The sequence below is a fragment of the Pseudophryne corroboree genome, chromosome 1 (genome assembly GCF_028390025.1).
Source record: "Pseudophryne corroboree isolate aPseCor3 chromosome 1, aPseCor3.hap2, whole genome shotgun sequence".
Lineage (NCBI taxonomy): Eukaryota > Metazoa > Chordata > Amphibia > Anura > Myobatrachidae > Pseudophryne > Pseudophryne corroboree.
Genome location: NC_086444.1, coordinates 98,496,839 through 98,641,017, shown reverse-complemented (window position 1 = coordinate 98,641,017; position 144,179 = coordinate 98,496,839). Strand labels below are relative to the sequence as shown.

The following is a 144,179-nucleotide window of genomic DNA, read 5'->3' as shown; positions in this document are numbered from 1 at the left end:
AAAGAGCTTAACAGCCGCCGCCCACCAGGTGAAGAAGCTGGAAGCCCTGGGAAGGCGACAGCCATGCTAAAGAACTTAAAGGCTGCCGCCCCCAGGTGAAGACCCTGACTAATAAACTTTTTTCTTAAAGACGGTGTGGTGTTTTTAAAGAAGAGGAAGACAAAGAAGAAGGAGAAGAAGAAGAAGAAGAAGAAGAAGAAGAAGAAGAAGAAGAAGAAGAACAAGAAGAAGAAGAAGTAGTAGTAGTAGAACAAAAATAGGCTATATTTTGCTTAAAATAAAAATAGACATTTATTTTTTAAATATATTTTGCTTGAAGTTGTCTTAATAAATAAATTCTCTCAAAAGGTGAAGAAATGACACATACTTAGGGAGACAAATATATTAGGAGAGTTTAAAACCATGCATTGTTTATTCTACACAAGAGAGTACCATGTGAGGCAGCCATTTTGGGTCCACTACATAGATTACACTGTGCTATAAGTAAAACATGGCAGTAAGGCATACAAAGGTAAAATGAAAAGCAACTAACAGGACACCTAGTTTGCAGCTTATGTGAGCGGCCTAACAAGGATGTACTGCCTGCCGCTGTGCAGGTGTCGTCACTTCACCCACCTGTGCAACGCCGTCACAGACGATATCCAGATGCGTAGGGACTCCGCTCTCCGGACCAGGCACCAGCGCGAACACCACCTCACCGCGGACGACGGGGGTCTGGAAAGAGAGGGATATGCCGGTTGAGACGTACGCCCGACCTCCGCCTAGAGTACGGGACACGTCAGGGGTAGCCGCGACCTTCACCGGCTGGGCGGAAGGTCATCACTGGCCAATAGGCCTCAGCTACCCAATTCTCACACACTCGCACTCTCGCACGTTGTGTGGTGAGAGGGGGGTCCTCGCGTCCGCGAGCAAACCCTCCCGACCGGTATACAGGGGGGGGGAATGACAGACAGACAGGCACAGGGTGATACTCACTTCCAACTTGCGGGTCACCTTGATTGTCGCACCTCTCCGCTCCTGTTGGGGCAAGAAGAACAGCCTCCCTACCTGCAGGCTACTCTACGGCTAACAACGATACAGCCAACTACGCCTGCCTAAACAAACTAACTTAAACTGGAGGCCACTGGTTCTACCCCAATCAAACAGAGACCGGACTAATTAATCACGTTCACTACCCGGCAAGTCAGTGGAACAATTCCCCGGCCCAACAGTATACCCCGATTTACCAGTCCTACCTTCCAGATGTTGGACACCGGCCGGTGCCTTTGGCTCGCAATGAAGGACGGGGGTCTAGAGCAGACGGTGGCCCACTCCCGACGGCCGGGGGATGGCGACGTGTGGGACGGGAACGTTACTCCACACTTCCAATCCCCTGGGCCATACACCGCGTGGGGCCGGTCGGCTTCAAACAACAGCCACTGATCCCTGAAGAGCTGCTGCACAGCCCACTTTCAGCCGGAGGGGGCGCAGGCAGGAGCCTGAATGAGGGGCGCAGGCCGGAGGCCTGGGTGAGGGGCGCAGGCCGGAGGCCTGGGTGAGGGGCGCAGGCTGGAGGTCTGGGTGAAGGGCGCAGGCCTGGGTGAAGGGCACAGGCCGGAGGCCTGCTGTGGGCACAGGCCGGAGGCCTGGTGTGCGCGCAGGCCGGAGGCCTGGTGTGGGCGCAGGCCGGAGGCCTGGTGTGGGCGCAGGCCGGAGGCCTGGTGTGGGCGCAGGCCTGGTGTGGGCACAGGCCGGAGGCCTGGTGTGGGCACAGGCCGGAGGCCTGGTGTGGGCACAGGCCGGAGCCTGCCTACTGGGCGCACAGGCCGACAGGGCTTGACTCTCCCCGCAGGCCTAGTGCCTGTCCCTGGTGCTCTAGGGAGGGTTTATAAATAAGTGGAGGTGGCCCAAGGCCGCCTACCTGTCGCGGAGGGAGAGGCTGCAGCGGGGAGCTTCGTTAGCTCTTTTGCTCTCCACAGGGCATTTTTTCGGGAATTTCCTCAGAAACTCGGCGTTAGGGGTTCCTTGACCCCTCCTCAAGGGGGGGGTACTGTTAGGCGCCGGGGTCCGCTTGTCTGCGTGGCCCGGCGCCTAGCAACTAGAGACGCCGTGCGCGTACAGCCGCCGGCTCCCTAGCAACGCTAGACGCCGGGCGCGCTGAGCCGCACGGACCCTAGCAACGGGGACGCCACTGGCGGACCGCGTTCCCCGTTGCTAGGCTTTAGGAAATTAAGATATTCACCTGCTCTCTGGCCGTGCAGCAAGGCAGCTGCACGGCATTTATTCTAATCAGCCTTTAGCAGCTGATTGGAGGACTCCTTGTTAAATACACTCCCAGGGCTTCTCACAGACGCCGGTAATAGCTTCCTGCATGCTGCCTTTGTTTGCTGAGAGTCTATTTCCAGCCCTGCTGTATCCGGTCATTCCAGTCCTCAGAAGTCCGGTATTCGGGAGTTGTCATCTCATCCCAAGAGGTCGTTTGGTTCCCTGGAGTCCTGACTGATCACCGTTTTATATCCAGTGGTGTTCGTGAGTTGCGGCTCTGCCGTGTGTTGCGGCTCAGCCGCTTTACCTTTTATATTTTGTGTTTGGAGCATTTGCGGAGGGTTTGGCTTCCACAAGTCCTCTCTGGTACTCGGCGGTGCCGGGTAGGAGAATTGGACAAGTGGATATTTTGGTTGTCCTTTTCCCTGGCGGTTTCTCCGCACATATTATAGTTTTGAGTTTGCTTAGCCCCTGGCCTGGTTGTTTAGTTAGAGGGCCTCTTGTTATCACCCTGTCTCGGGTTTCCCTTTGTCTCTCATTAAGACCGGGGGGCATCGGAGTTGGGCAGACATAATCCGCCATTCAAACGGGGCTGCCAAGGGCTCAAGAAACCATAGTCTCGCAGGGGATTTCTGACAACACGGGTGAGACAACAGAGTTAGGGCGCAAGGGGCTATTTTCCTGTCCTGCTCCCTTCCCCAGCATTCCGTTCCAGTGCTCCGGTCCTTGCCATAAGATCTCCTCTGACCAGAGTGCTGGAATCATAACACCTTGCTTGCATCGAGGGCAGGAGAGCACAGCGCACACCTCTCTTGCTCCCCAGTCCAATCTCCGGCGATGGCACAGGTATCTTAAATCAGGTGCCGGTCCGTGTTCACGGACCAGAAGCCAATCAGGAGCAGTGCCAGAGTCTTTGCTTTCTATGTGCAGTGCCATCTTCCCAAAGAAATCACCATGAAGACGGCGCCACTGCCACTGGCTACAGCACAGGCATACTGGGGAGGGATAGCAAACTGGGGCTTCTGCCAGGCCCCTCCAGCAGCCCCTTTACCAATGCTCGTCTTTTGTTGTTTTTATAACAACATGGTGACGACACTGTAGCAAAGAGATTTTCAACCCTTTACATCTCGCGGCACACTGAACAAGATTTAAGTATTGCCAAGGCACATTCAAATATAATGGTGATGCATGGTGCAGTTGCATGTCCTATGATGTCATGTTACAGCTTCTCCATAGGTAACGCCTGAGCCACATCTGAGAAAGCCAGAAGAGCCCAACACTGCCCGGGTCCTAAATAAGAACTGGCTCTGCAACCACTAAACCCATCAGTATTGATCATTCCAGGGCCTCAGTAACGGCAAAACACTGACGGGCCTGGATGTGCTTCTATGGCGGCACACCTGGAGACTGCTCAGGGCACACTAGTTTTCATCGTTTTGTCCTTAAATTAGGTTATCATTGAAACACCGGTACAGTAATAAACAACATAACAACAGTGGAAATTGGGTTCACACAAAGCCTTACATAGCCAAAGATAAATAGGGACACCCTACAATAAAAATATATACATATAATAAAACTGTAAGGGTTGTGTCTGTACATAGACATTTTTTTATTGAGAATTATACTTCTAGGGACTGTTTATGGACCATGGAGACAAAAAAAAAGTGAAATTTAGACTGTGTCTGTACGTTCTGGCATCACACAAAAACTACTGTATGAATTTATATCACATTTTCACTGTTGTATAGCTTAGTGACCTAGAAAAGGATTGAGGTATGTATGGTCTCGATCTAACATCAGGGAGAGGAACAATAAATGAACAACCAGATGCTTGCAGTGTGCAGGCTCCTCAAGTCCAAAAAGGATGCGGTTACAATACCAGCACTGGCATCATGAACACTGACTAGCCCGCCAGTTGGCATGCCGAGCAACAGGGACTATTCCCATAGAGTGGGATAGAACCTGTGGCAAGCGCAACGAGCCCGCAAGGGTCTTTGTTGTGCTGGCCGAAATCCCCCCTGCTGGCCATCTGAAGGACGGAATCCCGGCGTCGGTATGGTGACCGCCAGTCTCCCAACCACCGATCACCCAATACCAACCTGTCCAAAATGACTATACAGTATGAGTGGAATTATTACACTCACTTAGTGCAGTTGGACTTCCAGCATATAGCACTGCACTGACAGTTGGTGTTCCGGTCATGCTTCTGCAGACCTTGACTCTGCCCAGGTTATACTGTTTTCAGCGAGAAAGCTGTCCAATCTGATTTTGAATGCATTTACAGAGTCCGCCATTATTACCTTCTCCGGCAGGGAGTTCCAAATCTTTATTGCCCTGAAGAACCCCTTCCTACGTTTTGTATGGAATTTTCTCTCCTCTAACCTCAGTGAGTGTCCATGTGTCCTATACAGAGTTCTATTAATAAACAAATCCCCTGCTAACTCCTTGTAATGACCCTTTACATATTTGAAGATATTAATAATATCTCCTCTTAGACGCCTCTTTTCTAGAGTATACATATTTAACATAGTTAGCCTTTTCTCGTACTCCAGTGTCTCTAACCCTTTAATCAGTTTAGTAGCACGCCTTTGAACTCTTTCGAGTTCTCCAATATCTTTTTTATAATATGGTGCCAAAAACTTAACACAATATTCCAGGTGCGGACGTTCCAATGATTTGTACAGCGGCATGATTACATCCTCGTCCCTGGTCTCAATACCCCGTTTTATGCAAGGAAGGACTTTACTTGTCTTCTTCACTGCATTTTAACACTGTGTACTGCTATTGAGTGTATTATCTATGAGGACCCCCAAATCTTTTTCCACTACTGATACCACTATATTTTCCCCATTAAGTGAATAGGATGCAAGTTTGTTTTTAATCCCAAAATGCATAGCTTTGCATTTTTCAATATTGAACCTCATTCCCCATTTAGACACCCAGAATTCAAGTTTAAATAAGTAATTCTGTAGAGACTCCACATCTATTTCTGAATGAATTACCTTACACAGTTTAGTATCATCTGCAAAGATTGATACTCTGCTTCCCAGGCCTATTCCTAGGTCATTAATACATATATTGAACAGTAGCGGACCAAATATGGACCCTTGTGGTATACCGCTGACTACTAGTGCCCAGCTGGAGAACATCTCATTGACCACTACTCGTTGTACCCTGTTATCCAGCCAATTACCTATCCATGTACAAATAGTGTATCCTAGGCCAAGTTCCCTTAATTTGATGATCAGTCTCTTGTGAGGCACTGTATTGAAGGCTTTTGCAAAATCTAAATAGACCACATCCACTGCTTTTCCCTGGTTAAGATTATCGCTCACTTCGTCGTAGAAGCTAATTAAGTTAGTTTGACATGATCTGTCGCTCACAAACCCATGCTAACTCCTGCTCATAAACTTAGTATTCCGCAGATAATCCTCTATGCTATCCCTCAAAATTCCTTCCAATATTTTACCCACTATAGAGGTTAAACTAACTGGTCTATAGTACCCAGGATGATTTTTTAGAACCCTTTTTAAATAATGGCACTACCTCAGCTATACGCCAATCCATCGGTACCATACCCGATTTAATGGAACTATAGAAAATCAAGTATAAGGGTCTTGCAAGCTGTGCCTTAAGCTCCATAATAACCCTCGTATGAAAACCATTTGGTCCCGGTGATTTATTAATCTTTATGTTGCTTAGTCTCTCCAGGACTATTTCCTCACTTAAACAAGCATCTAGCCAAGAATCATTACCTTCACTGTCGTTATGCACTACTAACACCGTCTGATCCTCCCTGGTGAAAAAAAGCTGTTCAGTATATCCGCTTTTATTTTGACATCGTTTCCAAGGCTCACAGTTCATCTTTTAATGGGCCTATGTTCTATTTTTTTAACCCTTTAATGTTTATGTAATTATAAAACTCTTTGGGATTGGCTTTATTCTCTATAGCAATTTGTTTTTCGTTTACAATTGTAGCTGCCCTTATTACTTTTTTGCATCTTTTATTGCATTCTTTGTAATACTGGAATGACTCCTCTCCTCCATTAGTTTTAAATGCTTTAAAAGAACACCTCTTTTTAGCCATTGCTTCTTTGACATCCTTATTAAGCCACATTGATTTGAGTACATTACTCTTGCATTTACTGCCCAAGGGTATGAATTTGTGAATATTGCTATCAAGCAACCCTTTTAAAGCATCCCACATTTCCGATGTGTCTTTACTATGAAACAAAACTTCCCAGTCAATGTCGTTTAGCATATTGAAGTTAGCTTTTCTAAAGTTGAATGTTTTTGTTGATTCCTTATAGCTATGTTTCTTGAAACTGATGCTGAATGTGATCATATAGTGATCACTGTTTCCCAAGGTCTCCCCAACTGTAATGTTTGATATAATGTCCACATTATTGGTAATAACTTGGTCCAGAACATTATAACCTCTGGTTGGGTCCTCGACTAATTGAGACAAGTATTGATCCTTTAATGTGTTTAGAATCCTGCTGCTCCTAATTTTTACACATGAATCGTTACTCCAGTTTATACCTGGATAGTTAAAAATACCCTAACACTAGGATGTCCCCCATTCCCGCAGCTTTTTCAATTTGCTGTGAGAGCAGTTCCTCGTCACGTATGCTAATATCTGGTTGCTTGTAGCACGTGCCAATGACTAGTTTCTTTATTTCAGTGCTCCCACTAGTGATCTCAACCCATAGTGATTCCACATTATCACCAGTCCCCTCGTAAATAACATATATTAAGTTTGGTTTTAGAGATGGTTTTACATAGAGACATACCCCTCCTCCCCTTTTGGTAGCCCTGTCCCTCCTGAGAAGTGAATATCCCTCCAAATTAGTAACCCAGTCGTGAGAGTAGTCCCACCATGTTTCCGTAATACCTATAATATCATACTGATTTTTTGATACATGCCATTCCAATTCCCCCATTTTACCTGATAGGCTTCTTGCTTTCGCAAGCAGACATTTTATGTTAATATTTCCTTTGCCCTTTTGCTTTAATGGTAACTTACCATTATTTACAAGTGCCTTTCTAGAATTACTCTTACCAACTGTTATTCTATTCTCTACCTTACCCCCCATCAGGGGTTAAGGTGCAATCAGTGAGATTGCTGGACTATTCAGGGAGTTTGGGAGATTTCTTCTATTTCAGGGAGTCTCCTGCAGAATGAGGGAGAGTAGGCAAGTATGTTTATACCAACAGAATAATGTACAAAAAGACAGCAAACTACATGTACAGTAGTTTAATTTGGACCACATGGCCTGCCTGGTAGTGGTATCACATCCTATAGCAACAATACACTGTTCAACACTTAAGTCACGTAATCGGTCAGGCAGAGATGCACCTCTCTGCCGGTAACCTCAGGGTACCATGTGTAAAATGTGGCACTGGTGCTCCCGAACTGTACCATGTGGAACGCAAAACTGGATATAAGCAGCTAGCTACTCCTGTGGAATGCAACAACTTCTAATGCAGCTACCAGTTAGCAAGCAACATCAGTGCACATGTGCAGACCAGTAGGGACCATATGGTAGCACTGATCCCAAGTTTTGAATGACCAGCTAAACTACAGGAATAATTTATTAAACTCAATAAAACAGGAGTTAAAGGGAATGTCTCATATCAGCACATCCCTAGGCATACAATGCTAGCAAACTCAATGTGGTATTAGAATATTACTAGAGATGTGCACAGGACCATTTTTGCTGGATTTGCAATTGGCCCTGATTCGTCATCCGGCTTTGTATTTGGTTTTTGCCAAACTGCCGTGACTGGTTTTGTTTTTTTGTTTTCAAAAATTGACAAACAAAACTAAAATCACATAATTTGGGCCTTTTTTTTGTTCCATGGGGGTGATTCAGACCTGATCCTAGATGTGCTAAATTTAGCACATTTATGATCAAATTCTCTGACATGCGGGGGGACGCCCAGCACAGGGCTAGTATGCCCCACATGTTAGGCGCCCGCATGAGACCCACAGCCATTTTTGTGATAGCATCGGCTGCGTATGATGTCATGCAGCTGCACCGACTACGCCCCCTGTTTCTCCGTTGCCGCCCCTGTTTTGAAGTCTCGTCCCCGCAATACTCCATCTCCGTCTTTGAAATGGAGCGTTGCCTCCCCCCCCCCGTGACCATCTCTGCCTCATAGACAGGCAGAAGCAATCGCATTTTCTGTGGGGCGCCGTAGAAAATGCAGGCGCATGCGCAGGATGGGCCCTGCGCAGGATCCCGCATCCTCTTAGCAATTTTTACTGTTGGATCGCTTATTGCGATTGCGATCCATCCTTAATCAGGCTCTATTTGTAAAATATAAAATATACATCACAGGATTAGATGCCACTAAGGCCCTCATTCCGAGTTGTTCGCTCGCAAGCTGCTTTTAGCAGCTTTGCACACGCTAAGTCGCCGCCTACTGGGTGTGAATCTTAGCTTCTCAAAATTGCGACCGACGGATTCGCAATATTGCGAATAGACCTTTCTTAGCAGTTTCTGAGTAGCTCCGGACTTACTCAGCCATTGCGATCAGTTCAGTCAGTTTCGTTCCTGGTTTGACGTCACAAACACACCCAGCGTTCGCCCAGACACTCCCCCGTTTCTCCAGCCACTCCCGCGTTTTTCCCAGAAACGGTAGCGTTTTTTCCAACACACCCACAAAACGGCCAGTTTCCACCCAGAAACACCCACTTCCTGTCAATCACATTACGATCACCAGAACGAAGAAAAAAACTCGTAATGCCGTGAGTAAAATACCTAACTGCATAGCAAATTTACTTGGCGCAGTCGCACTGCGGGCATTGCGCATGCGCAGTAAGCGGAAAATCGCAAAATAACGAAAATCGGCAACGAGCGAACAACTCGGAATGACCACCTAAGTGAGCAAAACTGCCGGCAAATGGCAGTAATAAAATTTTTCTCATGTAATAATTTTAAGTCACATTTCCCTTAGGTCAGTCATGTAAAAGACAAGGGCCTCAAACCAGAAATAACCAGTCTTAGCCGGTCTGGTGGGGTGTGTGAGGTCATGCTGTGATGTCATAATGGAAACTGCCTATGTGAGGGCTATGCTGTTGCTGTCTCTTGCATATGCTTTCAGAGGCCTGGCACGGCATAGCACACTGGTAGAAGGTTAGTGACTGGACAAAGATAAGAGCAGCTTATTTTGAATCGTCGGCAGATGTTTAGCATGACTATTATAATATATGACTTACGACCTTGGGGATAGCATAGTATTGGATAAAAACAAAATCTCACACCTACTGGGACAGTGACATTACTTAACATCCACAAGTGGCTGCAAATGGGCCATTGGAGATATATGAAGGGTGCTTTACTCTCTCTCTCTCTCTCTCTGCCTGCCTAAATCCCAGTGTGCCAGTGTTGCACGCTGATCCATTTTTATTAATATGTAGAGATGTAAGAGAATTAAATTGTGCTTTAATCATTACCTTTGTTTTTATCCAATACTATATACAGATGTAGCCATGCTGATCATGGCTACATCTGAGGGAAACGTGCACCCTCGACGCAGCTATGCGCACCTGTGCCTAGCTATGTCGAGTTGCGGCATTTGCCGCCCCCATCCATGTGAATGGGGCACACACATGTCTTAGATGTCCAGATGTACGCGGTGCGGTCGCGACTAACAAGGCGCAATCGCCTTAAGATGTAGCCACAATGAGAATAGCTACATTTGTACAGTTGTAATTCCTGTTAGCGTCAGAAATTAATGCTATGGTGGCTATGACTGTCCCCCTCCCCCCTCATTCCCACTCAGGGAGTGTGGGGGGAGGGGGACAGTCATAACCCATAGGGGTACAGGGGAAACCACCGGTGGGCCCTACTGTCTGGGGGCCCACCTCCTCGTCTATGGATCAGGTCCCGTCTGTGCACTTGAATTGTACATTATACATATTATCTACAGTGCATTGCAGTTATTAATCTGGTACATTATCATGCATGTACTAGCAGTATTTACTATATATATTTATCATGGGCCCTATACCATGTTAGCCAAGCCTCTGTGGCAGCAGGCCACACCCCTAAGCATGGGCCTTTACCTCTGCATTCCCCCGGTGGGCTCTCCATGCCCCACTCATTTCTTGCTCTCTTTTTTCACTCTCTAACCATTGACGTATAGGTGCGTTTTTCTCCTGCCGGGTAAATATGTCAAGATATCAGATTTGAGGTGACAGATGGGAAGACTGGGTTAGGCAAGGTTAGTTGGAGGGCAGGTGGTCTGGGCAAACCAGGGACGTGCAGTCAGGGAAGGCAGGGGAGGCAGTGCCTCCCCTGTCGTTAATGATTAAAATAATATAAAGAAGATACTTATGACACATACTGTATTCTGTGTCATAAGTATCTCCTTTATATTAATCTAATCATTATCCCTGTTTAAATGTGTTTGGGAGGCACCGATCGTGGTACCTCCCAGTGTGAATGGGGAAGGGTGTGGGAGCGGGGGGCGGGGGTGGGCGGGGCCTAGCCATGGGTATTAAAAGTCCATTGGAAATGCATGGGAAAGCGGCACCATTAGAGGTGCTGCTTTCATACAGGGACGTGCTTTCAACCCATGAAAGCACACCCCTGTCAGTGAGGCCACAGTGATTGGCCAGAGGATCCGTCACTGGATCCGCTGCCATCACTATATGGGTGCGCGGAGGTGTGGGCATTGGTGGCAGTGAGAGTATTAGTGGCACTGCCATTCTGCAGAGTTTGGCAGCGGAGCAGTACCAATTTCAAAAATGGCACCTCAGCGTAATTTTTTAAATTCAAGATGGCAACCACGAGCCAATCACGGCTCGCTGCGTCATCACCCCGGCCCCTCCGGCTGACTTATATAAGTCAGCACGAGGCATCGGCGTCAGTCCGACGGCGGAAGAGCTCCTGAAGAAAGAAGACGCTGGAAGTCTTGGATGGCTTAAAGGCCGCCGCCTCCAGGTGAAGACCCTGAATAATAAACTTTTTTTTAAAGATGGTGTGGTGTTTTTATTTTAATATTTTCTTTACAGGTGGACTACAGGTGCCAGCGGGCCCTTTATGTCCGGACACGCTGGCACTTGTGGTTCTCCAAGTGCTATGCAAAAGAGCTTAACGGCTGCCGCCCACCAGGTGAAGACGCTGGAAGCCCTGGGAAGGCGGCAGCCATGCAAAAGAGCTTAAAGGCCGCTGCCTCCCCGGTGAAGACGCTGGAAGCCCTGGGGAGGCGGCGGCTCCCCAGGTGAAGGCGTCGGAAGCCCTGGAGAGGCGGAAGCCATGCAAAAAAGCTTAAAGGCCGCCGCCCCCAGGTGAAGACCCTGACTAATAAACTTTTTTTTAAAGACGGAGTGGTGTTTTTATTTTAATTTTTTTTTTTACAGGTGGACTACAGGTGCCAGTGGGCCCTTTATGTCCGGACATGCTGGCACTTGTGGTTCTCCAAGTGCTATGCAAAAAAGCTTAACAGACACCATCTACCAGGTGAAGACGCTGGAAGCCCCGGGAAGGCGGCAGCCATGCAAAAGAGCTTAAAGGCCGCTGCCTCCCAGGTGAAGACGCCGGAGAAAGACGACGGAAGCCCTGGGGAGGCGGCGGCCCCCCAGGTGAAGACCCTGACTAATAAAAAAAAAATTAAAGACGGTGTGGTGTTTTTATTTTAATATTTTCTTTACAGGTGCCAGGGGTCCTTTATGTCCAGACATGCTGGCAATTGTGGTTCTCCAAGTGCTATGCAAAAGAGCTTAACAGCCGCCGCCCACCAGGTGAAGAAGCTGGAAGCCCTGGGAAGGCGACAGCCATGCTAAAGAACTTAAAGGCTGCCGCCCCCAGGTGAAGACCCTGACTAATAAACTTTTTTCTTAAAGACGGTGTGGTGTTTTTAAAGAAGAAGAGGAAGACAAAGAAGAAGGAGAAGAAGAAGAAGAAGAAGAAGAAGAAGAACAAGAAGAAGAAGAAGAAGTAGTAGTAGTAGTAGAACAAAAATAGGCTATATTTTGCTTAAAATAAAAATAGACATTTATTTTTTAAATATATTTTGCTTGAAGTTGTCTTAATAAATAAATTCTCTCAAAAGGTGAAGAAATGACACATACTTAGGGAGACAAATATATTAGGAGAGTTTAAAACCATGCATTGTTTATTCTACACAAGAGAGTACCATGTGAGGCAGCCATTTTGGGTCCACTACATAGATTACACTGTGCTATAAGTAAAACATGGCAGTAAGGCATACAAAGGTAAAATGAAAAGCAACTAACAGGACACCTAGTTTGCAGCTTATGTGAGCGGCCTAACAAGGATGTACTGCCTGCCGCTGTGCAGGTGTCGTCACTTCACCCACCTGTGCAACGCCGTCACAGACGATATCCAGATGCGTAGGGACTCCGCTCTCCGGACCAGGCACCAGCGCGAACACCACCTCACCGCGGACGACGGGGGTCTGGAAAGAGAGGGATATGCCGGTTGAGACGTACGCCCGACCTCCGCCTAGAGTACGGGACACGTCAGGGGTAGCCGCGACCTTCACCGGCTGGGCGGAAGGTCATCACTGGCCAATAGGCCTCAGCTACCCAATTCTCACACACTCGCACTCTCGCACGTTGTGTGGTGAGAGGGGGGTCCTCGCGTCCGCGAGCAAACCCTCCCGACCGGTATACAGGGGGGGGGAATGACAGACAGACAGGCACAGGGTGATACTCACTTCCAACTTGCGGGTCACCTTGATTGTCGCACCTCTCCGCTCCTGTTGGGGCAAGAAGAACAGCCTCCCTACCTGCAGGCTACTCTACGGCTAACAACGATACAGCCAACTACGCCTGCCTAAACAAACTAACTTAAACTGGAGGCCACTGGTTCTACCCCAATCAAACAGAGACCGGACTAATTAATCACGTTCACTACCCGGCAAGTCAGTGGAACAATTCCCCGGCCCAACAGTATACCCCGATTTACCAGTCCTACCTTCCAGATGTTGGACACCGGCCGGTGCCTTTGGCTCGCAATGAAGGACGGGGGTCTAGAGCAGACGGTGGCCCACTCCCGACGGCCGGGGGATGGCGACGTGTGGGACGGGAACGTTACTCCACACTTCCAATCCCCTGGGCCATACACCGCGTGGGGCCGGTCGGCTTCAAACAACAGCCACTGATCCCTGAAGAGCTGCTGCACAGCCCACTTCCAGCCAGAGGGGGCGCAGACAGGAGCCTGAATGAGGGGCGCAGGCCGGAGGCCTGGGTGAGGGGCGCAGGCCGGAGGCTTGGGTGAGGGGCGCAGGCTGGAGGCCTGGGTGAAGGGCGCAGGCCTGGGTGAAGGGCACAGGCCGGAGGCCTGGTGTGAGCGCAGGCCGGAGGCCTGGTGTGGGCGCAGGCCGGAGGCCTGGTGTGGGCGCAGGCCTGGTGTGGGCACAGGCCGGAGGCCTGGTGTGGGCACAGGCCGGAGGCCTGGTGTGGGCACAGGCCGGAGCCTGCCTACTGGGCGCACAGGCCAACAGGGCCTGACTCTCCCCGCAGGCCTAGTGCCTGTCCCTGGTGCTCTAGGGAGGGTTTATAAATAAGTGGAGGTGGCCCAAGGCCGCCTACCTGTCGCGGAGGGAGAGGCTGCAGCGGGGAGCTTCATTAGCTCTTTTGCTCTCCACACGCTGCAGCACTCTCCGCCGGACTTCCGTCGCTGGTCGCCGTCTTCTGCCTTCCTGTTTGGCTCCGCCGACGTCTTCTCCCGCACCGCCGATGTCTTCTTCTGCTCCGCCGACGTCTTCTTCCGCTGCTCTGCCGCCGCCGCCGGACCCGCTGTCTTCCACTGGAGCTCTTCTCCCGTCGCCGTCCGCCGCTCGACTGACTGCTCCCGCTCCGCAGCGCCTCTTATATGGCGCTGGGAGCGGGCGGAGCTATGACGCGGCGAGCTCCGATTGGCTCGCCGCGGCGAGCTCCGATTGGTGGCCAAGGCGCGAGCCCTGATTGGCTCGCGCTTGGCGCGCCGTTTGAAATGCGCCGCTGTGATTGGAGGGGCTTGAATCCTTTCGGATGCAAGCCCCTCCAGACTGGGACCTGCCCGCCGCGCCGCCGCCCGTCGCGCCGCCGGGGAGAAGGGGGCAATCCCCTTCACACTTACGCAGTAAGGAAAATGGTCTTACTCTATAATTGCTTTTAGATATCTTTCTCCTTTATATCTATTTTAAAGTGAGCTGAGGGGAAAATAGCAATACAGGGTCCAGTTACATTATAAAATAATAAAAAAAAATTCTCTGACCAAAAAATAAAAATGTATAATAATTCTCCAACACTCTGAAGATAGTAAGCTCATACTGTGAATTGCATAAAATATTTCTATGAACCCCACTTAATCACTGTTACACACTGGTTCTCACTGAGCGGAGGCTGAGATGAGAGGGGTGTTATTCGGCAGGATCACTGGAAGTCAGCAGCCATCTTGGTACAGGGAGTGAAGCCTTCCTGAAGGAACAGTATGGAATCTGTGCAGTAGTGCTCTCCCCTTTCAACACTTTTTATATACAAATAGGATAATAATGCTAAAACTCCCACATAGTCATCTAAATGGGATGTAGTCACCATCCCGGCGGTCAGCTTACCACCACCGGGATCCCGGCCACCGAATGCAGTCAGTGCGGCCAAGGACTATTCCCACTAGTTGGTGTCCATGACACCCATAGAGAGGGAATAGAACCTGTGGCAAGCGCAGCAAGCCACCAAGCTCGCAGCGTGAAGCCCACAGCAAGGGGCTTCATTTTGCTTGCCCCTCTCCCGGCATTCTGGCAGTCAGGATACCGTCATCGGTATGCTGACCACCAGGATCCCGGCCGCCGGTCAACAACGCATCTGAATTATTACTTGTGCCTGGTGTAGGATTTTCAAATATGTGTAGTTTACTGTATACAAGGATATAAAACCTTAAAGGAACTGAGATCTAAGGTGTGTTACATGTAGTTATAAAAATAAGTTTATTTTATGGCAGTAGTTTCCATACAGGGGGCCGTGAGACCCTGGGGTTCCTTGGGAAAGGTGGGAAGGGGGGGATAGGGGAGGCCTTGCAGTGGTGCTGTAGTTTGGTGGTCCATGAACAATTCAAATTGCTTATACTGAATTTAATCGGCAAAACCAGTCCTTCACCACATAACTGAACCTAAGGTTAACATATTATAAACACTATTTACTTCATTTTATATTTTTTTCTAAATTTCTCACTAAGAAACTATGGTCTTGGGGTGCCATGACAGAAATTCTGAAACTCTAGGGCAGGGGTGTCCAACTCGCAGCTCCTACCGCATCCTTTTGTGGCCCGCGGGCAGGGGTCCTTTTGCGGCCCAACCACCTTGTGTTAGGCGCCGGGGTCCGCTTGTCTGCGCGGCCCGGCGCCTAGCAACTAGAGACGCCGTGCGCGTACAGCCACCGGCTCCCTAGCAACGCTAGACGCCGGGCGCGCTGAGCCGCACGGACCCTAGCAACGGGGACGCCACTGGCGGACCGCGTTCCCCGTTGCTAGGCTTTAGGAAATTAAGATATTCACCTGCTCTCTGGCCGTGCAGCAAGGCAGCTGCACGGCATTTTATTCTAATCAGCCTTTAGCAGCTGATTGGAGGACTCCTTTTTAAATACACTCCCAGGGCTTCTCACAGACGCCGGTAATAGCTTCCTGCATGCTGCCTTTGTTTGCTGAGAGTCTGTTTCCAGCCCTGCTGTATCCGGTCATTCCAGTCCTCAGAAGTCCGGTATTCGGGAGTTGTCATCTCATCCCAAGAGGTCGTTTGGTTCCCTGGAGTCCTGACTGATCACCGTTTTATATCCAGTGGTGTTCGTGAGTTGCGGCTCTGCCGTGTGTTGCGGCTCAGCAGCTTTACCTTTTATATTTTGTGTTTGGAGCATTTGCGGAGGGTTCGGCTTCCACAAGTCCTCTCTGGTACTCGGCGGTGCCGGGTAGGAGAATTGGACAAGTGGATATTTTGGTTGTCCTTTTCCCTGGCGGTTTCTCCGCACATATTATTGTTTTGAGTTTGCTTAGCCCCTGGCCTGGTTGTTTAGTTAGAGGGCCTCTTGTTATCACCCTGTCTCGGGTTTCCCTTTGTCTCTCATTAAGACCGGGGGGCATCGGAGTTGGGCAGACATAATCCGCCCTTCAAACGCGGCTGCCAAGGGCTCAAGAAACCATAGTCTCGTAGGGGATTTCTGACAACACGGGTGAGACAACAGAGTTAGGGCGCCAGGGGCTATTTTCCTGTCCTGCTCCCTTCCCCAGCATTCCGTTGCAGTGCTCCGGTCCTTGCCATAAGATCTCCTCTGACCAGAGTGCTGGAATCATAACATTATTACCGGCCATACCAAAACTTAAAATTAAACGGGGTTTAATTTTTTCTCATTCAGTTTTGTGAGAGTTTATCGGCCTCGTGAATCCAACAGGTTTAGGGCCAAATCCTGGTCAGCTCTTAGTCAGCCAGATTCAAGAACTTACTGAGATGGTTCAGGATCTTTCTCTTCGGGTGAAGTCGCAGGAAGATCTTTTGCGAGCTTCCCCAAGGGTAGTCCCTGAACCAAAGATGCATTTGCCTGACCGTTTTTCTGGTGATAGAAAAGAGTTTTTTAATTTTAAAGAATCCTGTAAACTTTATTTTCGTTTAAGACCGACTTCCTCGGGTACTGAATCTCAGCGGGTCGGGATTATTATTTCTTTGCTCCAGGGGGATCCTCAGACCTGGGCATTTGGTTTAAGAGCAGAGGATCCGGCATTGTTGTCAGTTGACGCTTTTTTTGAGTCTTTAGGGCTCTTGAATGATGACCCTGATAGAGAGGCGTCCGCTGAAAGTCAGTTGCGCGCTCTCAGACAGGGTAGAAATCCTGCGGAGGTTTATTGTACGGAGTTTCGCCGTTGGTCGAACGACTGTGGATGGAATGACCCAGCCCTGCGCAGTCAGTTTCGCCTCGGCTTATCAGAGTCTATAAAAGACAGTCTCCTTCAGTATCCCGCTCCTGAGACTCTCGATAAACTCATGGAGCTTTCTATTAAGATTGATCGTCGTCTCAGAGAGCGGAGGGCTGAAAAAGGAGCACCTGTAAGGTCAAGTCCGTGTGTATATTCCATTCCTGAAGACGTAGAGGAGCCCATGCAGATGGGTCTCTCCCGGCTGTCTCCTGAAGAAAGAGCCAGAAGGCAAAATTCTGGTCTTTGTCTGTACTGTGGGGGTAAGGGACATTTTGCTCGTAATTGTCCGAACAAGTCGGGAAACGCTTTGACCAGGTGAATTGTGAGGGGGTTCACCTAGGTCTGCAGCTTATCTCCTCGAATAACTCCCTTTTAGTCCCAGTTAAAGTTTCCTTTGGCAGCCTCAGTTCTTCGGTGTCGGCTTTTGTTGACAGTGGAGCTGCAGGAAACTTTATGGATTTAACTTGGGCTAAGGCCTTAGGCATTCCTCAGTTACCTTTGGGTAGGTGTGTCACCATGCATTGCTTAGATGGGAGTCCGCTGTCTAATGGGATTATTTCTCTCCGTACACCCCCTGTACTGCTTACAGTAGGAGCTCTACATTCCGAGAAAATCGAGTTCTATCTTACACATTGCCCAGCAGTTCCAGTTGTTCTGGGTCACCCTTGGATGGCCTTTCATAATCCCACCATTGATTGGCGGTCGGGGGAGATTTCACAATGGGGTACTTTTTGTGATAAGGAATGTATAACGTTTCCAGTCAGAGTAGCAGCTATCATTACAGAACTCATTCCGGTGGAATACCAGGAGTTTGCTGATGTTTTCTCCAAAGGCAATGCGGACATTCTGCCTCTCCATCGGCCTTATGATTGTGCTATTGAGTTAATTCCTGGTGCCACATTGCCAAAGGGAAGATTATATGCATTATCCGGGCCAGAAACTGCGGCTATGAATGATTATGTAAAGGAGAGCCTTGAGAAAGGATTTATTAGACCATCAAAATCTCCTTTAAGTGCAGGCTTCTTCTTTGTGGAGAAAAAGGATGGCTCGCTTAGACCTTGCATTGATTTTAGAGCCCTGAATAAGATCTCAGTTAAAAACACCTATCCTTTGCCGTTGATTTCTGTACTCTTTGATCAGTTACGTTCTGCTGTGATTTTTTCTAAAATTGACCTTAGAGGAGCGTACAACCTCACCCGAATTAAATCTGGAGATGAGTGGAAAACGGCCTTCAGTACTCAGTCGGGTCACTACGAATACCTGGTGATGCCGTTCGGCCTGTCCAATGCTCCGGCAGTTTTTCAAGACCTCATTAACGATGTGCTCCGTGACTTCCTAGGGAAATTTGTGGTCGTTTACTTAGACGACATCCTGATTTTTTCTGAATCAATGGAACAACATGTTACCCAGGTGCGTCTGGTTCTTCAAAAGTTACGTGAGAATCATTTATATGCCAAGCTGGAGAAGTGTGAGTTTCATGTCACGGAAGTATCTTTTTTAGGGTACATAATTTCCCCTCAGGGATTTTCCATGGAACCAAAGAAACTCCAGGCCATCCTTAGTTGGGCGCAACCCACCAATTTAAAAGCAATTCAGCGCTTTTTAGGGTTTGCGAATTATTATAGGAGGTTCATTCATTCTTTTTCTGACCTGGTTGCTCCCATTGTAGCTCTGACAAAGAAAGGAGCGGATCCTACCAACTGGTCGCGTGAAGCTGAGTTGTCCTTCCGGGCCTTGAAACAAGCCTTTGTCTCGGCTCCAGTCCTCAGACATCCTAATCCGGAATTGCCCCTTGTGGTGGAGGTTGATGCCTCGGAGGTTGGAGTGGGGGCTATCCTTTCTCAAAAGGATCCGGAGTCTCTGGAGTTACATCCTTGTGCCTTTTTGTCCAGGAAATTCTCCTCCGCTGAATCCAACTATGACGTTGGTAATCGGGAGTTACTGGCGGTAAAGTGGGCTTTCGAGGAGTGGAGGCATTGGCTGGAGGGAGCAAAACATACTATTTCGGTATTGACTGACCATAAGAACCTGCAATACATTGAATCGGCTAAGCGGCTTAATGCCCGGCAGGCACGTTGGGCATTATTTTTTACGCGTTTCAAATTTATAATCACTTTCAGGCCTGGTTCCAAGAATACTAAGGCTGATGCCCTGTCACGTAGCTTTCTTCCGGTTCACAATAACAATCCTGTTACCCCCATACTTCCATCTTCGGTCATCTGGGCGGGCCTCACACAAGATTTATTTACCCAGTTAAAACAGCTTCAACACCAAGCTCCTAGAATTACTCCTGCTGGTCGTCTTTACGTCCCTGAGTTTTTGAGAGCTACTGTTTTAACGGAATTCCATGATAACAAAGTTTCAGGGCATCCAGGAGTCTCTAAGACATTGGAGTTAGTCTCTCGCTCAGTATGGTGGCCTGGTCTTTCTAAAGACGTCAAGGAATTTGTTTATTCGTGTCAGGTTTGTGCACAGCATAAGGTTCCCCGTTCCTTGCCTATCGGGCAACTTATGCCCTTAAATGTTCCTCTCAGGCCGTGGTCTCATATTTCCATGGATTTTGTGGTTGACCTTCCCCTTTCAGCCGGATTCCGAGTCATATGGGTGGTAGTGGACCGTTTTAGGAAAATGGCTCATTTTATTGCTCTTTCCCGATTGCCTTCTGCCCAAGGGTTGGCAGTTTTGTTTCTCCGCCATGTATTCAGGCTTCATGGGTTGCCTACTGATATTGTTTCTGATCGGGGTCCACAATTCATCGCACAATTCTGGAAATGTTTTTGTGCCTCATTGAAGATGAAATTGTCGTTAACATCCGGTTACCACCCACAATCCAACGGGCAAACCGAACGAGTTAACCAATCATTGAAACAATATTTGCGCTTGTATTCAGCCAAACTCCAGAATGATTGGTCCGAGTTTCTTCCGTTGGCTGAATTTGCTTGCAATAATTCTTGTCATTCCTCCACTAAAGAGTCTCCATTCTTTTCAGTTTTTGGTTTTCACCCCAGAGCTAATTCTTTTTTTCATCATTCCTCAGTCTCCTCGCTAACCTTAACCTCCCATCTCAGAGCCATTTGGAAAAAGGTGCACCTTGCTCTCAGAAAAGCGGCCTTTCGAGAGAAGAAATTTTCTGACAGGCTCCGACGTCCTTGCACTTTTAAGGTGGGAGATAGGGTGTGGTTGTCGACTCGCAACGTCAGGCTTCGACAATCCTCGGCTAGACTGGGACCCAAATTTATTGGGCCATTTCTTATTATTAAAAGAGTCAACCCAGTTGCCTTTCGGTTACGTTTACCAAGATCTCTCAGGATTGGAAATACATTTCATTGTTCCCTGTTGAAACAATACGTTTCTTCCAGTAGATTTCCTCGGAAGATCTCTCAGGGTAGATCTCCAGTGGATGTACAGGGACAACAGGAGTTCTTGGTAGAGAAGGTTCTCGATTCCAAATTGTCCCGGGGTCGGCTGTATTTTCTGGTTCACTGGAAAGGCTATGGTCCGGAGGAAAGGTCTTGGATCCTTGATAAGGATCTTCATGCCCCGAGGCTCAAGAGGGCATTTTTTCGGGAATTTCCTCAGAAACCTGGCGTTAGGGGTTCCTTGACCCCTCCTCAAGGGGGGGGTACTGTTAGGCGCCGGGGTCCGCTTGTCTGCGCGGCCCGGCGCCTAGCAACTAGAGACGCCGTGCGCGTACAGCCGCCGGCTCCCTAGCAACGCTAGACGCCGGGCGCGCTGAGCCGCACGGACCCTAGCAACGGGGACGCCACTGGCGGACCGCGTTCCCCGTTGCTAGGCGTTAGGAAATTAAGATATTCACCTGCTCTCTGGCCGTGCAGCAAGGCAGCTGCACGGCATTTATTCTAATCAGCCTTTAGCAGCTGATTGGAGGACTCCTTGTTAAATACACTCCCAGGGCTTCTCACAGACGCCGGTAATAGCTTCCTGCATGCTGCCTTTGTTTGCTGAGAGTCTGTTTCCAGCCCTGCTGTATCCGGTCATTCCAGTCCTCAGAAGTCCGGTATTCGGGAGTTGTCAACTCATCCCAAGAGGTCGTTTGGTTCCCTGGAGTCCTGACTGATCACCGTTTTATATCCAGTGGTGTTCGTGAGTTGCGGCTCTGCCGTGTGTTGCGGCTCAGCCGCTTTACCTTTTATATTTTGTGTTTGGAGCATTTGCGGAGGGTTTGGCTTCCACAAGTCCTCTCTGGTACTCGGCGGTGCCGGGTAGGAGAATTGGACAAGTGGATATTTTGGTTGTCCTTTTCCCTGGCGGTTTCTCCGCACATATTATAGTTTTGAGTTTGCTTAGCCCCTGGCCTGGTTGTTTAGTTAGAGGGCCTCTTGTTATCACCCTGTCTCGGGTTTCCCTTTGTCTCTCATTAAGACCGGGGGGCATCGGAGTTGGGCAGACATAATCCGCCCTTCAAACGGGGCTGCCAAGGGCTCAAGAAACCATAGTCTCGCAGGGGATTTCTGACAACACGGGTGAGACAACAGAGTTAGGGCGCCAGGGGCTATTTTCCTGTCCTGCTCCCTTCCCCAGCATTCCGTTCCAGTGCTCCGGTCCTTGCCATAAGATCTCCTCTGACCAGAGTGCTGGAATCATAACACCTTGCTTGCATCGAGGGCAGGAGAGCACAGCGCACACCTCTCTTGCTCCCCAGTCCAATCTCCGGCGATGGCACGGGTATCTTAAATCAGGTGCCGGTCCGTGTTCACGGACCAGAAGCCAATCAGGAGCAGTGCCAGAGTCTTTGCTTTCTATGTGCAGTGCCATCTTCCCAAAGAAATCACCATGAAGACGGCGCCACTGCCACTGGCTACAGCACAGGCATACTGGGGAGGGATAGCAAACTGGGGCTTCTGCCAGGTCCCTCCAGCAGCCCCTTTACCAATGCTCGTCTTTTGTTGTTTTTATAACAACATGGTGACGACACTGTAGCAAAGAGATTTTCAACCCTTTACATCTCGCGGCACACTGAACAAGATTTAAGTATTGCCAAGGCACATTCAAATATAATGGTGATGCATGGTGCAGTTGCATGTCCTATGATGTCATGTTACAGCTTCTCCATAGGTAACGCCTGAGCCACATCTGAGAAAGCCAGAAGAGCCCAACACTGCCCGGGTCCTAAATAAGAACTGGCTCTGCAACCACTAAACCCATCAGTATTGATCATTCCAGGGCCTCAGTAACGGCAAAACACTGACGGGCCTGGATATGCTTCTATGGCGGCACACCTGGAGACTGCTCAGGGCACACTAGTTTTCATCGTTTTGTCCTTAAATTAGGTTATCATTGAAACACCGGTACAGTAATAAACAACATAACAACAGTGGAAATTGGGTTCACACAAAGCCTTACATAGCCAAAGATAAATAGGGACACCCTACAATAAAAATATATTCATATAATAAAACTGTAAGGGTTGTGTCTGTACATAGACATTTTTTTATTGAGAATTATACTTCTAGGGACTGTTTATGGACCATGGAGACAAAAAAAAAGTGAAATTTAGACTGTGTCTGTACGTTCTGGCATCACACAAAAACTACTGTATGAATTTATATCACATTTTCACTGTTGTATAGCTTAGTGACCTAGAAAAGGATTGAGGTATGTATGGTCTCGATCTAACATCAGGGAGAGGAACAATAAATGAACAACCAGATGCTTGCAGTGTGCAGGCTCCTCAAGTCCAAAAAGGATGCGGTTACAATACCAGCGCTGGCATCATGAACACTGACTAGCCCGCCAGTTGGCATGCCGAGCAACAGGGACTATTCCCATAGAGTGGGATAGAACCTGTGGCAAGCGCAACGAGCCCGCAAGGGTCTTTGTTGTGCTGGCCGAAATCCCCCCTGCTGGCCATCTGACGGACGGAATCCCGGCGTCGGTATGGTGACCGCCAGTCTCCCAACCACCGATCACCCAATACCAACCTGTCCAAAATGACTATACAGTATGAGTGGAATTATTACACTCACTTAGTGCAGTTGGACTTCCAGCATATAGCACTGCACTGACAGTTGGTGTTCCGGTCATGCTTCTGCAGACCTTGACTCTGCCCAGGTTATACTGTTTTCAGCGAGAAAGCTGTCCAATCTGATTTTGAATGCATTTACAGAGTCCGCCATTATTACCTTCTCCGGCAGGGAGTTCCAAATCTTTATTGCCCTGAAGAACCCCTTCCTACGTTTTGTATGGAATTTTCTCTCCTCTAACCTCAGTGAGTGTCCATGTGTCCTATACAGAGTTCTATTAATAAACAAATCCCCTGCTAACTCCTTGTAATGACCCTTTACATATTTGAAGATATTAATAATATCTCCTCTTAGACGCCTCTTTTCTAGAGTATACATATTTAACATAGTTAGCCTTTTCTCGTACTCCAGTGTCTCTAACCCTTTAATCAGTTTAGTAGCACGCCTTTGAACTCTTTCGAGTTCTCCAATATCTTTTTTATAATATGGTGCCAAAAACTTAACACAATATTCCAGGTGCGGACGTTCCAATGATTTGTACAGCGGCATGATTACATCCTCGTCCCTGGTCTCAATACCCCGTTTTATGCAAGGAAGGACTTTACTTGTCTTCTTCACTGCATTTTAACACTGTGTACTGCTATTGAGTGTATTATCTATGAGGACCCCCAAATCTTTTTCCACTACTGATACCACTATATTTTCCCCATTAAGTGAATAGGATGCAAGTTTGTTTTTAATCCCAAAATGCATAGCTTTGCATTTTTCAATATTGAACCTCATTCCCCATTTAGACACCCAGAATTCAAGTTTAAATAAGTCATTCTGTAGAGACTCCACATCTATTTCTGAATGAATTACCTTACACAGTTTAGTATCATCTGCAAAGATTGATACTCTGCTTCCCAGGCCTATTCCTAGGTCATTAATACATATATTGAACAGTAGCGGACCAAATATGGACCCTTGTGGTATACCGCTGACTACTAGTGCCCAGCTGGAGAACATCTCATTGACCACTACTCGTTGTACCCTGTTATCCAGCCAATTACCTATCCATGTACAAATAGTGTATCCTAGGCCAAGTTCCCTTAATTTGATGATCAGTCTCTTGTGAGGCACTGTATTGAAGGCATTTGCAAAATCTAAATAGACCACATCCACTGCTTTTCCCTGGTTAAGATTATCGCTCACTTCGTCGTAGAAGCTAATTAAGTTAGTTTGACATGAACTGTCGCTCACAAACCCATGCTAACTCCTGCTCATAAACTTAGTATTCCGCAGATAATCCTCTATGCTATCCCTCAAAATTCCTTCCAATATTTTACCCACTATAGAGGTTAAACTAACTGGTCTATAGTACCCAGGATGATTTTTTAGAACCCTTTTTAAATAATGGCACTACCTCAGCTATACGCCAATCCATCGGTACCATACCCGATTTAATGGAACTATAGAAAATCAAGTATAAGGGTCTTGCAAGCTGTGCCTTAAGCTCCATAATAACCCTCGTATGAAAACCATTTGGTCCCGGTGATTTATTAATCTTTATGTTGCTTAGTCTCTCCAGGACTAGTTCCTCACTTAAACAAGCATCTAGCCAAGAATCATTACCTTCACTGTCGTTATGCACTACTAACACCGTCTGATCCTCCCTGGTGGAAAAAAGCTGTTCAGTATATCCGCTTTTATTTTGACATCGTTTCCAAGGCTCACAGTTCATCTTTTAATGGGCCTATGTTCTATTTTTTTAACCCTTTAATGTTTATGTAATTATAAAACTCTTTGGGATTGGCTTTATTCTCTATAGCAATTTGTTTTTCGTTTACAATTGTAGCTGCCCTTATTACTTTTTTGCATCTTTTATTGCATTCTTTGTAATACTGGAATGACTCCTCCCCTCCATTAGTTTTAAATGCTTTAAAAGAACACCTCTTTTTAGCCATTGCTTCTTTGACATCCTTATTAAGCCACATTGATTTGAGTACATTACTCTTGCATTTACTGCCCAAGGGTATGAATTTGTGAATATTGCTATCAAGCAACCCTTTTAAAGCATCCCACATTTCCGATGTGTCTTTACTATGAAACAAAACTTCCCAGTTAATGTCGTTTAGCATATTGAAGTTAGCTTTTCTAAAGTTGAATGTTTTTGTTGATTCCTTATAGCTATGTTTCTTGAAACTGATGCTGAATGTGATCATATAGTGATCACTGTTTCCCAAGGTCTCCCCAACTGTAATGTTTGATATAATGTCCACATTATTGGTAATAACTTGGTCCAGAACATTATAACCTCTGGTTGGGTCCTCGACTAATTGAGACAAGTATTGATCCTTTAATGTGTTTAGAATCCTGCTGCTCCTAATTTTTACACATGAATCGTTACTCCAGTTTATACCTGGATAGTTAAAAATACCCTAACACTAGGATGTCCCCCATTCCCACAGCTTTTTCAATTTGCTGTGAGAGCAGTTCCTCGTCACGTATGCTAATATCTGGTTGCTTGTAGCACGTGCCAATGACTAGTTTCTTTATTTCAGTGCCCCCACTAGTGATCTCAACCCATAGTGATTCCACATTATCACCAGTCCCCTCGTAAATAACATATATTAAGTTTGGTTTTAGAGATGGTTTTACATAGAGACATACCCCTCCTCCCCTTTTGGTAGCCCTGTCCCTCCTGAGAAGTGAATATCCCTCCAAATTAGTAACCCAGTCGTGAGAGTCGTCCCACCATGTTTCCGTAATACCTATAATATCATACTGATTTTTTGATACATGCCATTCCAATTCCCCCATTTTACCTGATAGGCTTCTTGCTTTCGCAAGCAGACATTTTATGTTAATATTTCCTTTGCCCTTTTGCTTTAATGGTAACTTACCATTATTTACAAGTGCCTTTCTAGAATTACTCTTACCAACTGTTATTCTATTCTCTACCTTACCCCCCATCAGGGGTTAAGGTGCAATCAGTGAGATTGCTGGACTATTCAGGGAGTTTGGGAGATTTCTTCTATTTCAGGGAGTCTCCTGCAGAAAGACTGCGTAGGTCATGAATGTGGCCGACAGCAGCATAAACTCGCCGTCTGGGCTTGCGGCACGCCTCTTCATGCAACACGCTGGCACGGAAGGGGTTACAGTTTTTTGTGGGAGGAACTTAAGGAAAACTGCCTGGATTGTGATTGGCTGGATTCTGTATAGGGGCTGGTCTGGCATACATATAGTCTTCAGACTTAGGGCATTCTGCCTCTTCCAGTTTTTTCCATGAGACTGATAAGTATACTTCTTTATATTATCTGTTTAATTTCCTTTCATATCATCTCTCTAGCTCTTTTCTCTCTTGTTCTTTCCCTAATCCCCCTTCTATCTGCCCCTGTGTCTCTTCTTTTTCCATCTTTTTCTTATTTTATTTTACAACCTTGTGAACTTACATATAAGCTGGGTTGGATGCGGTCATGAGCTTAGACTCCAGCGCAGCGCGGCCCTCCCGCCCGGTTCATGGTCTCAAATGTGCCCGGCCAGGCCGGGGTAGGCCTGCCGCGCCTGCAGTGCAGGAGACCTCATTTGTGCGCGCCTGGCCTCGGCCGCCCGCCCGTGCACAGTTGGAAGTGCTGGGACCCATTGTGGTGGCTTCCTCTCTTTCATCTCCGTCCCCGCCGCTTGCTACGGCTGGGGACGAAGTGCCGGGGGTACGGTAGCAGCTGCGGTGGCTTGCCTGGGACGGAGTCGTCCGTCCCTGACCCACCGCTTGACTTAGCTGACGGCCGCACGAGTCACGTGGGCCGGGACAGCTCTCCATCCCTACCGCTCGCCAACTCCCTGCCACCAAGGGGGGCAGCATCCCCCTCCCCTTACTAGGAGATGTACAAAATAAATAAATAAACTAATAACAATAATTAAATAATAATAATAATATATATATATATATATAATAAAAAATAAATAAATAAAGGTCAGGCCATGCTGGACTGCTCCAGCAGGGGGTCGCGCGACAGCCGGACATGATGGCGTGCTGCCATCCCTTTCGTAACCAAGGGGGCCCATATTAGGCCTGCCCCCGATGGTGCAGATTATCAAATGCAGGCTCCAGCACGGTCAGCGCCCTCCCGCGCCCGGGCAGCACGACGTGCCCGCCCTTTCTGCTGCTCTTGGCCTGCCGCTGCCGTCGGACCTTGCAGGGCCCGTCGGCAGGGGTCGCGCAACGCCCGCCCGTGGGTCGGTCGCACGGCGCTTAGTTCTGTAGCCAGACGTAGCCGTGCGCCCCTTGCCGGGCAGGGGCCCGGCTGCCCGTCACTCACCCCATAAGGGTCGGTGTGCTCAGGCGGGTGGCGAGCAGTCGCCCTCCCCCGTGTCCACACTGCTGCTTCCTATGCTGCTGCGGACAGCCTTCCGTCGAACATTGCGCGGCCCCCCTTTCTAGCAGTAACAAGGCTCCGGTTTCTCGTCTTTAGGCCGATGTTCGGGATCGGAGGAGGCGGCGCAGGCGGTTATGGCAGGATTTATTACAACGGTATGGCTACGCCGTTACGCCCGACAGTGATGGATCTTCTGGGTCCTTGCTCCCGACGGGTGGTTTGCGAACCTCCTGTGGGGTGCGCGACTCGTGTGTCAGGTCTGATCTTTGGCCGCCTTCACCGGCGGCTGCCCCCTTGGTGGTCTCCACCGTCTTGCCTGCCATTTGTGCCGCTGTTGTGTCGGCAGTGGCTCCCTTGTTGTTCTCCGAGCCCGGTGGACTAGGTCTGCCCACTGTTTCTTTGTAGCATGACATTGTGCAATCTCTTACGCCACGCCTGTCCTTGGGGGCCATGGTGGCCCCGCCGGCCCCGCTCACAGCGTCTGCGGGACCGGTGGGGGAACTTTTGTCTCACCAGCCGTGCACGCCGAAAAGAATCTGGAGTCAGTAGGTGCATCCACCAGCCGCCCGGCGGGTGCAGGGACCGATGGAGGACCCTCTCGCGCTAGTTAGTCTTCATCGGACCCTGACCGGTCCCGGGGGAGCGCCGTTACTCCCCCGAAGCGGATGGAGATCGAGTACTCAGTCCCGGTCCTCTAGCTGGGGCGCAGTACACGTAGGGTTTCCAGCGAGCGCAGTATACACAGGCATAGGCATTGGGGCACAGACTCTTCCCTTGCCTCCACGTCCTTAGAGTGTGGGTCCTCCTCCTACGGCTTTGCACTGGGTCAAGCGTTGCAAACGGCGCGAGCACCGGTATGCCACCTCTTATGCCACGCATGTGTCAGTTGCATCGGACACCGTTCACTGTGCCAACACGGCAGTGCACCGGGGTTTCCGGCCCTGGGTCCAGGAGCGGATCTGTAAGGGCTAATATGTCAATATTTTGCTCTTACTAGCGATGCTCGTATAGCCTTGCTTTCGGCTAAGCAAAACGGCCGGGGCAGCGAGGACGCTTTGCGTTCCTACCCGACTTTAGTTAGGTACATGTTACCTTTGCGGCGTGTTACTTACAGACGTGCCCGGACGAACACTTGAACATCGTGCGCCATCAGTTCCTTATACACGTGCTGGACCATAAGTACGAAGGGTCGGCTTGGCGACGTACTATGAGGACTTCCGGCTCAAACAGCACGGGCGGCAGATCTATAACGTCAGTAACAAGTATGTGCAATTGTGCTCGGAGCTGCTACAGGGTTCAGCCGGCGCTTATGACGATGGTACATCGGGACGTTGGGCTCCACGACCTGCTCTCGTTCTGCCGGCTTTCGAGGTAGTCCATCGAGCGCGGGGCATAGTTAATGCTTTGCTTTCAATACTGCCCAATGCGGCTTGGGGCGGCGGCTGCGTTTTTTGGCACTCCCGCATCAGCGGTGGCGGAGGCCACGGGATCAAGGACTGCCCCACTCCAGGGCACGGGGGTAGTTCCGACCCGCGGCACCTGGCGCTGGACACAGCCCCCACCCCAATTAGACTACGGGCGCTCATACCCTGGCTGCGACGGTACCCTCGGCCGGTGGACGCCCTATTCTTACAGTACGAACTTGCGTTCGGCTCAGGAGTTCCGGCCGTGCGCCGGCAGATGGTTGCGGCTGCAGTGTCGCCGGGTTGGATGATGGCCTTTCCTGGGAAGCCCCCCCCCTTACCGGATTGCTCATTATCCCCCGAGGCATAGTGCCCAGGAAGTCCGTGGGCGAATCTTGACTCAACCGTCTTTCCTATCCTCTCGGATCATTGATTAATTAGGCTATCCCTTTTAGCAGGTAGGGTCGTTTACCTATCTGAAAGTTTGATTCGGCCATAGACGCCATTCGGTCGTTTGGTCCGGGGCCGGTGACGTGTATTTGGACATCCAGTCAGCGTTTCGCTCCTCCCGCTGCACCCTTTCGCCTTTCGATTTAGGTGTTTTTCAACTGGATAATTGCTACTACATTTATCGCGGCCTCCCTGTGGGGTTTTTTCTCTCTGGCGCATACTTCGAAAGGTGCAGTTCGGCCCACCTGGCTCTGTTCGCTGCGTTGTCTTGCTGCAGAGGACATTGCTAGGGTCCCCTGAGCCTCCTTGTTTCCCTCGGGATTCAGATGATATGGTCGGTGGTCTCTGTAGGCTCCTTGGGGACAAGGTGCTGCGTCTTCACGTTGATATCATCTATGGGCTCGCCCTGGGCAAGCTTACTCTACACCAGGCTCACACCTTCTTGGGCCTGTTTCCTTTTGCTTACAACATTACCCCCAGGGGTAAGGATTTTCTGTAGGAACTTGGAACGGGCGACAGTTGGGATTAGACGCCCGCATCATTTTCTTGGTTTAGCACTCAAAGGATTTACGATTTGGGACTAATTTATAGTTTGTTTCACCACCTCCCTGGAAGCTTTTCGCGTCCACCTCTGGTGCTGGCGTTTCTGGCTGTTGCCGGATATTTTTCCCATATGGGGCGCAGTGGAGCTCTGGCGCTATGCCCTGCGTAATAAGCGGGTGGTCTGCTGGTGCGACAATTTGGCCGTGGGTTTTGCCATCTTTAGGCAGGAGTCCACACCCTTGCCGGACTGCGGGTCTTCGCACAGATAGTCTTGCTATGCGGGGTGAACGACATTACGTTGTGAGCCACGCATGTCCCGGCCGAGCGTAACGAAATTGATGATACTCTTTCTCGCGGCTGCTAGCAACTAGGTTTAGGCAGTTGGCTCCTGCAGCTCTAATCCAAGGGGACTTCTGTCCTGCTTTTGTGTGTGGATTGGAGGATTTAGCCCACAGGTCCTTGGCTCCTGTAACTTGCGCGGATTATCTGCCCGCTTGGGAGTGGTGGAGTCGTTACTTTCTCGAGAGGGGCCATAGCGGTAGGACCCCTCCCAAGGCAGATGGCCCATAGTTGCATTGGATTTGGGATGTCTGGGATGGTGGCAAAAGGCCGATCCCTGAACATCCGGGCAGCAGGCCCTCAGGGATGGTGGCAGAAGGCCGATCCCATAACATCTGGGTAGCAGGCCCTCAGGGATGGTGGCAGAAGGCCGATCCCGGAATATCGGGGGCAGAAGGCCCTCCAACATTTAGGTTATTATTTCAATTACACTTTTGAGATATTTTATTTTCATGCGCTCTCAGATTTCTGCTATGTGTGATTAATAGGTCAATCGTCCCTTCGTTAGAGAGGGGCTTTTTTCATCCCAGTTTAGATTTAATTGACCTTCCTTTCAGTTCATAAAAGTCGTCGAAGTACGCCCCGAAGGTTTGGGGTGTAAGATTCAGCGCTCACGATACGAGGATACGGGGGTACCATACGGGTATACATGGTTTGCCTCTTCGTGGCGGCCTTTACTATGGCCTTCCACGGTGCGTTCAGGATGGATGAGCTGGTGTCCGTCTCTCGGACTTTTGCCTCGCCCATGCTGGCGGCCCACATCGTCGCATACCCCGACGGTTCGTGTGTCGGATTCAGCGCTCCAAGACTGACGTAGCCAGCGGGGGGGCTGTGGGTTCGAATGGGTCAGGCTCGTGCGCGGGGCATTTTGTCCGGTCGCCGCAGCCCAGGCTCATTCGTCCGTACGGCCTCCAACGCCCACCGGGTGGCTCGTCCATTGTGACGGCTCCCCTTTACCAGATATCAATTCCAGTCAGTTTTGGGACGTTGTCTTTGATACCTGGGTCTATCTCCGGCCGACTATGGGACTCACTCTTTCCGCATCGGCGCGGCGTTAGCAGCCGCTGCGGCGGGTTGGTCCGAAGTCGACGTCCGGGCACTGGGTAGGTGGAGGTCTGGTGCAGTCAGACGCTATATCAGGCCTTTTCCTCCCAGTGCGCCCCTTTGAGGACTAGCCGCTCGTCGCAGTTGCACTTTGCGATTGCGGGGGCCTTGAGGAATTTTTGTTTTATCGTTGGTTTTAATTACGGCTTTTGTCGGCTGACGAAGTTTTGCGTTTTTGCCTCAAGTCAAATTGGGCGGCCCCCCCCCTCCCCCCCCCCCTCTGTTAGGGCCGCAGGTTAGGTTACCCATTTTCTCCATAACATATTTCATTTACTACCCTCAGTCACACCCTTCTTTTGCAGGAAGGCGGCTAGACCCACGCTTTGTATGGCTTGTCGGCCGTAGCTTTGTGTTCTGTTTCATTTACTTTGGGTTGAGTTTAGGTTAGGTTATCCATTTTCTCTATACCATTTTCATTTATTACCCTCAGTCACACCCTTCTTTTGCAGGAAGGCGGCTAGACCCACGCTTTATATGGCTTGTCGGCCGTAGCTTTGTGTTCTGTTTTATTCAGTTTGGGTTGAGTTTAGTTTTCTTCGTGTTCTGCTTTGATTAGTGAGTGGGTTTTTTCGGTTCAGGTGGCGGTGGCAGGTTGGTAACCTGGCAGTTGGCCGGTTTCTGAACGGTTATTTTAGTTTAACTTAAGGACTTTATTGTTAGTAACTTTGGGTGAACTTTTGGGTATTATTATAGTCTTAGTATTAAGTTATGGGCACCACCGTACCTGGTGGCCCATATGATGGACCATAAACATGTGTGGATATCGGGGCCGGAGGCCCAACTTTTTACCCCATAGGGGCGGAGCGTACCTCCGTCCCTACAACTGTTGGTGGGCAGGGGTAGTGGCAGAAGGTCGACCCCTAGCCTTGGATTTTGGAATTCCGATGTCTGGGATGGAGGCAGGAGGCCGATCCCGGAACATCTGGGGCAGAAGGCCCCCTCACACATATGTTTTTATTGCTCGGGATGGAGGCAGCAGGCCGATCCCGGAACATCTGGGGCAGAAGGCCCCCCTCACACACATGCTTATTGCTCTATTTTGTCATATAATTTTGAATCACCCTTATTAAGTTGTTTATCATGCTTAACCGTTCTTCTCCCCGCCACCTTAGTTAGAGAGGGAAGTCTGCATTTTTAGTTTTAGTATTAATAGGCCTTCCTCTCAGTCAAAATAAAAAGCTGACCCCTTTCACGCCAATTACGGTGTTGTGTCTTTATTTATTAGGATAAGTGTGCTTGAGTGGCGTGCGGATGCATCTGACGTGTGAAGTTTATGAGGGAGAGTAGGCAAGTATGTTTATACCAACAGAATAATGTACAAAAAGACAGCAAACTACATGTACAGTAGTTTAATTTGGACCACATGGCCTGCCTGATAGTGGTATCACATCCTATAGCAACAATACACTGTTCAACACTTAAGTCACGTAATCGGTCAGGCAGAGATGCACCTCTCTGCCGGTAACCTCAGGGTACCATGTGTAAAATGTGGCACTGGTGCTCCCGAACTGTGCCATGTGGAACGCAAAACTGGATATAAGCAGCTAGCTCCTCCTGTGGAATGCAACAACTTCTAATGCAGCTACCAGTTAGCAAGCAACATCAGTGCACATGTGCAGACCAGTAGGGACCATATGGTAGCACTGATCCCAAGTTTTGAATGACCAGCTAAACTACAGGAATAATTTATTAAACTCAATAAAACAGGAGTTAAAGGGAATGTCTCATATCAGCACATCCCTAGGCATACAATGCTAGCAAACTCAATGTGGTATTAGAATATTCTCTGACATGCGGGAGGACGCCCAGCACAGGGCTAGTATGCCCCACATGTTAGGCGCATGAGACCCACAGCCATTTTTGTGATAGCATCGGCTGCATGTGATGTCATGCAGCTGCACCGACTACGCCCCCTGTTTCTCCGTTGCCGCCCCTGTTTTGAAGTCTCGTCCCCGCAATACTCCATCTCCATCATTGAAATGGAGCGTTGCCTCCCCCCCCCCGTGACCATCTCTGCCTCATAGACAGGCAGAAGCAATCACATTTTCTGTGGGGCGCCGTAGAAAATGCAGGCGCATGCGCAGGATGGGCCCTGCGCAGGATCCCGCATCCTCTTAGCAATTTTTACCGTTGGATCGCTTATTGCGATTGCGATCCAACCTTAATCAGGCTCTATTTGTAAAATCTAAAATATACATCACAAGATTAGATGCCACTAAGGCCCTCATTCCGAGTTGTTCGCTCGCAAGCTGCTTTTAGCAGCTTTGCACACGCTAAGTCGCCGCCTACTGGGTGTGAATCTTAGCTTCTCAAAATTGCGACAGACGGATTCGCAATATTGCGAATAGACCTTTCTTAGCAGTTTCTGAGTAGCTCCGGACTTACTCAGCCATTGCGATCAGTTCAGTCAGTTTCATTCCTGGTTTGACGTCACAAACACACCCAGCGTTCGCCCAGACACTCCCCCGTTTCTCCAGCCACTCCCGCGTTTTTCCCAGAAACGGTAGCGTTTTTTCCAACACACCCACAAAACGGCCAGTTTCCACCCAGAAACACCCACTTCCTGTCAATCACATTACGATCACCAGAACGAAGAAAAAAACTCGTAATGCCGTGAGTAAAATACCTAACTGCATAGAAAATTTACTTGGCGCAGTCGCACTGCGGGCATTGCGCATGCGCAGTAAGCGGAAAATCGCAAAATAACAAAAATCGGCAACGAGCGAACAACTCAGAATGACCACCTAAGTGAGCAAAACTGCCGACAAATGGCAGTAATAAAATTTTTCTCATGTAATAATTTTAAGTCACATTTTCCTTAGGTCAGTCATGTAAAAGACAAAAGCCTCAAACCAGAAATAACCAGTCTTAGCCGGTCTGGTGGGGTGTATGAGGTCATGCTGTGATGTCATAATGGAAACTGCCTATGCCAGGGCTATGCTGTTGCTGTCTCTCACATATGCTTTCAGAGGCCTGGCACGGCATAGCACACTGGTAGAAGGTTAGTGACTGGACAAAGATAAGAGCAGCTTATTTTGAATCGTCGGCAGACGTTTAGCATGACTATTATAATATATGACTTACGACCTTGGGGATAGCATAGTATTGGATAAAAACAAAATCTCACACCTACTGGGACAGTGCCATTACTTAACATCCACAAGCGGCTGCAAATGGGCCATTGGAGATATATGAAGGGTGCTTTACTCTCTCTCTCTCTCTCTGCCTGCCTAAATCCCAGTGTGCCAGTGTTGCACGCTGATCCATTTTTATTAATATGTAGAGATGTAAGAGAATTAAATTGTGCTTTAATCATTACCTTTGTTTTTATCCAATACTATATACAGATGTAGCCATGCTGATCATGGCTACATCTGAGGGAAACGTGCACCCTCGACGCAGCTATGCGCACCTGTGCCTAGCTATGTCGAGTTGCGGCATTTGCCGCCCCCATCCATGTGAATGGGGCACGCACATGTCTTAGATGTCCAGATGTACGCGGTGCGGTCGCGACTAACAAGGCGCAATCGCCTTAAGATGTAGCCACAATGAGAATAGCTACATTTGTACAGTTGTAATTCCTGTTAGCGTCAGAAATGAATGCTATGGTGGTTATGACTGTCCCCCTCCCCCCTCATTCCCACTCAGGGAGTGTGGGGGGAGGGGGACAGTCATAACCCATAGGGGTACAGGGGAAACCACCGGTGGGCCCTACTGTCTGGGGGCCCACCTCCTCGTCTATGGATCAGGTCCCGTCTGTGCACTTGAATTGTACATTATACATATTATCTACAGTGCATTGCAGTTATTAATCTGGTACATTATCATGCATGTACTAGCAGTATTTACTATATATATTTATCATGGGCCCTATACCATGTTAGCCAAGCCTCTGTGGCAGCAGGCCACAGCCCTAAGCATGGGCCTTTACCTCTGCATTCCCCCGGTGGGCTCTCCATGCCCCACTCATTTCTTGCTCTCATTTTTCACTCTCTCACCATTGACGTATAGGTGCGTTTTTCTCCTGCCGGGTAAATAGGTCAAGATATCAGATTTGAGGTGACAGATGGGAAGACTGGGTTAGGCAAGGTTAGTTGGAGGGCGGGTGGTCTGGGCAAACCAGGGACGTGCAGTCAGGGAAGGCAGGGGATAATGATTAAAATAATATAAAGAAGATACTTATGACACATACTGTATTCTGTGTCATAAGTATCTCCTTTATATTAATCTAATCATTATCCCTGTTTAAATGTGTTTGGGAGGCACCGATCGTGGTACCTCCCAGTGTGAATGGGGAAGGGTGTGGGAGCGGGGGGCGGGGGTGGGCGGGGCCTAGCCATGGGTATTAAAAGTCCATTGGAAATGCATGGGAAAGCGGCACCATTAGAGGTGCTGCTTTCATACAGGGACGTGCTTTCAACCCATGAAAGCACACCCCTGTCAGTGAGGCCACAGTGATTGGCCAGAGGATCCGTCACTGGATCCGCTGCCATCACTATATGGGTGCGCGGAGGTGTGGGCATTGGTGGCAGTGAGAGTATTAGTGGCACTGCCATTCTGCAGAGTTTGGCAGCGGAGCAGTACCAATTTCAAAAATGGCACCTCAGCGTAATTTTTTAAATTCAAGATGGCAACCACGAGCCAATCACGGCTCGCTGCGTCATCACCCCGGCCCCTCCGGCTGACTTATATAAGTCAGCACGAGGCATCGGCGTCAGTCCGACGGCGGAAGAGCTCCTGAAGAAAGAAGACGCTGGAAGTCTTGGATGGCTTAAAGGCCGCCGCCTCCAGGTGAAGACCCTGAATAATAAACTTTTTTTTAAAGATGGTGTGGTGTTTTTATTTTAATATTTTCTTTACAGGTGGACTACAGGTGCCAGCGGGCCCTTTATGTCCGGACACGCTGGCACTTGTGGTTCTCCAAGTGCTATGCAAAAGAGCTTAACGGCTGCCGCCCACCAGGTGAAGACGCTGGAAGCCCTGGGAAGGCGGCAGCCATGCAAAAGAGCTTAAAGGCCGCTGCCTCCCCGGTGAAGACGCTGGAAGCCCTGGGGAGGCGGCGGCTCCCCAGGTGAAGGCGTCGGAAGCCCTGGAGAGGCGGAAGCCATGCAAAAAAGCTTAAAGGCCGCCGCCCCCAGGTGAAGACCCTGACTAATAAACTTTTTTTTAAAGACGGAGTGGTGTTTTTATTTTAATTTTTTTTTTACAGGTGGACTACAGGTGCCAGTGGGCCCTTTATGTCCGGACATGCTGGCACTTGTGGTTCTCCAAGTGCTATGCAAAAAAGCTTAACAGACACCATCTACCAGGTGAAGACGCTGGAAGCCCCGGGAAGGCGGCAGCCATGCAAAAGAGCTTAAAGGCCGCTGCCTCCCAGGTGAAGACGCCGGAGAAAGACGCCGGAAGCCCTGGGGAGGCGGCGGCCCCCCAGGTGAAGACCCTGACTAATAAAAAAAAAATTAAAGACGGTGTGGTGTTTTTATTTTAATATTTTCTTTACAGGTGCCAGGGGGCCCTTTATGTCCAGACATGCTGGCAATTGTGGTTCTCCAAGTGCTATGCAAAAGAGCTTAACAGCCGCCGCCCACCAGGTGAAGAAGCTGGAAGCCCTGGGAAGGCGGCAGCCATGCTAAAGAACTTAAAGGCTGCCGCCCCCAGGTGAAGACCCTGACTAATAAACTTTTTTCTTAAAGACGGTGTGGTGTTTTTAAAGAAGAAGAGGAAGACAAGAGAAGAAGAAGAAGAAGAAGAAGAAGAAGAAGAAGAAGAAGAAGAAGAAGAAGAAGAAGAAGAAGAAGAAGAAGAAGAAGAAGAAGAAGAAGAAGAAGAAGAAGAAGTAGTAGTAGTAGAACAAAAATAGGCTATATTTTGCTTAAAATAAAAATAGACATTTATTTTTTAAATATATTTTGCTTGAAGTTGTCTTAATAAATAAATTCTCTCAAAAGGTGAAGAAATGACACATACTTAGGGAGACAAATATATTAGGAGAGTTTAAAACCATGCATTGTTTATTCTACACAAGAGAGTACCATGTGAGGCAGCCATTTTGGGTCCACTACATAGATTACACTGTGCTATAAGTAAAACATGGCAGTAAGGCATACAAAGGTAAAATGAAAAGCAACTAACAGGACACCTAGTTTGCAGCTTATGTGAGCGGCCTAACAAGGATGTACTGCCTGCCGCTGTGCAGGTGTCGTCACTTCACCCACCTGTGCAACGCCGTCACAGACGATATCCAGATGCGTAGGGACTCCGCTCTCCGGACCAGGCACCAGCGCGAACACCACCTCACCGCGGACGACGGGGGTCTGGAAAGAGAGGGATATGCCGGTTGAGACGTACGCCCGACCTCCGCCTAGAGTACGGGACACGTCAGGGGTAGCCGCGACCTTCACCGGCTGGGCGGAAGGTCATCACTGGCCAATAGGCCTCAGCTACCCAATTCTCACACACTCGCACTCTCGCACGTTGTGTGGTGAGAGGGGGGTCCTCGCGTCCGCGAGCAAACCCTCCCGACCGGTATACAGGGGGGGGGGGGGAATGACAGACAGACAGGCACAGGGTGATACTCACTTCCAACTTGCGGGTCACCTTGATTGTCGCACCTCTCCGCTCCTGTTGGGGCAAGAAGAACAGCCTCCCTACCTGCAGGCTACTCTACGGCTAACAACGATACAGCCAACTACGCCTGCCTAAACAAACTAACTTAAACTGGAGGCCACTGGTTCTACCCCAATCAAACAGAGACCGGACTAATTAATCACGTTCACTACCCGGCAAGTCAGTGGAACAATTCCCCGGCCCAACAGTATACCCCGATTTACCAGTCCTGCCTTCCAGATGTTGGACACCGGCCGGTGCCTTTGGCTCGCAATGAAGGACGGGGGTCTAGAGCAGACGGTGGCCCACTCCCGACGGCCGGGGGATGGCGACGTGTGGGACGGGAACGTTACTCCACACTTCCAATCCCCTGGGCCATACACCGCGTGGGGCCGGTCGGCTTCAAACAACAGCCACTGATCCCTGAAGAGCTGCTGCACAGCCCACTTCCAGCCGGAGGGGGCGCAGGCAGGAGCCTGAATGAGGGGCGCAGGCCGGAGGCCTGGGTGAGGGGCGCAGGCCGGAGGCCTGGGTGAGGGGCGCAGGCCAGAGGCCTGGGTGAGGGGCGCAGGCTGGAGGCCTGGGTGAAGGGCGCGGGCCTGGGTGAAGGGCACAGGCCGGAGGCCTGCTGTGGGCGCAGGCCGGAGGCCTGGTGTGAGCGCAGGCCGGAGGCCTGGTGTGGGCGCAGGCCGGAGGCCTGGTGTGGGCGCAGGCCTGGTGTGGGCACAGGCCGGAGGCCTGGTGTGGGCACAGGCCGGAGGCCTGGTGTGGGCACAGGCCGGAGCCTGCCTACTGGGCGCACAGGCCGACAGGGCCTGACTCTCCCTGCAGGCCTAGTGCCTGTCCCTGGTGCTCTAGGGAGGGTTTATAAATAAGTGGAGGTGGCCCAAGGCCGCCTACCTGTCGCGGAGGGAGAGGCTGCAGTGGGGAGCTTCGTTAGCTCTTTTGCTCTCCACACGCTGCAGCACTCTCCGCCGGACTTCCGTCGCTGGTCGCCGTCTTCTGCCTTCCTGCTTGGCTCCGCCGACGTCTTCTCCCGCACCGCCGATGTCTTCTTCTGCTCCGCCGACGTCTTCTTCCGCTGCTCTGCCGCCGCCGCCGAACCCGCTGTCTTCCACTGGAGCTCTTCTCCCGTCGCCGTCCGCCGCTCGACTGACTGCTCCCGCTCCGCAGCGCCTCTTATATGGCGCTGGGAGCGGGCGGAGCTATGACGCGGCGAGCTCCGATTGGCTCGCCGCGGCGAGCTCCGATTGGTGGCCAAGGCGCGAGCCCTGATTGGCTCGCGCTTGGCGCGCCGTTTGAAATGCGCCGCTGTGATTGGAGGGGCTTGAATCCTTTCGGATGCAAGCCCCTCCAGACTGGGACCTGCCCGCCGCGCCGCCGCCCGTCGCGCCGCCGGGGAGAAGGGGGCAATCCCCTTCACACTTACGCAGTAAGGAAAATGGTCTTACTCTATAATTGCTTTTAGATATCTTTCTCCTTTATATCTATTTTAAAGTGAGCTGAGGGGAAAATAGCAATACAGGGTCCAGTTACATTATAAAATAATTAAAAAAAATTCTCTGACCAAAAAATAAAAATGTATAATAATTCTCCAACACTCTGAAGATAGTAAGCTCATACTGTGAATTGCATAAAATATTTCTATGAACCCCACTTAATCACTGTTACACACTGGTTCTCACTGAGCGGAGGCTGAGATGAGAGGGGTGTTATTCGGCAGGATCACTGGAAGTCAGCAGCCATCTTGGTACAGGGAGTGAAGCCTTCCTGAAGGAACAGTATGGAATCTGTGCAGTAGTGCTCTCCCCTTTCAACACTTTTTATATACAAATAGGATAATAATGCTAAAACTCCCACATAGTCATCTAAATGGGATGTAGTCACCATCCCGGCGGTCAGCTTACCACCACCGGGATCCCGGCCACCGAATGCAGTCAGTGGGGCCAAGGACTATTCCCACTAGTTGGTGTCCATGACACCCATAGAGAGGGAATAGAACCTGTGGCAAGCGCAGCAAGCCACCAAGCTCGCAGCGTGAAGCCCACAGCAAGGGGCTTCATTTTGCTTGCCCCTCTCCCGGCATTCTGGCAGTCAGGATACCGTCATCGGTATGCTGACCACCAGGATCCCGGCCGCCGGTCAACAACGCATCTGAATTATTACTTGTGCCTGGTGTAGGATTTTCAAATATGTGTAGTTTACTGTATACAAGGATATAAAACCTTAAAGGAACTGAGATCTAAGGTGTATTACATGTAGTTATAAAAATAAGTTTATTTTATGGCAGTAGTTTCCATACAGGGGTCCGTGAGACCCTGGGGTTCCTTGGGAAAGGTGGGAAGGGGGGGATAGGGGAGGCCTTGCAGTGGTGCTGTAGTTTGGTGGTCCATGAACAATTCAAATTGCTTATACTGAATTTAATCGGCAAAACCAGTCCTTCACCACATAACTGAACCTAAGGTTAACATATTATAAACACTATTTACTTCATTTTATATTTTTTTCTAAATTTCTCACTAAGAAACTATGGTCTTGGGGTGCCATGACAGAAATTCTGAAACTCTAGGGCAGGGGTGTCCAACTCGCAGCTCCTACCGCATCCTTTTGTGGCCCGCCGGCAGGGGTCCTTTTGCGGCCCAACCACCTTGTGTTAGGCGCCGGGGTCCGCTTGTCTGCGCGGCCCGGCGCCTAGCAACTAGAGACGCCGTGCGCGTACAGCCGCCGGCTCCCTAGCAACGCTAGACGCCGGGCGCGCTGAGCCGCACGGACCCTAGCAACGGGGACGCCACTGGCGGACCGCGTTCCCCGTTGCTAGGCTTTAGGAAATTAAGATATTCACCTGCTCTCTGGCCGTGCAGCAAGGCAGCTGCACGGCATTTTATTCTAATCAGCCTTTAGCAGCTGATTGGAGGACTCCTTTTTAAATACACTCCCAGGGCTTCTCACAGACGCCGGTAATAGCTTCCTGCATGCTGCCTTTGTTTGCTGAGAGTCTGTTTCCAGCCCTGCTGTATCCGGTCATTCCAGTCCTCAGAAGTCCGGTATTCGGGAGTTGTCATCTCATCCCAAGAGGTCGTTTGGTTCCCTGGAGTCCTGACTGATCACCGTTTTATATCCAGTGGTGTTCGTGAGTTGCGGCTCTGCCGTGTGTTGCGGCTCAGCAGCTTTACCTTTTATATTTTGTGTTTGGAGCATTTGCGGAGGGTTCCGCTTCCACAAGTCCTCTCTGGTACTCGGCGGTGCCGGGTAGGAGAATTGGACAAGTGGATATTTTGGTTGTCCTTTTCCCTGGCGGTTTCTCCGCACATATTATTGTTTTGAGTTTGCTTAGCCCCTGGCCTGGTTGTTTAGTTAGAGGGCCTCTTGTTATCACCCTGTCTCGGGTTTCCCTTTGTCTCTCATTAAGACCGGGGGGCATCGGAGTTGGGCAGACATAATCCGCCCTTCAAACGCGGCTGCCAAGGGCTCAAGAAACCATAGTCTCGTAGGGGATTTCTGACAACACGGGTGAGACAACAGAGTTAGGGCGCCAGGGGCTATTTTCCTGTCCTGCTCCCTTCCCCAGCATTCCGTTCCAGTGCTCCGGTCCTTGCCATAAGATCTCCTCTGACCAGAGTGCTGGAATCATAACATTATTACCGGCCATACCAAAACTTAAAATTAAACGGGGTTTAATTTTTTCTCATTCAGTTTTGTGAGAGTTTATCGGCCTTGTGAATCCAACAGGTTTAGGGCCAAATCCTGGTCAGCTCTTAGTCAGCCAGATTCAAGAACTTACTCAGATGGTTCAGGATCTTTCTCTTCGGGTGAAGTCGCAGGAAGATCTTTTGCGAGCTTCCCCAAGGGTAGTCCCTGAACCAAAGATGCATTTGCCTGACCGTTTTTCTGGTGATAGAAAAGAGTTTTTTAATTTTAAAGAATCCTGTAAACTTTATTTTCGTTTAAGACCGACTTCCTCGGGTACTGAATCTCAGCGGGTCGGGATTATTATTTCTTTGCTCCAGGGGGATCCTCAGACCTGGGCATTTGGTTTAAGAGCAGAGGATCCGGCATTGTTGTCAGTTGACGCTTTTTTTGAGTCTTTAGGGCTCTTGAATGATGACCCTGATAGAGAGGCGTCCGCTGAAAGTCAGTTGCGCGCTCTCAGACAGGGTAGAAATCCTGCGGAGGTTTATTGTACGGAGTTTCACCGTTGGTCGAACGACTGTGGCTGGAATGACCCAGCCCTGCGCAGTCAGTTTCGCCTCGGCTTATCAGAGTCTATAAAAGACAGTCTCCTTCAGTACCCCGCTCCTGAGACTCTCGATAAACTCATGGAGCTTTCTATTAAGATTGATCGTCGTCTCAGAGAGCGGAGGGCTGAAAAAGGAGCACCTGTAAGGTCAAGTCCGTGTGTATATTCCATTCCTGAAGACGTAGAGGAGCCCATGCAGATGGGTCTCTCCCGGCTGTCTCCTGAAGAAAGAGCCAGAAGGCAAAATTCTGGTCTTTGTCTGTACTGTGGGGGTAAGGGACATTTTGCTCGTAATTGTCCGAACAAGTCGGGAAACGCTTTGACCAGGTGAATTGTGAGGGGGTTCACCTAGGTCTGCAGCTTATCTCCTCGAATAACTCCCTTTTAGTCCCAGTTAAAGTTTCCTTTGGCAGCCTCAGTTCTTCGGTGTCGGCTTTTGTTGACAGTGGAGCTGCAGGAAACTTTATGGATTTAACTTGGGCTAAGGCCTTAGGCATTCCTCAGTTACCTTTGGGTAGGTGTGTCACCATGCATTGCTTAGATGGGAGTCCGCTGTCTAATGGGATTATTTCTCTCCGTACACCCCCTGTACTGCTTACAGTAGGAGCTCTACATTCCGAGAAAACCGAGTTCTATCTTACACATTGCCCAGCAGTTCCAGTTGTTCTGGGTCACCCTTGGATGGCCTTTCATAATCCCACCATTGATTGGCGGTCGGGGGAGATTTCACAATGGGGTACTTTTTGTGATAAGGAATGTATCACGTTTCCAGTCAGAGTAGCAGCTATCATTCCAGAACTCATTCCGGTGGAATACCAGGAGTTTGCTGATGTTTTCTCCAAAGGCAATGCGGACATTCTGCCTCCCCATCGGCCTTATGATTGTGCTATTGAGTTAATTCCTGGTGCCACATTGCCAAAGGGAAGATTATATGCATTATCCGGGCCAGAAACTGCGGCTATGAATGATTATGTAAAGGAGAGCCTTGAGAAAGGATTTATTAGACCATCAAAATCTCCTTTAAGTGCAGGCTTCTTCTTTGTGGAGAAAAAGGATGGCTCGCTTAGACCTTGCATTGATTTTAGAGCCCTGAATAAGATCTCAGTTAAAAACACCTATCCTTTGCCGTTGATTTCTGTACTCTTTGATCAGTTACGTTCTGCTGTGATTTTTTCTAAAATTGACCTTAGAGGAGCGTACAACCTCACCCGAATTAAATCTGGAGATGAGTGGAAAACGGCCTTCAGTACTCAGTCGGGTCACTACGAATACCTGGTGATGCCGTTCGGCCTGTCCAATGCTCCGGCAGTTTTTCAAGACCTCATTAACGATGTGCTCCGTGACTTCCTAGGGAAATTTGTGGTCGTTTACTTAGACGACATCCTGATTTTTTCTGAATCAATGGAACAACATGTTACCCAGGTGCGTCTGGTTCTTCAAAAGTTACGTGAGAATCATTTATATGCCAAGCTGGAGAAGTGTGAGTTTCATGTCACGGAAGTATCTTTTTTAGGGTACATAATTTCCCCTCAGGGATTTTCCATGGAACCAAAGAAACTCCAGGCCATCCTTAGTTGGGCGCAACCCACCAATTTAAAAGCAATTCAGCGCTTTTTAGGGTTTGCGAATTATTATAGGAGGTTCATTCATTCTTTTTCTGACCTGGTTGCTCCCATTGTAGCTCTGACAAAGAAAGGAGCGGATCCTACCAACTGGTCGCGTGAAGCTGAGTTGTCCTTCCGGGCCTTGAAACAAGCCTTTGTCTCGGCTCCAGTCCTCAGACATCCTAATCCGGAATTGCCCCTTGTGGTGGAGGTTGATGCCTCGGAGGTTGGAGTGGGGGCTATCCTTTCTCAAAAGGATCCGGAGTCTCTGGAGTTACATCCTTGTGCCTTTTTGTCCAGGAAATTCTCCTCCGCTGAATCCAACTATGACGTTGGTAATCGGGAGTTACTGGCGGTAAAGTGGGCTTTCGAGGAGTGGAGGCATTGGCTGGAGGGAGCAAAACATACTATTTCGGTATTGACTGACCATAAGAACCTGCAATACATTGAATCGGCTAAGCGGCTTAATGCCCGGCAGGCACGTTGGGCATTATTTTTTACGCGTTTCAAATTTATAATCACTTTCAGGCCTGGTTCCAAGAATACTAAGGCTGATGCCCTGTCACGTAGCTTTCTTCCGGTTCACAATAACAATCCTGTTACCCCCATACTTCCATCTTCGGTCATCTGGGCGGGCCTCACACAAGATTTATTTACCCAGTTAAAACAGCTTCAACACCAAGCTCCTAGAATTACTCCTGCTGGTCGTCTTTACGTCCCTGAGTTTTTGAGAGCTACTGTTTTAACGGAATTCCATGATAACAAAGTTTCAGGGCATCCAGGAGTCTCTAAGACATTGGAGTTAGTCTCTCGCTCAGTATGGTGGCCTGGTCTTTCTAAAGACGTCAAGGAATTTGTTTATTCATGTCAGGTTTGTGCACAGCATAAGGTTCCCCGTTCCTTGCCTATCGGGCAACTTATGCCCTTAAATGTTCCTCTCAGGCCATGGTCTCATATTTCCATGGATTTTGTGGTTGACCTTCCCCTTTCAGCAGGATTCCGAGTCATATGGGTGGTAGTGGACCGTTTTAGGAAAATGGCTCATTTTATTGCTCTTTCCCGATTGCCTTCTGCCCAAGGGTTGGCAGTTTTGTTTCTCCGCCATGTATTCAGGCTTCATGGGTTGCCTACTGATATTGTTTCTGATCGGGGTCCACAATTCATCGCACAATTCTGGAAATGTTTTTGTGCCTCATTGAAGATGAAATTGTCGTTAACATCCGGTTACCACCCACAATCCAACGGGCAAACCGAACGAGTTAACCAATCATTGAAACAATATTTGCGCTTGTATTCAGCCAAACTCCAGAATGATTGGTCCGAGTTTCTTCCGTTGGCTGAATTTGCTTGCAATAATTCTTGTCATTCCTCCACTAAAGAGTCTCCATTCTTTTCAGTTTTTGGTTTTCACCCCAGAGCTAATTCTTTTTTTCATCATTCCTCAGTCTCCTCGCTAACCTTAACCTCCCATCTCAGAGCCATTTGGAAAAAGGTGCACCTTGCTCTCAGAAAAGCGGCCTTTCGAGAGAAGAAATTTTCTGACAGGCTCCGACGTCCTTGCACTTTTAAGGTGGGAGATAGGGTGTGGTTGTCGACTCGCAACGTCAGGCTTCGACAATCCTCGGCTAGACTGGGACCCAAATTTATTGGGCCATTTCTTATTATTAAAAGAGTCAACCCAGTTGCCTTTCGGTTACGTTTACCAAGATCTCTCAGGATTGGAAATACATTTCATTGTTCCCTGTTGAAACAATACGTTTCTTCCAGTAGATTTCCTCGGAAGATCTCTCAGGGTAGATCTCCAGTGGATGTACAGGGACAACAGGAGTTCTTGGTAGAGAAGGTTCTCGATTCCAAATTGTCCCGGGGTCGGCTGTATTTTCTGGTTCACTGGAAAGGCTATGGTCCGGAGGAAAGGTCTTGGGTCCTGGATAAGGATCTTCATGCCCCGAGGCTCAAGAGGGCATTTTTTCGGGAATTTCCTCAGAAACCTGGCGTTAGGGGTTCCTTGACCCCTCCTCAAGGGGGGGGGGTACTGTTAGGCGCCGGGGTCCGCTTGTCTGCGCGGCCCGGCGCCTAGCAACTAGAGACGCCGTGCGCGTACAGCCGCCGGCTCCCTAGCAACGCTAGACGCCGGGCGCGCTGAGCCGCACGGACCCTAGCAACGGGGACGCCACTGGCGGACCGCGTTCCCCGTTGCTAGGCTTTAGGAAATTAAGATATTCACCTGCTCTCTGGCCGTGCAGCAAGGCAGCTGCACGGCATTTATTCTAATCAGCCTTTAGCAGCTGATTGGAGGACTCCTTGTTAAATACACTCCCAGGGCTTCTCACAGACGCCGGTAATAGCTTCCTGCATGCTGCCTTTGTTTGCTGAGAGTCTGTTTCCAGCCCTGCTGTATCCGGTCATTCCAGTCCTCAGAAGTCCGGTATTCGGGAGTTGTCATCTCATCCCAAGAGGTCGTTTGGTTCCCTGGAGTCCTGACTGATCACCGTTTTATATCCAGTGGTGTTCGTGAGTTGCGGCTCTGCCGTGTGTTGCGGCTCAGCCGCTTTACCTTTTATATTTTGTGTTTGGAGCATTTGCGGAGGGTTTGGCTTCCACAAGTCCTCTCTGGTACTCGGCGGTGCCGGGTAGGAGAATTGGACAAGTGGATATTTTGGTTGTCCTTTTCCCTGGCGGTTTCTCCGCACATATTATAGTTTTGAGTTTGCTTAGCCCCTGGCCTGGTTGTTTAGTTAGAGGGCCTCTTGTTATCACCCTGTCTCGGGTTTCCCTTTGTCTCTCATTAAGACCGGGGGGCATCGGAGTTGGGCAGACATAATCCGCCCTTCAAACGGGGCTGCCAAGGGCTCAAGAAACCATAGTCTCGCAGGGGATTTCTGACAACACGGGTGAGACAACAGAGTTAGGGCGCCAGGGGCTATTTTCCTGTCCTGCTCCCTTCCCCAGCATTCCGTTCCAGTGCTCCGGTCCTTGCCATAAGATCTCCTCTGACCAGAGTGCTGGAATCATAACACCTTGCTTGCATCGAGGGCAGGAGAGCACAGCGCACACCTCTCTTGCTCCCCAGTCCAATCTCCGGCGATGGCACGGGTATCTTAAATCAGGTGCCGGTCCGTGTTCACGGACCAGAAGCCAATCAGGAGCAGTGCCAGAGTCTTTGCTTTCTATGTGCAGTGCCATCTTCCCAAAGAAATCACCATGAAGACGGCGCCACTGCCACTGGCTACAGCACAGGCATACTGGGGAGGGATAGCAAACTGGGGCTTCTGCCAGGCCCCTCCAGCAGCCCCTTTACCAATGCTCGTCTTTTGTTGTTTTTATAACAACATGGTGACGACACTGTAGCAAAGAGATTTTCAACCCTTTACATCTCGCGGCACACTGAACAAGATTTAAGTATTGCCAAGGCACATTCAAATATAATGGTGATGCATGGTGCAGTTGCATGTCCTATGATGTCATGTTACAGCTTCTCCATAGGTAACGCCTGAGCCACATCTGAGAAAGCCAGAAGAGCCCAACACTGCCCGGGTCCTAAATAAGAACTGGCTCTGCAACCACTAAACCCATCAGTATTGATCATTCCAGGGCCTCAGTAACGGCAAAACACTGACGGGCCTGGATGTGCTTCTATGGCGGCACACCTGGAGACTGCTCAGGGCACACTAGTTTTCATCGTTTTGTCCTTAAATTAGGTTATCATTGAAACACCGGTACAGTAATAAACAACATAACAACAGTGGAAATTGGGTTCACACAAAGCCTTACATAGCCAAAGATAAATAGGGACACCCTACAATAAAAATATATTCATATAATAAAACTGTAAGGGTTGTGTCTGTACATAGACATTTTTTTATTGAGAATTATACTTCTAGGGACTGTTTATGGACCATGGAGACAAAAAAAAAGTGAAATTTAGACTGTGTCTGTACGTTCTGGCATCACACAAAAACTACTGTATGAATTTATATCACATTTTCACTGTTGTATAGCTTAGTGACCTAGAAAAGGATTGAGGTATGTATGGTCTCGATCTAACATCAGGGAGAGGAACAATAAATGAACAACCAGATGCTTGCAGTGTGCAGGCTCCTCAAGTCCAAAAAGGATGCGGTTACAATACCAGCGCTGGCATCATGAACACTGACTAGCCCGCCAGTTGGCATGCCGAGCAACAGGGACTATTCCCATAGAGTGGGATAGAACCTGTGGCAAGCGCAACGAGCCCGCAAGGGTCTTTGTTGTGCTGGCCGAAATCCCCCCTGCTGGCCATCTGACGGACGGAATCCCGGCGTCGGTATGGTGACCGCCAGTCTCCCAACCACCGATCACCCAATACCAACCTGTCCAAAATGACTATACAGTATGAGTGGAATTATTACACTCACTTAGTGCAGTTGGACTTCCAGCATATAGCACTGCACTGACAGTTGGTGTTCCGGTCATGCTTCTGCAGACCTTGACTCTGCCCAGGTTATACTGTTTTCAGCTAGAAAGCTGTCCAATCGATTTTGAATGCATTTACAGAGTCCGCCATTATTACCTTCTCCGGCAGGGAGTTCCAAATCTTTATTGCCCTGAAGAACCCCTTCCTACGTTTTGTATGGAATTTTCTCTCCTCTAACCTCAGTGAGTGTCCATGTGTCCTATACAGAGTTCTATTAATAAACAAATCCCCTGCTAACTCCTTGTAATGACCCTTTACATATTTGAAGATATTAATAATATCTCCTCTTAGACGCCTCTTTTCTAGAGTATACATATTTAACATAGTTAGCCTTTTCTCGTACTCCAGTGTCTCTAACCCTTTAATCAGTTTAGTAGCACGCCTTTGAACTCTTTCGAGTTCTCCAATATCTTTTTTATAATATGGTGCCAAAAACTTAACACAATATTCCAGGTGCGGACGTTCCAATGATTTGTACAGCGGCATGATTACATCCTCGTCCCTGGTCTCAATACCCCGTTTTATGCAAGGAAGGACTTTACTTGTCTTCTTCACTGCATTTTAACACTGTGTACTGCTATTGAGTGTATTATCTATGAGGACCCCCAAATCTTTTTCCACTACTGATACCACTATATTTTCCCCATTAAGTGAATAGGATGCAAGTTTGTTTTTAATCCCAAAATGCATAGCTTTGCATTTTTCAATATTGAACCTCATTCCCCATTTAGACACCCAGAATTCAAGTTTAAATAAGTCATTCTGTAGAGACTCCACATCTATTTCTGAATGAATTACCTTACACAGTTTAGTATCATCTGCAAAGATTGATACTCTGCTTCCCAGGCCTATTCCTAGGTCATTAATACATATATTGAACAGTAGCGGACCAAATATGGACCCTTGTGGTATACCGCTGACTACTAGTGCCCAGCTGGAGAACATCTCATTGACCACTACTCGTTGTACCCTGTTATCCAGCCAATTACCTATCCATGTACAAATAGTGTATCCTAGGCCAAGTTCCCTTAATTTGATGATCAGTCTCTTGTGAGGCACTGTATTGAAGGCTTTTGCAAAATCTAAATAGACCACATCCACTGCTTTTCCCTGGTTAAGATTATCGCTCACTTCGTCGTAGAAGCTAATTAAGTTAGTTTGACATGAACTGTCGCTCACAAACCCATGCTAACTCCTGCTCATAAACTTAGTATTCCGCAGATAATCCTCTATGCTATCCCTCAAAATTCCTTCCAATATTTTACCCACTATAGAGGTTAAACTAACTGGTCTATAGTACCCAGGATGATTTTTTAGAACCCTTTTTAAATAATGGCACTACCTCAGCTATACGCCAATCCATCGGTACCATACCCGATTTAATGGAACTATAGAAAATCAAGTATAAGGGTCTTGCAAGCTGTGCCTTAAGCTCCATAATAACCCTCGTATGAAAACCATTTGGTCCCGGTGATTTATTAATCTTTATGTTGCTTAGTCTCTCCAGGACTATTTCCTCACTTAAACAAGCATCTAGCCAAGAATCATTACCTTCACTGTCGTTATGCACTACTAACACCGTCTGATCCTCCCTGGTGAAAAAAAGCTGTTCAGTATATCCGCTTTTATTTTGACATCGTTTCCAAGGCTCACAGTTCATCTTTTAATGGGCCTATGTTCTATTTTTTTAACCCTTTAATGTTTATGTAATTATAAAACTCTTTGGGATTGGCTTTATTCTCTATAGCAATTTGTTTTTCGTTTACAATTGTAGCTGCCCTTATTACTTTTTTGCATCTTTTATTGCATTCTTTGTAATACTGGAATGACTCCTCCCCTCCATTAGTTTTAAATGCTTTAAAAGAACACCTCTTTTTAGCCATTGCTTCTTTGACATCCTTATTAAGCCACATTGATTTGAGTACATTACTCTTGCATTTACTGCCCAAGGGTATGAATTTGTGAATATTGCTATCAAGCAACCCTTTTAAAGCATCCCACATTTCCGATGTGTCTTTGCTATGAAACAAAACTTCCCAGTCAATGTCGTTTAGCATATTGAAGTTAGCTTTTCTAAAGTTGAATGTTTTTGTTGATTCCTTATAGCTATGTTTCTTGAAACTGATGCTGAATGTGATCATATAGTGATCACTGTTTCCCAAGGTCTCCCCAACTGTAATGTTTGATATAATGTCCACATTATTGGTAATAACTTGGTCCAGAACATTATAACCTCTGGTTGGGTCCTCGACTAATTGAGACAAGTATTGATCCTTTAATGTGTTTAGAATCCTGCTGCTCCTAATTTTTACACATGAATCGTTACTCCAGTTTATACCTGGATAGTTAAAAATACCCTAACACTAGGATGTCCCCCATTCCCGCAGCTTTTTCAATTTGCTGTGAGAGCAGTTCCTCGTCACGTATGCTAATATCTGGTTGCTTGTAGCACGTGCCAATGACTAGTTTCTTTATTTCAGTGCCCCCACTAGTGATCTCAACCCATAGTGATTCCACATTATCACCAGTCCCCTCGTAAATAACATATATTAAGTTTGGTTTTAGAGATGGTTTTACATAGAGACATACCCCTCCTCCCCTTTTGGTAGCCCTGTCCCTCCTGAGAAGTGAATATCCCTCCAAATTAGTAACCCAGTCGTGAGAGTCGTCCCACCATGTTTCCGTAATACCTATAATATCATACTGATTTTTTGATACATGCCATTCCAATTCCCCCATTTTACCTGATAGGCTTCTTGCTTTCGCAAGCAGACATTTTATGTTAATATTTCCTTTGCCCTTTTGCTTTAATGGTAACTTACCATTATTTACAAGTGCCTTTCTAGAATTACTCTTACCAACTGTTATTCTATTCTCTACCTTACCCCCCATCAGGGGTTAAGGTGCAATCAGTGAGATTGCTGGACTATTCAGGGAGTTTGGGAGATTTCTTCTATTTCAGGGAGTCTCCTGCAGAATGAGGGAGAGTAGGCAAGTATGTTTATACCAACAGAATAATGTACAAAAAGACAGCAAACTACATGTACAGTAGTTTAATTTGGACCACATGGCCTGCCTGGTAGAGGTATCACATCCTATAGCAACAATACACTGTTCAACACTTAAGTCACGTAATCGGTCAGGCAGAGATGCACCTCTCTGCCGGTAACCTCAGGGTACCATGTGTAAAATGTGGCACTGGTGCTCCCGAACTGTGCCATGTGGAACGCAAAACTGGATATAAGCAGCTAGCTCCTCCTGTGGAATGCAACAACTTCTAATGCAGCTACCAGTTAGCAAGCAACATCAGTGCACATGTGCAGACCAGTAGGGACCATATGGTAGCACTGATCCCAAGTTTTGAATGACCAGCTAAACTACAGGAATAATTTATTAAACTCAATAAAACAGGAGTTAAAGGGAATGTCTCATATCAGCACATCCCTAGGCATACAATGCTAGCAAACTCAATGTGGTATTAGAATATTCTCTGACATGCGGGGGGACGCCCAGCACAGGGCTAGTATGCCCCACATGTTAGGCGCATGAGACCCACAGCCATTTTTGTGATAGCATCGGCTGCATGTGATGTCATGCAGCTGCACCGACTACGCCCCCTGTTTCTCCGTTGCCGCCCCTGTTTTGAAGTCTCGTCCCCGCAATACTCCATCTCCATCTTTGAAATGGAGCGTTGCCTCCCCCCCCCGTGACCATCTCTGCCTCATAGACAGGCAGAAGCAATCACATTTTCTGTGGGGCGCCGTAGAAAATGCAGGCGCATGCGCAGGATGGGCCCTGCGCAGGATCCCGCATCCTCTTAGCAATTTTTACCGTTGGATCGCTTATTGCGATTGCGATCCAACCTTAATCAGGCTCTATTTGTAAAATCTAAAATATACATCACAAGATTAGATGCCACTAAGGCCCTCATTCCGAGTTGTTCGCTCGCAAGCTGCTTTTAGCAGCTTTGCACACGCTAAGTCGCCGCCTACTGGGTGTGAATCTTAGCTTCTCAAAATTGCGACAGACGGATTCGCAATATTGCGAATAGACCTTTCTTAGCAGTTTCTGAGTAGCTCCGGACTTACTCAGCCATTGCGATCAGTTCAGTCAGTTTCATTCCTGGTTTGACGTCACAAACACACCCAGCGTTCGCCCAGACACTCCCCCGTTTCTCCAGCCACTCCCGCGTTTTTCCCAGAAACGGTAGCGTTTTTTCCAACACACCCACAAAACGGCCAGTTTCCACCCAGAAACACCCACTTCCTGTCAATCACATTACGATCACCAGAACGAAGAAAAAAACTCGTAATGCCGTGAGTAAAATACCTAACTGCATAGCAAATTTACTTGGCGCAGTCGCACTGCGGGCATTGCGCATGCGCAGTAAGCGGAAAATCGCAAAATAACAAAAATCGGCAACGAGCGAACAACTCAGAATGACCACCTAAGTGAGCAAAACTGCCGACAAATGGCAGTAATAAAATTTTTCTCATGTAATAATTTTAAGTCACATTTTCCTTAGGTCAGTCATGTAAAAGACAAAAGCCTCAAACCAGAAATAACCAGTCTTAGCCGGTCTGGTGGGGAGTGTGAGGTCATGCTGTGATGTCATAATGGAAACTGCCTATGTCAGGGCTATGCTGTTGCTGTCTCTTGCATATGCTTTCAGAGGCCTGGCACGGCATAGCACACTGGTAGAAGGTTAGTGACTGGACAAAGATAAGAGCAGCTTATTTTGAATCGTCGGCAGACGTTTAGCATGACTATTATAATATATGATTTACGACCTTGGGGATAGCATAGTATTGGATAAAAACAAAATCTCACACCTACTGGGACAGTGCCATTACTTAACATCCACAAGCGGCTGCAAATGGGCCATTGGAGATATATGAAGGGTGCTTTACTCTCTCTCTCTCTCTGCCTGCCTAAATCCCAGTGTGCCAGTGTTGCACGCTGATCCATTTTTATTAATATGTAGAGATGTAAGAGAATTAAATTGTGCTTTAATCATTACCTTTGTTTTTATCCAATACTATATACAGATGTAGCCATGCTGATCATGGCTACATCTGAGGGAAACGTGCACCCTCGACACAGCTATGCGCACCTGTGCCTAGCTATGTCGAGTTGTGGCATTTGCCGCCCCCATCCATGTGAATGGGGCACACACATGTCTTAGATGTCCAGATGTACGCGGTGCGGTCGCGACTAACAAGGCGCAATCGCCTTAAGATGTAGCCACAATGAGAATAGCTACATTTGTACAGTTGTAATTCCTGTTAGCGTCAGAAATGAATGCTATGGTGGTTATGACTGTCCCCCTCCCCCCTCATTCCCACTCATGTTAGCCAAGCCTCTGTGGCAGCAGGCCACACCCCTAAGCATGGGCCTTTACCTCTGCATTCCCCCGGTGGGCTCTCCATGCCCCACTCATTTCTTGCTCTCTTTTTTCACTCTCTAACCATTGACGTATAGGTGCGTTTTTCTCCTGCCGGGTAAATAGGTCAAGATATCAGATTTGAGGTGACAGATGGGAAGACTGGGTTAGGCAAGGTTAGTTGGAGGGCGGGTGGTCTGGGCAAACCAGGGACGTGCAGTCAGGGAAGGCAGGGGAGGCAGTGCCTCCCCTGTCATTAATGATTAAAATAATATAAAGAAGATACTTATGACACATACTGTATTCTGTGTCATAAGTATCTCCTTTATATTAATCTAATCATTATCCCTGTTTAAATGTGTTTGGGAGGCACCGATCGTGGTGCCTCCCAGTGTGAATGGGGAAGGGTGTGGGAGCGGGGGGCGGGGGTGGGCGGGGCCTAGCCATGGGTATTAAAAGTCCATTGGAAATGCATGGGAAAGCGGCACCATTAGAGGTGCTGCTTTCATACAGGGACGTGCTTTCAACCCATGAAAGCACACCCCTGTCAGTGAGGCCACAGTGATTGGCCAGAGGATCCGTCACTGGATCCGCTGCCATCACTATATGGGTGCGCGGAGGTGTGGGCATTGGTGGCAGTGAGAGTATTAGTGGCACTGCCATTCTGCAGAGTTTGGCAGCAGAGCAGTACCAATTTCAAAAATGGCACCTCAGCGTAATTTTTTAAATTCAAGATGGCAACCACGAGCCAATCACGGCTCGCTGCGTCATCACCCCGGCCCCTCCGGCTGACTTATATAAGTCAGCACGAGGCATCTGCGTCAGTCCGACGGCGGAAGAGCTCCTGAAGAAAGAAGACGCTGGAAGTCCTGGATGGGCTGTAACCATGCAAAGGAGCTTAAAGGCCGCCGCCCCCAGGTGAAGACCCTGAATAATAAACTTTTTTTTAAAGATGGTGTGGTGTTTTTATTTTAATATTTTCTTTACAGGTGGACTACAGGTGCCAGCGGGCCCTTTATGCCCGGACATGCTGGCACTTGTGGTTCTCCAAGTGCTATGCAAAAGAGCTTAACGGCTGCCGCCCACCAGGTGAAGACGCTGGAAGCCCTGGGAAGGCGGCAGCCATGCAAAAGAGCTTAAAGGCCGCTGCCTCCCCGGTGAAGACGCTGGAAGCCCTGGGGAGGCGGCGGCTCCCCAGGTGAAGGCGTCGGAAGCCCTGGAGAGGCGGCAGCCATGCAAAAAAGCTTAAAGGCCGCCGCCCCCAGGTGAAGACCCTGACTAATAAACTTTTTTTTAAAGACGGAGTGGTGTTTTTATTTTAATATTTTTTTTACAGGTGGACTACAGGTGCCAGTGGGCCCTTTATGTCCGGACATGCTGGCACTTGTGGTTCTCCAAGTGCTATGCAAAAAAGCTTAACATCCACCATCCACCAGGTGAAGACGCTGGAAGCCCCGGGAAGGCGGCAGCCATGCAAAAGAGCTTAAAGGCCGCTGCCTCCCAGGTGAAGACGCCGGAGAAAGACGACGGAAGCCCTGGGGAGGCGGCGGCCCCCCAGGTGAAGACCCTGACTAATAAAAAAAAAATTAAAGACGGTGTGGTGTTTTTTTATTTTAATATTTTCTTTACAGGTGCCAGGGGGCCCTTTATGTCCAGACATGCTGGCAATTGTGGTTCTCCAAGTGCTATGCAAAAGAGCTTAACAGCCGCCGCCCACCAGGTGATGAAGCTGGAAGCCCTGGGAGGGCGACAGCCATGCTAATGTGAGAGGGTGCGGCTGCTGTGTGGTGGTGCCTGCTGCCGTGCAGGTGTAGACTCGGTACTCACCAGGCGCCGCTCTCTCTCACCTTCAGGTACCGGAACCTTCAACGGACCTGGAAATCTTCAGTCGGATCCGGACACGGCGATTCCCTCTCGGAGCTGACCGACGAGCCAGCTGAGGATAGAAAGGTTTACCTTAAGGGGGGTATCGACCCTTCTTCCACTGGAACAGGGGATACCCCAGGGGTGACCGCGACCTTCACCGGTTGGGTGAAAGGTCATCACTGGCACAAAGCCTCAGCCACCCAGCTTTCACACACTCGCGCTCTCGCACGTAGTGTGATGAAAGGGATTCTCACGTCCGTGAGCAATCCTGACTCCGGCGCTCGGGGACAGACAAGGGACAAACGTACACGGATGCTACTCACCGTCACAAGTCTTGCACTCCGATCTTCTCCACTTACAGGTCCCTGTAAGGAGGCAAAGAGAAACAGCCGTGCAGGGCCTAACTCTAACCTAGTGTGCGTCCGCTACACTAGCTACATAAACAGAGCCCTCAAACTAGCTCGTGTGGGTGGTGCGACACAACTATGCACAACTTAAACAACACATAACTTTGCCCTGCACGGTAACAACATACATCACACTATCGGAATACAAGATCACACGGTGTTGTCCCTTTAAATCCCTACCTGCCGCTGGAAGGGGGTGGGCACCGCACGGCCTACCCACCTCCTGTGCCTTCCCTCATGTGGGCCTCAGCTCTGCCTTCCTAAATACCTCGGGGTGGCCTGGGCCTAGTGCCCAGGGCCACCTGTACTCACCTCGGGGGCTCTTATTCACTGGGCCTAGCGCCCCCTAGCTGCACACAGGCCGGAGGCCTGATTTCACCCACGGGCCTAGCGCCCGCCTAACTTGTTGCCCGTCGGGTGACCTGGGCCTTGTGCCCAAGGTCACCTTATTGTATCCCTAATTGGCCACAAATACACTAGGGCCTAACGCCCTCTAATGCCCACAGGCCTATTGCCTGATTTGCCCCCGGGCCTAATGCCCGCCTAACTGGTGCCGCAGGGGTAGGGTGGCTTGGGCCTAATGCCCAAACCACCTAATCAAATATTGGGCCCCAAACCTCCTATCTGCGCAACAGGCCTAGTGCCTGAATTGTGCCCTCGGGCCTAATGCCCGTCCCTGGTGGCGAGGGAGGAAGAGGGGAGGGGGTGAAGGTTGCCTCACCGAGGCCTCACCTGATCCACGGGGTCTCCGGCACTCTCTTCTGCCGCTGACCCGTCCTGGCCAGCGGCGCCGCAGTCTCTCCTCCGCGTCCAGCCGCCGCTGGACATCTTCCTCCTGCAGGCCGACGTCTTCCGGCCTCTTCAGCGGCCACCGGAGCTCTTCTCCCCACGGCCGCCGTCTTCTTCGTCTACGCCGTCTTGGCTCCCCGTCCGGCTCTTCTTCTCCCCTCCGCGCGGCGTCTTCTTTCTTCTTTTCGCTCTTCCGCGCGCTCCGTCCCTTCGGCTCCCGCCCGGCGTCTGATGTCAGACGCCGGGGGCGGGGCCTATGACGCGGCGAGCGCCGATTGGCTCGCCGCGTCCCTTTCTGACTGGCTGCCGCTCCGGGAGCCGCGATTGGCTCCCGGAGGGCGCCAACATTTGAATCCTCCAGCAGCATCCTGTCCGGTGCAGGGAAAAGGGTAATCCCTGCACCGGACACCCGCCGCCACGCACCCAGCGCTGGGGACAGACAAGCTGCCCCAGCGCTGCCCCCAGCTAGGGACAGCAACACAGATGTGCCCACAGGGCACATCTTTACATTTCCCCCCCCTTTTTCCTTTGTAGTCCCTACAAAGTTCCTCACGACGTCCATTGTCCGCGGGTCAGGGAATTCCGAGGTCCCTCCGGCGAGGTTGTGTTCGAGGGTCCAGCCCGGACAGGCTGTGACCCCACATCCTTCCACCTCCAGCTCCGGGTTCCTCTTACGTCCTGACCTCCATCGGCGGATCCTCTGGGGGAGTGGCATCTCCTCACGGTCGCTCGACGTTGGCCACCAAGGGGAATCTTCTTCCACTGGGACAACAGTCACCCACTCTTGACCTCCGTTATCGTCTGTGGCTTCGTCCCTGTCTTCAGGGGGTGGTACCGACCACCACCCAACAGTTGAATCCTCCGGGGCATCCGTTTCCTCCCGGGCAACAACCACCGTCTGTCGCATCTCCTCGTGGGGCATCTCCAAAGGTCCCCTGTCTTCCTCTGGAACGGGTCCTCCCACGGCATCGCGATCCTGTCCCCGTACGTCCGTCCATTTCGGCACTCCCGGCAGGTATTCTTGCTCCAGAACTATCTCCTCCTCTTCACGGAGGGCATTCAACTGGGAGCATGACTCCACCCGATCCTGCCAGTCACTCTCGTCGGCGCTTCCGATGCCAGAGTCGTCCTCCATCTGTTCTGGGAGGGATTCGTCGGCGGACAGCTCACCGTAATCCGAGTCTTCCTCCGATATCTGGACTGGGGTATTATTTTCCTCCTCAGCGTACTTAGTCCTTTCCGCTGGCACCTCTGTTTCCTCAGCGTACTCCTTCGCTTCCGCTGGATTCTTTACTTCCTCAGCGTACTCCTTCGCTTCCGCTGGCATCTCTTGGTACCCAGGACACTCCTGTTCCGCACGTCCTGGTCGTGGACGGTTCCATCGCGGGGAGATCCCGGACGTCTCAGTCACTGGGTCTTCACGCTTTTCTTCGCAGCGTGGTCTCTTCACCTCCCAGTCGTCCACCTCCGCCTCATGCGGGAAAGGATTCTGCCTTACTGGGGTCACTTTCTTGGGACAGAGCAGGTCCGCGGCATCTTCCCAGGGGCACTCACTGGCCGCATGTCCTGGTCGCCGACACTTCCAACAAGGGAGGGCCACTGCCACCTTCTCCAAGACGGGTCCCTTGTCCACCTCATTCACTGGGGAATCTTCACCCGTTTGTTCCGGCTCAGAGGAAATGTGCACCTGCGAACTAACTTCCAGCAGGGTCTTCCGCTCCATTTCCCTGGTTTCCTCCTCCCATCTCGGGGCGCGACCATCCGCAATCATCCGGTCTTCATTCCACGGACAGTCGGGAAGCGCATGTCCTCTCGCCTCGCAGAGCGCACACACAGGCTCTGCAGCCACCCGGTCCCAAAGCTGCTGACGAGACTCCGTCATCTGCTTCACCGTGGCCTCGTAGTCCGTCCTGTCTTCTGTCCATGGACATTCCAGGAGCCGATGTCGGGGATCTCCATAGTTTTCACACCGGGAATCAACCTCGTGGGGATCTCCATAGTTTTCACACCGGGAATCAACCTCGTCTTCGCTCAACTCTTCGTCCCAAGGACAACTGTTGTGCTCATGCCCGTAGTTTCCGCAGAGCAAACACCAGGACTCCTTCGCTTGGCCCTTCTGACGTCTTCGGCCCGCTTCCTGGACCACCTTCTTTGGGGACGTCTCTTGCCAAGTGCACTCGCTGGCAAAGTGACCTGTTTGCCGACATTTCTTGCAGGGCGTCACAGCGGCTTTCTTGCGCCCCTTCTCCCGGCGCTCTTCTTTTCCACGCTGGACCGACCGCTGCACCAACTTCAGGATGTCTGCCCCAGACACCGTCACCCAGTCGCTCTGGTCCGCACACATCCGGGGGTGAGTCTTCTCCGGAGCCGTCCGCAGGGAGGTCTTCTTGGTGGCGTTCCACATCGTGTCCGTGATCCGGTCTCTTTTATCCTGCCGACTACGCCAAGTGTGAGAGGGTGCGGCTGCTGTGTGGTGGTGCCTGCTGCCGTGCAGGTGTAGACTCGGTACTCACCAGGCGCCGCTCTCTCTCACCTTCAGGTACCGGAACCTTCAACGGACCTGGAAATCTTCAGTCGGATCCGGACACGGCGATTCCCTCTCGGAGCTGACCGACGAGCCAGCTGAGGATAGAAAGGTTTACCTTAAGGGGGGTATCGACCCTTCTTCCACTGGAACAGGGGATACCCCAGGGGTGACCGCGACCTTCACCGGTTGGGTGAAAGGTCATCACTGGCACAAAGCCTCAGCCACCCAGCTTTCACACACTCGCGCTCTCGCACGTAGTGTGATGAAAGGGATTCTCACGTCCGTGAGCAATCCTGACTCCGGCGCTCGGGGACAGACAAGGGACAAACGTACACGGATGCTACTCACCGTCACAAGTCTTGCACTCCGATCTTCTCCACTTACAGGTCCCTGTAAGGAGGCAAAGAGAAACAGCCGTGCAGGGCCTAACTCTAACCTAGTGTGCGTCCGCTACACTAGCTACATAAACAGAGCCCTCAAACTAGCTCGTGTGGGTGGTGCGACACAACTATGCACAACTTAAACAACACATAACTTTGCCCTGCACGGTAACAACATACATCACACTATCGGAATACAAGATCACACGGTGTTGTCCCTTTAAATCCCTACCTGCCGCTGGAAGGGGGTGGGCACCGCACGGCCTACCCACCTCCTGTGCCTTCCCTCATGTGGGCCTCAGCTCTGCCTTCCTAAATACCTCGGGGTGGCCTGGGCCTAGTGCCCAGGGCCACCTGTACTCACCTCGGGGGCTCTTATTCACTGGGCCTAGCGCCCCCTAGCTGCACACAGGCCGGAGGCCTGATTTCACCCACGGGCCTAGCGCCCGCCTAACTTGTTGCCCGTCGGGTGACCTGGGCCTTGTGCCCAAGGTCACCTTATTGTATCCCTAATTGGCCACAAATACACTAGGGCCTAACGCCCTCTAATGCCCACAGGCCTATTGCCTGATTTGCCCCCGGGCCTAATGCCCGCCTAACTGGTGCCGCAGGGGTAGGGTGGCTTGGGCCTAATGCCCAAACCACCTAATCAAATATTGGGCCCCAAACCTCCTATCTGCGCAACAGGCCTAGTGCCTGAATTGTGCCCTCGGGCCTAATGCCCGTCCCTGGTGGCGAGGGAGGAAGAGGGGAGGGGGTGAAGGTTGCCTCACCGAGGCCTCACCTGATCCACGGGGTCTCCGGCACTCTCTTCTGCCGCTGACCCGTCCTGGCCAGCGGCGCCGCAGTCTCTCCTCCGCGTCCAGCCGCCGCTGGACATCTTCCTCCTGCAGGCCGACGTCTTCCGGCCTCTTCAGCGGCCACCGGAGCTCTTCTCCCCACGGCCGCCGTCTTCTTCGTCTACGCCGTCTTGGCTCCCCGTCCGGCTCTTCTTCTCCCCTCCGCGCGGCGTCTTCTTTCTTCTTTTCGCTCTTCCGCGCGCTCCGTCCCTTCGGCTCCCGCCCGGCGTCTGACGTCAGACGCCGGGGGCGGGGCCTATGACGCGGCGAGCGCCGATTGGCTCGCCGCGTCCCTCTCTGACTGGCTGCCGCTCCGGGAGCCGCGATTGGCTCCCGGAGGGCGCCAACATTTGAATCCTCCAGCAGCCTCCTGTCCGGTGCAGGGAAAAGGGTAATCCCTGCACCGGACACCCGCCGCCACGCACCCAGCGCTGGGGACAGACAAGCTGCCCCAGCGCTGCCCCCAGCTAGGGACAGCAACACAGATGTGCCCACAGGGCACATCTTTACACTAAAGAACTTAAAGGCTGCCGCCCCCAGGTGAAGACCCTGACTAATAAACTTTTTTCTTAAAGACGGTGTGGTGTTTTTAAAGAAGAAGAGGAAGACAAAGAAGAAGGAGAAGAAGTAGAAGAAGAAGAAGAAGAAGAAGAAGAAGAACAAGAAGAAGAAGAAGTAGTAGTAGTAGAACAAAAATAGGCTACATTTTGCTTAAAATAAAAATAGACATTTATTTTTTAAATATATTTTGCTTGAAGTTGTCTTAATAAATAAATTCTCTCAAAAGGTGAAGAAATGACACATACTTAGGGAGACAAATATATTAGGAGAGTTAAAAACCATGCATTGTTTATTCTGCACAAGAGAGTACCATGTGAGGCAACCATTTTGGGTCCACTACATAGATTACACTGTGCTATAAGTAAAACATGGCAGTAAGGCATACAAAGGTAAAATGAAAAGCAACTAACAGGACACCTAGTTTGCAGCTTACGCAGTAAGGAAAATGGTCTTACTCTATAATTGCTTTTAGATATCTTTCTCCTTTATATCTATTTTAAAGTGAGCTGAGGGGAAAATAGCAATACAGGGTCCAGTTACATTATAAAATAATAAAAAAAAATTCTCTGACCAAAAAATAAAAATGTATAATAATTCTCCAACACTCTGAAGATGGTAAGCTCATACTGTGAATTGCATAAAATATTTCTATGAACCCCACTTAATCACTGTTACACACTGGTTCTCACTGAGCGGAGGCTGAGATGAGAGGGGTGTTATTCGGCAGGATCACTGGAAGTCAGCAGCCATCTTGGTACAGGGAGTGAAGCCTTCCTGAAGGAACAGTATGGAATCTGTGCAGTAGTGCTCTCCACTTTCAACACTTTTTATATACAAATAGGATAATAATGCTAAAACTCCCACATAGTCATCTAAATGGGATGTAGTCACCATCCCGGCGGTCAGCTTACCACCACAGGGATCCCAGGCACCGAATGAAGTCAGTGGGGCCAAGGACTATTCCCACTAGTTGATGTCCATGACACCCATAGAGAGGGAATAGAACCTGTGGCAAGCGCAGCAAGCCACCAAGCTCGCAGCGTGAAGCCCACAGCAAGGGGCTTCATTTTGCTTGCCCCTCTCCCGGCATTCTGGCAGTCAGGATACCGTCATCGGTATGCTGACCACCAGGATCCCGGCCGCCGGTCAACAACGCATCTGAATTATTACTTGTGCCTGGTGTAGGATTTTCAAATATGTGTAGTTTACTGTATACAAGGATATAAAACCTTAAAGGAACTGAGATCTAAGGTGTATTACATGTAGTTATAAAAATAAGTTTATTTTATGGCAGTAGTTTCCATACAGGGGGCCGTGAGACCCTGGGGTTCCTTGGGAAAGGTGGGAAGGGGGGGATAGGGGAGGCCTTGCAGTGGTGCTGTAGTTTGGTGGTCCATGAACAATTCAAATTGCTTATACTGAATTTAATCGGCAAAACCAGTCCTTCACCACATAACTGAACCTAAGGTTAACATATTATAAACACTATTTACTTCATTTTATATTTTTTTCTAAATTTCTCACTAAGAAACTATGGTCTTGGGGTGCCATGACAGAAATTCTGAAACTCTAGGGCAGGGGTGTCAAACTCGCAGCTCCTACCGCATCCTTTTGTGGCCCGCGGGCAGGGGTCCTTTTGCGGCCCAACCACCTTGCTTGCATCGAGGGCAGGAGAGTACAGCGCACACCTCTCTTGCTCCCCAGTCCAATCTCCGGCGATGGCGCGGGTATCTTAAATCAGGTGCCGGTCCGTGTTCACGGACCAGAAGCCAATCAGGAGCAGTGCCAGAGTCTTTGCTTTCTATGTGCAGTGCCATCTTCCCAAAGAAATCACCATGAAGACGGCGCCACTGCCACTGGCTACAGCACAGGCATACTGGGGAGGGGTAGCAAACTGGGGCTTCTGCCAGGCCCCTCCAGCAGCCCCTTTACCAATGCTCGTCTTTTGTTGTTTTTATAACAACATGGTGACGACACTGTAGCAAAGAGATTTTCAACCCTTTACATCTCGCGGCACACTGAACAAGATTTAAGTATTGCCAAGGCACATTCAAATATAATGGTGATGCATGGTGCAGTTGCATGTCCTATGATGTCATGTTACAGCTTCTCCATAGGTAACGCCTGAGCCACATCTGAGAAAGCCAGAAGAGCCCAACACTGCCCGGGTCCTAAATAAGAACTGGCTCTGCAACCACTAAACCCACCAGTATTGATCGTTCCAGGGCCTCAGTAACGGCAAAACACTGACGGGCCTAGATGTGCTTCTATGGCGGCACACCTGGAGACTGCACAGGGCACACTAGTTTTCATCGTTTTGTCCTTAAATGAGGTTATCATTGAAACACTGGAACAGTAATAAACAACATAACAACAGTGGAAATTGGGTTCACGCAAAGCCTTACATAGCCAAAGATAAATAGGGACACCCTACAATAAAAATATATACATATAATAAACTGTAAGGGTTGTGTCTGTACATAGAATTTTTTTATTGAGAATTATACTTCTAGGGACTGTTTATGGACCATGGAGACAAAAAAAAAGTGAAATTTAGACTGTGTCTGTACGTTCTGGCATCACACAAAAACTACTGTATGAATTTATATCACATTTTCACTGTTGTATAGCTTAGTGACCTAGAAAAGGATTGAGCTATGTATGGTCTCGATCTAACATCAGGGAGAGGAACAATAAATGAACAACCAGATGCTTGCAGTGTGCAGGCTCCTCAAGTCCAAAAAGGATGCGGTTACAATACCAGCGCTGGCATCATGAACACTGACTAGCCCGCCAGTTGGCATGCCGAGCAACAGGGACTATTCCCATAGAGTGGGATAGAACCTGTGGCAAGCGCAACGAGCCCGCAAGGGTCTTTGTTGTGCTGGCCGAAATCCCCCCTGCTGGCCATCTGACAGACGGAATCCCGGCGTCGGTATGGTGACCACCAGTCTCCCAACCACCGATCACCCAATACCAACCTGTCCAAAATGACTATACAGTATGAGTGGAATTATTACACTCACTTAGTGCAGTTGGACTTCCAGCATATAGCACTGCACTGACAGTTGGTGTTCCGGTCATGCTTCTGCAGACCTTGACTCTGCCCAGGTTATACTGTTTTCAGCTAGAAAGCTGTCCAATCTGATTTTGAATGCATTTACAGAGTCCGCCATAATTACCTTCTCCGGCAGAGAGTTCCAAATCTTTATTGCCCTGAAGAACCCCTTCCTACGTTTTGTATGGAATTTTCTCTCCTCTAACCTCAGTGAGTGTCCATGTGTCCTATACAGAGTTCTATTAATAAACAAATCCCCTGCTAACTCCTTGTAATGACCCTTTACATATTTGAAGATATTAATAATATCTCCTCTTAGACGCCTCTTTTCTAGAGTATACATATTTAACATAGTTAGCCTTTTCTCGTACTCCAGTGTCTCTAACCCTTTAATCAGTTTAGTAGCACGCCTTTGAACTCTTTCGAGTTCTCCAATATCTTTTTTATAATATGGTGCCAAAAACTTAACACAATATTCCAGGTGCGGACGTTCCAATGATTTGTACAGCGCCATGATTACATCCTCGTCCCTGGTCTCAATACCCCGTTTTATGCAAGCAAGGACTTTACTTGTCTTCTTCACTGCATTTTAACACTGTGTACTGCTATTAAGTGTATTATCTATGAGGACCCCCAAATCTTTTTCCACTACTGATACCACTATATTTTCCCCATTAAGTGAATAGGATGCAAGTTTGTTTTTAATCCCAAAATGCATAGCTTTGCATTTTTCAATATTGAACCTCATTCCCCATTTAGACACCCAGAATTCAAGTTTAAATAAGTAATTCTGTAGAGACTCCACATCTATTTCTGAATTAATTACCTTACCCAGTTTAGTATCATCTGCAAAGATTGATACTATGCTTCCCAGGCCTATTCCTAGGTCATTAATACATATATTGAACAGTAGCGGACCAAATATGGACCCTTGTGGTATTTATACTGCTGACTACTAGTGCCCAGCTGGAGAACATCTCATTGACCACTACTCGTTGTACCCTGTTATCCAGCCAATTACCTATCCATGTACAAATAGTGTATCCTAGACCAAGTTCCCTTAATTTGATGATCAGTCTCTTGTGAGGCACTGTATTGAAGGCTTTTGCAAAATCTAAATAGACCACATCCACTGCTTTTCCCTGGTTAAGATTATCGCTCACTTCGTCGTAGAAGTTAATTAAGTTAGTTTGACATGATCTGTCGCTCACAAACCCATGCTAACTCCTGCTCATAAATTTAGTATTCCGCAGATAATCCTCTATGCTATCCCTCAAAATTCCTTCCAATATTTTACCCACTATAGAGGTTAAACTAACTGGTCTATAGTACCCAGGATGATTTTTTAGAACCCTTTTTTAAATAATGGCACTACCTCAGCTATACGCCAATCCATCGGTACCATACCCGATTTAATGGAACTATAGAAAATCAAGTATAAGGGTCTTGCAAGCTGTGCCTTAAGCTCCATAATAACCCTCGTATGAAAACCATTTGGTCCCGGTGATTTATAAATCTTTATGTTGCTTAGGGGTATATGCAATAGCGGGCGAAATCGCGGCAATTATCGCCGTTTTTTCAATTCGACCAAATTCGCCAGGTGAATTCCGGAAGGTGGCTTCCGGAATTCACCATATGCAATGAAAAACGGATTCGCCAGAGTCGCGGGCGAAAATCGGCCGATTTTGCGGATTTTACCGCGATTTTAAAAAACGGGAAAAAACGGGGAAAAACCCGAAAAAAAAATGGCGTGGGGTCCCCCCTCCAAAGCATAACCAGCCTCGGGCTCATCGAGCTGGTCCTGGTTCTAAAAATGCAGGGGAAAAATCGGGCAGGGATCCCCCGTATTTTTAAAACCAGCACCGGGCTCTGCGCCTGATGCTGGTGCCAAAAATACGGGGGACAAAACGAGTAGGGGTCCCCCGTATTTTTAACACCAGCATCGGGCTCCACTAGCTGGACAGATAATGCCACAGCCGGGGGTCACTTTTATATAGTGCCCTGCGGCCGTGGCATCAAATATCCAACTAGTCACCCCTGGCCGGGGTACCCTGGGGGAGTGGGGACCCCTTCAATCAAGGGGTCCCCCCCCCCCCCCCAGCCACCCAAGGGCCAGGGGTGAAGCCCGAGGCTGTCCCCCCCCATCCAATGGGCTGCGGATGGGAGGGCTGATAGCCTTTGTGTTAAAAAAAAAGATATTGTTTTTTCCATTAGTACTACAAGTCCCAGCAAGCCTCCCCCGCAGGCTGGTACTTGGAGAACCACAAGTACCAGCATGCGGGAGAAAAACGGGCCCGCTGGTACCTGTAGTACTACTGGGAAAAAAATACCCAAATAAAAACAGGACACACACACCTTGATAGTAAAACTTTATTTCATACGCCGACACACACATACTTACCTGTGTTGACACGCCGACTGCAACGATCTCCGACGATCCGAGGGTACCTGTCAAAAAATTATACTCACCTTCCAGCGTCCAGAGGTCCAGAGGTAAATCCACGTACTTTGTAAAAAAACAAACCGAACACCGAGCCATACCGGACTGAAAGGGGTCCAATGTTTTCACATCAGATCCCTTCCCCCGAATGCCGGGACATCACGTGACTCCTGTCACTGATGTCCCTTCAGCCAATCAGGAAGCGCTACTGCCGTGGCGCTCACCTGATTGGCTGGACGCCGTCTGTACTCTGACAGCGCCTCGCAAAGCCGCTCCATTACTTTCAATGGTGGGAACTTAGCGGCTAGCGGTGGGGTCACCCGCCGGTCAGCCGCTGACCGGCGGGTGACCTCACCGCTAGCCGCTAAGTTCCCACCATTGAATATAATGGAGGGAGCTGTGCGATGCGCTGTCACAGCGATCAGCCAATCAGGTGAGCGCAACGAAGTTGCGCTTCCTGATTGGCTTAGAGACCTGTCAGTGACAGCTGTCACTGACAGATCTTAATCGTGGAAAGGTGTCCCATGTGTCAGCATGGGACCCCTTTCAGTCCGTTTTTGGTGCGGGTAAATGCGCTTTCTTTTTTTGCCAAGTACGTGGATTTATCTCTGGAGCCTGTTGAGGTGAGTATATTGATCTTTTATTTTCAGGTACCCCGGGATTCTACATGGAGAAGAGGACCGATGTCGGCGTGTGAACATAGGTAAGTATGTGTGTGTCGGCAGTGTGTAATAAAGTTTTACTGTCGACGGTGTCTGTGTCCTGTTTTTATTTGGGTATTTTTTTTCCATTAGAACTACAGGTACCAGCGGGCCCGTTTTTCTCCCGCATGCTGGTACTTGTGGTTCTCCAAGTACCAGCTTGCGGGGGAGGCTTGCTGGGACTTGTAGTACTAATGGAAAAAACAATATCTTTTTTTTGAACACAAAGGCTATCAGCCCCCCCATCCGCAGCCCATTGGATGGGGGGGGACAGCCTCGGGCTTCACCCCTGGCCCTTGGGTGGCTGGGGGGGGGGACCCCTTGATTGAAGGGGTCCCCACTCCCCCAGGGTACCCCGGCCAGGGGTGACTAGTTGGATATTTGATGCCACGGCCGCAGGGCACGGCATAAAAGTGACCCCCGGCTGTGGCATTATCTGTCCAGCTAGTGGAGCCCGATGCTGGTGTTAAAAATACGGGGGACCCCTACTCTTTTTGTCCCCCGTATTTTTGGCACCAGCACCAGGCGCAGAGCCCGGTGCTGGTTTTAAAAATACGGGGGATCCCCTGTCAATTTTTCCCCCGCATTTTTAGAACCAGGACCAGCTCAATGAGCCCGAGACTGGTTATGCTTTGGAGGGGGGACCCCACGCCATTTTTTTTTCTGATTTTACCGTTCCAGCAATAAAAAAAAAAAATAAAAAAAAAATATTATTTTAAAAAATATATAAATAATATTTGTGCCTCCCCCAAAAAAAAAAAAAAAAACCTAATCCCTTCTAATATAAATAGATCTGCTATTCCCAAAAAAAAAAACACCAAAAAAACCATGTTTAAAATTTTTTTATTTGTTTTCACCCTCCAAAGTGTGGCGGATTGAAAATCGCGAATTTGCTGTCTAAAAGCACTGCAGGCGAATTTCCAAACTTGAATTGAATATGCTGGAGGCGAATTGCAGCATCTGTACCATTGCAGAAAAGGCGAATTCGGAAAAAGGCGAATTGAGAAAAGGCGAATTTTGACGGGCCGTTTTTTTGCGAAAAATGACTGCACTGCATAGGCGAATTGATTTTTGGAGGCGAAAACGTCCCGGAATTCGCCTTTTTTGCCAATTCGCCCGCTATTGCATATACCCCTTAGTCTCTCCAGGACTATTTCCTCACTTAAACAAGCATCTAGCCAAGAATCATTACCTTCACTGTCGTTATGCACTACTAACACCGTCTGATCCTCCCTGGTGAAAAAAGCTGTTCAGTATATCCGCTTTTATTTTGACATCGTTTCCAAGGCTCACAGTTCATCTTTTAATGGGCCTATGTTCTATTTTTTTAACCCTTTAATGTTTATGTATTTATAAAACTCTTTGGGATTGGCTTTATTCTCTATAGCAATTTGTTTTTCGTTTACAATTGTAGCTGCCCTTATTACTTTTTTGCATCTTTTATTGCATTCTTTGTAATACTGGAATGACTCCTCCCCTCCATTAGTTTTAAATGCTTTAAAAGAACACCTCTTTTTAGCCATTGCTTCTTTGACATCCTTATTAAGCCACATTGATTTGAGTCTATTACTCTTGCATTTACTGCCCAAGGGTATGAATTTGTGAATATTTCTATCAAGCAACCCTTTTAAAGCATCCCACATTTCCGATGTGTCTTTACTATGAAACAAAACTTCCCAGTCAATGTCGTTTAGCATATTGAAGTTAGCTTTTCTAAAGTTGAATGTTTTTGTTGATTCCTTATAGCTATGTTTCTTGAAACTGATGCTGAATGTGATCATATAGTGATCACTGTTTCCCAAGGTCTCCTCAACTGTAATGTTTGATATAATGTCCACATTATTGGTAATAACTTGGTCCAGAACATTATAACCTCTGGTTGGGTCCTCGACTAATTGAGACAAGTATTGATCCTTTAATGTGTTTAGAATCCTGCTGCTCCTAATTTTTACACATGAATCGTTACTCCAGTTTATACCTGGATAGTTAAAAATACCCTAACACTAGGATGTCCCCCATTCCCGCAGCTTTTTCAATTTGCTGTGAGAGCAGTTCCTCGTCACGTATGCTAATATCTGGTTGCTTGTAGCACGTGCCAATGACTAGTTTCTTTATTTCAGTGCCCCCACTAGTGATCTCAACCCATAGTGATTCCACATTATCACCAGTCCCCTCGTAAATAACATATATTAAGTTTGGTTTTAGAGATGGTTTTACATAGAGACATACCCCTCCTCCCCTTTTGGTAGCCCTGTCCCTCCTGAGAAGTGAATATCCCTCCAAATTAGTAACCCAGTCGTGAGAGTCGTCCCACCATGTTTCCGAAATACCTATAATATCATACTGATTTTTTGATACTTGCCATTCCAATTCCCCCATTTTACCTGATAGGCTTCTTGCTTTCGCAAGCAGACATTTTATGTTAATATTTCCTTTGCCCTTTTGCTTTAATGGTAACTTACCATTATTTACAAGTGCCTTTCTAGAATTACTCTTACCAACTGTTATTCTATTCTCTACCTTACCCCCCATCAGGGGTTAAGGTGCAATCAGTGAGATTGCTGGACTATTCAGGGAGTTTGGGAGATTTCTTCTATTTCAGGGAGTCTCCAGCAGAATGAGGGAGAGTAGGCAAGTATGTTTATACCAACAGAATAATGTACAAAAAGACAGCAAACTACATGTACAGTAGTTTAATTTGGACCACATGGCCTGCCTGGTAGTGGTATCACATCCTATAGCAACAATACACTGTTCAACACTTAAGTCACGTAATCGGTCAGGCAGAGATGCACCTCTCTGCCGGTAACCTCAGGGTACCATGTGTAAAATGTGGCACTGGTGCTCCCGAACTGTACCATGTGGAACGCAAAACTGGATATAAGCAGCTAGCTTCTCCTGTGGAATGCAACAACTTCTAATGCAGCTACCAGTTAGCAAGCAACATCAGTGCACATGTGCAGACCAGTAGGGACCATATGGTAGCACTGATCCCAAGTTTTGAATGACCAGCTAAACTACAGGAATAATTTATTAAACTCAATAAAACAGGAGTTAAAGGGAATGTCTCATATCAGCACATCCCTAGGCATACAATGCTAGCAAACTCAATGTGGTATTAGAATATTACTAGAGATGTGCACAGGACCATTTTTGCTGGATTTGCAATTGGCCCTGATTCGTCATCCAGCTTTGTATTTGGTTTTTGCCAAACTGCCGTGACTGGTTTTGTTTTTTTGTTTTCAAAAATTGACAAACAAAACTAAAATCACATAATTTGGGCCTTTTTTTTGTTCCATGGGGGTGATTCAGACCTGATCCTAGATGTGCTAAATTTAGCACATTTATGATCAGATTCTCTGACATGCGGGGGGACGCCCAGCACAGGGCTAGTATGCCCCACATGTTAGGCGCCCGCATGAGACCCACAGCCATTTTTGTGATAGCATCGGCTGCGTATGATGTCATGCAGCTGCACCGACTACGCCCCCTGTTTCTCCGTTGCCGCCCCTGTTTTGAAGTCTCGTCCCCGCAATACTCCATCTCCGTCTTTGAAATGGAGCGTTGCCTCCCCCCCCCCCGTGACCATCTCTGCCTCATAGACAGGCAGAAGCAATCGCATTTTCTGTGGGGCGCCGTAGAAAATGCAGGCGCATGCGCAGGATGGGCCCTGCGCAGGATCCCGCATCCTCTTAGCAATTTTTACTGTTGGATCGCTTATTGCGATTGCGATCCATCCTTAATCAGGCTCTATTTGTAAAATATAAAATATACATCACAAGATTAGATGCCACTAAGGCCCTCATTCCGAGTTGTTCGCTCGCAAGCTGCTTTTAGCAGCTTTGCACACGCTAAGTCGCCGCCTACTGGGTGTGAATCTTAGCTTCTCAAAATTGCGACCGACGGATTCGCAATATTGCGAATAGACCTTTCTTAGCAGTTTCTGAGTAGCTCCGGACTTACTCAGCCATTGCGATCAGTTCAGTCAGTTTCGTTCCTGGTTTGACGTCACAAACACACCCAGCGTTCGCCCAGACACTCCCCCGTTTCTCCAGCCACTCCCGCGTTTTTCCCTGAAACGGTAGCGTTTTTTCCAACACACCCACAAAACGGCCAGTTTCCACCCAGAAACACCCACTTCCTGTCAATCACATTACGATCACCAGAACGAAGAAAAAAACTCGTAATGCCGTGAGTAAAATACCTAACTGCATAGCAAATTTACTTGGCGCAGTCGCACTGCGGGCATTGCGCATGCGCAGTAAGCGGAAAATCGCAAAATAAGAAAATCGGCAACGAGCGAACAACTCGGAATGACCACCTAAGTGAGCAAAACTGCCGGCAAATGGCAGTAATAAAATTTTTCTCATGTAATAATTTTAAGTCACATTTCCCTTAGGTCAGTCATGTAAAAGACAAGGGCCTCAAACCAGAAATAACCAGTCTTAGCCGGTCTGGTAAGGGTGTGTGAGGTCATGCTGTGATGTCATAATGGAAACTGCCTATGTCAGGGCTATGCTGTTGCTGTCTCTTGCATATGCTTTCAGAGGCCTGGCACGGCATAGCACACTGGTAGAAGGTTAGTGACTGGACAAAGATAAGAGCAGCTTATTTTGAATCGTCGGCAGACGTTTAGCATGACTATTATAATATATGACTTACGACCTTGGGGATAGCATAGTATTGGATAAAAATAAAATCTCACACCTACTGGGACAGTGCCATTACTTAACATCCACAAGCGGCTGCAAATGGGCCATTGGAGATATATGAAGGGTGCTTTACTCTCTATCTCTCTGCCTGCCTAAATCCCAGTGTGCCAGTGTTGCACGCTGATCCATTTTTATTAATATGTAGAGATGTAAGAGAATTAAATTGTGCTTTAATCATTACCTTTGTTTTTATCCAATACTATATACAGATGTAGCCATGCTGATCATGGCTACATCTGAGAGAAACGTGCACCCTCGACGCAGCTATGCGCACCTGTGCCTAGCTATGTCGAGTTGCGGCATTTGCCGCCCCCATCCATGTGAATGGGGCACACACATGTCTTAGATGTCCAGATGTACGCGGTGCAATCGCCTTAAGATGTAGCCACAACGAGAATAGCTACATTTGTACAGTTGTAATTCCTGTTAGCGTCAGAAATGAATGCTATGGTGGCTATGACTGTCCCCCTCCCCCCTCATTCCCACTCAGGGAGTGTGGGGGGAGGGGGACAGTCATAACCCATAGGGGTACAGGGGAAACCACCGGTGGGCCCTACTGTCTGGGGGCCCACCTCCTCGTCTATGGATCAGGTCCCGTCTGTGCACTTGAATTGTACATTATACATATTATCTACAGTGCATTGCAGTTATTAATCTGGTACATTATCATGCATGTACTAGCAGTATTTACTATATATATTTATCATGGGCCCTATACCATGTTAGCCAAGCCTCTGTGGCAGCAGGCCACACCCCTAAGCATGGGCCTTTACCTCTGCATTCCCCCGGTGGGCTCTCCATGCCCCACTCATTTCTTGCTCTCTTTTTTCACTCTCTAACCATTGACGTATAGGTGCGTTTTTCTCCTGCCGGGTAAATAGGTCAAGATATCAGATTTGAGGTGACAGATGGGAAGACTGGGTTAGGCAAGGTTAGTTGGAGGGCGGGTGGTCTGGGCAAACCAGGGACGTGCAGTCAGGGAAGGCAGGGGAGGCAGTGCCTCCCCTGTCGTTAATGATTAAAATAATATAAAGAAGATACTTATGACACATACTGTATTCTGTGTCATAAGTATCTCCTTTATATTAATCTAATCATTATCCCTGTTTAAATGTGTTTGGGAGGCACCGATCGTGGTACCTCCCAGTGTGAATGGGGAAGGGTGTGGGAGCGGGGGGCGGGGGTGGGCGGGGCCTAGCCATGGGTATTAAAAGTCCATTGGAAATGCATGGGAAAGCGGCACCATTAGAGGTGCTGCTTTCATACAGGGACGTGCTTTCAACCCATGAAAGCACACCCCTGTCAGTGAGGCCACAGTGATTGGCCAGAGGATCCGTCACTGGATCCGCTGCCATCACTATATGGGTGCGCGGAGGTGTGGGCATTGGTGGCAGTGAGAGTATTAGTGGCACTGCCATTCTGCAGAGTTTGGCAGCGGAGCAGTACCAATTTCAAAAATGGCACCTCAGCGTAATTTTTTAAATTCAAGATGGCAACCACGAGCCAATCACGGCTCGCTGCGTCATCACACCGGCCCCTCCGGCTGACTTATATAAGTCAGCACGAGGCATCGGCGTCAGTCCGACGGCGGAAGAGCTCCTGAAGAAAGAAGACGCTGGAAGTCTTGGATGGCTTAAAGGCCGCCGCCTCCAGGTGAAGACCCTGAATAATAAACTTTTTTTTAAAGATGGTGTGGTGTTTTTATTTTAATATTTTCTTTACAGGTGGACTACAGGTGCCAGCGGGCCCTTTATGTCCGGACACGCTGGCACTTGTGGTTCTCCAAGTGCTATGCAAAAGAGCTTAACGGCTGCCGCCCACCAGGTGAAGACGCTGGAAGCCCTGGGAAGGCGGCAGCCATGCAAAAGAGCTTAAAGGCCGCTGCCTCCCCGGTGAAGACGCTGGAAGCCCTGGGGAGGCGGCGGCTCCCCAGGTGAAGGCGTCGGAAGTCCTGGAGAGGCGGCAGCCATGCAAAAAAGCTTAAAGGCCGCCGCCCCCAGGTGAAGACCCTGACTAATAAACTTTTTTTTAAAGACGGAGTGGTGTTTTTATTTTAATTTTTTTTTTTACAGGTGGACTACAGGTGCCAGTGGGCCCTTTATGTCCGGACATGCTGGCACTTGTGGTTCTCCAAGTGCTATGCAAAAAAGCTTAACAGCCACCATCCACCAGGTGAAGACGCTGGAAGCCCCGGGAAGGCGGCAGCCATGCAAAAGAGCTTAAAGGCCGCTGCCTCCCAGGTGAAGACGCCGGAGAAAGATGACGGAAGCCCTGGGGAGGCGGCGGCCCCCCAGGTGAAGACCCTGACTAATAAAAAAAAAATTAAAGACGGTGTGGTGTTTTTATTTTAATATTTTCTTTACAGGTGCCAGGGGGCCCTTTATGTCCAGACATGCTGGCAATTGTGGTTCTCCAAGTGCTATGCAAAAGAGCTTAACAGCCGCCGCCCACCAGGTGAAGAAGCTGGAAGCCCTGGGAAGGCGACAGCCATGCTAAAGAACTTAAAGGCTGCCGCCCCCAGGTGAAGACCCTGACTAATAAACTTTTTTCTTAAAGACGGTGTGGTGTTTTTAAAGAAGAAGAGGAAGACAAAGAAGAAGGAGAAGAAGAAGAAGAAGAAGAACAAGAACAAGAAGAACAAGAACAAGAAGAAGAAGTAGTAGTAGTAGGACAAAAATAGGCTATATTTTGCTTAAAATAAAAATAGACATTTATTTTTTAAATATATTTTGCTTGAAGTTGTCTTAATAAATAAATTCTCTCAAAAGGTGAAGAAATGACACATACTTAGGGAGACAAATATATTAGGAGAGTTTAAAACCATGCATTGTTTATTCTACACAAGAGAGTACCATGTGAGGCAGCCATTTTGGGTCCACTACATAGATTACACTGTGCTATAAGTAAAACATGGCAGTAAGGCATACAAAGGTAAAATGAAAAGCAACTAACAGGAAACCTAGTTTGCAGCTTATGTGAGCGGCCTAACAAGGATGTACTGCCTGCCGCTGTGCAGGTGTCGTCACTTCACCCACCTGTGCAACGCCGTCACAGACGATATCCAGATGCGTAGGGACTCCGCTCTCCGGACCAGGCACCAGCGCGAACACCACCTCACCGCAGTATGAGTGGAATTATTACACTCACTTAGTGCAGTTGGACTTCCAGCATATAGCACTGCACTGACAGTTGGTGTTCCGGTCATGCTTCTGCAGACCTTGACTCTGCCCAGGTTATACTGTTTTCAGCTAGAAAGCTGTCCAATCTGATTTTGAATGCATTTACAGAGTCCGCCATAATTACCTTCTCCGGCAGAGAGTTCCAAATCTTTATTGCCCTGAAGAACCCCTTCCTACGTTTTGTATGGAATTTTCTCTCCTCTAACCTCAGTGAGTGTCCATGTGTCCTATACAGAGTTCTATTAATAAACAAATCCCCTGCTAACTCCTTGTAATGACCCTTTACATATTTGAAGATATTAATAATATCTCCTCTTAGACGCCTCTTTTCTAGAGTATACATATTTAACATAGTTAGCCTTTTCTCGTACTCCAGTGTCTCTAACCCTTTAATCAGTTTAGTAGCACGCCTTTGAACTCTTTCGAGTTCTCCAATATCTTTTTTATAATATGGTGCCAAAAACTTAACACAATATTCCAGGTGCGGACGTTCCAATGATTTGTACAGCGCCATGATTACATCCTCGTCCCTGGTCTCAATACCCCGTTTTATGCAAGCAAGGACTTTACTTGTCTTCTTCACTGCATTTTAACACTGTGTACTGCTATTGAGTGTATTATCTATGAGGACCCCCAAATCTTTTTCCACTACTGATACCACTATATTTTCCCCATTAAGTGAATAGGATGCAAGTTTGTTTTTAATCCCAAAATGCATAGCTTTGCATTTTTCAATATTGAACCTCATTCCCCATTTAGACACCCAGAATTCAAGTTTAAATAAGTCATTCTGTAGAGACTCCACATCTATTTCTGAATTAATTACCTTACCCAGTTTAGTATCATCTGCAAAGATTGATACTATGCTTCCCAGGCCTATTCCTAGGTCATTAATACATATATTGAACAGTAGCGGACCAAATATGGACCCTTGTGGTATTTATACTGCTGACTACTAGTGCCCAGCTGGAGAACATCTCATTGACCACTACTCGTTGTACCCTGTTATCCAGCCAATTACCTATCCATGTACAAATAGTGTATCCTAGACCAAGTTCCCTTAATTTGATGATCAGTCTCTTGTGAGGCACTGTATTGAAGGCTTTTGCAAAATCTAAATAGACCACATCCACTGCTTTTCCCTGGTTAAGATTATCGCTCACTTCGTCGTAGAAGTTAATTAAGTTAGTTTGACATGATCTGTCGCTCACAAACCCATGCTAACTCCTGCTCATAAATTTAGTATTCCGCAGATAATCCTCTATGCTATCCCTCAAAATTCCTTCCAATATTTTACCCACTATAGAGGTTAAACTAACTGGTCTATAGTACCCAGGATGATTTTTTAGAACCCTTTTTAAATAATGGCACTACCTCAGCTATACGCCAATCCATCGGTACCATACCCCATTTAATGGAACTATAGAAAATCAAGTATAAGGGTCTTGCAAGCTGTGCCTTAAGCTCCATAATAACCCTCGTATGAAAACCATTTGGTCCCGGTGATTTATAAATCTTTATGTTGCTTAGTCTCTCCAGGACTATTTCCTCACTTAAACAAGCATCTAGCCAAGAATCATTACCTTCACTGTCGTTATGCACTACTAACACCGTCTGATCCTCCCTGGTGAAAAAAGCTGTTCAGTATATCCGCTTTTATTTTGACATCGTTTCCAAGGCTCACAGTTCATCTTTTAATGGGCCTATGTTCTATTTTTTTAACCCTTTAATGTTTATGTATTTATAAAACTCTTTGGGATTGGCTTTATTCTCTATAGCAATTTGTTTTTCGTTTACAATTGTAGCTGCCCTTATTACTTTTTTGCATCTTTTATTGCATTCTTTGTAATACTGGAATGACTCCTCCCCTCCATTAGTTTTAAATGCTTTAAAAGAACACCTCTTTTTAGCCATTGCTTCTTTGACATCCTTATTAAGCCACATTGATTTGAGTCTATTACTCTTGCATTTACTGCCCAAGGGTATGAATTTGTGAATATTGCTATCAAGCAACCCTTTTAAAGCATCCCACATTTCCGATGTGTCTTTACTATGAAACAAAACTTCCCAGTCAATGTCGTTTAGCATATTGAAGTTAGCTTTTCTAAAGTTGAATGTTTTTGTTGATTCCTTATAGCTATGTTTCTTGAAACTGATGCTGAATGTGATCATATAGTGGTCACTGTTTCCCAAGGTCTCCTCAACTGTAATGTTTGATATAATGTCCACATTATTGGTAATAACTTGGTCCAGAACATTATAACCTCTGGTTGGGTCCTCGACTAATTGAGACAAGTATTGATCCTTTAATGTGTTTAGAATCCTGCTGCTCCTAATTTTTACACATGAATCGTTACTCCAGTTTATACCTGGATAGTTAAAAATACCCTAACACTAGGATGTCCCCCATTCCCGCAGCTTTTTCAATTTGCTGTGAGAGCAGTTCCTCGTCACGTATGCTAATATCTGGTTGCTTGTAGCACGTGCCAATGACTAGTTTCTTTATTTCAGTGCCCCCACTAGTGATCTCAACCCATAGTGATTCCACATTATCACCAGTCCCCTCGTAAATAACATATATTAAGTTTGGTTTTAGAGATGGTTTTACATAGAGACATACCCCTCCTCCCCTTTTGGTAGCCCTGTCCCTCCTGAGAAGTGAATATCCCTCCAAATTAGTAACCCAGTCGTGAGAGTCGTCCCACCACGTTTCCGAAATACCTATAATATCATACTGATTTTTTGATACTTGCCATTCCAATTCCCCCATTTTACCTGATAGGCTTCTTGCTTTCGCAAGCAGACATTTTATGTTAATATTTCCTTTGCCCTTTTGCTTTAATGGTAACTTACCATTATTTACAAGTGCCTTTCTAGAATTACTCTTACCAACTGTTATTCTATTCTCTACCTTACCCCCCATCAGGGGTTAAGGTGCAATCAGTGAGATTGCTGGACTATTCAGGGAGTTTGGGAGATTTCTTCTATTTCAGGGAGTCTCCTGCAGAATGAGGGAGAGTAGGCAAGTATGTTTATACCAACAGAATAATGTACAAAAAGACAGCAAACTACATGTACAGTAGTTTAATTTGGACCACATGGCCTGCCTGGTAGTGGTATCACATCCTATAGCAACAATACACTGTTCAACACTTAAGTCACGTAATCGGTCAGGCAGAGATGCACCTCTCTGCCGGTAACCTCAGGGTACCATGTGTAAAATGTGGCACTGGTGCTCCCGAACTGTACCATGTGGAACGCAAAACTGGATATAAGCAGCTAGCTTCTCCTGTGGAATGCAACAACTTCTAATGCAGCTACCAGTTAGCAAGCAACATCAGTGCACATGTGCAGACCAGTAGGGACCATATGGTAGCACTGATCCCAAGTTTTGAATGACCAGCTAAACTACAGGAATAATTTATTAAACTCAATAAAACAGGAGTTAAAGGGAATGTCTCATATCAGCACATCCCTAGGCATACAATGCTAGCAAACTCAATGTGGTATTAGAATATTACTAGAGATGTGCACAGGACCATTTTTGCTGGATTTGCAATTGGCCCTGATTCGTCATCCAGCTTTGTATTTGGTTTTTGCCAAACTGCCGTGACTGGTTTTGTTTTTTTTGTTTTCAAAAATTGACAAACAAAACTAAAATCACATAATTTGGGCCTTTTTTTTGTTCCATGGGGGTGATTCAGACCTGATCCTAGATGTGCTAAATTTAGCACATTTATGATCAGATTCTCTGACATGCGGGGGGACGCCCAGCACAGGGCTAGTATGCCCCACATGTTAGGCGCCCGCATGAGACCCACAGCCATTTTTGTGATAGCATCGGCTGCGTATGATGTCATGCAGCTGCACCGACTACGCCCCCTGTTTCTCCGTTGCCGCCCCTGTTTTGAAGTCTCGTCCCCGCAATACTCCATCTCCGTCTTTGAAATGGAGCGTTGCCTCCCCCCCCGTGACCATCTCTGCCTCATAGACAGGCAGAAGCAATCGCATTTTCTGTGGGGCGCCGTAGAAAATGCAGGCGCATGCGCAGGATGGGCCCTGCGCAGGATCCCGCATCCTCTTAGCAATTTTTACTGTTGGATCGCTTATTGCGATTGCGATCCATCCTTAATCAGGCTCTATTTGTAAAATATAAAATATACATCACAAGATTAGATGCCACTAAGGCCCTCATTCCGAGTTGTTCGCTCGCAAGCTGCTTTTAGCAGCTTTGCACACGCTAAGTCGCCGCCTACTGGGTGTGAATCTTAGCTTCTCAAAATTGCGACCGACGGATTCGCAATATTGCGAATAGACCTTTCTTAGCAGTTTCTGAGTAGCTCCGGACTTACTCAGCCATTGCGATCAGTTCAGTCAGTTTCGTTCCTGGTTTGACGTCACAAACACACCCAGCGTTCGCCCAGACACTCCCCCGTTTCTCCAGCCACTCCCGCGTTTTTCCCAGAAACGGTAGCGTTTTTTCCAACACACCCACAAAACGGCCAGTTTCCACCCAGAAACACCCACTTCCTGTCAATCACATTACGATCACCAGAACGAAGAAAAAAACTCATAATGCCGTGAGTAAAATACCTAACTGCATAGCAAATTTACTTGGCGCAGTCGCACTGCGGGCATTGCGCATGCGCAGTAAGCGGAAAATCGCAAAATAACGAAAATCGGCAACGAGCGAACAACTCGGAATGACCACCTAAGTGAGCAAAACTGCCGGCAAATGGCAGTAATAAAATTTTTCTCATGTAATAATTTTAAGTCACATTTCCCTTAGGTCAGTCATGTAAAAGACAAGGGCCTCAAACCAGAAATAACCAGTCTTAGCCGGTCTGGTAAGGGTGTGTGAGGTCATGCTGTGATGTCATAATGGAAACTGCCTATGTCAGGGCTATGCTGTTGCTGTCTCTTGCATATGCTTTCAGAGGCCTGGCACGGCATAGCACACTGGTAGAAGGTTAGTGACTGGACAAAGATAAGAGCAGCTTATTTTGAATCGTCGGCAGACGTTTAGCATGACTATTATAATATATGACTTACGACCTTGGGGATAGCATAGTATTGGATAAAAATAAAATCTCACACCTACTGGGACAGTGCCATTACTTAACATCCACAAGCGGCTGCAAATGGGCCATTGGAGATATATGAAGGGTGCTTTACTCTCTCTCTCTGCCTGCCTAAATCCCAGTGTGCCAGTGTTGCACGCTGATCCATTTTTATTAATATGTAGAGATGTAAGAGAATTAAATTGTGCTTTAATCATTACCTTTGTTTTTATCCAATACTATATACAGATGTAGCCATGCTGATCATGGCTACATCTGAGAGAAACGTGCACCCTCGACGCAGCTATGCGCACCTGTGCCTAGCTATGTCGAGTTGCGGCATTTGCCGCCCCCATCCATGTGAATGGGGCACACACATGTCTTAGATGTCCAGATGTACGCGGTGCAGTCGCGACTAACAAGGCGCAATCGCCTTAAGATGTAGCCACAACGAGAATAGCTACATTTGTACAGTTGTAATTCCTGTTAGCGTCAGAAATGAATGCTATGGTGACTATGACTGTCCCCCTCCCCCCTCATTCCCACTCAGGGAGTGTGGGGGGAGGGGGACAGTCATAACCCATAGGGGTACAGGGGAAACCACCGGTGGGCCCTACTGTCTGGGGGCCCACCTCCTCGTCTATGGATCAGGTCCCGTCTGTGCACTTGAATTGTACATTATACATATTATCTACAGTGCATTGCAGTTATTAATCTGGTACATTATCATGCATGTACTAGCAGTATTTACTATATATATTTATCATGGGCCCTATACCATGTTAGCCAAGCCTCTGTGGCAGCAGGCCACACCCCTAAGCATGGGCCTTTACCTCTGCATTCCCCCGGTGGGCTCTCCATGCCCCACTCATTTCTTGCTCTCTTTTTTCACTCTCTAACCATTGACGTATAGGTGCGTTTTTCTCCTGCCGGGTAAATAGGTCAAGATATCAGATTTGAGGTGACAGATGGGAAGACTGGGTTAGGCAAGGTTAGTTGGAGGGCGGGTGGTCTGGGCAAACCAGGGACGTGCAGTCAGGGAAGGCAGGGGAGGCAGTGCCTCCCCTGTCGTTAATGATTAAAATAATATAAAGAAGATACTTATGACACATACTGTATTCTGTGTCATAAGTATCTCCTTTATATTAATCTAATCATTATCCCTGTTTAAATGTGTTTGGGAGGCACCGATCGTGGTACCTCCCAGTGTGAATGGGGAAGGGTGTGGGAGCGGGGGGCGGGGGTGGGCGGGGCCTAGCCATGGGTATTAAAAGTCCATTGGAAATGCATGGGAAAGCGGCACCATTAGAGGTGCTGCTTTCATACAGGGACGTGCTTTCAACCCATGAAAGCACACCCCTGTCAGTGAGGCCACAGTGATTGGCCAGAGGATCCGTCACTGGATCCGCTGCCATCACTATATGGGTGCGCGGAGGTGTGGGCATTGGTGGCAGTGAGAGTATTAGTGGCACTGCCATTCTGCAGAGTTTGGCAGCGGAGCAGTACCAATTTCAAAAATGGCACCTCAGCGTAATTTTTTAAATTCAAGATGGCAACCACGAGCCAATCACGGCTCGCTGCGTCATCACCCCGGCCCCTCCGGCTGACTTATATAAGTCAGCACGAGGCATCGGCGTCAGTCCGACGGCGGAAGAGCTCCTGAAGAAAGAAGACGCTGGAAGTCTTGGATGGCTTAAAGGCCGCCGCCTCCAGGTGAAGACCCTGAATAATAAACTTTTTTTTAAAGATGGTGTGGTGTTTTTATTTTAATATTTTCTTTACAGGTGGACTACAGGTGCCAGCGGGCCCTTTATGTCCGGACATGCTGGCACTTGTGGTTCTCCAAGTGCTATGCAAAAGAGCTTAACGGCTGCCGCCCACCAGGTGAAGACGCTGGAAGCCCTGGGAAGGCGGCAGCCATGCAAAAGAGCTTAAAGGCCGCTGCCTCCCCGGTGAAGACGCTGGAAGCCCTGGGGAGGCGGCGGCTCCCCAGGTGAAGGCGTCGGAAGTCCTGGAGAGGCGGCAGCCATGCAAAAAAGCTTAAAGGCCGCCGCCCCCAGGTGAAGACCCTGACTAATAAACTTTTTTTTAAAGACGGAGTGGTGTTTTTATTTTAATATTTTTTTTTACAGGTGGACTACAGGTGCCAGTGGGCCCTTTATGTCCGGACATGCTGGCACTTGTGGTTCTCCAAGTGCTATGCAAAAAAGCTTAACAGCCACCATCCACCAGGTGAAGACGCTGGAAGCCCCGGGAAGGCGGCAGCCATGCAAAAGAGCTTAAAGGCCGCTGCCTCCCAGGTGAAGACGCCGGAGAAAGATGACGGAAGCCCTGGGGAGGCGGCGGCCCCCCAGGTGAAGACCCTGACTAATAAAAAAAAAATTAAAGACGGTGTGGTGTTTTTATTTTAATATTTTCTTTACAGGTGCCAGGGGGCCCTTTATGTCCAGACATGCTGGCAATTGTGGTTCTCCAAGTGCTATGCAAAAGAGCTTAACAGCCGCCGCCCACCAGGTGAAGAAGCTGGAAGCCCTGGGAAGGCGACAGCCATGCTAAAGAACTTAAAGGCTGCCGCCCCCAGGTGAAGACCCTGACTAATAAACTTTTTTCTTAAAGACGGTGTGGTGTTTTTAAAGAAGAAGAGGAAGACAAAGAAGAAGGAGAAGAAGAAGAAGAAGAAGAAGAACAAGAACAAGAAGAAGAAGTAGTAGTAGTAGGACAAAAATAGGCTATATTTTGCTTAAAATAAAAATAGACATTTATTTTTTAAATATATTTTGCTTGAAGTTGTCTTAATAAATAAATTCTCTCAAAAGGTGAAGAAATGACACATACTTAGGGAGACAAATATATTAGGAGAGTTTAAAACCATGCGTTGTTTATTCTACACAAGAGAGTACCATGTGAGGCAGCCATTTTGGGTCCACTACATAGATTACACTGTGCTATAAGTAAAACATGGCAGTAAGGCATACAAAGGTAAAATGAAAAGCAACTAACAGGAAACCTAGTTTGCAGCTTATGTGAGCGGCCTAACAAGGATGTACTGCCTGCCGCTGTGCAGGTGTCGTCACTTCACCCACCTGTGCAACGCCGTCACAGACGATATCCAGATGCGTAGGGACTCCGCTCTCCGGACCAGGCACCAGCGCGAACACCACCTCACCGCAGTATGAGTGGAATTATTACACTCACTTAGTGCAGTTGGACTTCCAGCATATAGCACTGCACTGACAGTTGGTGTTCCGGTCATGCTTCTGCAGACCTTGACTCTGCCCAGGTTATACTGTTTTCAGCTAGAAAGCTGTCCAATCTGATTTTGAATGCATTTACAGAGTCCGCCATAATTACCTTCTCCGGCAGAGAGTTCCAAATCTTTATTGCCCTGAAGAACCCCTTCCTACGTTTTGTATGGAATTTTCTCTCCTCTAACCTCAGTGAGTGTCCATGTGTCCTATACAGAGTTCTATTAATAAACAAATCCCCTGCTAACTCCTTGTAATGACCCTTTACATATTTGAAGATATTAATAATATCTTCTCTTAGACGCCTCTTTTCTAGAGTATACATATTTAACATAGTTAGCCTTTTCTCGTACTCCAGTGTCTCTAACCCTTTAATCAGTTTAGTAGCACGCCTTTAAACTCTTTCGAGTTCTCCAATATCTTTTTTATAATATGGTGCCAAAAACTTAACACAATATTCCAGGTGCGGACGTTCCAATGATTTGTACAGCGCCATGATTACATCCTCGTCCCTGGTCTCAATACCCCGTTTTATGCAAGCAAGGACTTTACTTGTCTTCTTCACTGCATTTTAACACTGTGTACTGCTATTGAGTGTATTATCTATGAGGACCCCCAAATCTTTTTCCACTACTGATACCACTATATTTTCCCCATTAAGTGAATAGGATGCAAGTTTGTTTTTAATCCCAAAATGCATAGCTTTGCATTTTTCAATATTGAACCTCATTCCCCATTTAGACACCCAGAATTCAAGTTTAAATAAGTAATTCTGTAGAGACTCCACATCTATTTCTGAATTAATTACCTTACCCAGTTTAGTATCATCTGCAAAGATTGATACTATGCTTCCCAGGCCTATTCCTAGGTCATTAATACATATATTGAACAGTAGCGGACCAAATATGGACCCTTGTGGTATTTATACTGCTGACTACTAGTGCCCAGCTGGAGAACATCTCATTGACCACTACTCGTTGTACCCTGTTATCCAGCCAATTACCTATCCATGTACAAATAGTGTATCCTAGACCAAGTTCCCTTAATTTGATGATCAGTCTCTTGTGAGGCACTGTATTGAAGGCTTTTGCAAAATCTAAATAGACCACATCCACTGCTTTTCCCTGGTTAAGATTATCGCTCACTTCGTCGTAGAAGCTAATTAAGTTAGTTTGACATGATCTGTCGCTCACAAACCCATGCTAACTCCTGCTCATAAATTTAGTATTCCGCAGATAATCCTCTGTGCTATCCCTCAAAATTCCTTCCAATATTTTACCCACTATAGAGGTTAAACTAACTGGTCTATAGTACCCAGGATGATTTTTTAGAACCCTTTTTAAATAATGGCACTACCTCAGCTATACGCCAATCCATCGGTACCATACCCGATTTAATGGAACTATAGAAAATCAAGTATAAGGGTCTTGCAAGCTGTGCCTTAAGCTCCATAATAACCCTCGTATGAAAACCATTTGGTCCCGGTGATTTATAAATCTTTATGTTGCTTAGTCTCTCCAGGACTATTTCCTCACTTAAACAAGCATCTAGCCAAGAATCATTACCTTCACTGTCGTTATGCACTACTAACACCGTCTGATCCTCCCTGGTGAAAAAAAGCTGTTCAGTATATCCGCTTTTATTTTGACATTGTTTCCAAGGCTCACAGTTCATCTTTTAATGGGCCTATGTTCTATTTTTTTAACCCTTTAATGTTTATGTATTTATAAAACTCTTTGGGATTGGCTTTATTCTCTATAGCAATTTGTTTTTCGTTTACAATTGTAGCTGCCCTTATTACTTTTTTGCATCTTTTATTGCATTCTTTGTAATACTGGAATGACTCCTCCCCTCCATTAGTTTTAAATGCTTTAAAAGAACACCTCTTTTTAGCCATTGCTTCTTTGACATCTTTATTAAGCCACATTGATTTGAGTCTATTACTCTTGCATTTACTGCCCAAGGGTATGAATTTGTGAATATTGCTATCAAGCAACCCTTTTAAAGCATCCCACATTTCCGATGTGTCTTTACTATGAAACAAAACTTCCCAGTCAATGTCGTTTAGCATATTGAAGTTAGCTTTTCTAAAGTTGAATGTTTTTGTTGATTCCTTATAGCTATGTTTCCTCAAACTGATGCTGAATGTGATCATATAGTGATCACTGTTTCCCAAGGTCTCCCCAACTGTAATGTTTGATATAATGTCCACATTATTGGTAATAACTTGGTCCAGAACATTATAACCTCTGGTTGGGTCCTCAACTAATTGAGACAAGTATTGATCCTTTAATGTGTTTAGAATCCTGCTGCTCCTAATTTTTACACATGAATCGTTACTCCAGTTTATACCTGGATAGTTAAAAATACCCTAACACTAGGATGTCCCCCATTCCCGCAGCTTTTTCTATTTGCTGTGAGAGCAGTTCCTCGTCACGTATGCTAATATCTGGTTGCTTGTAGCACGTGCCAATGACTAGTTTCTTTATTTCAGTGCCCCCACTAGTGATCTCAACCCATAGTGATTCCACATTATCACCAGTCCCCTCGTAAATAACATATATTAAGTTTGGTTTTAGAGATGGTTTTACATAGAGACATACCCCTCCTCCCCTTTTGGTAGCCCTGTCCCTCCTGAGAAGTGAATATCCCTCCAAATTAGTAACCCAGTCGTGAGAGTCGTCCCACCATGTTTCCGAAATACCTATAATATCATACTGATTTTTTGATACTTGCCATTCCAATTCCCCCATTTTACCTGATAGGCTTCTTGCTTTCGCAAGCAGACATTTTATGTTAATATTTCCTTTGCCCTTTTGCTTTAATGGTAACTTACCATTATTTACAAGTGCCTTTCTAGAATTACTCTTACCAACTGTTATTCTATTCTCTACCTTACCCCCCATCAGGGGTTAAGGTGCAATCAGTGAGATTGCTGGACTATTCAGGGAGTTTGGGAGATTTCTTCTATTTCAGGGAGTCTCCTGCAGAATGAGGGAGAGTAGGCAAGTATGTTTATACCAACAGAATAATGTACAAAAAGACAGCAAACTACATGTACAGTAGTTTAATTTGGACCACATGGCCTGCCTGGTAGTGGTATCACATCCTATAGCAACAATACACTGTTCAACACTTAAGTCACGTAATCGGTCAGGCAGAGATGCACCTCTCTGCCGGTAACCTCAGGGTACCATGTGTAAAATGTGGCACTGGTGCTCCCGAACTGTACCATGTGGAACGCAAAACTGGATATAAGCAGCTAGCTTCTCCTGTGGAATGCAACAACTTCTAATGCAGCTACCAGTTAGCAAGCAACATCAGTGCACATGTGCAGACCAGTAGGGACCATATGGTAGCACTGATCCCAAGTTTTGAATGACCAGCTAAACTACAGGAATAATTTATTAAACTCAATAAAACAGGAGTTAAAGGGAATGTCTCATATCAGCACATCCCTAGGCATACAATGCTAGCAAACTCAATGTGGTATTAGAATATTACTAGAGATGTGCACAGGACCATTTTTGCTGGATTTGCAATTGGCCCTGATTCGTCATCCAGCTTTGTATTTGGTTTTTGCCAAACTGCCGTGACTGGTTTTGTTTTTTTGTTTTCAAAAATTGACAAACAAAACTAAAATCACATAATTTGGGCCTTTTTTTTGTTCCATGGGGGTGATTCAGACCTGATCCTAGATGTGCTAAATTTAGCACATTTATGATCAGATTCTCTGACATGCGGGGGGACGCCCAGCACAGGGCTAGTATGCCCCACATGTTAGGCGCCCGCATGAGACCCACAGCCATTTTTGTGATAGCATCGGCTGCGTATGATGTCATGCAGCTGCACCGACTACGCCCCCTGTTTCTCCGTTGCCGCCCCTGTTTTGAAGTCTCGTCCCCGCAATACTCCATCTCCGTCTTTGAAATGGAGCGTTGCCTCCCCCCCCGTGACCATCTCTGCCTCATAGACAGGCAGAAGCAATCGCATTTTCTGTGGGGCGCCGTCGAAAATGCAGGCGCATGCGCAGGATGGGCCCTGCGCAGGATCCCGCATCCTCTTAGCAATTTTTACTGTTGGATCGCTTATTGCGATTGCGATCCATCCTTAATCAGGCTCTATTTGTAAAATATAAAATATACATCACAAGATTAGATGCCACTAAGGCCCTCATTCCGAGTTGTTCGCTCGCAAGCTGCTTTTAGCAGCTTTGCACACGCTAAGTCGCCGCCTACTGGGTGTGAATCTTAGCTTCTCAAAATTGCGACCGACGGATTCGCAATATTGCGAATAGACCTTTCTTAGCAGTTTCTGAGTAGCTCCGGACTTACTCAGCCATTGCGATCAGTTCAGTCAGTTTCGTTCCTGGTTTGACGTCACAAACACACCCAGCGTTCGCCCAGACACTCCCCCGTTTCTCCAGCCACTCCCGCGTTTTTCCCAGAAACGGTAGCGTTTTTTCCAACACACCCACAAAACGGCCAGTTTCCACCCAGAAACACCCACTTCCTGTCAATCACATTACGATCACCAGAACGAAGAAAAAAACTCGTAATGCCGTGAGTAAAATACCTAACTGCATAGCAAATTTACTTGGCGCAGTCGCACTTCGGGCATTGCGCATGCGCAGTAAGCGGAAAATCGCAAAATAACGAAAATCGGCAACGAGCGAACAACTCGGAATGACCACCTAAGTGAGCAAAACTGCCGGCAAATGGCAGTAATAAAATTTTTCTCATGTAATAATTTTAAGTCACATTTCCCTTAGGTCAGTCATGTAAAAGACAAGGGCCTCAAACCAGAAATAACCAGTCTTAGCCGGTCTGGTAAGGGTGTGTGAGGTCATGCTGTGATGTCATAATGGAAACTGCCTATGTCAGGGCTATGCTGTTGCTGTCTCTTGCATATGCTTTCAGAGGCCTGGCACGGCATAGCACACTGGTAGAAGGTTAGTGACTGGACAAAGATAAGAGCAGCTTATTTTGAATCGTCGGCAGACGTTTAGCATGACTATTATAATATATGACTTACGACCTTGGGGATAGCATAGTATTGGATAAAAATAAAATCTCACACCTACTGGGACAGTGCCATTACTTAACATCCACAAGCGGCTGCAAATGGGCCATTGGAGATATATGAAGGGTGCTTTACTCTCTCTCTCTCTGTCTCTGCCTGCCTAAATCCCAGTGTGCCAGTGTTGCACGCTGATCCATTTTTATTAATATGTAGAGATGTAAGAGAATTAAATTGTGCTTTAATCATTACCTTTGTTTTTATCCAATACTATATACAGATGTAGCCATGCTGATCATGGCTACATCTGAGGGAAACGTGCACCCTCGACGCAGCTATGCGCACCTGTGCCTAGCTATGTCGAGTTGCGGCATTTGCCGCCCCCATCCATGTGAATGGGGCACGCACATGTCTTAGATGTCCAGATGTACGCGGTGCGGTCGCGACTAACAAGGCGCAATCGCCTTAAGATGTAGCCACAATGAGAATAGCTACATTTGTACAGTTGTAATTCCTGTTAGCGTCAGAAATGAATGCTATGGTGGTTATGACTGTCCCCCTCCCCCCTCATTCCCACTCAGGGAGTGTGGGGGGAGGGGGACAGTCATAACCCATAGGGGTACAGGGGAAACCACCGGTGGGCCCTACTGTCTGGGGGCCCACCTCCTCGTCTATGGATCAGGTCCCGTCTGTGCACTTGAATTGTACATTATACATATTATCTACAGTGCATTGCAGTTATTAATCTGGTACATTATCATGCATGTACTAGCAGTATTATTTACTATATATATTTATCATGGGCCCTATACCATGTTAGCCAAGCCTCTGTGGCAGCAGGCCACACCCCTAAGCATGGGCCTTTACCTCTGCATTCCCCCGGTGGGCTCTCCATGCCCCACTCATTTCTTGCTCTCTTTTTTCACTCTCTAACCATTGACGTATAGGTGCGTTTTTCTCCTGCCGGGTAAATAGGTCAAGATATCAGATTTGAGGTGACAGATGGGAAGACTGGGTTAGGCAAGGTTAGTTGGAGGGCGGGTGGTCTGGGCAAACCAGGGACGTGCAGTCAGGGAAGGCAGGGGAGGCAGTGCCTCCCCTGTCGTTAATGATTAAAATAATATAAAGAAGATACTTATGACACATACTGTATTCTGTGTCATAAGTATCTCCTTTATATTAATGTAATCATTATCCCTGTTTAAATGTGTTTGGGAGGCACCGATCGTGGTACCTCCCAGTGTGAATGGGGAAGGGTGTGGGAGCGGGGGGCGGGGGTGGGCGGGGCCTAGCCATGGGTATTAAAAGTCCATTGGAAATGCATGGGAAAGCGGCACCATTAGAGGTGCTGCTTTCATACAGGGACGTGCTTTCAACCCATGAAAGCACACCCCTGTCAGTGAGGCCACAGTGATTGGCCAGAGGATCCGTCACTGGATCCGCTGCCATCACTATATGGGTGCGCGGAGGTGTGGGCATTGGTGGCAGTGAGAGTATTAGTGGCACTGCCATTCTGCAGAGTTTGGCAGCGGAGCAGTACCAATTTCAAAAATGGCACCTCAGCGTAATTTTTTAAATTCAAGATGGCAACCACGAGCCAATCACGGCTCGCTGCGTCATCACCCCGGCCCCTCCGGCTGACTTATATAAGTCAGCACGAGGCATCGGCGTCAGTCCGACGGCGGAAGAGCTCCTGAAGAAAGAAGACGCTGGAAGTCTTGGATGGCTTAAAGGCCGCCGCCTCCAGGTGAAGACCCTGAATAATAAACTTTTTTTTAAAGATGGTGTGGTGTTTTTATTTTAATATTTTCTTTACAGGTGGACTACAGGTGCCAGCGGGCCCTTTATGTCCGGACACGCTGGCACTTGTGGTTCTCCAAGTGCTATGCAAAAGAGCTTAACGGCTGCCGCCCACCAGGTGAAGACGCTGGAAGCCCTGGGAAGGCGGCAGCCATGCAAAAGAGCTTAAAGGCCGCTGCCTCCCCGGTGAAGACGCTGGAAGCCCTGGGGAGGCGGCGGCTCCCCAGGTGAAGGCGTCGGAAGCCCTGGAGAGGCGGCAGCCATGCAAAAAAAGCTTAAAGGCCGCCGCCCCCAGGTGAAGACCCTGACTAATAAACTTTTTTTTAAAGACGGAGTGGTGTTTTTATTTTAATTTTTTTTTTTACAGGTGGACTACAGGTGCCAGTGGGCCCTTTATGTCCGGACATGCTGGCACTTGTGGTTCTCCAAGTGCTATGCAAAAAAGCTTAACAGCCACCATCCACCAGGTGAAGACGCTGGAAGCCCCGGGAAGGCGGCAGCCATGCAAAAGAGCTTAAAGGCCGCTGCCTCCCAGGTGAAGACGCCGGAAAAAGACGACGGAAGCCCTGGGGAGGCGGCGGCCCCCCAGGTGAAGACCCTGACTAATAAAAAAAATATTAAAGACGGTGTGGTGTTTTTATTTTAATATTTTCTTTACAGGTGCCAGGGGGCCCTTTATGTTCAGACATGCTGGCAGTTGTGGTTCTCCAAGTGCTATGCAAAAGAGCTTAACAGCCGCCGCCCACCAGGTGAAGAAGCTGGAAGCCCTGGGAAGGCGACAGCCATGCTAAAGAACTTAAAGGCTGCCGCCCCCAGGTGAAGACCCTGACTAATAAACTTTTTTCTTAAAGACGGTGTGGTGTTTTTAAAGAAGAGGAAGACAAAGAAGAAGGAGAAGAAGAAGAAGAAGAAGAAGAAGAAGAAGAAGAAGAAGAAGAAGAACAAGAAGAAGAAGAAGTAGTAGTAGTAGAACAAAAATAGGCTATATTTTGCTTAAAATAAATATAGACATTTATTTTTTAAATATATTTTGCTTGAAGTTGTCTTAATAAATAAATTCTCTCAAAAGGTGAAGAAATGACACATACTTAGGGAGACAAATATATTAGGAGAGTTTAAAACCATGCATTGTTTATTCTACACAAGAGAGTACCATGTGAGGCAGCCATTTTGGGTCCACTACATAGATTACACTGTGCTATAAGTAAAACATGGCAGTAAGGCATACAAAGGTAAAATGAAAAGCAACTAACAGGACACCTAGTTTGCAGCTTATGTGAGCGGCCTAACAAGGATGTACTGCCTGCCGCTGTGCAGGTGTCGTCACTTCACCCACCTGTGCAACGCCGTCACAGACGATATCCAGATGCATAGGGACTCCGCTCTCCGGACCAGGCACCAGCGCGAACACCACCTCACCGCGGACGACGGGGGTCTGGAAAGAGAGGGATATGCCGGTTGAGACGTACGCCCGACCTCCGCCTAGAGTACGGGACACGTCAGGGGTAGCCGCGACCTTCACCGGCTGGGCGGAAGGTCATCACTGGCCAATAGGCCTCAGCTACCCAATTCTCACACACTCGCACTCTCGCACGTTGTGTGGTGAGAGGGGGGTCCTCGCGTCCGCGAGCAAACCCTCCCGACCGGTATACAGGGGGGGGGAATGACAGACAGACAGGCACAGGGTGATACTCACTTCCAACTTGCGGGTCACCTTGATTGTCGCACCTCTCCGCTCCTGTTGGGGCAAGAAGAACAGCCTCCCTACCTGCAGGCTACTCTACGGCTAACAACGATACAGCCAACTACGCCTGCCTAAACAAACTAACTTAAACTGGAGGCCACTGGTTCTACCCCAATCAAACAGAGACCAGACTAATTAATCACGTTCACTACCCGGCAAGTCAGTGGAACAATTCCCCGGCCCAACAGTATACCCCGATTTACCAGTCCTACCTTCCAGATGTTGGACACCGGCCGGTGCCTTTGGCTCGCAATGAAGGACGGGGGTCTAGAGCAGACGGTGGCCCACTCCCGACGGCCGGGGGATGGCGACGTGTGGGACGGGAACGTTACTCCACACTTCCAATCCCCTGGGCCATACACCGCGTGGGGCCGGTCGGCTTCAAACAACAGCCACTGATCCCTGAAGAGCTGCTGCACAGCCCACTTCCAGCCGGAGGGGGCGCAGGCAGGAGCCTGAATGAGGGGCGCAGGCCGGAGGCCTGGGTGAGGGGCGCAGGCCGGAGGCCTGGGTGAGGGGCGCAGGCTGGAGGCCTGGGTGAAGGGCGCAGGCCTGGGTGAAGGGCACAGGCCGGAGGCCTGCTGTGGGCGCAGGCCGGAGGCCTGGTGTGAGCTCAGGCCGGAGGCCTGGTGTGGGCACAGGCCGGAGGCCTGGTGTGGGCACAGGCCGGAGGCCTGGTGTGGGCACAGGCCGGAGCCTGCCTACTGGGCGCACAGGCCGACAGGGCCTGACTCTCCCCGCAGGCCTAGTGCCTGTCCCTGGTGCTCTAGGGAGGGTTTATAAATAAGTGGAGGTGGCCCAAGGCCGCCTACCTGTCGCGGAGGGAGAGGCTGCAGCGGGGAGCTTCGTTAGCTCTTTTGCTCTCCACACGCTGCAGCACTCTCCGCCGGACTTCCGTCGCTGGTCGCCGTCTTCTGCCTTCCTGCTTGGCTCCGCCGACGTCTTCTCCCGCACCGCCGATGTCTTCTTCTGCTCCGCCGACGTATTCTTCCGCTGCTCTGCCGCCGCCGCCGGACCCGCTGTCTTCCACTGGAGCTCTTCTCCCGTCGCCGTCCGCCGCTCGACTGACTGCTCCCGCTCCGCAGCGCCTCTTATATGGCGCTGGGAGCGGGCGGAGCTATGACGCGGCGAGCTCCGATTGGCTCGCCGCGGCGAGCTCCGATTGGTGGCCAAGGCGCGAGCCCTGATTGGCTCGCGCTTGGCGCGCCGTTTGAAATGCGCCGCTGTGATTGGAGGGGCTTGAATCCTTTCAGATGCAAGCCCCTCCAGACTGGGACCTGCCCGCCGCGCCGCCGCCCGTCGCGCCGCCGGGGAGAAGGGGGCAATCCCCTTCACATTTCCCCCCCCTTTGTCCTTTGTGGTCCCCACAAAGCAAGAATCCGACCACACAAAGTTCGGGTCCGCGTAGCGAGGGCCCGGGACGCCCCTATTTGAACGCAGAGAGCGTCTTGGTAGGGGGGAGGCAACCACATCGGCTGGGGGTTGAGGCTCCGATGCCTCCTCCGGCCGATTCTCCTCGACCGGCGACCACCATTCCTCGTCTGACAGAGGGGCCGGAGCTTCCCAGGCAGGGGCCCCCACCCCGTCCTCCGCTACAGGGGACTCAGCCCCGCTCACCGGATCCAGGAACGGACAAGGTCGCAGCTTACTCCGATGTAACGTGCGCAGGCGTCCCGTCCCATCAGTAGACTCCACTTGATACACAGGCCCACCTGGGGCCAAGCGACGGCGCACAAGGTACGGGGTAACTTCCCACCATTCTGACAGTTTCCCCCCCGGGCGAACCTCTCGCACCAACACTCGCTGGCCCACGGCCAGCGACCCAGGCTCGTGGGACCTCACAGGTGGATGCTGGTGGTCTGCGATCAGCCTCCCAGCCAACTCGCGCGCCGCCTTCAGCCGCAGGCGGTGGTCCTCGACCCATTCGGCAGGGGCGAGGGGCGTTCCCTCCTCAGTCCCGGACAGTTGTAAGTCATGTGCCTCCCGTCCTGGTCGACCGAACAGCAAAAGAAAAGGGGAAAATCCCGTGGTGTGATGGACTCTGTTGTTATAAGTCCAGACCAGTTCCTGAACATGTTCGGGCCATCGCTGCTTCTCAGCTCGTTCCAACACGCGGAGCATCTGCAGCAGAGTCCGGTTAAATCTCTCGCAGGCGCCATTCCCCTGCGGGTGGTAAGGTGTTGTGCGGGACTTTTGAACGCCATAAAGCTGGCAGAGGCGTTCCATCAGCTGCCCCTGGAAACAGGCCCCTTGATCCGAATGGATCCGCTCGGGGCAACCGTACTGCCGAATGAAATGTTCGACGATCGCTCGTGTTGCTGACTCCGCAGTCTGGTTCCGGGTGGGGACCACTACCGTGAATTTAGTGAAGTGGTCAGTCATTACCAGGGCATACTGGTGTCCACTTACTGACTCCCCGATCAACACGTAGTCGATCATCAGCATTTCCAGCGGCCGACTGGTCCGGATCGTCTGGATGGGCACATGCTGTTCCTGCGGCTTAACTACCGCACACCTCCTGCACTCACGACATACCTGGTCCACGACCGCTTGCAGCCGGGGGGCGAAATATTGGCGTCTCAACCAATGGTATGTTTTATAGGGTCCCAAATGGGCCCCCTGCTCGTGCGCCTCTTCCACCACTGACCGCACCCGGGCTTCTGGCACGACCACCTGCTCAACAGTACGCATTTCCTGTTCCAAGTAGCATTGTCTCCGTAGGGTACCAGCGCAGACCCGCAATTGGTCCCAACGACGCACCACCTTCCTACAGAACCCGGTCAGCCCATCCTGCTGCCGGCGAGATGGCATATGACCCCTCTGTACCCACTGTCGAATGAGGTCCAAACCTTCGTCGGCCTGCTGTTCCTGTGCCCAGTCCGTCTCCGTGTACCTAAGTAAGGCAGTCTGGGCGTCCTGTCGACACAACTCTCCGCCCACGGGCTGCCGCACACGAGTGAGATCCGGCATTTCTTCTCCGCAGTCATCTTCTTCTCCACCAGGTTCGGGGGTTTCCACTGGAAAGCGAGACAGGGCATCCGCGTTGGTATTGCTCTTCCCCGATCGATAGCGAATCTTGTAGGAGAACTTGGCCAACCTGGCCACCCACCGTTGCTCCAAGGCGCCTAACTTGGCGTTCTCCAGGTACGCCAGGGGGTTGTTGTCTGTAAAAATATCCACGTGAGCGGCGGTCAAGTACTCCGCAAACTTCTCGGTCACAGCCCACACCACCACCAGCAATTCCAACTTGAAGGAACTGTAGTTGTCTGGGTTCCTTTCAGTCTCTCGCAGGCTACGACTGCCGTAAGCAATCACCCGCTCCTGCCCATCCTGAACCTGAGCCAAGACCGCGCCCAACCCCTGCAGACTTCCATCCGTGTATAGAACGAAGGGCTTCTCAAAATCTGCGTACCCCAACACCGGAGCCTCAGTGAGACTTGCCTTCAGTCGGTCAAAGGCCAGGTTCTGCGCTTCTCCCCAAGTCTCCAGGGCAGCTCTCTTCGTGGTCGCAATCCCTCGAAGCAAGGCATGTAGGGGTTCCGCAATCCGGGCAAAATCCTTGATGAAGCGTCGGTAGTACCCCACCAAACCCAGGAATGCCCGCAATTCCGTGACAGTGGTGGGCACCTTCCATTCCTGGACGGCCGCCACCTTGCTGGGTGTTGGGTACACCCCATCGCGTGACACCACGTGCCCGAGGTACTCCAAACTGGATTTCAACAGGTGGCACTTCCGGGGCTTGAGCTTCAGGCCGTACTCCTCCAACCGTTGCAGAACCCTGTCGAGTCGAGCAAAGTGTTCCTCCAAGGTCGCGGCGAACACGATGATGTCGTCCAGGTAAATCAGCAAGGCCTCAAAATTCAAGTCTCCCAAGCACCTCTCCATCATCCGCTGGAATGTGGCGGGCGCATTGTTCAACCCGAACGGCATGCGGCAAAATTCGAACAACCCCATGGGAGTAATGAATGCGGTCTTCTCCCTATCCTGGGGAGCTACCGGCACTTGCCAGTACCCACTGGCCAGGTCCAGGGTCGAAAAGAATTTTGCATTGCCCAGTGCAGCTAGGGACTCCTCAATCCTAGGGAGAGGGTAAGCGTCCCGGACGGTGCAACTATTCAACTTCCGGTAATCCACACAGAACCGGATAGTCCCGTCCTTCTTCCGGACTAGGACAATGGGTGCAGCCCATGGACTCTTGCTCTCCTGGATCACGTGGTTGTCCAGCATCTGACGCAACATGCTCTTTACTTCTTGGTACAACCGGGGCGGTATCGGCCGATACCGCTCCCGAACCGGGGGGGCGTCTCCGGTGCGGATCTCATGCTGTAGGTCCTCCGTATATCCGAAATCCTCTTCATGCCGGGAGAACACCTTCTGACGATTCCAGAGCATCTGGTCCAGCTTGGCTACGTCCCCGGCCGCGCACTCATCTAGCGACACGTCCATCTGCGTACGGATAATTGTACCGTTCCACTCAGGGCAGGCCCCCTCCTGCTCCTCCACTTGAACAGACAATGCCCATGCCTCGGAAGCCTCCGGCTGTAGGGAGAGTTTTCGCATACCCTGAATGCTATCCTCGTGAATCGCCACCACCTGAGCAATGACTGTCCCAGCCGGGACTCGGCAAAGCTGATCGGTGAGATTACAAAGGCGGACGGAGACCTTCCCCCCGGTCACCACCGACACGGTACGTGCCACCATCACTCCAGACCCTACCCTCAGCACATCAGTGGGCTCTACCATCACCTCCATGCCATTTAGGCTCTGATGAGTCCGTACTTCCAGAGGGATCAGGACCTCTTGGCGAGGTGGCAACTCCAGGCGCTGGTGGTGACCGACCTTCAAAAGACCCAGGTGCTCATCGATTGCCCCTAGGGCCCTGGTCCCCCGTCGCCCCACTTGTTGGAGAGCCTGCTGGACGGGGCGCCGGACTCCCAGATTCTTCCAATAGTGTGGCCCATTTTCCTGGAACAAGAGCTGGTCGAGATGTCGGAGTACATTCATCCCGAGGATCACTGGGCCATGGCTCAGCCCCGGGCTGCTGACTACCAGCAGCCCCTTCCTACCCAGCTCTCGGCCACAAACCACCATTTCCATCCACACCACCCCCACCACGGGGATGGGTAGGTTATTAGCTGCCGTGAGGGTAATGAAGCTCTCGGACACCTCACTTTTGAGATGGGCGTAGTGTTCAAGGAAACAGGCCTCGGAAATGGTGGATACTTGAGAGCCGGTATCCAACAGGCAGGACTGGTCTTTCCCACCGAGGCGGCTGACTACCACGGGACACTCTCCTACCAATTCAGCCTGTTCGTTAATGGCTGATCTCCCCTCATCGCTCTCCCCCACGGGTGGTCCCGTTACCGCGAGGGAGGTCAGTTTAACTGCGCCTCCGGGATTGCTTCGGTACAGGTCCGTGCAATATGCCCGTACCGATGGCAGCGGTAGCAACGAGGGCCTCGGCCCTCTCCCGGACGGCCGTCGGGTCCCGTGCTTCGTCCACGGGGCCGCCTGGTGTCCCGCTCACGGGACTCCGTGCCCCGCTGGTCACGCCGGTACACCTCCTCCCTCAGCTGGGAGACCTCTTCCCTCATCTCTTTGGTCACCCGGAGAAAGGCCTCTTTCAGGTCTTGCACACAGGTCTCTAATGGGTTGGTCTCCCTGCTAGCCACGGGCGCGGAGATCGGCTGCACCCACTGGGGAAAGACAGCGTGTGGCCCGTAATTGGCATTGCGGTCCCTGGCTACGGCGTCGATTTCCACCTGATGGAAGGTCAGGGTGTCATCCTGGGATATCTTATCCAGCATCACCTGCCTCAGGGGCACGTTCCTGAGTCCCATGGCGAACTGATCTCGCAATATCTGACTGGTGTTGGTGAGTGCCCCAAACCCATCGGGGTCTTTCCGACGTACTTCTCCCATCATCTCCTGGAGGGCGTTGGCATACTGGGGAATGGACTCGTCCTCCCTCTGGAACCGGCCAAACAGACGCTGCCGGAGGGTCCCCGCCGAGGAGGTGTCCCCATAGATATCCCCCAGGATACTATAGATCTCCTCCAGTTCCTCGCGTTCATCGTCGGGTCGTAAAAGAATCGTCCGACGAGCCTCGCCTTCCAGAGAATTCAGGGCGAGGGGCACCTGCAGGTCGTCGGGCACCCGATAGATGAGAAACGTCGCCTCTAGTCGGGCCTTCCAGTCCTCTAAGGTCATATTGCGACCGTCGTAACGGGGTAGGTGGGCGAGGGCTGGTCCGACGTTGAGTCGACGCGATGACCTTCGTTGCTCGTCATCCGTTCCCCTCGGTACCACATCAGTGGAGCTGGCAGTCGAGCCTCTCCGAGTGGGTAGTTTCGGCACATCTGTCCATGGCTTCTCGGCTGTGGGTAGTGACTGATCTCCGTCCATCCTGCCGACTACGCCAAATGTGAGCGGCCTAACAAGGATGTACTGCCTGCCGCTGTGCAGGTGTCGTCACTTCACCCACCTGTGCAACGCCGTCACAGACGATATCCAGATGCGTAGGGACTCCGCTCTCCGGACCAGGCACCAGCGCGAACACCACCTCACCGCGGACGACGGGGGTCTGGAAAGAGAGGGATATGCCAGTTGAGACGTACGCCCGACCTCCGCCTAGAGTACGGGACACGTCAGGGGTAGCCGCGACCTTCACCGGCTGGGCGGAAGGTCATCACTGGCCAATAGGCCTCAGCTACCCAATTCTCACACACTCGCACTCTCGCACGTTGTGTGGTGAGAGGGGGGTCCTCGCGTCCGCGAGCAAACCCTCCCGACCGGTATACAGGGGGGGGGAATGACAGACAGACAGGCACAGGGTGATACTCACTTCCAACTTGCGGGTCACCTTGATTGTCGCACCTCTCCGCTCCTGTTGGGGCAAGAAGAACAGCCTCCCTACCTGCAGGCTACTCTACGGCTAACAACGATACAGCCAACTACGCCTGCCTAAACAAACTAACTTAAACTGGAGGCCACTGGTTCTACCCCAATCAAACAGAGACCGGACTAATTAATCACGTTCACTACCCGGCAAGTCAGTGGAACAATTCCCCGGCCCAACAGTATACCCCGATTTACCGGTGCCTTTGGCTCGCAATGAAGGACAGGGGTCTAGAGCAGACGGTGGCCCACTCCCGACGGCCGGGGGATGGCGACGTGTGGGACGGGAACGTTACTCCACACTTCCAAACCCCTGGGCCATACACCGCGTGGGGCCGGTCGGCTTCAAACAACAGCCACTGATCCCTGAAGAGCTGCTGCACAGCCCACTTCCAGCCGGAGGGGGCGCAGGCAGGAGCCTGAATGAGGGGCGCAGGCCGGAGGCCTGGGTGAGGGGTGCAGGCCGGAGGCCTGGGTGAGGGGCGCAGGCTGGAGGCCTGGGTGAAGGGCGCAGGCCTGGGTGAAGGGCACAGGCCGGAGGCCTGGTGTGAGCGCAGGCCGGAGGCCTGGTGTGGGCGCAGGCCGGAGGCCTGGTGTGGGCGCAGGCCTGGTGTGGGCACAGGCCGGAGGCCTGGTGTGGGCACAGGCCGGAGGCCTGGTGTGGGCACAGGCCGGAGCCTGCCTACTGGGCGCACAGGCCGACAGGGCCTGACTCTCCCCGCAGGCCTAGTGCCTGTCCCTGGTGCTCTAGGGAGGGTTTATAAATAAGTGGAGGTGGCCCAAGGCCGCCTACCTGTCGCGGAGGGAGAGGCTGCAGCGGGGAGCTTCGTTAGCTCTTTTGCTCTCCACACGCTGCAGCACTCTCCGCCGGACTTCCGTCGCTGGTCGCCGTCTTCTGCCTTCCTGCTTGGCTCCGCCGACGTCTTCTCCCGCACCGCCGATGTCTTCTTCTGCTCCGCCGACGTCTTCTTCCGCTGCTCTGCCGCCGCCGCCGGACCCGCTGTCTTCCACTGGAGCTCTTCTCCCGTCACCGTCCGCCGCTCAACTGACTGCTCCCGCTCCGCAGCGCCTCTTATATGGCGCTGGGAGCGGGCGGAGCTATGACGCGGCGAGCTCCGATTGGCTCGCCGCGGCGAGCTCCGATTGGTGGCCAAGGCGCGAGCCCTGATTGGCTCGCGCTTGGCGCGCCGTTTGAAATGCGCCGCTGTGATTGGAGGGGCTTGAATCCTTTCGGATGCAAGTCCCTCCAGACTGGGACCTGCCCGCCGCGCCGCCGCCCGTCGCGCCGCCGGGGAGAAGGGGGCAATCCCCTTCACACTTACGCAGTAAGGAAAATGGTCTTACTCTATAATTGCTTTTAGATATCTTTCTCCTTTATATCTATTTTAAAGTGAGCTGAGGGGAAAATAGCAATACAGGGTCCAGTTACATTATAAAATAATTAAAAAAAATTCTCTGACCAAAAAATAAAAATGTATAATAATTCTCCAACACTCTGAAGATAGTAAGCTCATACTGTGAATTGCATAAAATATTTCTATGAACCCCACTTAATCACTGTTACACACTGGTTCTCACTGAGCGGAGGCTGAGATGAGAGGGGTGTTATTCGGCAGGATCACTGGAAGTCAGCAGCCATCTTGGTACAGGGAGTGAAGCCTTCCTGAAGGAACAGTATGGAATCTGTGCAGTAGTGCTCTCCCCTTTCAACACTTTTTATATACAAATAGGATAATAATGCTAAAACTCCCACATAGTCATCTAAATGGGATGTAGTCACCATCCCGGCGGTCAGCTTACCACCACCGGGATCCCGGCCACCGAATGCAGTCAGTGGGGCCAAGGACTATTCCCACTAGTTGGTGTCCATGACACCCATAGAGAGGGAATAGAACCTGTGGCAAGCGCAGCAAGCCACCAAGCTCGCAGCGTGAAGCCCACAGCAAGGGGCTTCATTTTGCTTGCCCCTCTCCCGGCATTCTGGCAGTCAGGATACCGTCATCGGTATGCTGACCACCAGGATCCCGGCCGCCGGTCAACAACGCATCTGAATTATTACTTGTGCCTGGTGTAGGATTTTCAAACATGTGTAGTTTACTGTATACAAGGATATAAAACCTTAAAGGAACTGAGATCTAAGGTGTATTACATGTAGTTATAAAAATAAGTTTATTTTATGGCAGTAGTTTCCATACAGGGGGCCGTGAGACCCTGGGGTTCCTTGGGAAAGGTGGGAAGGGGGGGATAGGGGAGGCCTTGCAGTGCTGCTGTAGTTTGGTGGTCCATGAACAATTCAAATTGCTTATACTGAATTTAATCGGCAAAACCAGTCCTTCACCACATAACTGAACCTAAGGTTAACATATTATAAACACTATTTACTTCATTTTATATTTTTTTCTAAATTTCTCACTAAGAAACTATGGTCTTGGGGTGCCATGACAGAAATTCTGAAACTCTAGGGCAGGGGTGTCAAACTCGCAGCTCCTACCGTATCCTTTTGTGGCCCGCGGGCAGGGGTCCTTTTGCGGCCCAACCACCTTGTGTTAGGCGCCGGGGTCCGCTTGTCTGCGCGGCCCGGCGCCTAGCAACTAGAGACGCCGTGCGCGTACAGCCGCCGGCTCCCTAGCAACGCTAGACGCCGGGCGCGCTGAGCCGCACGGACCCTAGCAACGGGGACGCCACTGGCGGACCGCGTTCCCCGTTGCTAGGCTTTAGGAAATTAAGATATTCACCTGCTCTCTGGCCGTGCAGCAAGGCAGCTGCACGGCATTTTATTCTAATCAGCCTTTAGCAGCTGATTGGAGGACTCCTTTTTAAATACACTCCCAGGGCTTCTCACAGACGCCGGTAATAGCTTCCTGCATGCTGCCTTTGTTTGCTGAGAGTCTGTTTCCAGCCCTGCTGTATCCGGTCATTCCAGTCCTCAGAAGTCCGGTATTCGGGAGTTGTCATCTCATCCCAAGAGGTCGTTTGGTTCCCTGGAGTCCTGACTGATCACCGTTTTATATCCAGTGGTGTTCGTGAGTTGCGGCTCTGCCGTGTGTTGCGGCTCAGCAGCTTTACCTTTTATATTTTGTGTTTGGAGCATTTGCGGAGGGTTCCGCTTCCACAAGTCCTCTCTGGTACTCGGCGGTGCCGGGTAGGAGAATTGGACAAGTGGATATTTTGGTTGTCCTTTTCCCTGGCGGTTTCTCCGCACATATTATAGTTTTGAGTTTGCTTAGCCCCTGGCCTGGTTGTTTAGTTAGAGGGCCTCTTGTTATCACCCTGTCTCGGGTTTCCCTTTGTCTCTCATTAAGACCGGGGGGCATCGGAGTTGGGCAGACATAATCCGCCCTTCAAACGCGGCTGCCAAGGGCTCAAGAAACCATAGTCTCGTAGGGGATTTCTGACAACACGGGTGAGACAACAGAGTTAGGGCGCCAGGGGCTATTTTCCTGTCCTGCTCCCTTCCCCAGCATTCCGTTCCAGTGCTCCGGTCCTTGCCATAAGATCTCCTCTGACCAGAGTGCTGGAATCATAACATTATTACCGGCCATACCAAAACTTAAAATTAAACGAGGTTTAATTTTTTCTCATTCAGTTTTGTGAGAGTTTATCGGCCTCGTGAATCCAACAGGTTTAGGGCCAAATCCTGGTCAGCTCTTAGTCAGCCAGATTCAAGAACTTACTCAGATGGTTCAGGATCTTTCTCTTCGGGTGAAGTCGCAGGAAGATCTTTTGCGAGCTTCCCCAAGGGTAGTCCCTGAACCAAAGATGCATTTGCCTGACCGTTTTTCTGGTGATAGAAAAGAGTTTTTTAATTTTAAAGAATCCTGTAAACTTTATTTTCGTTTAAGACCGACTTCCTCGGGTACTGAATCTCAGCGGGTCGGGATTATTATTTCTTTGCTCCAGGGGGATCCTCAGACCTGGGCATTTGGTTTAAGAGCAGAGGATCCGGCATTGTTGTCAGTTGACGCTTTTTTTGAGTCTTTAGGGCTCTTGAATGATGACCCTGATAGAGAGGCGTCCGCTGAAAGTCAGTTGCGCGCTCTCAGACAGGGTAGAAATCCTGCGGAGGTTTATTGTACGGAGTTTCGCCGTTAGTCGAACGACTGTGGCTGGAATGACCCAGCCCTGCGCAGTCAGCTTCGCCTCGGCTTATCAGAGTCTATAAAAGACAGTCTCCTTCAGTACCCCGCTCCTGAGACTCTCGATAAACTCATGGAGCTTTCTATTAAGATTGATCGTCGTCTCAGAGAGCGGAGGGCTGAAAAAGGAGCACCTGTAAGGTCAAGTCCGTGTGTATATTCCATTCCTGAAGACGTAGAGGAGCCCATGCAGATGGGTCTCTCCCGGCTGTCTCCTGAAGAAAGAGCCAGAAGGCAAAATTCTGGTCTTTGTCTGTACTGTGGGGGTAAGGGACATTTTGCTCGTAATTGTCCGAACAAGTCGGGAAACGCTTTGACCAGGTGAATTGTGAGGGGGTTCACCTAGGTCTGCAGCTTATCTCCTCGAATAACTCCCTTTTAGTCCCAGTTAAAGTTTCCTTTGGCAGCCTCAGTTCTTCGGTGTCGGCTTTTGTTGACAGTGGAGCTGCAGGAAACTTTATGGATTTAACTTGGGCTAAGGCCTTAGGCATTCCTCAGTTACCTTTGGGTAGGTGTGTCACCATGCATTGCTTAGATGGGAGTCCGCTGTCTAATGGGATTATTTCTCTCCGTACACCCCCTGTACTGCTTACAGTAGGAGCTCTACATTCCGAGAAAATCGAGTTCTATCTTACACATTGCCCAGCAGTTCCAGTTGTTCTGGGTCACCCTTGGATGGCCTTTCATAATCCCACCATTGATTGGCGGTCGGGGGAGATTTCACAATGGGGTACTTTTTGTGATAAGGAATGTATCACGTTTCCAGTCAGAGTAGCAGCTATCATTCCAGAACTCATTCCGGTGGAATACCAGGAGTTTGCTGATGTTTTCTCCAAAGGCAATGCGGACATTCTGCCTCCCCATCGGCCTTATGATTGTGCTATTGAGTTAATTCCTGGTGCCGCATTGCCAAAGGGAAGATTATATGCATTATCCGGGCCAGAAACTGCGGCTATGAATGATTATGTAAAGGAGAGCCTTGAGAAAGGATTTATTAGACCATCAAAATCTCCTTTAAGTGCAGGCTTCTTCTTTGTGGAGAAAAAGGATGGCTCGCTTAGACCTTGCATTGATTTTAGAGCCCTGAATAAGATCTCAGTTAAAAACACCTATCCTTTGCCGTTGATTTCTGTACTCTTTGATCAGTTACGTTCTGCTGTGATTTTTTCTAAAATTGACCTTAGAGGAGCGTACAACCTCACCCGAATTAAATCTGGAGATGAGTGGAAAACGGCCTTCAGTACTCAGTCGGGTCACTACGAATACCTGGTGATGCCGTTCGGCCTGTCCAATGCTCCGGCAGTTTTTCAAGACCTCATTAACGATGTGCTCCGTGACTTCCTAGGGAAATTTGTGGTCGTTTACTTAGACGACATCCTGATTTTTTCTGAATCAATGGAACAACATGTTACCCAGGTGCGTCTGGTTCTTCAAAAGTTACGTGAGAATCATTTCTATGCCAAGCTGGAGAAGTGTGAGTTTCATGTCACGGAAGTATCTTTTTTAGGGTACATAATTTCCCCTCAGGGATTTTCCATGGAACCAAAGAAACTCCAGGCCATCCTTAGTTGGGCGCAACCCACCAATTTAAAAGCAATTCAGCGCTTTTTAGGGTTTGCGAATTATTATAGGAGGTTCATTCATTCTTTTTCTGACCTGGTTGCTCCCATTGTAGCTCTGACAAAGAAAGGAGCGGATCCTACCAACTGGTCGCGTGAAGCTGAGTTGTCCTTCCGGGCCTTGATGAGCGCCTGAAATTTTTCGGGTTTTGTGTTTTGGTTTTGGGTTCGGTTCCGCGGCCGTGTTTTGGGTTCGACCGCGTTTTGGCAAAACATCACCGAATTTTTTTTGTCGGATTCGGGTGTGTTTTGGATTCGGGTGTTTTTTTCAAAAAACCCTAAAAAACAGCTTAAATCATAGAATTTGGGGGTCATTTTGATCCCATATTATTATTAACCTCAAAAACCATAATTTCCACTCATTTTCAGTCTATTCTGAATACCTCACACCTCACAATATTATTTTTAGTCCTAAAATTTGCACCGAGGTCGCTGGATGACTAAGCTAAGCGACCCTAGTGGCCGACACAAACACCTGGCCCATCTAGGAGTGGCACTGCAGTGTCACGCAGGATGTCCCTTCCAAAAAACCCTCCCCAAACAGCACATGACGCAAAGAAAAAAAGAGGCGCAATGAGGTAGCTGTGTGAGTAAGATTAGCGACCCTAGTGGCCGACACAAACACCGGGCCCATTTAGGAGTGGCACTGCAGTGTCACGCAGGATGTCCCTTCCAAAAAACCCTCCCCAAACAGCACATGACGCAAAGAAAAAAAGAGGCGCAATGAGGTAGCTGTGTGAGTAAGATTAGCGACCCTAGTGGCCGACACAAACACCGGGCCCATCTAGGAGTGGCACTGCAGTGTCACGCAGGATGGCCCTTCCAAAAAACACTCCCCAAACAGCACATGACGCAAAGAAAAAAGAGGCGCAATGAGGTAGCTGACTGTGTGAGTAAGATAAGCGACCCTAGTGGCCGACACAAACACCGGGCCCATTTAGGAGTGGCACTGCAGTGTCACGCAGGATGTCCCTTCCAAAAAACCCTCCCCAAACAGCACATGACGCAAAGAAAAAAAGAGGCGCAATGAGGTAGCTGTGTGAGTAAGATTAGCGACCGTAGTGGCCGACACAAACACCGGGCCCATTTAGGAGTGGCACTGCAGTGTCACGCAGGATGTCCCTTCCAAAAAACCCTCCCCAAACAGCACATGACGCAAAGAAAAAAAGAGGCGCAATGAGGTAGCTGACTGTGTGAGTAAGATAAGCGACCCTAGTGGCCGACACAAACACCGGGCCCATTTAGGAGTGGCACTGCAGTGTCACGCAGGATGTCCCTTCCAAAAAACCCTCCCCAAACAGCACATGACGCAAAGAAAAATAAAAGAAAAAAGAGGTGCAAGATGGAATTGTCCTTGGGCCCTCCCACCCACCCTTATGTTGTATAAACAAAACAGGACATGCACACTTTAACCAACCCATCATTTCAGTGACAGGGTCTGCCACACGACTGTGACTGATATGACGGGTTGGTTTGGACCCCCCCCAAAAAAGAAGCAATTAATCTCTCCTTGCACAAACTGGCTCTACAGAGGCAAGATGTCCACCTCATCATCATCCTCCGATATATCACCGTGTACATCCCCCTCCTCACAGATTATCAATTCGTCCCCACTGGAATCCACCATCTCAGCTCCCTGTGTACTTTGTGGAGGCAATTGCTGCTGGTCAATGTCTCCGCGGAGGAATTGATTATAATTCATTTTAATGAACATCATCTTCTCCACATTTTCTGGATGTAACCTCGTACGCCGATTGCTGACAAGGTGAGCGGCGGCACTAAACACTCTTTCGGAGTACACACTTGTGGGAGGGCAACTTAGGTAGAATAAAGCCAGTTTGTGCAAGGGCCTCCAAATTGCCTCTTTTTCCTGCCAGTATAAGTACGGACTGTGTGACGTGCCTACTTGGATGCGGTCACTCATATAATCCTCCACCATTCTTTCAATGTTGAGAGAATCATATGCAGTGACAGTAGACGACATGTCCGTAATCGTTGTCAGGTCCTTCAGTCCGGACCAGATGTCAGCATCAGCAGTCGCTCCAGACTGCCCTGCATCACCGCCAGCGGGTGGGCTCGGAATTCTGAGCCTTTTCCTCGCACCCCCAGTTGCGGGAGAATGTGAAGGAGGAGATGTTGACAGGTCGCGTTCCGCTTGACTTGACAATTTTCTCACCAGCAGGTCTTTCAACCCCAGCAGACTTGTGTCTGCCGGAAAGAGAGTTCCAAGGTAGGTTTTAAATCTAGGATCGAGCACGGTGGCCAAAATGTAGTGCTCTGATTTCAACAGATTGACCACCCGTGAATCCTTGTTAAGCGAATTAAGGGCTCCATCCACAAGTCCCACATGCCTAGCGGAATCGCTCCGTGTTAGCTCCTCCTTCAATGTCTCCAGCTTCTTCTGCAAAAGCCTGATGAGGGGAATGACCTGACTCAGGCTGGCAGTGTCTGAACTGACTTCACGTGTGGCAAGTTCAAAGGGCATCAGAACCTTGCACAACGTTGAAATCATTCTCCACTGCACTTGAGACAGGTGCATTCCACCTCCTATATCGTGCTCAATTGTATAGGCTTGAATGGCCTTTTGCTGCTCCTCCAACCTCTGAAGCATATAGAGGGTTGAATTCCACCTCGTTACCACTTCTTGCTTCAGATGATGGCAGGGCAGGTTCAGTAGTTTTTGGTGGTGCTCCAGTCTTCTGTACGTGGTGCCTGTACGCCGAAAGTGTCCCGCAATTCTTCTGGCCACCGACAGCATCTCTTGCACGCCCCTGTCGTTTTTTAAAAAATTCTGCACCACCAAATTCAAGGTATGTGCAAAACATGGGACGTGCTGGAATTTGCCCATATTTAATGCACACACAATATTGCTGGCGTTGTCCGATGCCACAAATCCACAGGAGAGTCCAATTGGGGTAAGCCATTCCGCGATGATCTTCCTCAGTTGCCGTAAGAGGTTTTCAGCTGTGTGCGTATTCTGGAAAGCGGTGATACAAAGCGTAGCCTGCCTAGGAAAGAGTTGGCGTTTGCGAGATGCTGCTACTGGTGCCGCCGCTGCTGTTCTTGCGGCGGGAGTCCATACATCTACCCAGTGGGCTGTCACAGTCATATAGTCCTGACCCTGCCCTGCTCCACTTGTCCACATGTCCGTGGTTAAGTGGACATTGGGTACAACTGCATTTTTTAGGACACTGGTGAGTCTTTTTCTGACGTCCGTGTACATTCTCGGTATCGCCTGCCTACAGAAGTGGAACCTAGATGGTATTTGGTAACGGGGGCACACTGCCTCAATAAATTGTCTAGTTCCCTGTGAACTAACGGCGGATACCGGACGCACGTCTAACACCAACATAGTTGTCAAGGACTCAGTTATCCGCTTTGCAACAGGATGACTGCTGTGATATTTCATCTTCCTCGCAAAGGACTGTTGGACAGTCAATTGCTTACTGGAAGTAGTACAAGTGGGCTTACGACTTCCCCTCTGGGATGACCATCGACTCCCAGCAGCAACAACAGCAGCGCCAGCAGCAGTAGGCGTTACACGCAAGGATGCATCGGAGGAATCCCAGGCAGGAGAGGACTCGTCAGAATTGCCAGTGACATGGCCTGCAGGACTATTGGCATTCCTGGGGAAGGAGGAAATTGACACTGAGGGAGTTGGTGGGGTGGTTTGCGTGAGCTTGGTTACAAGAGGAAGGGATTTACTGGTCAGTGGACTGCTTCCGCTGTCGGCCCAAGTTTTTGAACTTGTCACTGACTTATTATGAATGCGCTGCAGGTGACGTATAAGGGAGGATGTTCCGAGGTGGTTAACGTCCTTACCCCTACTTATTACAGCTTGACAAAGGGAACACACGGCTTGACACCTGTTGTCCGCATTTCTGGTGAAATACTTCCACACCGAAGAGCTGATTTTTTTGGTATTTTCACCAGGCATGTCAACGGCCCTATTCCTCCCACGGACAACAGGTGTCTCCCCGGGTGCCTGACTTAAACAAACCACCTCACCATCAGAATCCTCCTGGTCAATTTCCTCCCCAGCGCCAGCAACACCCATATCCTCCTCATCCTGGTGTACTTCAACACTGACATCTTCAATCTGACTATCAGGAACTGGACTGCGGGTGCTCCTTCCAGCACTTGCAGGGGGCGTGCAAATGGTGGAAGGCGCATGCTCTTCACGTCCAGTGTTGGGAAGGTCAGGCATCGCAACCGACACAATTGGACTCTCCTTGTGGATTTGGGATTTCGAAGAACGCACAGTTCTTTGCGGTGCTACTGCTTTTGCCAGCTTGAGTCTTTTCATTTTTCTAGCGAGAGGCTGAGTGCCTCCATCCTCATGTGAAGCTGAACCACTAGCCATGAACATAGGCCAGGGCCTCAGCCGTTCCTTGCCACTCCGTGTGGTAAATGGCATATTGGCAAGTTTACGCTTCTCCTCCGACAATTTTATTTTAGGTTTTGGAGTCCTTTTTTTACTGATATTTGGTGTTTTGGATTTGACATGCTCTGTACTATGACATTGGGCATCGGCCTTGGCAGACGACGTTGCTGGCATTTCATCGTCTCGGCCATGACTAGTGGCAGCAGCTTCAGCACGAGGTGGAAGTGGATCTTGATCTTTCCCTAATTTTGGAACCTCAACATTTTTGTTCTCCATATTTTAATAGGCACAACTAAAAGGCACCTCAGGTAAACAATGGAGATGGATGGATACTAGTATACAATTATGGATGGACTGCTGAGTGCCGACACAGAGGTAGCTACAGCCGTGGACTACCGTACTGTACTGTGTCTGCTGCTAATATAGACTGGTTGATAAAGAGATGTAGTAGTAGTATGTATGTATAAAGAAGAAAGAAAAAAAAACCACGGGTAGGTGGTATACAATTATGGACGGACTGCCCAGTGCCGACACAGAGGTAGCTACAGCCGTGGACTACCGTACTGTACTGTGTCTGCTGCTAATATAGACTGGTTGATAAAGAGATGTAGTAGTAGTAGTATGTATGTATAAAGAAGAAAGAAAAAAAAACCACGGGTAGGTGGTATACAATTATGGACGGACTGCCGAGTGCCGACACAGAGGTAGCTACAGCCGTGGACTACCGTACTGTACTGTGTCTGCTGCTAATATAGACTGGTTGATAAAGAGATGTAGTAGTAGTAGTATGTATGTATAAAGAAGAAAGAAAAAAAAACCACGGGTAGGTGGTATACAATTATGGACGGACTGCCCAGTGCCGACACAGAGGTAGCTACAGCCGTGGACTACCGTACTGTACTGTGTCTGCTGCTAATATAGACTGGTTGATAAAGAGATGTAGTAGTAGTATGTATGTATAAAGAAGAAAGAAAAAAAAACCACGGGTAGGTGGTATACAATTATGGACGGACTGCCCAGTGCCGACACAGAGGTAGCTACAGCCGTGGACTACCGTACTGTACTGTGTCTGCTGCTAATATAGACTGGTTGATAAAGAGATGTAGTAGTAGTAGTATGTATGTATAAAGAAGAAAGAAAAAAAAACCACGGGTAGGTGGTATACAATTATGGACAGACTGCCGAGTGCCGACACAGAGGTAGCTACAGCCGTGGACTACCGTACTGTACTGTGTCTGCTGCTAATATAGACTGGTTGATAAAGAGATGTAGTAGTAGTATGTATGTATAAAGAAGAAAGAAAAAAAAACCACGGGTAGGTGGTATACAATTATGGACGGACTGCCGAGTGCCGACACAGAGGTAGCTACAGCCGTGAACTACCGTACTGTGTCTGCTGCGACTGGATGATAAATAATGATATAAAAAATATATATATATCACTACTGCAGCCGGACAGGTATATATTATATAATGACGGACCTGCTGGACACTGTCTGTCAGCAGAATGAGTTTTTTATAGAATAAAAAAAAAAACACCACACAAGTGAAGTCACACGACGAGTGTTTAACTTTTTCAGGCAATCACAATATAGTATACTATACTACTAACTATACTGGTGGTCAGTGTGGTCAGGTCACTGGTCAGTCACACTGGCAGTGGCACTCCTGCAGCAAAAGTGTGCACTGTTTAATTTTAATAATAATATGTACTCCTGGCTCCTGCTATAACCTATAACTGGCACTGCAGTGCTCCCCAGTCTCCCCCACAATTATAAGATGTGTGAGCTGAGCACAGTCAGATACGAGTGTTTAACTTTTTCAGGCAATCACAATATAGTATACTATACTACTAACTATACTGGTGGTCAGTGTGGTCAGGTCACTGGTCAGTCACACTGGCAGTGGCACTCCTGCAGCAAAAGTGTGCACTGTTTAATTTTAATAATAATATGTACTCCTGGCTCCTGCTATAACCTATAACTGGCACTGCAGTGCTCCCCAGTCTCCCCCACAATTATAAGATGTGTGAGCTGAGCACAGTCAGATATATACATAGATGATGCAGCACACTGGGCTGAGCAGTGCACACAGATATGGTATGTGACTGAGTCACTGTGTATCGTTTTTTTCAGGCAGAGAACGGATATATTAAATAAAACTGCACTGTCTGGTGGTCACTGTGGTCAGTCACTAGTAAACTCTGCACTCTCTACAGTTCTACAGTACTCCTAATCTCCAGTAAATCAGGTCAATCTCTCTCTCTCTCTCTTCTAATCTAAATGGAGAGGACGCCAGCCACGTCCTCTCCCTATCAATCTCAATGCACGTGTGAAAATGGCGGCGACGCGCGGCTCCTTATATAGAATCCAAGTCTCGCGAGAATCCGACAGCGTCATGATGACGTTCGGGCGCGCTCGGGTTAACCGAGCAAGGCGGGAAGATCCGAGTCGCTCGGACCCGTGAAAAAAAACATGAAGTTCGTGCGGGTTCGGATTCAGAGAAACCGAACCCGCTCATCTCTAGAAACAAGCCTTTGTCTCGGCTCCAGTCCTCAGACATCCTAATCCGGAATTGCCCCTTGTGGTGGAGGTTGATGCCTCGGAGGTTGGAGTGGGGGCTATCCTTTCTCAAAAGGATCCGGAGTCTCTGGAGTTACATCCTTGTGCCTTTTTGTCCAGGAAATTCTCCTCCGCTGAATCCAACTATGACGTTGGTAATCGGGAGTTACTGGCGGTAAAGTGGGCTTTCGAGGAGTGGAGGCATTGGCTGGAGGGAGCAAAACATACTATTTCGGTATTGACTGACCATAAGAACCTGCAATACATTGAATCGGCTAAGCGGCTTAATGCACGGCAGGCACGTTGGGCATTATTTTTTACGCGTTTCAAATTTATAATCACTTTCAGGCCTGGTTCCAAGAATACTAAGGCTGATGCCCTGTCACGTAGCTTTCTTCCGGTTCACAATAACAATCCTGTTACCCCCATACTTCCATCTTCGGTCATCTGGGCGGGCCTCACACAAGATTTATTTACCCAGTTAAAACAGCTTCAACACCAAGCTCCTAGAATTACTCCTGCTGGTCGTCTTTACGTCCCTGAGTTTTTGAGAGCTACTGTTTTAACGGAATTCCATGATAACAAAGTTTCAGGGCATCCAGGAGTCTCTAAGACATTGGAGTTAGTCTCTCGCTCAGTATGGTGGCCTGGTCTTTCTAAAGACGTCAAGGAATTTGTTTATTCATGTCAGGTTTGTGCACAGCATAAGGTTCCCCGTTCCTTGCCTATCGGGCAACTTATGCCCTTAAATGTTCCTCTCAGGCCGTGGTCTCATATTTCCATGGATTTTGTGGTTGACCTTCCCCTTTTAGCCGGATTCCGAGTCATATGGGTGGTAGTGGACCGTTTTAGGAAAATGGCTCATTTTATTGCTCTTTCCCGATTGCCTTCTGCCCAAGGGTTGGCAGTTTTGTTTCTCCGCCATGTATTCAGGCTCCATGGGTTGCCTACTGATATTGTTTCTGATCGGGGTCCACAATTCATCGCACAATTCTGGAAATGTTTTTGTGCCTCATTGAAGATGAAATTGTCGTTAACATCCGGTTACCACCCACAATCCAACGGGCAAACCGAACGAGTTAACCAATCATTGAAACAATATTTGCGCTTGTATTCAGCCAAACTCCAGAATGATTGGTCCGAGTTTCTTCCGTTGGCTGAATTTGCTTACAATAATTCTTGTCATTCCTCCACTAAAGAGTCTCCATTCTTTTCAGTTTTTGGTTTTCACCCCAGAGCTAATTCTTTTTTTCATCATTCCTCAGTCTCCTCGCTAACCTTAACCTCCCATCTCAGAGCCATTTGGAAAAAGGTGCACCTTGCTATCAGAAAAGCGGCCTTTCGAGAGAAGAAATTTTCTGACAGGCTCCGACGTCCTTGCACTTTTAAGGTGGGAGATAGGGTGTGGTTGTCGACTCGCAACGTCAGGCTTCGACAATCCTCGGCTAGACTGGGACCCAAATTTATTGGGCCATTTCTTATTATTAAAAGAGTCAACCCAGTTGCCTTTCGGTTACGTTTACCAAGATCTCTCAGGATTGGAAATACATTTCATTGTTCCCTGTTGAAACAATACGTTTCTTCCAGTAGATTTCCTCGGAAGATCTCTCAGGGTAGATCTCCAGTGGATGTACAGGGACAACAGGAGTTCTTGGTAGAGAAGGTTCTCGATTCCAAATTGTCCCGGGGTCGGCTGTATTTTCTGGTTCACTGGAAAGGCTATGGTCCGGAGGAAAGGTCTTGGGTCCTGGATAAGGATCTTCATGCCCCGAGGCTCAAGAGGGCATTTTTTCGGGAATTTCCTCAGAAACCTGGCGTTAGGGGTTCCTTGACCCCTCCTCAAGGGGGGGGTACTGTTAGGCGCCGGGGTCCGCTTGTCTGCGCGGCCCGGCGCCTAGCAACTAGAGACGCCGTGCGCGTACAGCCGCCGGCTCCCTAGCAATGCTAGACGCCGGGCGCGCTGAGCCGCACGGACCCTAGCAACGGGGACGCGACTGGCGGACCGCGTTCCCCGTTGCTAGGCTTTAGGAAATTAAGATATTCACCTGCTCTCTGGCCGTGCAGCAAGGCAGCTGCACGGCATTTATTCTAATCAGCCTTTAGCAGCTGATTGGAGGACTCCTTGTTAAATACACTCCCAGGGCTTCTCACAGACGCCGGTAATAGCTTCCTGCATGCTGCCTTTGTTTGCTGAGAGTCTGTTTCCAGCCCTGCTGTATCCGGTCATTCCAGTCCTCAGAAGTCCGGTATTCGGGAGTTGTCATCTCATCCCAAGAGGTCGTTTGGTTCCCTGGAGTCCTGAATGATCACCGTTTTATATCCAGTGGTGTTCGTGAGTTGCGGCTCTGCCGTGTGTTGCGGCTCAGCCGCTTTACCTTTTATATTTTGAGTTTGGAGCATTTGCGGAGGGTTTGGCTTCCACAAGTCCTCTCTGGTACTCGGCGGTGCCGGGTAGGAGAATTGGACAAGTGGATATTTTGGTTGTCCTTTTCCCTGGCGGTTTCTCCGCACATATTATAGTTTTGAGTTTGCTTAGCCCCTGGCCTGGTTGTTTAGTTAGAGGGCCTCTTGTTATCACCCTGTCTCGGGTTTCCCTTTGTCTCTCATTAAGACCGGGGGGCATCGGAGTTGGGCAGACATAATCCGCCCTTCAAACGGGGCTGCCAAGGGCTCAAGAAACCATAGTCTCGCAGGGGATTTCTGACAACACGGGTGAGACAACAGAGTTAGGGCGCCAGGGGCTATTTTCCTGTCCTGCTCCCTTCCCCAGCATTCCGTTCCAGTGCTCCGGTCCTTGCCATAAGATCTCCTCTGACCAGAGTGCTGGAATCATAACACCTTGCTTGCATCGAGGGCAGGAGAGCACAGCGCACACCTCTCTTGCTCCCCAGTCCAATCTCCGGCGATGGCACAGGTATCTTAAATCAGGTGCCGGTCCGTGTTCACGGACCAGAAGCCAATCAGGAGCAGTGCCAGAGTCTTTGCTTTCTATGTGCAGTGCCATCTTCCCAAAGAAATCACCATGAAGACGGCGCCACTGCCACTGGCTACAGCACAGGCATACTGGGGAGGGATAGCAAACTGGGGCTTCTGCCAGGCCCCTCCAGCAGCCCCTTTACCAATGCTCGTCTTTTGTTGTTTTTATAACAACATGGTGACGACACTGTAGCAAAGAGATTTTCAACCCTTTACATCTCGCGGCACACTGAACAAGATTTAAGTATTGCCAAGGCACATTCAAATATAATGGTGATGCATGGTGCAGTTGCATGTCCTATGATGTCATGTTACAGCTTCTCCATAGGTAACGCCTGAGCCACATCTGAGAAAGCCAGAAGAGCCCAACACTGCCCGGGTCCTAAATAAGAACTGGCTCTGCAACCACTAAACCCATCAGTATTGATCATTCCAGGGCCTCAGTAACGGCAAAACACTGACGGGCCTGGATGTGCTTCTATGGCGGCACACCTGGAGACTGCTCAGGGCACACTAGTTTTCATCGTTTTGTCCTTAAATTAGGTTATCATTGAAACACCGGTACAGTAATAAACAACATAACAACAGTGGAAATTGGGTTCACACAAAGCCTTACATAGCCAAAGATAAATAGGGACACCCTACAATAAAAATATATACATATAATAAAACTGTAAGGGTTGTGTCTGTACATAGACATTTTTTTATTGAGAATTATACTTCTAGGGACTGTTTATGGACCATGGAGACAAAAAAAAAGTGAAATTTAGACTGTGTCTGTACGTTCTGGCATCACACAAAAACTACTGTATGAATTTATATCACATTTTCACTGTTGTATAGCTTAGTGACCTAGAAAAGGATTGAGGTATGTATGGTCTCGATCTAACATCAGGGAGAGGAACAATAAATGAACAACCAGATGCTTGCAGTGTGCAGGCTCCTCAAGTCCAAAAAGGATGCGGTTACAATACCAGCGCTGGCATCATGAACACTGACTAGCCCGCCAGTTGGCATGCCGAGCAACAGGGACTATTCCCATAGAGTGGGATAGAACCTGTGGCAAGCGCAACGAGCCCGCAAGGGTCTTTGTTGTGCTGGCCGAAATCCCCCCTGCTGGCCATCTGACGGACGGAATCCCGGCGTCGGTATGGTGACCGCCAGTCTCCCAACCACCGATCACCCAATACCAACCTGTCCAAAATGACTATACAGTATGAGTGGAATTATTACACTCACTTAGTGCAGTTGGACTTCCAGCATATAGCACTGCACTGACAGTTGGTGTTCCGGTCATGCTTCTGCAGACCTTGACTCTGCCCAGGTTATACTGTTTTCAGCGAGAAAGCTGTCCAATCTGATTTTGAATGCATTTACAGAGTCCGCCATTATTACCTTCTCCGGCAGGGAGTTCCAAATCTTTATTGCCCTGAAGAACCCCTTCCTACGTTTTGTATGGAATTTTCTCTCCTCTAACCTCAGTGAGTGTCCATGTGTCCTATACAGAGTTCTATTAATAAACAAATCCCCTGCTAACTCCTTGTAATGACCCTTTACATATTTGAAGATATTAATAATATCTCCTCTTAGACGCCTCTTTTCTAGAGTATACATATTTAACATAGTTAGCCTTTTCTCGTACTCCAGTGTCTCTAACCCTTTAATCAGTTTAGTAGCACGCCTTTGAACTCTTTCGAGTTCTCCAATATCTTTTCTATAATATGGTGCCAAAAACTTAACACAATATTCCAGGTGCGGACGTTCCAATGATTTGTACAACGGCATGATTACATCCTCGTCCCTGGTCTCAATACCCCGTTTTATGCAAGGAAGGACTTTACTTGTCTTCTTCACTGCATTTTAACACTGTGTACTGCTATTGAGTGTATTATCTATGAGGACCCCAAAATCTTTTTCCACTACTGATACCACTATATTTTCCCCATTAAGTGAATAGGATGCAAGTTTGTTTTTAATCCCAAAATGCATAGCTTTGCATTTTTCAATATTGAACCTCATTCCCCATTTAGACACCCAGAATTCAAGTTTAAATAAGTCATTCTGTAGAGACTCCACATCTATTTCTGAATTAATTACCTTACACAGTTTAGTATCATCTGCAAAGATTGATACTCTGCTTCCCAGGCCTATTCCTAGGTCATTAATACATATATTGAACAGTAGCGGACCAAATATGGACCCTTGTGGTATACCGCTGACTACTAGTGCCCAGCTGGAGAACATCTCATTGACCACTACTCGTTGTACCCTGTTATCCAGCCAATTACCTATCCATGTACAAATAGTGTATCCTAGGCCAAGTTCCCTTAATTTGATGATCAGTCTCTTGTGAGGCACTGTATTGAAGGCTTTTGCAAAATCTAAATAGACCACATCCACTGCTTTTCCCTGGTTAAGATTATCGCTCACTTCGTCGTAGAAGCTAATTAAGTTAGTTTGACATGATCTGTCGCTCACAAACCCATGCTAACTCCTGCTCATAAACTTAGTATTCCGCAGATAATCCTCTATGCTATCCCTCAAAATTCCTTCCAATATTTTACCCACTATAGAGGTTAAACTAACTGGTCTATAGTACCCAGGATGATTTTTTAGAACCCTTTTTAAATAATGGCACTACCTCAGCTATACGCCAATCCATCGGTACCATACCCGATTTAATGGAACTATAGAAAATCAAGTATAAGGGTCTTGCAAGCTGTGCCTTAAGCTCCATAATAACCCTCGTATGAAAACCATTTGGTCCCGGTGATTTATTAATCTTTATGTTGCTTAGTCTCTCCAGGACTATTTCCTCACTTAAACAAGCATCTAGCCAAGAATCATTACCTTCACTGTCGTTATGCACTACTAACACCGTCTGATCCTCCCTGGTGAAAAAAAGCTGTTCAGTATATCCGCTTTTATTTTGACATCGTTTCCAAGGCTCACAGTTCATCTTTTAATGGGCCTATGTTCTATTTTTTTAACCCTTTAATGTTTATGTAATTATAAAACTCTTTGGGATTGGCTTTATTCTCTATAGCAATTTGTTTTTCGTTTACAATTGTAGCTGCCCTTATTACTTTTTTGCATCTTTTATTGCATTCTTTGTAATACTGGAATGACTCCTCCCCTCCATTAGTTTTAAATGCTTTAAAAGAACACCTCTTTTTAGCCATTGCTTCTTTGACATCCTTATTAAGCCACATTGATTTGAGTACATTACTCTTGCATTTACTGCCCAAGGGTATGAATTTGTGAATATTGCTATCAAGCAACCCTTTTAAAGCATCCCACATTTCCGATGTGTCTTTACTATGAAACAAAACTTCCCAGTCAATGTCGTTTAGCATATTGAAGTTAGCTTTTCTAAAGTTGAATGTTTTTGTTGATTCCTTATAGCTATGTTTCTTGAAACTGATGCTGAATGTGATCATATAGTGATCACTGTTTCCCAAGGTCTCCCCAACTGTAATGTTTGATATAATGTCCACATTATTGGTAATAACTTGGTCCAGAACATTATAACCTCTGGTTGGGTCCTCGACTAATTGAGACAAGTATTGATCCTTTAATGTGTTTAGAATCCTGCTGCTCCTAATTTTTACACATGAATCGTTACTCCAGTTTATACCTGGATAGTTAAAAATACCCTAACACTAGGATGTCCCCCATTCCCGCAGCTTTTTCAATTTGCTGTGAGAGCAGTTCCTCGTCACGTATGCTAATATCTGGTTGCTTGTAGCACGTGCCAATTACTAGTTTCTTTATTTCAGTGCCCCCACTAGTGATCTCAACCCATAGTGATTCCACATTATCACCAGTCCCCTCGTAAATAACATATATTAAGTTTGGTTTTAGAGATGGTTTTACATAGAGACATACCCCTCCTCCCCTTTTGGTAGCCCTGTCCCTCCTGAGAAGTGAATATCCCTCCAAATTAGTAACCCAGTCGTGAGAGTCGTCCCACCATGTTTCCGAAATACCTATAATATCATACTGATTTTTTGATACTTGCCATTCCAATTCCCCCATTTTACCTGATAGGCTTCTTGCTTTCGCAAGCAGACATTTTATGTTAATATTTCCTTTGCCCTTTTGCTTTAATGGTAACTTACCATTATTTACAAGTGCCTTTCTAGAATTACTCTTACCAACTGTTATTCTATTCTCTACCTTACCCCCCATCAGGGGTTAAGGTGCAATCAGTGAGATTGCTGGACTATTCAGGGAGTTTGGGAGATTTCTTCTATTTCAGGGAGTCTCCTGCAGAATGAGGGAGAGTAGGCAAGTATGTTTATACCAACAGAATAATGTACAAAAAGACAGCAAACTACATGTACAGTAGTTTAATTTGGACCACATGGCCTGCCTGGTAGTGGTATCACATCCTATAGCAACAATACACTGTTCAACACTTAAGTCACGTAATCGGTCAGGCAGAGATGCACCTCTCTGCCGGTAACCTCAGGGTACCATGTGTAAAATGTGGCACTGGTGCTCCCGAACTGTAGCATGTGGAACGCAAAACTGGATATAAGCAGCTAGCTACTCCTGTGGAATGCAACAACTTCTAATGCAGCTACCAGTTAGCAAGCAACATCAGTGCACATGTGCAGACCAGTAGGGACCATATGGTAGCACTGATCCCAAGTTTTGAATGACCAGCTAAACTACAGGAATAATTTATTAAACTCAATAAAACAGGAGTTAAAGGGAATGTCTCATATCAGCACATCCCTAGGCATACAATGCTAGCAAACTCAATGTGGTATTAGAATATTACTAGAGATGTGCACAGGACCATTTTTGCTGGATTTGCAATTGGCCCTGATTCGTTATCCAGCTTTGTATTTGGTTTTTGCCAAACTGCCGTGACTGGTTTTGTTTTTTTGTTTTCAAAAATTGACAAACAAAACTAAAATCACATAATTTGGGCCTTTTTTTTGTTCCATGGGGGTGATTCAGACCTGATCCTAGATGTGCTAAATTTAGCACATTTATGATCAGATTCTCTGACATGCGGGGGGACGCCCAGCACAGGGCTAGTATGCCCCACATGTTAGGCGCCCGCATGAGACCCACAGCCATTTTTGTGATAGCATCGGCTGCGTATGATGTCATGCAGCTGCACCGACTACGCCCCCTGTTTCTCCGTTGCCGCCCCTGTTTTGAAGTCTCGTCCCCGCAATACTCCATCTTCGTCTTTGAAATGAAGCGTTACCTCCCCCCCCGTGACCATCTCTGCCTCATAGACAGGCAGAAGCAATCGCATTTTCTGTGGGGCGCCGTAGAAAATGCAGGCGTATGCGCAGGATGGGCCCTGCGCAGGATCCCGCATCCTCTTAGCAATTTTTACTGTTGGATCGCTTATTGCGATTGCGATCCATCCTTAATCAGGCTCTATTTGTAAAATATAAAATATACATCACAAGATTAGATGCCACTAAGGCCCTCATTCCGAGTTGTTCGCTCGCAAGCTGCTTTTAGCAGCTTTGCACACGCTAAGTCGCCGCCTACTGGGTGTGAATCTTAGCTTCTCAAAATTGCGACCGACGGATTCGCAATATTGCGAATAGACCTTTCTTAGCAGTTTCTGAGTAGCTCCGGACTTACTCAGCCATTGCGATCAGTTCAGTCAGTTTCGTTCCTGGTTTGACGTCACAAACACACCCAGCGTTCGCCCAGACACTCCCCCGTTTCTCCAGCCACTCCCGCGTTTTTCCCAGAAACGGTAGCGTTTTTTCCAACACACCCACAAAACGGCCAGTTTCCACCTAGAAACATCCACTTCCTGTCAATCACATTACAATCACCAGAACGAAGAAAAAAACTCGTAATGCCGTGAGTAAAATACCTAACTGCATAGCAAATTTACTTGGCGCAGTCGCACTGCGGGCATTGCGCATGCGCAGTAAGTGGAAAATCGCAAAATAACGAAAATCGGCAACGAGCGAACAACTCTTGTTTTTATCCAATACTATATACAGATGTAGCCATGCTGATCATGGCTACATCTGAGGGAAACGTGCACCCTCGACGCAGCTATGCGCACCTGTGCCTAGTTTTGTCGAGTTGCGGCATTTGCCGCCCCCATCCATGTGAATGGGGCACACACATGTCTTAGATGTCCAGATGTACGCGGTGCGGTCGCGACTAACAAGGCGCAATCGCCTTAAGATGTAGCCACAATGAGAATAGCTACATTCGTACAGTTGTAATTCCTGTTAGCGTCAGAAATGAATGCTATGGTGGCTATGACTGTCCCCCTCCCCCCTCATTCCCACTCAGGGAGTGTGGGGGGAGGGGGACAGTCATAACCCATAGGGGTACAGGGGAAACCACCGGTGGGCCCTACTGTCTGGGGGCCCACCTCCTCGTCTATGGATCAGGTCCCGTCTGTGCACTTGAATTGTACATTATACATATTATCTACAGTGCATTGCAGTTATTAATCTGGTACATTATCATGCATGTACTAGCAGTATTTACTATATATATTTATCATGGGCCCTATACCATGTTAGCCAAGCCTCTGTGGCAGCAGGCCACACCCCTAAGCATGGGCCTTTACCTCTGCATTCCCCCGGTGGGCTCTCCATGCCCCACTCATTTCTTGCTCTCTTTTTTCACTCTCTAACCATTGACGTATAGGTGCGTTTTTCTCCTGCCGGGTAAATAGGTCAAGATATCAGATTTGAGGTGACAGATGGGAAGACTGGGTTAGGCAAGGTTAGTTGGAGGGCGGGTGGTCTGGGCAAACCAGGGACGTGCAGTCAGGGAAGGCAGGGGAGGCAGTGCCTCCCCTGTCGTTAATGATTAAAATAATATAAAGAAGATACTTATGACACATACTGTATTCTGTGTCATAAGTATCTCCTTTATATTAATCTAATCATTATCCCTGTTTAAATGTGTTTGGGAGGCACCGATCGTGGTACCTCCCAGTGTGAATGGGGAAGGGTGTGGGAGCGGGGGGCGGGGGTGGGCGGGGCCTAGCCATGGGTATTAAAAGTCCATTGGAAATGCATGGGAAAGCGGCACCATTAGAGGTGCTGCTTTCATACAGGGACGTGCTTTCAACCCATGAAAGCACACCCCTGTCAGTGAGGCCACAGTGATTGGCCAGAGGATCCGTCACTGGATCCGCTGCCATCACTATATGGGTGCGCGGAGGTGTGGGCATTGGTGGAAGTGAGAGTATTAGTGGCACTGCCATTCTGCAGAGTTTGGCAGCGGAGCAGTACCAATTTCAAAAATGGCACCTCAGCGTAATTTTTTAAATTCAAGATGGCAACCACGAGCCAATCACGGCTCGCTGCGTCATCACCCCGGCCCCTCCGGCTGACTTATATAAGTCAGCACGAGGCATCGGCGTCAGTCCGACGGCGGAAGAGCTCCTGAAGAAAGAAGACGCTGGAAGTCTTGGATGGCTTAAAGGCCGCCGCCTCCAGGTGAAGACCCTGAATAATAAACTTTTTTTTAAAGATGGTGTGGTGTTTTTATTTTAATATTTTCTTTACAGGTGGACTACAGGTGCCAGCGGGCCCTTTATGTCCGGACACGCTGGCACTTGTGGTTCTCCAAGTGCTATGCAAAAGAGCTTAACGGCTGCCGCCCACCAGGTGAAGACGCTGGAAGCCCTGGGAAGGCGGCAGCCATGCAAAAGAGCTTAAAGGCCGCTGCCTCCCCGGTGAAGACGCTGGAAGCCCTGGGGAGGCGGCGGCTCCCCAGGTGAAGGCGTCGGAAGCCCTGGAGAGGCGGCAGCCATGCAAAAAAAGCTTAAAGGCCGCCGCCCCCAGGTGAAGACCCTGACTAATAAACTTTTTTTTAAAGACGGAGTGGTGTTTTTATTTTAATTTTTTTTTTTTACAGGTGGACTACAGGTGCCAGTGGGCCCTTTATGTCCGGACATGCTGGCACTTGTGGTTCTCCAAGTGCTATGCAAAAAAGCTTAACAGCCACCATCCACCAGGTGAAGACGCTGGAAGCCCCGGGAAGGCGGCAGCCATGCAAAAGAGCTTAAAGGCCGCTGCCTCCCAGGTGAAGACGCCGGAGAAAGACGACGGAAGCCCTGGGGAGGCGGCGGCCCCCCAAGTGAAGACCCTGACTAATAAAAAAAAAATTAAAGACGGTGTGGTGTTTTTATTTTAATATTTTCTTTACAGGTGCCAGGGGGCCCTTTATGTCCAGACATGCTGGCAATTGTGGTTCTCCAAGTGCTATGCAAAAGAGCTTAACAGCCGCCGCCCACCAGGTGAAGAAGCTGGAAGCCCTGGGAAGGCGACAGCCATGCTAAAGAACTTAAAGGCTGCCGCCCCCAGGTGAAGACCCTGACTAATAAACTTTTTTCTTAAAGACGGTGTGGTGTTTTTAAAGAAGAGGAAGACAAAGAAGAAGGAGAAGAAGAAGAAGAAGAAGAAGAAGAAGAAGAAGAAGAAGAAGAAGAAGAACAAGAAGAAGAAGAAGTAGTAGTAGTAGAACAAAAATAGGCTATATTTTGCTTAAAATAAAAATAGACATTTATTTTTTAAATATATTTTGCTTGAAGTTGTCTTAATAAATAAATTCTCTCAAAAGGTGAAGAAATGACACATACTTAGGGAGACAAATATATTAGGAGAGTTTAAAACCATGCATTGTTTATTCTACACAAGAGAGTACCATGTGAGGCAGCCATTTTGGGTCCACTACATAGATTACACTGTGCTATAAGTAAAACATGGCAGTAAGGCATACAAAGGTAAAATGAAAAGCAACTAACAGGACACCTAGTTTGCAGCTTATGTGAGCGGCCTAACAAGGATGTACTGCCTGCCGCTGTGCAGGTGTCGTCACTTCACCCACCTGTGCAACGCCGTCACAGACGATATCCAGATGCGTAGGGACTCCGCTCTCCGGACCCGGCACCAGCGCGAACACCACCTCACCGCGGACGACGGGGGTCTGGAAAGAGAGGGATATGCCGGTTGAGACGTACGCCCGACCTCCGCCTAGAGTACGGGACACGTCAGGGGTAGCCGCGACCTTCACCGGCTGGGCGGAAGGTCATCACTGGCCAATAGGCCTCAGCTACCCAATTCTCACACACTCGCACTCTCGCACGTTGTGTGGTGAGAGGGGGGTCCTCGCGTCCGCGAGCAAACCCTCCCGACCGGTATACAGGGGGGGGGAATGACAGACAGACAGGCACAGGGTGATACTCACTTCCAACTTGCGGGTCACCTTGATTGTCGCACCTCTCCGCTCCTGTTGGGGCAAGAAGAACAGCCTCCCTACCTGCAGGCTACTCTACGGCTAACAACGATACAGCCAACTACGCCTGCCTAAACAAACTAACTTAAACTGGAGGCCACTGGTTCTACCCCAATCAAACAGAGACCGGACTAATTAATCACGTTCACTACCCGGCAAGTCAGTGGAACAATTCCCCGGCCCAACAGTATACCCCGATTTACCAGTCCTACCTTCCAGATGTTGGACACCGGCCGGTGCCTTTGGCTCGCAATGAAGGACGGGGGTCTAGAGCAGACGGTGGCCCACTCCCGACGGCCGGGGGATGGCGACGTGTGGGACGGGAACGTTACTCCACACTTCCAATCCCCTGGGCCATACACCGCGTGGGGCCGGTCGGCTTCAAACAACAGCCACTGATCCCTGAAGAGCTGCTGCACAGCCCACTTCCAGCCGGAGGGGGCGCAGGCAGGAGCCTGAATGAGGGGCGCAGGCCGGAGGCCTGGGTGAGGGGCGCAGGCTGGAGGTCTGGGTGAGGGGCGCAGGCTGGAGGTCTGGGTGAAGGGCGCAGGCCTGGGTGAAGGGCACAGGCCGGAGGCCTGCTGTAGGCGCAGGCCGGAGGCCTGGTGTGAGCGCAGGCCGGAGGCCTGGTGTGGGCGCAGGCCGGAGGCCTGGTGTGGGCGCAGGCCGGAGGCCTGGTGTGGGCGCAGGCCTGGTGTGGGCACAGGCCGGAGGCCTGGTGTGGGCACAGGCCGGAGGCCTGGTGTGGGCACAGGCCGGAGGCCTGGTGTGGGCACAGGCCGGAGGCCTGGTGTGGGCACAGGCCGGAGCCTGCCTACTGGGCGCACAGGCCGACAGGGCCTGACTCTCCCCGCAGGCCTAGTGCCTGTCCCTGGTGCTCTAGGGAGGGTTTATAAATAAGTGGAGGTGGCCCAAGGCCGCCTACCTGTCGCGGAGGGAGAGGCTGCAGCGGGGAGCTTCGTTAGCTCTTTTGCTCTCCACACGCTGCAGCACTCTCCGCCGGACTTCCGTCGCTGGTCGCCGTCTTCTGCCTTCCTGCTTGGCTCCGCCGACGTCTTCTCCCGCACCGCCGATGTCTTCTTCTGCTCCGCCGACGTCTTCTTCTGCTGCTCTGCCGCCGCCGCCGGACCCGCTGTCTTCCACTGGAGCTCTTCTCCCGTCGCCGTCCGCCGCTCGACTGACTGCTCCCGCTCCGCAGCGCCTCTTATATGGCGCTGGGAGCGGGCGGAGCTATGACGCGGCGAGCTCCGATTGGCTCGCCGCGGCGAGCTCCGATTGGTGGCCAAGGCGCGAGCCCTGATTGGCTCGCGCTTGGCACGCCGTTTGAAATGCGCCGCTGTGATTGGAGGGGCTTGAATCCTTTCGGATGCAAGCCCCTCCAGACTGGGACCTGCCCGCCGCGCCGCCGCCCGTCGCGCCGCCGGGGAGAAGGGGGCAATCCCCTTCACATTTCCCCCCCCTTTGTCCTTTGTGGTCCCCACAAAGCAAGAATCCGACCACACAAAGTTCGGGTCCGCGTAGCGAGGGCCCGGGACGCCCCTATTTGAACGCAGAGAGCGTCTTGGTAGGGGGGAGGCAACCACATCGGCTGGGGGTTGAGGCTCCGATGCCTCCTCTGGCCGATTCTCCTCGACCGGCGACCACCATTCCTCATCTGACAGAGGGGCCGGAGCTTCCCAGGCAGGGGCCCCCACCCCGTCCTCCGCTACAGGGGACTCAGCCCCGCTCACCGGATCCAGGAACGGACAAGGTCGCAGCTTACTCCGATGTAACGTGCGCAGGCGTCCCGTCCCATCAGTAGACTCCACTTGATACACAGGCCCACCTGGGGCCAAGCGACGGCGCACAAGGTACGGGGTAACTTCCCACCGTTCTGACAGTTTCCCCCCCGGGCGAACCTCTCGCACCAACACTCGCTGGCCCACGGCCAGCGACCCAGGCTCGTGGGACCTCACAGGTGGATGCTGGTGGTCTGCGATCAGCCTCCCAGCCAACTCGTGCGCCGCCTTCAGCCGCAGGCGGTGGTCCTCGACCCATTCGGCAGGGGCGAGGGGCGTTCCCTCCTCAGTCCCGGACAGTTGTAAGTCGTGTGCCTCCCGTCCTGGTCGACCGAACAGCAAAAAAAAAGGGGAAAATCCCGTGGTGTGATGGACTCTGTTGTTATAAGTCCAGACCAGTTCCTGAACATGTTCGGGCCATCGCTGCTTCTCAGCTCGTTCCAACACGCGGAGCATCTGCAGCAGAGTCCGGTTAAATCTCTCGCAGGCGCCATTCCCCTGCGGGTGGTAAGGTGTTGTGCGGGACTTTTGAACGCCATAAAGCTGGCAGAGGCGTTCCATCAGCTGCCCCTGGAAACAGGCCCCTTGATCCGAATGGATCCGCTCGGGGCAACCGTACTGCCGAATGAAATGTTCGACGATCGCTCGTGTTGCTGACTCCGCAGTCTGGTTCCGGGTGGGGACCACTACCGTGAATTTAGTGAAGTGGTCAGTCATTACCAGGGCATACTGGTGTCCACTTACTGACTCCCCGATCAACACGTAGTCGATCATCAGCATTTCCAGCGGCCGACTGGTCCGGATCGTCTGGATGGGCACATGCTGTTCCTGCGGCTTAACTACCGCACACCTCCTGCACTCACGACATACCTGGTCCACGACCGCTTGCAGCCGGGGGGCGAAATATTGGCGTCTCAACCAATGGTATGTTTTATAGGGTCCCAAATGGGCCCCCTGCTCGTGCGCCTCTTCCACCACTGACCGCACCCGGGCTTCTGGCACGACCACCTGCTCAACAGTACGCATTTCCTGTTCCAAGTAGCATTGTCTCCGTAGGGTACCAGCGCAGACCCGCAATTGGTCCCAACGACGCACCACCTTCCTACAGAACCCGGTCAGCCCATCCTGCTCCCGGCGAGATGGCATATGACCCCTCTGTACCCACTGTCGAATGAGGTCCAAACCTTCGTCGGCCTGCTGTTCCTGTGCCCAGTCCGTCTCCGTGTACCTAAGTAAGGCAGTCTGGGCGTCCTGTCGACACAACTCTCCGCCCACGGGCTGCCGCACACGAGTGAGATCCGGCATTTCTTCTCCGCAGTCATCTTCTTCTCCACCAGGTTCGGGGGTTTCCACTGGAAAGCGAGACAGGGCATCCGCGTTGGTATTGCTCTTCCCCGATCGATAGCGAATCTTGTAGGAGAACTTGGCCAACCTGGCCACCCACCGTTGCTCCAAGGCGCCTAACTTGGCGGTCTCCAGGTACGCCAGGGGGTTGTTGTCTGTAAAAATATCCACGTGAGCGGCGGTCAAGTACTCCGCAAACTTCTCGGTCACAGCCCACACCACCGCCAGCAATTCCAACTTGAAGGAACTGTAGTTGTCTGGGTTCCTTTCGGTCTCTCGCAGGCTACGACTGCCGTAAGCAATCACCCGCTCCTGCCCATCCTGAACCTGAGCCAAGACCGCGCCCAACCCCTGCAGACTTCCATCCGTGTATAGAACGAAGGGCTTCTCAAAATCTGCGTACCCCAACACTGGAGCCTCAGTGAGACTTGCCTTCAGTCGGTCAAAGGCCAGGTTCTGCGCTTCTCCCCAAGTCTCCAGGGCAGCTCTCTTCGTGGTCGCAATCCCTCGAAGCAAGGCATGTAGGGGTTCCGCAATCCGGGCGAAATCCTTGATGAAGCGTCGGTAGTACCCCACCAAACCCAGGAATGCCCGCAATTCCGTGACAGTGGTGGGCACCTTCCATTCCTGGACGGCCGCCACCTTGCTGGGGGTTGGGTACACCCCATCGCGTGACACCACGTGCCCGAGGTACTCCAAACTGGAGTTCAACAGGTGGCACTTCCGGGGCTTGAGCTTCAGGCCGTACTCCTCCAACCGTTGCAGAACCCTGTCGAGTCGAGCAAAGTGTTCCTCCAAGGTCGCGGCGAACACGATGATGTCGTCCAGGTAAATCAGCAAGGCCTCAAAATTCAAGTCTCCCAAGCACCTCTCCATCATCCGCTGGAATGTGGCGGGCGCATTGTTCAACCCGAACGGCATGCGGCAAAATTCGAACAACCCCATGGGAGTAACGAATGCGGTCTTCTCCCTATCCTGGGGAGCTACCGGCACTTGCCAGTACCCACTGGCCAGGTCCAGGGTCGAAAAGAATTTTGCATTGCCCAGTGCAGCTAGGGACTCCTCAATCCTAGGGAGAGGGTAAGCGTCCCGGACGGTGCAACTATTCAACTTCCGGTAATCCACACAGAACCGGATAGTCCCGTCCTTCTTCCGGACTAGGACAATGGGTGCAGCCCATGGACTCTTGCTCTCCTGGATCACGTGGTTGTCCAGCATCTGACGCAACATGCTCTTTACTTCTTGGTACAACCGGGGCGGTATCGGCCGATACCGCTCCCGAACCGGGGGGCGTCTCCGGTGCGGATCTCATGCTGTAGGTCCTCCGTATACCCGAAATCCTCTTCATGCCGGGAGAACACCTTCTGACGATTCCAGAGCATCTGGTCCAGCTTGGCTACGTCCCCGGCCGCGCACTCATCTAGCGACACGTCCATCTGCGTACGGATAATTGTACCGTTCCACTCAGGGCAGGCCCCCTCCTGCTCCTCCACTTGAACAGACAATGCCCATGCCTCGGAAGCCTCCGGCTGTAGGGAGAGTTTTCGCATACCCTGAATGCTATCCTCGTGAATCGCCACCACCTGAGCAATGACTGTCCCAGCTGGGACTCGGCAAAGCTGATCGGTGAGATTACAAAGGCGGACGGAGACCTTCCCCCCGGTCACCACCGACACGGTACGTGCCACCATCACTCCAGACCCTACCCTCAGCACATCAGTGGGCTCTACCATCACCTCCATGCCATTTAGGCTCTGATGAGTCCGTACTTCCAGAGGGATCAGGACCTCTTGGCGAGGTGGCAACTCCAGGCGCTGGTGGTGACAAACCTTCAAAAGACCCAGGTGCTCATCGATTGCCCCTAGGGCCCTGGTCCCCCGTCGCCCCACTTGTTGGAGAGCCTGCTGGACGGGGCGCCGGACTCCCAGATTCTTCCAATAGTGTGGCCCATTTTCCTGGAACAAGAGCTGGTCGAGATGTCGGAGTACATTCATCCCGAGGATCACTGGGCCATGGCTCAGCCCCGGGCTGCTGACTACCAGCAGCCCCTTCCTACCCAGCTCTCGGCCACAAACCACCATTTCCATCCACACCACCCCCACCACGGGGATGGGTAGGTTATTAGCTGCCGTGAGGGTAATGAAGCTCTCGGACACCTCACTTTTGAGATGGGCGTAGTGTTCAAGGAAACAGGCCTCGGAAATGGTGGATACTTGAGAGCCGGTATCCAACAGGCAGGACTGGTCTTTCCCACCGAGGCGGCTGACTACCACGGGACACTCTCCTACCAATTCAGCCTGTTCGTTAATGGCTGATCTCCCCTCATCGCTCTCCCCCACGGGTGGTCCCGTTACCGCGAGGGAGGTCAGTTTAACTGCGCCTCCGGGATTGCTTCGGTACAGGTCCGTGCAATATGTCCGTACCGATGGCAGCGGTAGCAACGAGGGCCTCGGCCCTCTCCCGGACGGCCGTCGGGTCCCGTGCTTCGTCCACGGGGCCGCCTGGTGTCCCGCTCACGGGACTCCGTGCCCCGCTGGTCACGCCGGTACACCTCCTCCCTCAGCTGGGAGACCTCTTCCCTCATCTCTTTGGTCACCCGGAGAAAGGCCTCTTTCAGGTCTTGCACACAGGTCTCTAATGGGTTGGTCTCCCTGCTAGCCACGGGCGCGGAGATCGGCTGCACCCACTGGGGAAAGACAGCGTGTGGCCCGTAATTGGCATTGCGGTCCCTGGCTACGGCGTCGATTTCCACCTGATGGAAGGTCAGGGTGTCATCCTGGGATATCTTATCCAGCATCACCTGCCTCAGGGGCACGTTCCTGAGTCCCATGGCGAACTGATCTCGCAATATCTGACTGGTGTTGGTGAGTGCCCCAAACCCATCGGGGTCTTTCCGACGTACTTCTCCCATCATCTCCTGGAGGGCGTTGGCATACTGGGGAATGGACTCGTCCTCCCTCTGGAACCGGCCAAACAGACGCTGCCGGAGGGTCCCCGCCGAGGAGGTGTCCCCATAGATATCCCCCAGGATACTATAGATCTCCTCCAGTTCCTCGCGTTCATCGTCGGGTCGTAAAAGAATCGTCCGACGAGCCTCGCCTTCCAGAGAATTCAGGGCGAGGGGCACCTGCAGGTCGTCGGGCACCCGATAGATGAGAAACGTCGCCTTTAGTCGGGCCTTCCAGTCCTCTAAGGTCATATTGCGACCGTCGTAACGGGGTAGGTGGGCGAGGGCTGGTCCGACGTTGAGTCGACGCGATGACCTTCGTCGCTCGTCGTCCGTTCCCCTCGGTACCACATCAGTGGAGCTGGCAGTCGAGCCTCTCCGAGTGGGTAGTTTCGGCACATCTGTCCATGGCTTCTCGGCTGTGGGTAGTGACTGATCTCCGTCCATCCTGCCGACTACGCCAAATGTGAGCGGCCTAACAAGGATGTACTGCCTGCCGCTGTGCAGGTGTCGTCACTTCACCCACCTGTGCAACGCCGTCACAGACGATATCCAGATGCGTAGGGACTCCGCTCTCCGGACCAGGCACCAGCGCGAACACCACCTCACCGCGGACGACGGGGGTCTGGAAAGAGAGGGATATGCCGGTTGAGACGTACGCCCGACCTCCGCCTAGAGTACGGGACACGTCAGGGGTAGCCGCGACCTTCACCGGCTGGGCAGAAGGTCATCACTGGCCAATAGGCCTCAGCTACCCAATTCTCACACACTCGCACTCTCGCACGTTGTGTGGTGAGAGGGGGGTCCTCGCGTCCGCGAGCAAACCCTCCCGACCGGTATACAGGGGGGGGGAATGACAGACAGACAGGCACAGGGTGATACTCACTTCCAACTTGCGGGTCACCTTGATTGTCGCACCTCTCCGCTCCTGTTGGGGCAAGAAGAACAGCCTCCCTACCTGCAGGCTACTCTACGGCTAACAACGATACAGCCAACTACGCCTGCCTAAACAAACTAACTTAAACTGGAGGCCACTGGTTCTACCCCAATCAAACAGAGACCGGACTAATTAATCACGTTCACTACCCGGCAAGTCAGTGGAACAATTCCCCGGCCCAACAGTATACCCCGATTTACCGGTGCCTTTGGCTCGCAATGAAGGACAGGGGTCTAGAGCAGACGGTGGCCCACTCCCGACGGCCGGGGGATGGCGACGTGTGGGACGGGAACGTTACTCCACACTTCCAATCCCCTGGGCCATACACCGCGTGGGGCCGGTCGGCTTCAAACAACAGCCACTGATCCCTGAAGAGCTGCTGCACAGCCCACTTCCAGCCGGAGGGGGCGCAGGCAGGAGCCTGAATGAGGGGCGCAGGCCGGAGGCCTGGGTGAGGGGCGCAGGCCGGAGGCCTGGGTGAGGGGCGCAGGCTGGAGGCCTGGGTGAAGGGCACAGGCCGGAGGCCTGCTGTGGGCGCAGGCCGGAGGCCTGGTGTGAGCGCAGGCTGGAGGCCTGGTGTGAGCGCAGGCCGGAGGCCTGGTGTGGGCGCAGGCCGGAGGCCTGGTGTGGGCGCAGGCCTGGTGTGGGCACAGGCCGGAGGCCTGGTGTGGGCACAGGCCGGAGGCCTGGTGTGGGCACAGGCCGGAGGCCTGGTGTGGGCACAGGCCGGAGCCTGCCTACTGGGCGCACAGGCCGACAGGGCCTGACTCTCCCCGCAGGCCTAGTGCCTGTCCCTGGTGCTCTAGGGAGGGTTTATAAATAAGTGGAGGTGGCCCAAGGCCGCCTACCTGTCGCGGAGGGAGAGGCTGCAGCGGGGAGCTTCGTTAGCTCTTTTGCTCTCCACTCGCTGCAGCACTCTCCGCCGGACTTCCGTCGCTGGTCGCCGTCTTCTGCCTTCCTGCTTGGCTCCGCCGACGTCTTCTCCCGCACCGCCGATGTCTTCTTCTGCTCCGCCGACGTCTTCTTCCGCTGCTCTGCCGCCGCCGCCGGACCCGCTGTCTTCCACTGGAGCTCTTCTCCCGTCACCGTCCGCCGCTCGTCTGACTGCTCCCGCTCCGCAGCACCTCTTATATGGCGCTGGGAGCGGACGGAGCTATGACGCGGCGAGCTCCGATTGGCTCGCCGCGGCGAGCTCCGATTGGTGGCCAAGGCGCGAGCCCTGATTGGCTCGCGCTTGGCGCGCCGTTTGAAATGCGCCGCTGTGATTGGAGGGGCTTGAATCCTTTCGGATGCAAGCCCCTCCAGACTGGGACCTGCCCACCGCGGCGCCGCCGCCCGTCGCGCCGCCAGGGAGAAGGGGGCAATCCCCTTCACACTTACGCAGTAAGGAAAATGGTCTTACTCTATAATTGCTTTTAGATATCTTTCTCCTTTATATCTATTTTAAAGTGAGCTGAGGGGAAAATAGCAATACAGGGTCCAGTTACATTATAAAATAATTAAAAAAAATTCTCTGACCAAAAAATAAAAATGTATAATAATTCTCCAACACTCTGAAGATAGTAAGCTCATACTGTGAATTGCATAAAATATTTCTATGAACCCCACTTAATCACTGTTACACACTGGTTCTCACTGAGCGGAGGCTGAGATGAGAGGGGTGTTATTCGTCAGGATCACTGGAAGTCAGCAGCCATCTTGGTACAGGGAGTGAAGCCTTCCTGAAGGAACAGTATGGAATCTGTGCAGTAGTGCTCTCCCCTTTCAACACTTTTTATATACAAATAGGATAATAATGCTAAAACTCCCACATAGTCATCTAAATGGGATGTAGTCACCATCCTGGCGGTCAGCTTACCACCACCGGGATCCCGGCCACCGAATGCAGTCAGTGGGGCCAAGGACTATTCCCACTAGTTGGTGTCCATGACACCCATAGAGAGGGAATAGAACCTGTGGCAAGCGCAGCAAGCCACCAAGCTCGCAGCGTGAAGCCCACAGCAAGGGGCTTCATTTTGCTTGCCCCTCTCCCGGCATTCTGGCAGTCAGGATACCGTCATCGGTATGCTGACCACCAGGATCCCGGCCGCCGGTCAACAACGCATCTGAATTATTACTTGTGCCTGGTGTAGGATTTTCAAATATGTGTAGTTTACTGTATACAAGGATATAAAACCTTAAAGGAACTGAGATCTAAGGTGTATTACATGTAGTTATAAAAATAAGTTTATTTTATGGCAGTAGTTTCCATACAGGGGGCCGTGAGACCCTGGGGTTCCTTGGGAAAGGTGGGAAGGGGGGGATAGGGGAGGCCTTGCAGTGGTGCTGTAGTTTGGTGGTCCATGAACAATTCAAATTGCTTATACTGAATTTAATCGGCAAAACCAGTCCTTCACCACATAACTGAACCTAAGGTTAACATATTATAAACACTATTTACTTCATTTTATATTTTTTTCTAAATTTCTCACTAAGAAACTATGGTCTTGGGGTGCCATGACAGAAATTCTGAAACTCTAGGGCAGGGGTGTCAAACTCGCAGCTCCTACCGCATCCTTTTGTGGCCCGCGGGCAGGGGTCCTTTTGCGGCCCAACCACCTTGTGTTAGGCGCCGGGGTCCGCTTGTCTGCGCGGCCCGGCGCCTAGCAACTAGAGACGCCGTGCGCGTACAGCCGCCGGCTCCCTAGCAACGCTAGACGCCGGGCGCGCTGAGCCGCACGGACCCTAGCAACGGGGACGCCACTGGCGGACCGCGTTCCCCGTTGCTAGGCTTTAGGAAATTAAGATATTCACCTGCTCTCTGGCCGTGCAGCAAGGCAGCTGCACGGCATTTTATTCTAATCAGCCTTTAGCAGCTGATTGGAGGACTCCTTTTTAAATACACTCCCAGGGCTTCTCACAGACGCCGGTAATAGCTTCCTGCATGCTGCCTTTGTTTGCTGAGAGTCTGTTTCCAGCCCTGCTGTATCCGGTCATTCCAGTCCTCAGAAGTCCGGTATTCGGGAGTTGTCATCTCATCCCAAGAGGTCGTTTGGTTCCCTGGAGTCCTGACTGATCACCGTTTTATATCCAGTGGTGTTCGTGAGTTGCGGCTCTGCCGTGTGTTGCGGCTCAGCAGCTTTACCTTTTATATTTTGTGTTTGGAGCATTTGCGGAGGGTTCCGCTTCCACAAGTCCTCTCTGGTACTCGGCGGTGCCGGGTAGGAGAATTGGACAAGTGGATATTTTGGTTGTCCTTTTCCCTGGCGGTTTCTCCGCACATATTATAGTTTTGAGTTTGCTTAGCCCCTGGCCTGGTTGTTTAGTTAGAGGGCCTCTTGTTATCACCCTGTCTCGGGTTTCCCTTTGTCTCTCATTAAGACCGGGGGGCATCGGAGTTGGGCAGACATAATCCGCCCTTCAAACGCGGCTGCCAAGGGCTCAAGAAACCATAGTCTCGCAGGGGATTTCTGACAACACGGGTGAGACAACAGAGTTAGGGCGCCAGGGGCTATTTTCCTGTCCTGCTCCCTTCCCCAGCATTCCGTTCCAGTGCTCCGGTCCTTGCCATAAGATCTCCTCTGACCAGAGTGCTGGAATCATAACATTATTACCGGCCATACCAAAACTTAAAATTAAACGAGGTTTAATTTTTTCTCATTCAGTTTTGTGAGAGTTATCGGCCTCGTGAATCCAACAGGTTTAGGGCCAAATCCTGGTCAGCTCTTAGTCAGCCAGATTCAAGAACTTACTCAGATGGTTCAGGATCTTTCTCTTCGGGTGAAGTCGCAGGAAGATCTTTTGCGAGCTTCCCCAAGGGTAGTCCCTGAACCAAAGATGCATTTGCCTGACCGTTTTTCTGGTGATAGAAAATAGTTTTTTAATTTTAAAGAATCCTGTAAACTTTATTTTTGTTTAAGACCGACTTCCTCGGGTACTGAATCTCAGCGGGTCGGGATTATTATTTCTTTGCTCCAGGGGGATCCTCAGACCTGGGCATTTGGTTTAAGAGCAGAGGATCCGGCATTGTTGTCAGTTGACGCTTTTTTTGAGTCTTTAGGGCTCTTGAATGATGACCCTGATAGAGAGGCGTCCGCTGAAAGTCAGTTGCGCGCTCTCAGACAGGGTAGAAATCCTGCGGAGGTTTATTGTACGGAGTTTCGCCGTTGGTCGAACGACTGTGGCTGGAATGACCCAGCCCTGCGCAGTCAGTTTCGCCTCGGCTTATCAGAGTCTATAAAAGACAGTCTCCTTCAGTACCCCGCTCCTGAGACTCTCGATAAACTCATGGAGCTTTCTATTAAGATTGATCGTCGTCTCAGAGAGCGGAGGGCTGAAAAAGGAGCACCTGTAAGGTCAAGTCCGTGTGTATATTCCATTCCTGAAGACGTAGAGGAGCCCATGCAGATGGGTCTCTCCCGGCTGTCTCCTGAAGAAAGAGCCAGAAGGCAAAATTCTGGTCTTTGTCTGTACTGTGGGGGTAAGGGACATTTTGCTCGTAATTGTCCGAACAAGTCGGGAAACGCTTTGACCAGGTGAATTGTGAGGGGGTTCACCTAGGTCTGCAGTTTATCTCCTCGAATAACTCCCTTTTAGTCCCAGTTAAAGTTTCCTTTGGCAGCCTCAGTTCTTCGGTGTCGGCTTTTGTTGACAGTGGAGCTGCAGGAAACTTTATGGATTTAACTTGGGCTAAGGCCTTAGGCATTCCTCAGTTACCTTTGGGTAGGTGTGTCACCATGCATTGCTTAGATGGGAGTCCGCTGTCTAATGGGATTATTTCTCTCCGTACACCCCCTGTACTGCTTACAGTAGGAGCTCTACATTCCGAGAAAATCGAGTTCTATCTTACACATTGCCCAGCAGTTCCAGTTGTTCTGGGTCACCCTTGGATGGCCTTTCATAATCCCACCATTGATTGGCGGTCGGGGGAGATTTCACAATGGGGTACTTTTTGTGATAAGGAATGTATCACGTTTCCAGTCAGAGTAGCAGCTATCATTCCAGAACTCATTCCGGTGGAATACCAGGAGTTTGCTGATGTTTTCTCCAAAGGCAATGCGGACATTCTGCCTCCCCATCGGCCTTATGATTGTGCTATTGAGTTAATTCCTGGTGCCGCATTGCCAAAGGGAAGATTATATGCATTATCCGGGCCAGAAACTGCGGCTATGAATGATTATGTAAAGGAGAGCCTTGAGAAAGGATTTATTAGACCATCAAAATCTCCTTTAAGTGCAGGCTTCTTCTTTGTGGAGAAAAAGGATGGCTCGCTTAGACCTTGCATTGATTTTAGAGCCCTGAATAAGATCTCAGTTAAAAACACCTATCCTTTGCCGTTGATTTCTGTACTCTTTGATCAGTTACGTTCTGCTGTGATTTTTTCTAAAATTGACCTTAGAGGAGCGTACAACCTCACCCGAATTAAATCTGGAGATGAGTGGAAAACGGCCTTCAGTACTCAGTCGGGTCACTACGAATACCTGGTGATGCCGTTCGGCCTGTCCAATGCTCCGGCAGTTTTTCAAGACCTCATTAACGATGTGCTCCGTGACTTCCTAGGGAAATTTGTGGTCGTTTACTTAGACGACATCCTGATTTTTTCTGAATCAATGGAACAACATGTTACCCAGGTGCGTCTGGTTCTTCAAAAGTTACGTGAGAATCATTTATATGCCAAGCTGGAGAAGTGTGAGTTTCATGTCACGGAAGTATCTTTTTTAGGGTACATAATTTCCCCTCAGGGATTTTCCATGGAACCAAAGAAACTCCAGGCCATCCTTAGTTGGGCGCAACCCACCAATTTAAAAGCAATTCAGCGCTTTTTAGGGTTTGCGAATTATTATAGGAGGTTCATTCATTCTTTTTCTGACCCGGTTGCTCCCATTGTAGCTCTGACAAAGAAAGGAGCGGATCCTACCAACTGGTCGCGTGAAGCTGAGTTGTCCTTCCGGGCCTTGAAACAAGCCTTTGTCTCGGCTCCAGTCCTCAGACATCCTAATCCGGAATTGCCCCTTGTGGTGGAGGTTGATGCCTCGGAGGTTGGAGTGGGGGCTATCCTTTCTCAAAAGGATCCGGAGTCTCTGGAGTTACATCCTTGTGCCTTTTTGTCCAGGAAATTCTCCTCCGCTGAATCCAACTATGACGTTGGTAATCGGGAGTTACTGGCGGTAAAGTGGGCTTTCGAAGAGTGGAGGCATTGGCTGGAGGGAGCAAAACATACTATTTCGGTATTGACTGACCATAAGAACCTGCAATACATTGAATCGGCTAAGCGGCTTAATGCCCGGCAGGCACGTTGGGCATTATTTTTTACGCGTTTCAAATTTATAATCACTTTCAGGCCTGGTTCCAAGAATACTAAGGCTGATGCCCTGTCACGTAGCTTTCTTCCGGTTCACAATAACAATCCTGTTACCCCCATACTTCCATCTTCGGTCATCTGGGCGGGCCTCACACAAGATTTATTTACCCAGTTAAAACAGCTTCAAAACCAAGCTCCTAGAATTACTCCTGCTGGTCGTCTTTACGTCCCTGAGTTTTTGAGAGCTACTGTTTTAACGGAATTCCATGATAACAAAGTTTCAGGGCATCCAGGAGTCTCTAAGACATTGGAGTTAGTCTCTCGCTCAGTATGGTGGCCTGGTCTTTCTAAAGACGTCAAGGAATTTGTTTATTCATGTCAGGTTTGTGCACAGCATAAGGTTCCCCGTTCCTTGCCTATCGGGCAACTTATGCCCTTAAATGTTCCTCTCAGGCCGTGGTCTCATATTTCCATGGATTTTGTGGTTGACCTTCCCCTTTTAGCCGGATTCCGAGTCATATGGGTGGTAGTGGACCGTTTTAGGAAAATGGCTCATTTTAATGCTCTTTCCCGATTGCCTTCTGCCCAAGGGTTGGCAGTTTTGTTTCTCCGCCATGTATTCAGGCTTCATGGGTTGCCTACTGATATTGTTTCTGATCGGGGTCCACAATTCATCGCACAATTCTGGAAATGTTTTTGTGCCTCATTGAAGATGAAATTGTCGTTAACATCCGGTTACCACCCACAATCCAACGGGCAAACCGAACGAGTTAACCAATCATTGAAACAATATTTGCGCTTGTATTCAGCCAAACTCCAGAATGATTGGTCCGAGTTTCTTCCGTTGGCTGAATTTGCTTACAATAATTCTTGTCATTCCTCCACTAAAGAGTCTCCATTCTTTTCAGTTTTTGGTTTTCACCCCAGAGCTAATTCTTTTTTTCATCATTCCTCAGTCTCCTCGCTAACCTTAACCTCCCATCTCAGAGCCATTTGGAAAAAGGTGCACCTTGCTCTCAGAAAAGCGGCCTTTTCGAGAGAAGAAATTTTCTGACAGGCTCCGACGTCCTTGCACTTTTAAGGTGGGAGATAGGGTGTGGTTGTCGACTCGCAACGTCAGGCTTCGACAATCCTCGGCTAGACTGGGACCCAAATTTATTGGGCCATTTCTTATTATTAAAAGAGTCAACCCAGTTGCCTTTCGGTTACGTTTACCAAGATCTCTCAGGATTGGAAATACATTTCATTGTTCCCTGTTGAAACAATACGTTTCTTCCAGTAGATTTCCTCGGAAGATCTCTCAGGGTAGATCTCCAGTGGATGTACAGGGACAACAGGAGTTCTTGGTAGAGAAGGTTCTCGATTCCAAATTGTCCCGGGGTCGGCTGTATTTTCTGGTTCACTGGAAAGGCTATGGTCCGGAGGAAAGGTCTTGGGTCCTGGATAAGGATCTTCATGCCCCGAGGCTCAAGAGGGCATTTTTTCGGGAATTTCCTCAGAAACCTGGCGTTAGGGGTTCCTTGACCCCTCCTCAAGGGGGGGGTACTGTTAGGCGCCGGGGTCCGCTTGTCTGCGCGGCCCGGCGCCTAGCAACTAGAGACGCCGTGCGTGTACAGCCGCCGGCTCCCTAGCAACGCTAGACGCCGGGCGCGCTGAGCCGCACGGACCCTAGCAACGGGGACGCGACTGGCGGACCGCGTTCCCCGTTGCTAGGCTTTAGGAAATTAAGATATTCACCTGCTCTCTGGCCGTGCAGCAAGGCAGCTGCACGGCATTTATTCTAATCAGCCTTTAGCAGCTGATTGGAGGACTCCTTGTTAAATACACTCCCAGGGCTTCTCACAGACGCCGGTAATAGCTTCCTGCATGCTGCCTTTGTTTGCTGAGAGTCTGTTTCCAGCCCTGCTGTATCCGGTCATTCCAGTCCTCAGAAGTCCGGTATTCGGGAGTTGTCATCTCATCCCAAGAGGTCGTTTGGTTCCCTGGAGTCCTGACTGATCACCGTTTTATATCCAGTGGTGTTCGTGAGTTGCGGCTCTGCCGTGTGTTGCGGCTCAGCCGCTTTACCTTTTATATTTTGTGTTTGGAGCATTTGCGGAGGGTTTGGCTTCCACAAGTCCTCTCTGGTACTCGGCGGTGCCGGGTAGGAGAATTGGACAAGTGGATATTTTGGTTGTCCTTTTCCCTGGCGGTTTCTCCGCACATATTATAGTTTTGAGTTTGCTTAGCCCCTGGCCTGGTTGTTTAGTTAGAGGGCCTCTTGTTATCACCCTGTCTCGGGTTTCCCTTTGTCTCTCATTAAGACCGGGGGGCATCGGAGTTGGGCAGACATAATCCGCCCTTCAAACGGGGCTGCCAAGGGCTCAAGAAACCATAGTCTCGCAGGGGATTTCTGACAACACGGGTGAGACAACAGAGTTAGGGCCCAGGGGCTATTTTCCTGTCCTGCTCCCTTCCCCAGCATTCCGTTCCAGTGCTCCGGTCCTTGCCATAAGATCTCCTCTGACCAGGGTGCTGGAATCATAACACCTTGATTGCATCGAGGGCAGGAGAGCACAGCGCACACCTCTCTTGCTCCCCAGTCCAATCTCCGGCGATGGCACAGGTATCTTAAATCAGGTGCCGGTCCGTGTTCACGGACCAGAAGCCAATCAGGAGCAGTGCCAGAGTCTTTGCTTTCTATGTGCAGTGCCATCTTCCCAAAGAAATCACCATGAAGACGGCGCCACTGCCACTGGCTACAGCACAGGCATACTGGGGAGGGATAGCAAACTGGGGCTTCTGCCAGGCCCCTCCAGCAGCCCCTTTACCAATGCTCGTCTTTTGTTGTTTTTATAACAACATGGTGACGACACTGTAGCAAAGAGATTTTCAACCCTTTACATCTCGCGGCACACTGAACAAGATTTAAGTATTGCCAAGGCACATTCAAATATAATGGTGATGCATGGTGCAGTTGCATGTCCTATGATGTCATGTTACAGCTTCTCCATAGGTAACGCCTGAGCCACATCTGAGAAAGCCAGAAGAGCCCAACACTGCCCGGGTCCTAAATAAGAACTGGCTCTGCAACCACTAAACCCATCAGTATTGATCATTCCAGGGCCTCAGTAACGGCAAAACACTGACGGGCCTGGATGTGCTTCTATGGCGGCACACCTGGAGACTGCTCAGGGCACACTAGTTTTCATCGTTTTGTCCTTAAAATAGGTTATCATTGAAACACCGGTACAGTAATAAACAACATAACAACAGTGGAAATTGGGTTCACACAAAGCCTTACATAGCCAAAGATAAATAGGGACACCCTACAATAAAAATATATACATATAATAAAACTGTAAGGGTTGTGTCTGTACATAGACATTTTTTTATTGAGAATTATACTTCTAGGGACTGTTTATGGACCATGGAGACAAAAAAAAAGTGAAATTTAGACTGTGTCTGTACGTTCTGGCATCACACAAAAACTACTGTATGAATTTATATCACATTTTCACTGTTGTATAGCTTAGTGACCTAGAAAAGGATTGAGGTATGTATGGTCTCGATCTAACATCAGGGAGAGGAACAATAAATGAACAACCAGATGCTTGCAGTGTGCAGGCTCCTCAAGTCCAAAAAGGATGCGGTTACAATACCAGCACTGGCATCATGAACACTGACTAGCCCGCCAGTTGGCATGCCGAGCAACAGGGACTATTCCCATAGCGTGGGATAGAACCTGTGGCAAGCGCAACGAGCCCGCAAGGGTCTTTGTTGTGCTGGCCGAAATCCCCCCTGCTGGCCATCTGACGGACGGAATCCCGGCGTCGGTATGGTGACCGCCAGTCTCCCAACCACCGATCACCCAATACCAACCTGTCCAAAATGACTATACAGTATGAGTGGAATTATTACACTCACTTAGTGCAGTTGGACTTCCAGCATATAGCACTGCACTGACAGTTGGTGTTCCGGTCATGCTTCTGCAGACCTTGACTCTGCCCAGGTTATACTGTTTTCAGCGAGAAAGCTGTCCAATCTGATTTTGAATGCATTTACAGAGTCCGCCATTATTACCTTCTCCGGCAGGGAGTTCCAAATCTTTATTGCCCTGAAGAACCCCTTCCTACGTTTTGTATGGAATTTTCTCTCCTCTAACCTCAGTGAGTGTCCATGTGTCCTATACAGAGTTCTATTAATAAACAAATCCCCTGCTAACTCCTTGTAATGACCCTTTACATATTTGAAGATATTAATAATATCTCCTCTTAGACGCCTCTTTTCTAGAGTATACATATTTAACATAGTTAGCCTTTTCTCGTACTCCAGTGTCTCTAACCCTTTAATCAGTTTAGTAGCACGCCTTTGAACTCTTTCGAGTTCTCCAATATCTTTTTTATAATATGGTGCCAAAAACTTAACACAATATTCCAGGTGCGGACGTTCCAATGATTTGTACAGCGGCATGATTACATCCTCGTCCCTGGTCTCAATACCCCGTTTTATGCAAGGAAGGACTTTACTTGTCTTCTTCACTGCATTTTAACACTGTGTACTGCTATTGAGTGTATTATCTATGAGGACCCCCAAATCTTTTTCCACTACTGATACCACTATATTTTCCCCATTAAGTGAATAGGATGCAAGTTTGTTTTTAATCCCAAAATGCATAGCTTTGCATTTTTCAATATTGAACCTCATTCCCCATTTAGACACCCAGAATTCAAGTTTAAATAAGTCATTCTGTAGAGACTCCACATCTATTTCTGAATTAATTACCTTACACAGTTTAGTATCATCTGCAAAGATTGATACTCTGCTTCCCAGGCCTATTCCTAGGTCATTAATACATATATTGAACAGTAGCGGACCAAATATGGACCCTTGTGGTATACCGCTGACTACTAGTGCCCAGCTGGAGAACATCTCATTGACCACTACTCGTTGTACCCTGTTATCCAGCCAATTACCTATCCATGTACAAATAGTGTATCCTAGGCCAAGTTCCCTTAATTTGATGATCAGTCTCTTGTGAGGCACTGTATTGAAGGCTTTTGCAAAATCTAAATAGACCACATCCACTGCTTTTCCCTGGTTAAGATTATCGCTCACTTCGTCGTAGAAGCTAATTAAGTTAGTTTGACATGATCTGTCGCTCACAAACCCATGCTAACTCCTGCTCATAAACTTAGTATTCCGCAGATAATCCTCTATGCTATCCCTCAAAATTCCTTCCAATATTTTACCCACTATAGAGGTTAAACTAACTGGTCTATAGTACCCAGGATGATTTTTTAGAACCCTTTTTAAATAATGGCACTACCTCAGCTATACGCCAATCCATCGGTACCATACCCGATTTAATGGAACTATAGAAAATCAAGTATAAGGGTCTTGCAAGCTGTGCCTTAAGCTCCATAATAACCCTCGTATGAAAACCATTTGGTCCCGGTGATTTATTAATCTTTATGTTGCTTAGTCTCTCCAGGACTATTTCCTCACTTAAACAAGCATCTAGCCAAGAATCATTACCTTCACTGTCGTTATGCACTACTAACACCATCTGATCCTCCCTGGTGAAAAAAAGCTGTTCAGTATATCCGCTTTTATTTTGACATCGTTTCCAAGGCTCACAGTTCATCTTTTAATGGGCCTATGTTCTATTTTTTTAACCCTTTAATGTTTATGTAATTATAAAACTCTTTGGGATTGGCTTTATTCTCTATAGCAATTTGTTTTTCGTTTACAATTGTAGCTGCCCTTATTACTTTTTTGCATCTTTTATTGCATTCTTTGTAATACTGGAATGACTCCTCTCCTCCATTAGTTTTAAATGCTTTAGAAGAACACCTCTTTTTAGCCATTGCTTCTTTGACATCCTTATTAAGCCACATTGATTTGAGTACATTACTCTTGCATTTACTGCCCAAGGGTATGAATTTGTGAATATTGCTATCAAGCAACCCTTTTAAAGCATCCCACATTTCCGATGTGTCTTTACTATGAAACAAAACTTCCCAGTCAATGTCGTTTAGCATATTGAAGTTAGCTTTTCTAAAGTTGAATGTTTTTGTTGATTCCTTATAGCTATGTTTCTTGAAACTGATGCTGAATGTGATCATATAGTGATCACTGTTTCCCAAGGTCTCCCCAACTGTAATGTTTGATATAATGTCCACATTATTGGTAATAACTTGGTCCAGAACATTATAACCTCTGGTTGGGTCCTCGACTAATTGAGACAAGTATTGATCCTTTAATGTGTTCAGAATCCTGCTGCTCCTAATTTTTACACATGAATCGTTACTCCAGTTTATACCTGGATAGTTAAAAATACCCTAACACTAGGATGTCCCCCATTCCCGCAGCTTTTTCAATTTGCTGTGAGAGCAGTTCCTCGTCACGTATGCTAATATCTGGTTGCTTGTAGCACGTGCCAATGACTAGTTTCTTTATTTCAGTGCCCCCACTAGTGATCTCAACCCATAGTGATTCCACATTATCACCAGTCCCCTCGTAAATAACATATATTAAGTTTGGTTTTAGAGATGGTTTAACATAGAGACATACCCCTCCTCCCCTTTTGGTAGCCCTGTCCCTCCTGAGAAGTGAATATCCCTCCAAATTAGTAACCCAGTCGTGAGAGTCGTCCCACCATGTTTCCGTAATACCTATAATATCATACTGATTTTTTGATACATGCCATTCCAATTCCCCCATTTTACCTGATAGGCTTCTTGCTTTCGCAAGCAGACATTTTATGTTAATATTTCCTTTGCCCTTTTGCTTTAATGGTAACTTACCATTATTTACAAGTGCCTTTCTAGAATTACTCTTACCAACTGTTATTCTATTCTCTACCTTACCCCCCATCAGGGGTTAAGGTGCAATCAGTGAGATTGCTGGACTATTCAGGGAGTTTGGGAGATTTCTTCTATTTCAGGGAGTCTCCTGCAGAATGAGGGAGAGTAGGCAAGTATGTTTATACCAACAGAATAATGTACAAAAAGACAGCAAACTACATGTACAGTAGTTTAATTTGGACCACATGGCCTGCCTGGTAGTGGTATCACATCCTATAGCAACAATACACTGTTCAACACTTAAGTCACGTAATCG

At 49.1% G+C, this 144,179-nt stretch overlaps 1 protein-coding gene across 1 annotated transcript; it reads right to left on the bottom strand.

Annotated features, from left to right (window-relative positions):
* Positions 1–30,057: 30,057 nt before the first annotated feature.
* On the bottom strand, positions 30,058–130,110 carry LOC135062022 (uncharacterized). The gene is made up of 6 exons (XM_063964105.1): positions 129,538–130,110; positions 128,312–128,440; positions 125,271–128,192; positions 96,242–96,498; positions 93,328–95,737; positions 30,058–30,177 (listed from the first exon to the last, which is right to left on the bottom strand). The coding sequence occupies exons 1-6, from the start codon at positions 130,108–130,110 to the stop codon at positions 30,058–30,060; spliced, it is 6,411 nt and encodes a 2,136-aa protein (XP_063820175.1).
* Between the last annotated feature and the right edge of the window lie 14,069 nt (positions 130,111–144,179).

Coding starts and splice junctions, on each gene's coding strand:
- LOC135062022 (XM_063964105.1), bottom strand. CDS start 130,110: ATGACCTTAGAGGACTGGAAGGCCCGACTAAAGGCGACGTTTCTCATC. Junction 128,193..128,311: donor ATGAGTGCGCGGCCGGGGAC/GTAGCCAAGCTG, acceptor CGCCCCCCGGTT/CGGGAGCGGTATCGGCCGAT. Junction 95,738..96,241: donor GCCCCCCCGGTTCGGGAGCG/GTATCGGCCGAT, acceptor TCGACTCGACAG/GGTTCTGCAACGGTTGGAGG.